Source organism: Schistocerca serialis, chromosome 5, assembly GCF_023864345.2.
Source record: "Schistocerca serialis cubense isolate TAMUIC-IGC-003099 chromosome 5, iqSchSeri2.2, whole genome shotgun sequence".
Taxonomy (NCBI): Eukaryota; Metazoa; Arthropoda; class Insecta; order Orthoptera; family Acrididae; genus Schistocerca; species Schistocerca serialis.
This window is the reverse complement of record NC_064642.1, coordinates 360,996,189-361,116,906: the sequence shown is the minus strand read 5'-3', so window position 1 is coordinate 361,116,906 and position 120,718 is coordinate 360,996,189. Positions and strand designations below refer to the sequence as shown.

Sequence of the window (120,718 nt, the reverse complement as noted above, 5' to 3'; positions counted from 1 at the left end):
TTCTGTTGTCCCTGTCTGCAACTCAACATTTACTCTATTTGGTGAGTAGGAATAATGAAAGTATTGTATCTTACATTTTCCATTGTTTGAAAGTAGTTAAAAACTGGATAATGTTTTGTTTCTGTGGCGTTATTCCTATGATTATCTTATTATTCTATATTGCAGACCATTGAATGTATCCTGATAATTTGTGTATGTACCATACTTGAGTCAACTCTATTTTGTTCTGGAATTACTGTTATTGTCATAAGAAGGAAGTTTGCTTCAGATGTGATTGTTAATAGTAAGTGTTGTAAACAAACGAAAACAGCATCAACCTTTATTATAAAGTATTTTAACATAAAATATAAATACAAAACATACAATTTTTCATGGCATTGTTGATTCTATTTTCCACTTTTCATTTCTTTGTTACCCTTATAAACAGTAACATACCTGCAAGAAATAATTTTTGAGTTAGTAATTAGAAGCACTTTGTCATAATTTCACTCTAATTTATTGCCTGTGTTTACATAATAGTTCTATTTTATTTTGGAAGTGCTATTAATGAAAAGTTGCACCAAAGGTATGGCATTTGCTTTTTTTCCCCAGTAATATGCTGTATTGCCATCAAATACTATCCAAGCCTTACCTTGTTTGCAGAATTTCTTTTTGTGGTCCATATAATTTATCTAACATGCATTCCTATTCCACACAGAGTACACTACTGGCCATTAAAATTGCTACACCAAGAAGAAATGCAGATGATAAACCGGTATTCATTGGACAAATATATTATACTAGAACTGACATGTGATTACATTTTCACGCAATTTGGGTGCATAGATCCTGAGAAATCAGTACCCAGAACAATCACCTCTGGCCGTAATAATGGCCTTGATATGCCTGGGCATTGAGTTAAACAGAGCTTGGATGGCATGTACAGGTACAGCTGCCCATGCAGCTTCAACATGATACCACAGTTCATCAAGAGTAGTGACTGGCGTATAGTGACGAGCCAGTTGCTCGGTCACCATTGACCAGACGTTTTCAATTGGTGAGAGATCTGGAGAATGTGCTGGCCAGGGCAGCAGTCAAACATTTTCTGCAATCCAGAAAGGCCCGTACAGGACCTGCAACATGCGGTCGTGCATTATCCTGCTGAAATGTGGGGTTTTGGGATCGAATGAAGGGTACAGCCACGTGTCGTAGCACATCTGAAATGTAACGTCCACTGTTCAAAGTGTCATCAATGTGAACAAGAGGTGACTGAGATGTGTAACCAATGGCACCCCATACCATCACGCTGGGTGATACGCCAGTATGGCAATGACGAATACACGCTTCCAATGTGCTTTCACCACGATGTCGCGACCATCATGACCCTGTAAACAGAACCTGGATTCATCTGAAAAAATGACGTTTTGCCATTCGTGCACCCAGGTTCGTCGTTGAGTACACCATTGCAGCCGCTCCTGTCTGTGATGCAGCATCAAGGGTAACCCCAGTCTCAGAGCTGATAGTCCATGCTGCTGCAAACGTCGTTGAACTGTTCGTGCAGATGGTTGTTGTCTTGCAAACGTCCCTATCTGTTGACTTGGGGATCGAGACGTGGCTGCGCGAACCATTACAGCCATGCGGATAAGATGCCTGTCATCTCGACTGCTAGTGATACGAGGCCGTTGGGATCCAGCACGGCGTTCCGTATTACCCTCCTGAACCCACCAATTCCATATTCTGCTAACAGCCATTGGATCTTGACCAATGCGAGCAGCAATGTCGCGATACGATAAACCACAATCGCTACAGGCTACTATCTGACATTTATCAAAGTCGGAAATGTGATGGTACGCATTTCTCCTCCTTACATGAGGCATCACAACAACGTTTCACCAGGCAACGCCAGTCAACTGCTGTTTTTGTATGAGAAATCGGTTGGAAACTTTCCTCATGTCAGCACGTTGTAGGTGTCGCCACCATGTGTGGCTAATCATTTGCATATCACAGCATCTTCTTCCTAACGGTTAAATTTTGCATCTGTAGCATGTCATCTTCGTGGTGTAGCAATTTTAATGGCCAGTAGTGTATATATGTAGTTATGAGCACTCCAATTACTTCATCTCCCTTACCCATAGCAAAATATTCTTACTGAAGGTGGAGGTAACCAATGGGAGTAATTGATTAAGCCATTATTCTGTGCTCTTATTGTTCCTGCCACCAGTGCTTAATTTCTAACATTTTAGGTGCCACTATGCACCTCTTCAATTATACAACCCCCTCCCTCTCAGCCATAAAAGTCAGAAGTTTGATTTTTGAAACAAACTTGTGATAAAACTTGCAAATGAGAGGTATGGGTTGTTTTTTACAAAATACTGTTCTGAAATTCTGGTTAGCACAAACTCTCCTTCGCGGTGTTATGTCATATGAGTTCAGCAAAGACACTGACCTACCAATGCAATCCTGTAATCCACATAAGACCTAGTACTAAGGTTGCTGATGTACTGATCACAACTTCAGGATGAAGCTCAACTTGTCTTGGACATAATGTACATACACTATCTTGCCCCATGACATTGCCCATCGCACCTCACTGGTCATCCAGTGTCATGTTCACTGATACTGGTGCAGTGGCAAATTATAGTTATGGTGCGATTTAATAGACACACAAAATTCTAAATCTCTGGTGCCAACTTGTTCCTGTGAATTAAATAAATACACAAACTCCCTGGAAGGTGCCAGAACACAGTTAAGGCACATTTCTGCTGAAATTAAACCCCAAGTGTCACTCTTTCAGAGAATGACTGCTCACTTAAAAAATCTGGATACTTTGTTTTATTTCAGAGTATGGTCTGCAAAGAGAGGACCTAGCCATTCATCCATTTGGTTGGTCCCATCCAAATGCTATGGCCTGGAAACACACTTGCCTATGCCTCTAGTTTTTATCTGTACTTATTTCCTCTTACATTATTTGTAGCACTATCACAAGTGTAACTATTTTCAAAATGTGTGCAACACAGTGTTAGACAATACGCGGTGGGGGTACTTTCCCTAATATGTGATTGCCATGAAGAATTTCCAATTGATAGAAATCAGTGTGCTATGCTGAACATTCAACAGAAATTAGAACATCGGGCATGCCACAACGAAATGTAATAGGGCTGCCAAGCATTGCCTTTGGAGCTTGAAATAAAGTTTGTTGGATTACCACAATTCACAATCAATGTGTTTTATCGGACAGTTTTGCTCAATTTAACAGGAGCATTGTCAGAAATTCTGGAATTTACAGTTGAAAAATAGTTGGCCGATTATATCAGCAATGTAACCTGGCAACTACTTTGAACTGTCAATTCCAAGGTTTCTGGTGGTGTCCTTGTTAAACTGAGTAAAACTCACTGAAACAAAAATATTGATCATGACCTGTGGCTGTCCTACAAACTTAATTTATGTGATAAAGTCACCGGCACCAGCACAGATATGATGATAACGTCTGTGTGCAAAATATTACTGGATGCATGACAACAATCTTAAACAAGAGTAAAATGTGAATCTTATAGTATCAGGTTATAGCATTAATAGTAGACCCCTGAAACCTGTTATATTGTTTAAATACCAAGGAATAATATTATGAAGTGATGATAACTGTGTAAAAACAGGGGTACCCAATGCAAAACATACATGGGATGGGAGGTTTATGGGAAATTGCAGTGCCCCTCGTAAGGGAACTATGCACAAGATGCCAGTGCAACAATTCTAGACTACTACTACTACTACTACTACTACTACTACTACAGTTTTGGGGGTCCTTGTGAAGTGGGACAGATGGAAGATTCTGAAGGACTCAAGAAACATGCTGCTATCACTGACAGGTTGGTATATTGAGTATAAATCTGATACATGGGGAACTTAAATGGATACTGTTAGAAGGAGAACAGCAATGTTCTTGTGAAGCACTGTTAGCTACATTTGTTATTTGTGGTAAACTTAGCAATCATTCCATTGTCTCAATTGTATGTCTTGTGCAGAAACCATGACTAGATAAGATTACAACACTATAGAGCAATAATTCCATGTTTCCATAAGTGAGCAGAATAGGAAAGGGAATGGGAATGATGGAGGTCAACTTTCCTTTGTACGTGATGTCTGCAAGTATTTTAATTGTTTCTTTATATTGGGTCTCATAAAGGTAAACCACATAAAGTCACTCATTTTATTCACCAGAAAAAATTACAACAATATGAGCATCTCAAAAGGATGCAAGGAGGAAGGTCTCCAACATGCATAATGGACTAGATACCAAATGGAAGAAGAAAACAGGGGTGACCACCTGATACTTCAGTTCAGAGTAATTCAGTTGTTATTAAGGGAGGAATAGAGAAGAGTGGAGAAAAAGAGTTGTTAGCACTCTGCTATCACAGGTGCTGGTAAAATGTGTATAGATTGTAATCCAAAAACAATAATTTAAAAAAAACTTGTCTATGAAACACCAGTGACTAATAAAAGCAATTCCTGAAACATTGATGCCCATGATCTTATGCAAATGGCACCACAGCAGGACTGAAAGTGGCGAAGGAAATTTGAACAACAGATGCAGCTTTCTACAGGTTGTCTAAATAATACCTTAAAATATTTTTCTCCTTAGGTCACTTCCAACATCAGAATGATAACAAAATACAAAACATCCTTGGATATCACAGACTGCATTACAGTTAATTGAAAGAAGCAGTCTGAAGAACATTGTGTTCCATACAACCTAAGATCAAGACAGATATAAGAACCTGTGCAAAGAAATACAACAGAATTGTAGGGGAGGGAGAGAGAGAGAGAAATCACATTTCATTAACAGTGTCTATGATCTTTTCAAGAAACTCAATAGCATCACTCGTGAATTTAATCCTTGTACAAGGGTTGTAAATGACGAGAATGGCAGTCCTGTCAGAGACGAGGAAGACATTGTTGCGAGATGGAAGCAGTACTGTGAAAAGTTGTATTCTGGAATTAACAAGAGCATAGACAATCAAGCACTTGGGCAACTTCATTGGAACCTACAATCTTACACAACGAAATAAGGAATGCAATTCAACATCTGAAGAATTATAAATCTCCTGCTCTAGACAGTATACCTGGCGAGATGATCAAAGAAATGGGGCAGGAAGGTGTTGATTTGTTGCATTCGTAGGGCAAAAGAATAGGGAAACTGGGAAGTAGCCAGAATACTGGTTGAAGTCTTTCTTCATCCCCCCTGCACAAGAAAGGGTCTACTGCTCTCATATCCCATGCAAGCAACATTTTGGCTCTACATCTTGAACAAATGTGTGAAGTCATACATTCAGTCTCGCATATCCATAGAGAAAGCAGGTTCTGCTAAGAAAAAAGGACTTGGGAACAGATCTCCAAAATCAGACAGTTCAGAAGTCATGGCAGTTCTGTATTTCCCTTTTCATCTGCTTTCTTGACAATAGGAAAGACTTTGACTGTTTTGTCAGGGAAAAGTTGTGTCACATGCTTGCAGTGTTTAGTGTCTCGCCACATGTGGTAGCACTTGTTAGAACTCTATATAATAATCACCTCGTAGCTGTGAAAACAAGTGGTAGCACATCTGATTTGTTCAATTTATCAACAGCTATCAGACACAGTTGTCCCGTTTCCCTAACTGCACAACATTTATAATCGGGGAACTCTTGCTGGCTGGACTTAAGGTATGTCAATTGATGGAAGAACTTTTAACAACCTCCAATTTGCTGATGACTCTGTGCTTTTAGCCAGCAGCGAAGATGAACTTGCTGAGCTACTAAGACAATTAGCTTATCCTATGAATTAGATGTCAGTTTTAGCAAGTCCAAACTCACGATATTTTACCAAGCATAACATGTTGATTAAAGGATTTGGAAGGCACACATTTTTTCATCTATCCTAGATCAACAATCTGTGACATGGGTAGTCGTAAAGATAAGAAGATGAATTGTGTTAGAGTGAGTGCCTATGAAGCAGCTTACAAAGCTCTGACAGAGAAGAGAAATGACAAACGCTATGAAGACTGGGCTTGTTGAAGCACTCATGTTTTCCATATCCTATTGCGGTTGTAAAACATGGACCCTTAAGGCCAGAGACAAGGAGCATACTAATGCATTTGAGCTTTGGCACCGGTGCAGGATGCCGTGCATAAAATGGACCAGATAAATAACTAATGCATCAATTATTGAACAACTCAATATAACAAGGCCTTTTCTTCTCAAATCAACCAAAAAATTCCCACTTCATTGGCCATATTTTGGGAAGAGATGGGGAAAATGTAGAGAAAATAATCATGGAAGGAAATATCATGGGAACGAGGCTGAGGGGAGAGTGAGCAGTTGGGTACACCAAATCGGGAGGATTAGTCTACCTCATCAGTAGGCTGTAAGACAAGTTGGTAACTATTCAGGGTGGAGACGGTCAGTTGACTCCCGGGGTCGTGATGCTTGGCAATATGTACAATGCCTTTTGATGATCTGCTTCTCAAACATCAACAAAACACCCTGTGTGCACGGTGTTTCAAAATGAATATATGGGTTTTAAGGCTTCATAGCATTTATTACATTAACTTACAGTTTTTCTTACAAGTATCAATTTGAGCAGCGTTCCTCACACATTGTGTCAATAGGCAAGTTCTTCCCAAATCTTGATAAGTATGTCTGGAGTAATTGTTGCAACAATGTTATTTCTAAAGCTGGGTAGATCAGCTGGTAGTGAAGGCACATACACATGATCCTTTATGAACCCCAAACGGTAAAAACTTGCAGATCAAGTGTGAACACAAACGACATGCTTAATGACCTCTGTCGCCCAGTCCCTTGTGGCCATCCAGTAGTTTGGTATAACATTGTTTAACTAATCACTTACTGAGTTATGCCAATATGACACATCATCTTGTTGTGAAATGAAAGTTCTGTGGATCAGCTCCTTCCAACTGAGAAAAGAACCATAGTTCTAGTGCATTAAGATAAGAAACACCAGTTAGAGTTGCTTCACTGAAAAAGAAAATCCCATAAACCTTCTACCAGGATATGGTACAAAAAACATTCAATTTAGGAAAGTCTTGTTGCAGCTGTACCACCTTGTGGGGATCTGCTGATCCCCAAATGTGCATATTACATGCGTTCACATTTCCACTTAGCAGAAATGTCAATTTGTCACTAAAGATGACCTGATCCAGGAAAATCTCAATCATAGTGCATCAACATTTTGCTTGCAGAGCTGGCATGTAAACCATAATCTGTAGGTTTTAGAGCTTGTAACAACTGCAAACGATAAGGATGGTGCTGTTAACATCTTGTTAAAAGACTCTACACAGACATCAGTGGAACTGCTAATTCATGACAAGCCTTCTGAAAAGATTTCTTGGGGCTATGTATATAAGACTGACCTATTCATCATGTTTTTCAATCACTCTTGGTTGTTCCATGTTCTTCCCTTTGTGCAGAGGTACACAAACCAAACTGTTTGAGATACTCTTTCATTTGATGTATTATTTAGAATTGAAAGTTAAATGTAATAAATAACCTGTGCATGCTTTTGAAACATCCTGTATTCTTGCATTTATTGTATGCAATTTATGGTGTCTACTTCTGCATTCAAGCTTTTAGAATAATAAAATGACTTGCATGAAGAAACTGACTACATACCTATTTTTAAATTTTTGTTTCAAAAGGGTGTAGTGCATACCTTTAAAACAACCACTATGCTCTCTGCTGATCCCCAAATGTGCATATTACATGCGTTCACATTTCCACTTAGCAGAAATGTCAATTCGTCACTAAAGATGACTTGATGTGAAAAACATTTATACATAGAATACTTACCAAAGAATATCATCACTGCCACTGCTACCATGAGCCAAAGCCAGCATTTCCAAGCTCTTCGACTATATTCTTGTAGTCTTTCAGATTCAGTTTTCAATCTAGTTATATTTTTATCTGTTTGTGTAGATGATTTGCTTAATACCTGTGAATTATAAAAATAGAAAAAAATGCCATGTTTTATTACAATGATACTCTGTAATTTCTCATGCCATACAATATTTTAATGAATTAATATTAACCTCATTATCCTTGTTAATAATGCTACTGGCAACCTGGGATTGTTGTTTCAAATTTCGAGCCAAGCTGATCATGTCTTCGGCAATTTTCTCCTGCATTGAATGATGTAATTTTAACAAATCGTCCAAATCTTTTCCAGATGTTTTTGGCTTTCTCTGTCTGATGTCACTATCTGTTCCTGAACATTATTTTCTCTTCATAAAGACACAAAATTATGAGTTTTATCTCCATATAAACAATGTGTAAGTGGAAGGTCTTACCTTTTTCTGTTTGTAAAAGCTGTTCTCGCAATTCTTTATTATATTTAGAGGTAGTCTTTTGATGTATTTCTTTAATTATTGTTTCTGATGCTGTTGCTGTGCCATGTGGGAGTAACTGTGCAGCGACTACTTTTTCCACGGGATTATTCTAAAAAAGACAAGACAATTTTAGATACTTACAAGATTATCAGAAATTGGATAAAGTCTTCTAAGGCTTATACATCCGCAAGCTTTTGCTAAAGTATTCCTTGGTCATTGTCAAGTGGTGTGGTGGCCGTGTGTTTGCTGCCCTCATAATTATGTAAGCCATTTGCCATTTAACTTTGGCAATCACAATACAAACAGTGGTGCTAAAAGAGTTAAAATAGATGGTGGAATCTAAAAAGCAAAATGGTAATGATGCTGCTAACAAAGAAAGAGATAGTGAATCTTCAGGGACTGAGAACTGTGAGAAAGTAGGAATGAGAGTAACAAGGGGTTTGAAATTATAATGGGAAATTGTGTTGCATTATCACTTTTACAAAGACTAAGTTATAGCTGTCTGTATATGACAAAATCTCAGTTACATGTACAATGTGTTCAGAAGTTCATGAACTTAAGGTGGAAAGCATGGAATGTGTGCAGTTGATAACACATTTATAGTTGACGTTTCTGATAAAAATGCCAAAAAACTGAATGATGATCACGCAAAGTGCAAATCACATATGAAATGTGTAAAGTCACATGTAGCAAAGACAAGCAAAGTATACAACAATATATGAGTGGAAGTGAAATGTGGGGAAAGAACTGTCAAGAAAAAATAATCATAATTACTTTGTAGTTCAGATCTGCATATGCAATAGCTAAATGGAAATTATCATTCAAATCATATCCCGTAATAATCTAACTACAATAGTTTAATGGCTTATTAGCTGTCGATGTGCTTCATTCTGAACATGCATGTTGACATATTCTTAAGCTGGTAGGAGAAGAAATGAGGAAGAATCTTGCTCACTTCCTTATAGAATTGGGTACAAATTTTTGTAGAAGAAATTCCTATAAAACCTGTTTAGTAGTATATAAACATCTGTCCTTTGAAGCAGTTCCTTAGAATAATTTTTTTGATGTTGAATTGGAGAACAGAGTAGGTGAAGGTATTTTCAGTACACTGTTAGTAGCTCTTGAAGAGCATAACATTAAATACAATGTACTATTTTAAATACAATGTACTAAACCATCTTCTACTTATTGTAGCAGATGGTGCATTAACAATGCTTGCAGCTTACAAAGATATAGCCTTTCTACTGTGTAATCATTTTCATAAGGGCTTAATTGTTGTGCACTGGACGAATCTCAAAATGGGAATAGCTGCGCATGATGTTATAAGTGATGTGGCAGATGTGTACCATATACAGACTTTCTTAGATTCCTTATATTCTGTGTTTTCTCAAAGTCCCAAAAATCAGACTGCTATAGAGTGTTTCACAAGAATTATTTAATGCTGTCCTAGCTCTTCTTGAAAGTAACTGTTCTCTTGTCCACCTATTTGAAAAACTGAGTCATGATGGTTCTCGATCAACACGTGAGAGATCTAAATTTGAATAGTTGCTGTAATACCTCACAAAGGGGTTGCTTATAATGGAACTAGCTGTGCTTTATGAGGCACTCAAACAGGTTCGGGCGACTTTTGGTGACCTGTGGGCCCGATTCACATATTTATGAGGTGTGATAAAAAAGTAACAGGAATTTTTTAATTTTGCAGGCTTTATACATCTGGTTTTTCATTTTTTTTATCTTGTTGGTACACATGTTCCTGATGTGTGTCAGCATTTTCAGCTGTTTTGAATATTTATTTTACTGTTGACAGTCGTAAAGGTTATACTTGTTTTCAAGTGTGTGTCAAATTTTTGCTTTTGAGAAAGATGAATCAAAGAATTTGCATTAAATTTTGCTTGAAAAATGGAATAAAGTGCAGCACCACTTTTGAAAAGTTGAGAGTGATCTTGGGGAATCTACTATGAATAAGACAGGAGTTTATAAGTAGAGTAAATGTTTCAAAGAGGATTGTGAACAAGCGACCAACATGGACACCCAAGAACATCAAGGACAATGTGGAAGAAGTAAAGAAAATGGTTCTGGAAAATCACCAAATCACCATCAGAGAGGTTGTTCATGATGCTGGCATATCCTTTGTCTCTGCCATTAAACGTGTGACAGCAAAGTTTGTTCCAAAATTGGTGAAATTGACCAAAAACTGCATTGTATAAACACTACTGAGAAATTGTTGAATGAAGTCAATAACAATCCAGAACTTCCAAAGAATGTTATAACAGGACAGAACATGGGTACAAGGGTATGACACTAACACAAGGGCACATCATCCCAATGGAAACTGCCTTAAGAGCCAAGACAGAAAAAAATTTGGGACGTTCGCTCAGATGTGAAGGTTTCTCTTACTGTTTTCTTTGATTACAATGGAACAGTGCACATCACGAGTCCCTGTCTTATGATCATATGCTCAATAAGGAATACTACCTGGAAGTTATCTGCAGTTTGCGTGAACCAGTCCGAAGAAAATGATCAGAATTGTGGCAAGACCGCTCAAGGAAACTACATAACGATAATGCTCCTGCCCACACCTCAAGGCTTGTTTGTGAGATCTTTTGGCAAAAAACAAAACCATTACATTGTGTTAGCCAACATACTCACCAGACATGCTCCCCTGTGACTTTTTTCTATTCCTGAGGCTGAAGAGAAGCATGAAAGTGTGTCATTTTGTCACTAGTGATGAGATAAAAACCGAATTGCTGAATGAGTTGAACACAGTAATGAACAGTGAGTTCCAGAAGCACTTCTAATATTGGAAAAGGTGCTAGCATAAGTGTATTATGTCTGAAGGGATTACTTTGAGGGGAAACAAGTTGATGCTGACGAATGAAGACAGATTCTTTAAGATATCTTTTTGATAACACCTCATATAGCGTGTGAACAGTAAGTTGACAGATTTCAGAATGGAGGAGCATGGAGCAGAGGAAACAAGCTGGCACCCACAGAGACTGACGTGTGGTGATCACCCGAGTGGAAAACAAGCCATGCCTGACCCCTCCAGTGCTGCACCATAATCTGCGCTTAATGTTTCCACAAAAGAAAAAGTCATGTACAGAAGTAAAACTTCATTTAAATGTTGTTCACAAACAAAACTGAAATCATCATACATATCGACAAGTTTAATAAACTTCTTAACAGCAGCAATTTCATGCACTTATGGCAAGGAAAGTAAACAGTACTAAATACAGTGAAGTGCAATGAAGTAAAACAGCAGACAACAATGGCTACTTCGCACAGCACCGCCAGGCAGGTAATGTAGGCTGCAGCCAAAAACGAACAGCTATAAGCCAAAGCAATCCGATTTTTACTGACTTATACTGCTTCAGGACTAGGGAGGGGTCTGCCACCTGTAAGTTCATAAGCTCTCATCTCATTTCATCTCGACGCGACAGCATCACTCCTAGCACATGAAGTCAGAGACTTTAATGTTTATGCAATACTCTACTGGTATTAATGTTAAAACTCATGTTTTTGGGAAAAAGTTCATCCATGGACTGGCAAGAAGTTCAGCAAGAATTATTGATTTTTATGAAAAACAGAAATTCTTTAGTCCTTAAGGCACAACAAGAAACCGATGCAGCTACAAAAACTCTTGAAACAAATGACTTGCTTTGAATTAAGATAACAGTAGAAGGGTTAGAGGAAAAGTGCGTATTAAATATAATTGTAATTAGCTGCATATATTTGATAACCTGAAATAAGAACTAGATTTTAGCTTGTGGAGGGGGGTAGGGAGGTAGGCAGTTGAGGTGGACAATACTGAACTACATTTACATGTGGCTAAATATCCAGATTTGAAGAGAAAAATGCAGCTGTTCATTTACAACATCATGTCATACACTTGAAGCGTTATAAAACAAAGTTTGTAGTAAAATGTATTATAATTTGGTTTTGTTTGTGTGTGGGAAAGGGGTAGGTGATGACCAATGAGGTATATCATTTTAATTGTTACTTCATTACTATTACACTTTAAGGTACTCAAAACAGAAAAGTTGAATGTGGGACTCCTAGTGTGAAGTATCACTTGACTGCTCTGTCATTCTATGTTACTGTTTCTTGCCCCAAGCAGAGTTGCAAGAAAAGAGTGTCTGGGGAAAGTGCATTATGACAGAAATCATCTGTTTCCATCCCCAAGTGAAGTCCCAAGACAACAGTCTCTGGAAAAAGTGCATCATGGCAGAAATGGAAATGCTTACATGCTTTTCTCATTAACAGTTTACATCTCTTATGAAGCAGCCAAAGGCAGGCAAATATTTATCATTGATCAAAGCACCTTACAGTGTTTAAATTAGCATGTTCAAAACAGAGACAAATAAACTCCTACTCTTAATTTACTTTTAAAAATCAGCTCTCTCCCTCTCTCTCTGCCCCCCCCCCCCCCCCCCCCTTCCTTCCTGTATGGAATTTATGGTCATTTGATGGAGACATTTGTTATTTTTGAGAGCAAATACAGTCCCATGTTAACATGAAGAGAGGGGGCAGACAAGTGTGACATAAGCAGTTTCTGTCAAATAGTTTGACTAAACATGTATAGAAGACAGGAGGTATTGCAGAGAAAGAAGAAAATCTACTATTGACGGGGCCGCCCAACACTGTTTTAACAAAGATTATAGAATATACACGGACTGCTATAATATCACTTGCTCAAACTGATTATTTGTGGGAAATACCCTAATGTATGGTAAGCCGTCAAATTATATTTGCAGTTGTGACATTGCTGTTGTGAGGAAGACAGCAACCTGAGAAGGGCAGAGATTTTCACTTTGCTTTCAGTCTTTCATCACAAACAAATATCCACTGACTGTCGACAGAGATGTGTTGAACAGTAAAAGAAAATGAATGCACTAATAGTAGGCCACCAAATGTACACACTTAAAACATTGGCAGTTGATCTGCTTTCTGCTAAACTACTAATAGCCTACCAGTAAAATAATTTCTAAAGGTCAAATGAGCTTTGTACGAAGCCACCCACATCTTCTGTTGTTGAAATGGAGGCACACACGGACTGTTTTGATCGTCTAACAGTGTTTTAAATTTGCATGCACGTGCACACACATTCTCTCTCTCTCTCTCTCTCTGTCTCTCTGCTTTGGCATATAATGGAAGCAAATAGAACTTCCTCCATAGGTGAATGGTTAGCGTCGCTGCCTTTAGTGCAGACGGACCCAGGTTCTGTTCCAAGTACCACCTCAGATATTTCCGAGGTAAGGAGGTCTGGAAAGGGTGCACTCAGCTTCGTAAGGACAAAGGTCTTTGTAAGGAACAGGTCTAATCCACGAGTGGTGTTTAGTTTAGTTAATGGGGGTAAATAAATAGGATCAGATGATTGTATTTTACTGTCTGAAGACAGAGCAGTTAATATGGTGGAAGAATCTGCTTCACTTGTTTACGATTTGACAATATTAAGACACAAGGAATATATGCAAAAGAAATAGTGTACTCCCTACTATTCAATGAGAATGAAAATCATACATAAGAAGTACCTGCTTGCATCAGTAACAGTCAGCATCCAAGAAAGAAAATCCTTGTTTTATCCACACTGAAACATCAAAGCTGTTCTCTGTCCAATATTTACTTTGAACTGTATGGTGCCTTTATTGGAGGTGGTATGCACTTGCTTTCCTCTGACCTTTGAAGTGACATTACTACGCTAGGACCCAGGAGGCAGTCAAATGAAAATGTGACAGATTTTTTTTTTTTTTTTGGGGGAGGGGGGGGGGGGGGTGTGGATGTATGAATGTATGACTCGTGCTCTGAGATTTCCTTACAAATTTAATTATGGATATCGACAGTTCATCTTTCCCAGGAATCGAGAATCCCAACAATTTTTGCCCGTTAGGTGAGTAGTTGTGAGAATGTTTTAATTACACTTTTGAAGTTGGATAACAAATGACAAAAGAATTATAATCAACAATTTTTGGATTTTTTTTCCCTTCACTTGTACTGTGAAATCTTGCTTCCTGCCAAATTTCATGACTCTGGATCAGCTGGAAGTACTCTACAGGTTTTGATGAGTTTGCAAGTATCAAAACGTGTGACATAACTAGCCGTATTTTTTAATAGCATTGACTTAGAATCTGCAATTTCTTACACCACCACGAGACAGTAGACCTTCATTTCAACTTGTTGTTCCTGAGAAAAAGGGGTCTTAACAGATGGATGGACAGACAGCTGGACAACAAATGACCTTTTCTTTCTTTTTCTGTATGATATGCGTAATTACACATTAACAATGTTCAGATTTTTCCTTTGGTTGTACTGTGAACTTTGCTTCTTGCCAAATTTCATGACTGTAGGTTAACAGGAAGTAGCCTATAGTTTTGATGAATGAGTTTTTGACTATCAAAATATCTGACATAAATGCCCATATCTTTTGACTGAAGACTCAGAAGCTTCAATTTTGTGTGCCGCCCAGGGACTGTAGACTTCAGTGTGTGCCACAAATTTGAACTTGATGCGTCTACCCATTACTGAGAAAAATGGTTTTCAACATTCAGACAAACAGACCAGCAACAAACTGATCCTATAATGGTTACATTTTTAAGGATTAACACATGGAATCCCAAAAATAAATAAATTGTTTATTATTTCAAAAGTAATTGCCATAACTGTTAATACATTTATCCAATGTGAGACAAGACAGTGATAAAATGTTTGTGGTTGTTTACGGAACCATGATTGTACCCATCCGCGCAGATCTTAGTCTGAAGCAAATTGACAGTGACAAATCTCTTTCATCATGGGAATCGCATGGGGAGAGACTGGGATTGTGTGGAGGATGTGTAAGCGCTTTCCAGTGGAACCTCTGCAGTGTAGTCAAAACAACCTTGGCAGCAAGTGGATGAATATAAAAGGAGATAAACAGCTACTTTGGAGAGACCGGGGAGGAGGAGGGGGGGGGGGGGGGGGGGGGGGGGGCACTACTACTCCTCTCAAAATACCAAACCAAACATTTCATCATCTAAATGAAATGTATATCCCTAAGTCCAAATATTCTGATAAACTGTAGGCATAGTTAGTGAAGTATTCTTTGGCTTTGTTTTTGAATATTTGAGTTTTTTCAGTGCCCTGCCTGATGTCCACTGGAAATCTGCTACAAGATTTTTGTAGCAGAATATAAAGCTCCATTCGGCACCATATATAATGATACATAGTCTATTTGTGAATAACTGTTACTTCTAGACTTTTGGCTGCGAATTCCACAGTTTACAGCAAATTCACTCTTTCTATTAACGACAATACTATTAGGGAATGCTTATATTAGCACATAGGTGTAAGAACCCTATCTCTCTGACAAGGCTTCTGTGAGATATTTGGTTATTAACAATACAAAATATTCTTACTGCATATTCCTGTAAAATATATACCAAGGGTCTCACTGAAGTCTTCACTGACTGTAATTATCCTCCCATCCTTGTACAAAAACAAATCTCCCGTGCCTTATCTTCCCAGTCTCCCACCACCTCCCACAGTCCGGCCACAGAGGAGCATTCCCCTCGTAACTCAGTACCATCCGGGACTGGAGCAACTGAATTACATTCTCCGCCAGGGTTTCGACTACCTCTCATCGTGCACTGAAATGAGAAATGTCCTACCCACTATCCTTCCCACCCCTCCTACCGTGGTATTCTGCCGTCCACCGAACCTACACAATATACCCGTCCATCTTTACACAATCACTGCTCCCAATCCCTTACCTCAAGGCTCATACCCCTGTAATAGACCTAAATGCAATACCTGTCCCATACATCCTCCTACCACCACCGACTCCAGTCCGGTCACTAACATTATCTATCACATCAAAGGCAGGGCTACCTGTGAAACCAGTCATGTGATCTACAAGCTAAGCTGCATCCACTGTGCTGCATTCTATGTAGGCATGACAACCAACAAGCTGTCTGTCCGCATGAACGGCCACTGACATTATAACTGTGGCCAAAAAACAAGTGGACCACCCTGTATCTGAACAAGCTGCCAAACATGATACCCCTCATCTCAATGACTGCTTCACAGCAGCCTGTGCCATATGGATCATTCCCACCAACACCAGCTTTTCTGAATTGCACAGGTGGGAACTTTCCCTGCAATACATTCTACATTCCCACCTTCGTTAGCCACTGTCCTCTCACCCATCCAGCCCCCTCCCTGTTCCCATTCCAGCACTACACAGCCATCATTTTACCAGCACACCCAGTCTTTTAATTTCTTTTATTTTTATTTCTCTCCTTTTCCGCTACTTACCCCCTCCCCCTCCACACCTTCTCTCCTGCCCTCCGTCTAAACTGCAACACTTCACTGTCGGCCACTCCCACCATACTATCCCTCCCCCTCCACACCCCAGCCTCCTCCTGACCCCCACCCAGTCACCACTCCCATCATGCGCTGGTGCTGCTGCTAGCAGTGTAGTTTCAGCTCTCTGAGACTGCAGATGTGTGTGCAAGTTGTGCTTGCATGAGTGTGTGTGTGCGCGTGAGTGTACTGCTGACAAAGGCCTTAATGGCCGAAAGCTATGATTGTGTGAATCTTTTTATTGTGCCTATCACAGCTCAGCATCTCCGCTATATGGTGAGTAGCAACTTTCCTTCTCTCGTATTGTCTTTCACATTAGCTGCATTGACCCAGAGGACTAGGTAGAACTAAGCTTTTTAGCTAATGTGCGGGTGCCACCTTAATTAATTATCCATCTGGATACCTACTTTATACATGGATCCTCACCCAATGTGTGTCAATTGATTTCTACTTCTGGTATTATTAAGTCATTTTTAACCCAACTGTTTGTAATACATTGATGTAACTATTGAGCATGTGTTAAATATATAGAAAGAAATTTGTGGTAGGACTAAGCTACAGTGTTTTATTTTCTTCTAAATAAACTGTTTTAACTGAAGCAACTCTGTTTACAGCAGCTGTACATCAAGAAACATGGTAATTTATAAATTTCTGAATACAACTACGCAAAATGATACAATGCTAAACAAATGAAATTACACTTTCAAAAATCGTACAATACTGATTTTTCTCTTCAGCCTTAAAACACCCCATCTCTCAAGGAGAATATAACAGCTACTACTATTTGGAAAAGTAACATGCAGAGTTTAAACTGAAAAATATTCTTACCAGTTTATTGGTTTCTGCTATGCCCTTTAAGAACACAACTCTTCTGACGTATTCAGCCATGGTGTCCTTATTTGGTTTGCTGTAGAAATGCAGATTTACATACTGAATATTACTTTCTGTTATGTAGAAGGATACTGCTCATACACAATTACTGAAGGTGAAAAATTCAGACTGAGCACATCATGCAAAAAAAAAAAAGGGCTGAATACACTCAACAATTCAAATGATCATGACAGTGAATGGCATAAAAATTAACCAGTCTCCAGATTTCAAAACAACACAGACCTTATTTAAAACCCTAAAGACTGGGTAAGAAGAAAGGTTGTATCATATTCAATAAATAAAACATACTAACAATAAAGGAAAATGGACTTGGTGTGAAACAAAGGTTGCGACTAGAATTATTGTCATAATAATTATTTAAAGTGAAAGGCAGTGACCTTGTTAAGTGTAAATCTCAGTTATTATGTGAGAGGCAGTGACTCAGTCAGATATAAACCTAATTAAATAAAGAGTTACAAACAAATAAATAAGGAGTCTTACTGTAGAGGGGTTGTAGATATTGGGAAATATACCAAGAATAAAAAAAAACAAATAGTGTGACGGAAGAATGAAAAGATATGAATTAGTGAGCATACAGTCCAATGGTGATAACAAGGCATGGTGATGAGTGAAGAGGACACCTCAAATTCAAACAAATGTAGAAGAGACTGTTGATAAGTTACATGAAAAGTTGCGAACCAACAAAGTTCCACTGTGTTGTTATGCAATGGCAGTATCAATCAGCTCTTTTATGAGTAATAAGTGCAAGATATTGGACTCCTTTGCTTTCAAAGATGGAGACACAAAAACAAAATGCAACAATTCACTTATTTCCATAAAATCAGAACTGGTTATATACAAGCGTCATTGTAAAAGTCGTGGCAGCCATTTTTTGTCTTGAAAATCCTAATGAGTTAAAAAATTCTGAAATATGCAACTGGAAGTTATTTCATATGTAAACATCACATTTAGAGAGATGAATGAACACACACAGTGCCATAAAGATATAGCACGAGAAAAAAGAAAAAAATGAGTTTGTCGAAGAAAACGTGTTTTACTGTCAATTGCAACAGTACAGAATAGTACATTGTAAACCACGCACATTCCGTGACATCAGGAGCCTCCCTAAGTATCCACAGTATGTGACGTGACACCAGATGGCAGTCCTTTCCAGGAGAATGAAGCATGAAGAGAGACCACAGTGTGAGTTGAGCAGCCATCCATGATTGATGTTACTCAATTTGAACAGTGCAATTACGTAAAGATTTCAGTTTACCGTGGAAGTAATGCATGACAATGCCATGAGCAGCTTGTGGAAACAACACGAGAGCCCATAAGGTAGTGAGTGTGCCGAATTCGCTCCTGTGATGGGTATACGAAATTCTGGAGCATCCAACATATTCGCCAGACTTATCAACTAGCGATTTTGATATCTTACCAAAACTGAAAGAGCCACTGCATGAAACACAGTTTTGAACATGTGAAGACATTGCCACGCAGTGATGTGTGGGATCTGATAATTCACTAGTGGTGAGGCCACAGGTATTCGACATCTTCCACAGTGTTGGCAATGTGTGATGGATTTGTTGCGAGGTTATTTCAAGGAACTCTAAGATGCCACAGGTTCATGTTGCTGCCCTGTACTACTGTGTATTTTTGCAACTGACAGCAAAACACCAGTGAAACAACAAAATTTGTTTAATTTTTTTTCTCATGCTATATCTTTATGGCAGTCTGTGTGTTCATCCATCTCCCAACATGAAATGTTTACATATGAACTAATCTTCCATTTGCATATTTCAGAATTTTTTAAATCGTTGCCATTTTTGAGATAAAAATAGTTGTTATGACTTTTGTAATGACCCTCATATTAACACCGGGGTCCACAGAATGAAGAATGTTTACTCTTGTGATACATAAGTCAGTGTGTGACAATGCACACCCTCAAAAGGTGGTGAACATGTAATATGATCCAGAAGATAAGTTTATTTGGCTGCTAATTAAGGAACTACAGAATTAAATGAATGTTTCATAATTTTCGTAAATTGGAACAATGATAGCGGCAGCTGTGATGGGACGGTATTTTTCACAGGATTAAACTTATGTATTAATTATGACTAAATCTATGGATAGATTTTATGCCATTTATGAATAAGACAAAGAAGATATAGCTATACATTTTTGCATTCCTCTATTGTGAAATAGTTCATTTGAGGATTATGAAAAGTAGTGTGGTGACTAACAGCTAGTAGTAGGAGTTCTGGTTGTAAACTGTTGTCTAACTACCACTGTACATTCAAAGAACCAGCCTTCAATGACGAGTTCTGGACAGAAAAGGCCATTAGCAGATCCACCACATATACAGCATTATGCAACAATATTGTTAAGATTGAACTGCTTGTCATTGAATTTAGCTGGTTTGGAGTGGTATTAGAACTGTTCTTGAATTGTCTTATATGTTGCTAAATATTAAACCTGTCTATAAAACAACAATTTAGTGATGAGTGTACTCTGATTTCTTATGCTAAAATATGTGTTGTTCCATTTACAAAAGATATATTCTTTTACTAATGAAGTGAAGTAAGGCAGAGTAGCTAATGTTTTCATGTATAGTAAATGAGCTAAAGAAGAAATGAATTGCTGGCAACATGGTCTCAACAATGATGGTCAGCAGAAGTATTTACAAAAATGAAACGAAAGCACCCTCCAGATAATACTAAAGTGCGCGTCATTTATGACGGCGGCCGAGTTTAGGTTCGTTATGCGCATCTGACGTCACAAAACACAGTCAGCCAATGAACAGAGAACGACGTTGCCAGATCTCAACAGCAGTGCAGAGTGCGGACGAGTGTCTTCAGTTTTAGAAACGTTCAGTCATAAATAAAGTAATTGAACAAAAGCACTGTCTTGATAGCAGACTTTCTATAAAAGAAAGTTTGGAAAAAGAATTCTTTATACCAATTGCTTCATATTCTATTAATTAATTAAATCAAACAAGCAATAAGCCTCCTAATTCAGGCGATAGCAAGGAAATTCATTCTCACTAACCGCTTTTTCGCAATAAAGAACAGCGGTAATTGTTTATTTCCTGTTGTACTTCAATAAAACGTGAGTAATTCATAGTCATACCAACAGTATTTGTCGGTATTTTGCGTGTGTCTTTAAAGTCCTCCAGTAATTCAGTAAATCGATGAGCTGCGTTAGCGTAATGGTTAAGGTGTTTGGCTGCTAGGTAAAGGGTTCTGAGTTCAAACCTTGTTCAGTGCTTAATGTTTTCTCTATTTAAAAACAATATCCAAGTGTCGTACTTCATGAATTTTATTCGTTTGAATGTAATTTTTTGAAATTTCTAGTGGCAACTAAAATCGACCATTCGGAAAGTATACGTTGTGGACTTTTACCTCTGCAAACTCCTCAAAATTTCGAGCAATGGTTTACTACATTTAATGCTGCACAATAACTGCGTTGAACATCGAAACAAAATTAAGTCATTTATGGGGGGAAGGTATCAGTCAAGAAGATGTGTAAAAATCAAATTTTTGTGCCAAATAGTTTTTGTGAAATCGAATGATACGTGTGTCAAAGCAGTCGGAACACCATGTGTCTGCACGGGGGAGCAGTGCAGTGATGACAAAATCACGCGGAATGCGGGGACCAAGTCTCTGCAGCAGTGAAAGGGTTAATGCAGCCGTGGTGGCTTTACTTCATAAACTGTGTGCTCCCCCCTAAACGTGTAAGTTTGCAAACTATACTATACTATGGTGCTCCTTCTCTTGGCACGTGCAACTTGGCAACGCAGCAATCTCCCGCGTCTGGGCGGGCATGCGCGAGCCGCCAAGATGAAAGAATTGAACTATAGTCGAGCATTAGGTCAGTAGACTGGAAAAAGTGCTGTTATGTTGTATAGACACAACACTGACAATTACAGTGATGGACTATCTGACACATTTTCAGACAATGGATCACAGAGGATGTGAGAGTAATTCAGCCATGACTATGTGATGTAGCTGGAGTTCTGAACAACTGTGGCAAATTGTAGTAACTGCTCTTATCCAAAATGCCTTTGTTTAGTGCTGTACTTGACTAAGCCTTCTAACAATACTCCTACCACAAGAGTCTTGTCTTTACATTATTTTCCTAACTATATCTATCCTATGTCCAGGAGGAAAGCATTTCCAGTCTAATGAATTGAAACCACATTATGATCACTTAACTGTGGCTCTTGGAACTGTGTAAGTAGGTTTTTTTGGTATAATCTGAAAGTTTCTTCAGTCGTCTGCTAGTCCAGGTTTTTCAGCATTTCCGTGCCAATCTCCCATAGGTCAGACCAACCTGTCACCATTCGTGCTGTCCTTTGTATACATTCAGCATCCTATAAGGTGAGAGTCCCATACACTTGGGCAATACTCAACAACAGCCCGCATGAGTTTTGTAAACAGTCTCCTTTGTAGACAATACTTTGCCTACTTTACCCACAAATGAACATATGAGATCATTCCATTTCATATGCCCACAAACTGTTACACTCAGGTATTTGTATGAGTTAGGAAGTGCACTACTTGCTAAAAGGATAATAAACTGAAGTAATATTGATTTTTACTGTTATCATTTCAAAGTCGCCTTACCATTAGGCTATATGAACTTGCCTATTGACACAAAGTGTGATGAATGCTGCTCAAATTGATACTTGTAAGAAAAACTGTGAACTGCTCATTCATTTGATGTATTATTTATAACTGTAAGTTAATGTAATAAATGCTACGAAGCCTTAAAACCCATATGTTCATTTTAAAACACTGTGCACACAGGGTGTTTTCTTGATCTTGGAGAAGCACATCATCAAAAGGCATTATACATATTGTCATTAGATTAGATTAATACTTGTTCCATATATCATGAATACGACACTTTGTAATGATGTGGAACGTGTCAGGTTAATAAAAGATGTCTGTACAAGATATTACATTACACAAAATATTGCATGACACTAATGTTTAAGTTGTTGTGTGTCCCCCCCCCCCCCCCCCCTAATTTATATCTAAAAATTCAGCCAATGAGTAGAAGGAGTTGTCATCTAGAAATTCTTTTAATTTATTTTTAAATGTTAGTTGGCTATCTGTCTGGCTTTTGATACTGTTTGGTAGGTGACCAAAGACTTTAGTGGCAGCATAATTTACCCCTTTCTGTGCCAAAGTCAGATTTAACTCTGCATAGTGAAGATCATCATTTCTCCTGGTGTTATAGCTATGCACACTGCTATTACTTTTGAACTGGGTTGGATTATTAACAACAAATTTCATAAGTGAATATATATTCTGTGAGGAACCCTAGATCCTTAAATAGATGTCTGCAGGATGACCGTGGGTGGGCTCCAGCAATTATTCTGATTACATGTTTTTGAGCAATGAATACTTTTCTACTCAACGATGAATTACCCCAGAATATGATGCCATATGAAAGCAGTGAATGAAAGTAGGCATAGTAAGCTAATTTACTGAGATTCTTATCACAAAAATTTGCAATAACCCTAATAGCATACGTAGCTGAACTCAGACGTTTCAGCAGACATCAATGTGTTGCCAAGCATCACGACCCCGTGAATCAACCAAGTGTCTCCACCCTGGATGGTTACCAACTTGTCTAAGAGCCTACTGATGAGGTAGACTAACCATCCCGATTTGGTGTACCCAACTGCTCACTACTCTCCCCCTCAGCCTCATCCCCCAATATTTCCTTCCATGATTATTTTCTCTATATTTTCCCCATCTCTTCTCACAATATGGCCAATGAAGTGGGAATTTTTTGGTTGATTTGAGAAGAAAGGGCCTTGTGATATTGAGTTGCTCAATAATTGATGCATTAGTTCTTTATCTGGTCCATTTTATGCATGGCATCCTGCACCGGTGCCGAAGCTCAAATGCATTAGTATGCTCCTTGTCTCTGACCTTAAGGGTCCATGTTTTACAACCGTAATAGGAGATGATATGCAGCAATGGTTAACTCAGCGCGAATGTGAAGTGAGCTTAACCAATAATACAAAAGTGAATGTGCCTAGACAATGTTAGGGAGCGATTTCTTGCCAAAATGATAATAAATCGGAGTAATATTGATTTTTTACTGTTATTATTCCAAAGTGACATTTCCCCTCTTTTAATTGAGAGACTTTAACTTCTGAAAAGTATAAGACACATGTTTTCATATTAGGCACATGGTCAGGTTTGATTAGTAGTGAAGCATGCTCTCTCTGTAAATCTTCCATACTTATGTTCAGTAGCTATTAAATAACTAAAATAAAGAAGAAGGAGCTTTACAGTTGGTGACTGCAACACAGCTTGTGCTTCTCAGTAAAGAATAGTGATTTGTTACACAATAATGGGAAACGTCTGCAGACAATGGAGTGATGAATCCGAGAGTGGAGAGTGTAATAAAGTGGGTCACTGACAAGGAAACCATGTGTGAAAACAAAAATCTACACCATCTCGGACTGCAACAACCAGCTCAATGACATGAAACTACAGCACAGCAACCAAGTCACAGAAAGAAACATTAAGTGTTGGAAGGGCCCCAATTGCACATAGTTCGAAATTTCTGCTGTAGGCAGATTTTTTATTTACTTGGCTGTGTGAAGAAATTCATATGGAGGAAGAGAGTTAGGCTTATGTTTTGTGCTTTTGACTTTCAAGTGTAAAAGTGTCATCTGTAAAATAGCAAATACAAGAAGGTAGTTTTGTGGGACCTCATCTCATCAAAGAGAAAGGAACAAACACTGTAGTGCCTACAGCCAATAAAAAATATGTTAAATGTAGTCACAGTTGGGAATATGGACATCTATCACCTGTATAACGGAATGACAATGATGAAAATTTGTGATTGGGACTCAAACCCAGATTTCCCACTTATCGCACACTTCCTAACAATGCCTAGGCACATTCACTCTTGTATTAACAGTTAACAGTTAAGCTCATTTCACATTCATGCTGAATTAATCATTGCTGCATATCATTTCCACATTAATTTAACAGGTTATTATTGTTCACGGAAGCCTTTTATGTTCTAATAGCAATATATTTCTCTGACAGAAGTTACTGACCAACAACCATAATGCTGTTTCAGCCACAATTTTCATAGATAATTCTGTGCACCTTTCTATAAATAAATCAAATCAGTAAAATACTTCTGTGGTCCAACATAATACTTTCAACTAATAATCATACTTTATAGCAAATTCTTCGACCATTTATGCGCAATATGGGTGGATGTGGCCACCTCTTATGTAACCCAAACCACGACTCTCGGGACAATAACTCTGTGCGTGACCAGTAGCACATGGGCATTGTTCATGCTAAAAGCAAGACAGCGCTTTCATGCTAAAAGCAAGACAGCGCTCCCACCAGAGAAACAGCACACTCTGCTTTGAAAATTCCAGAAGCCAGCGGCGACTAAGAAGTATGATATTACTGTATCATAACGCCAATACAAAATCAACTGCAAAAATAAGGTACTGCACTACCATTAAGTCACATCTGAACTCGCTATCAACTCATACCGCCAAAGATAGCATTACTCCTTACAGTTATTGGCGCAAACATAATGATGTATCTTAAACAGAATGAATGACCTTCACCATGCCAAACAGCACAGATTTCAAAAACATTGTTAGTGCAAATCCCAATTCACACATGATGCCCTGAAAGCCATAGATGAAGAGAGCTAGGTATAAGTAATATTTCCTTACTTACAAAAGCATTTGACTATTTATCACACTAACACTTAGTAATGGAAGTCTGGGATATTAAACTAAATTTGTGACTGGATTGAGGATTCTTGTAACGGTGGACACAGGGAAGTGTGTTTGGATCCTTATTGTTTATGTTATATGTTAATGACCTGGCAAACAGTATTATAATAATCTCAGACTTTTGCAGATAATGAAGTATTCTGTGATGAGAAAAGCTGCACAAAGAACAGTCATTTTGTGATAAGATTCCAAAGTGGTGCAAAGTTTGGCAGCTTGCTTTAAAATACGAAACATGACTCACTGCCAAACCCAAACTTTCGCAAGTTGTCAACCATGTGTCTCCAGCCAGCGCTCATACATTCATATGTATAAACCCATACAGGGGACGCATTTTAATTGAAAGCTGCTTGCGGGTGTTGGCGGATAAATACGATACTGCAGTGCCTGTGATGGTCAAAAGCACGATGAATCTTCCTTCAAAGTAAAATGCAATGTTCCTTTGGACATGCAAGTGCACCCAAAGGAACACTGCATCATAATCGGAATAATACAGACACTACAATATCATATTTATCACCCAACACTGGGCAAGTGACTTTCAAGTAAAATGTCTCACCTATATGGGAATACATATATGAATGTACGAGTGCAGACTCTAGACACACTGTTGACGGCATAGGGAAGTTTGAGTCTGGTCAAGAGCCATGCTCGGATACCCTAATGGTACGGCAAGTGCGCACAATAAGTGGGAAATCCAAGTTGGAGTTCTGGTCTAGCACAAATTTTCATTGTTGTCATTCCACTATACAGGTAGTGGTTGTCTATATTCGTAACAGTGAATAAATTTAATGTATTTGATTATATGAGCGACTACATATCGAAGCCAAAATATTGGCTTCCTTGCTCTTGGACTAGTATTTGTTTAAGAACATGTTATCGAACTCTGCATACTTTAAATGTTGCTTCTCGAAATGCATACTCCAATTATATGTTTTGTCATCCATTTGGTTGAATATGTAAATGATGTTTGCTTTGTCATTATGTATTTCCTGCAATAAACTGGAAAATTCTGATGAATGCAACAGGACATAATTTTACTTTTGGGGTAAATTTATATTTGCCAGAACTGCTACTACCTCTACCTCCATTGCATGTTCTCGGGCAGTCATCCTCGCATGTTTGTAATTGCTGTTTCCTGTCTCCCTAGTTGTTCCTTTAATATTTTGTTCATTTTCTCCTGTGCTTTTTGTCCTATTCACACCTTCTGATCTACTCCTTCCTCCCATGTTTTAAGCATTCTGTCAAAACTCACTGCTTGTCTTTCCTGATTCTCTTTGACTGCTTCTGATTTTATTTTTTTTATTTGCTTATCTGATTTTCAATTATTTCCATTATTATTGACAATTTAAGCTACTTATTTTTGTACCTACTTATCAACCTCAAAGCCTCTATTATTTGATCTCTGAACTAGTTCCTATCCTTGTCTTTAGAATTTCTGTGCATCTGTCACAGCCACTATCAGTGCTTATCACTATGACTTCCCTTTTTATCATTTCGGTTGAAGTAATACTTTCTGTGCTTATCATTTGGAGTGTGGCCAGATTTTTTTGTATTTTTGTGCCCCATACTATTCTCAAAGGATAACTCTGAGATACTGCTCTTCATCCTGTTTAATTTCACTCCTTAGTAATAATTGTTATATTTTCCCTACATTCAATTGATAATCGCGCTCATTTGATACACACTCCTCCTGGATCTTGTCTACTGATAATACTGGCTCCATTTTCACTATTTTAAGCTTTCTATTACTTTTTCCTGAATATTACCCTACTCTAGCAATACATAAAATTCAAGGATACCACTTTTCGTCTTTTTTTTTTTTTCTACTGCAGTGAACTTTTTGTTAATGACCTATAGCAACTTGCAACACTTACATTCATTGTTTTCTGGTACTGTTGGCTGCTGCATTCTGTGATGTAGCATCTGCTTGATCCATTGGCTCACTTTCTGATCTGACATCCTCTTCTCTCTCCTTTTTGTAATCGATTTTCTCAGCATATGTGAATGTTTGGAAACTGTTCCTACACTCATTATTCTTCTCTCACGATCACTTCCATAGATTAAAACTGTTCATCTCCTTTCACATATTGACAAATGTAAATTGCTCATCCTTTTATTTGAGCTAACTTGTGTATTTTGGCTGTCTGAATTTTAATAGGCAATCAGACTTGACGGCTATGACAGCACGGAAGCTGAACTTATACAGAAGCTACACGTGCCAGTTTGAGAAACTTCTTAACCATGTGCCTGCTGACACATTCCCTATCTACCTTTCCTGTAATTTTAATCGAAACTCCTACCAAAATACTATAATTAATATGACCATATTAAATGACATTCACACTGATATGACAGCACTCAATGTATTGTACTTTAATCACTATCAAGATTATCCCTACAAGCCTAATCACACTCACTCCGCACCTGTACTCATGCACTTACACTTTTTGAATTGAGTTTGCTATTGCTGGTAAGTACTATGGTCATCCATAATTTAAAGTCATCTTCTGACTATCTCAATAATTTCATTTCCACAGACTAATTCCTTTTATTCCAGATCGCATATGATGTAAACACTCGCGATCCTCTCTTTAAGGAGGCTCAGGTGAGATCGACTCACCTAGGTGCCAAAGCAAATGGTGGGGCCCAGCACCAACCTTCTAGTACAATGGGGCTTCCCCATCAGCAGTGCTAACACTTCTTGCGTATCTGGCTAGGCCAGGAGGCACATGAGGCGTTCGGCCATCGCTAGGTGCTGGCGTTCAGTTTACTATTCACACCTTGAATAGTAATCCAGGGGCAGGATGAGGACCAAGCAGCTCACCCCGATGCAGACAGCAAACAATCAAATGGGGCTAAACAGACAATTTGTGTTGTGACTGTGGTGAGATACAAACAATGGACCATCTTCTGGTTTGTAACATTCATGGTCTCAGAGACGACTCTCTGATGTCGCTCCAATGCCAGGAAATGGCTCCATAATCTTTATGTTACTGTGTAATTAATTGTCTTCAATTTATGTGGTTTTTGTTCCATTTAATGTAATAATATAGTTTCCCTGACATAATTGTAATGTAGTAACTGATATAACTTTGTTTCCACATTGTACGTTCCAAACATTTATTGTCATTCATATTGATCTTTTCTGTTCTTTGTAAAATGTATCTGGCAGATCGAACGAGAAATAAGTAAGTGCTAACTCACTGGATAAAAGATCTGCAAGGGTAGATTCGACCTATCCAGGACAGTATCGATATAGGTTCCCTTGCAAGGTAGGGCATGCACAATTTGCGGAATCAGTTGGAAATATTCAAGTCCTGTCACTGAAATCTCCTCATGTGTGGCCAGCTAATATTCACCCCAGTTCTAAGCATTGCATCACCCAACACGCCTTGTGGCTTTCTTGAATTAGTATTTTAAGATATTGATTTCTCTCTTAATTCCTTTTCCAAAAAATTTGGAGCAATTTTCTCACATCCCTGGATGTATAGACAGTTGCAAATCAAATTTAACCCTCAACTTTCGTGGTTTTAAACCAGTATTTTTCCAAGAAGCTATTCAGACCTCGCATACGAGAAGTTTTCTTTTTCTTGCTTCAAAGACAACATATCTTCAAGTTTCTTCTCACAATCTAGTGAACTCATGACATTTTACTCATAAATCATTTATTTGTTTTGTAGCAGTCTGCTTCAGCTTCTCAGTAGCAATATTCTTTGCACCCTCTGCTTGAATCTTCTACTTCAAAATATGTTTTTTGTCCAGGTCCGAAGCATCTGCATCCATAATGAGAATGTTAGCATCCGATTTGGCACTATCACCACCCGTACAGGTATTTTGAGCCCGTTGTATTGAACATTCTGGAAGAAGAATTGGTGTGTTTCATGATTATTTAGGTGCAGCCTTGTATTCCTTTATTTGCCTTTTTCACAAGTATTCATGAGCCTCTGGATTTTCCTTCATATATTTGTCTCGAATCTCCTTACCTATGTTCCACTTCTCCTCATCATTCTCCTTAACCATGGATTTCAGTTCATCCCTAAATTCTTTTACCCTTCCCTCATTACCTTCCCTTACTACTATCTCCATTTATTTCTTGCACTGGGTAACATCACTATGTCCACTGTTTCTTTCTCTTTACTGAGATGAGGTCAATAGTTAGGGAAGATAAAGAGGAAAGGGTAAAAGAATTTAGGGATGTACTGAAATTAACGGTTAAGGAGAGTGACGAGGGAAAAGTGAAGATATGTAAGGAGAACTAAGACAGATATGTGAAGGAAAATCCAGAGGATTGTGAAGGTATTTGAAATGAGCCAAATAAAGGACCACAAGGATGCGCATAAAGAATCGCAAAACACACCAATTCTTCTTCCAGAATATTCGATACAAATGGAGTCAAAATTCAAACTATTGCACTCTTAGATGACACAGTGAGTAGCACATGTACAGATGGTGATAGTACTGAATCGGATGCTAACATTCTCATTATGGATTCAGATGCTTCGTCAGTGGACAAAAAATATATTTTGGAGTGGAAGATTCAAGCACAGGATGCAAAGATTATTGCTACAGAGATGCTGAAGCAGAGTGATACAAAATAAACACAAGATTTACAAGTAAAATGTCAAGAGTTCACTAGATCGTGACAAGAAACTTGAAGATGTGTTGTCTTCGAAGCAGGGAAAAGGAAAGTTCTTGTATGAAAATTTGAGATCATGTTCTTGGAAAAATACTGGTACAAAAGCACAAAAGTTGAAAGTTTAAATCTGATTTGCAAGTGTCCATACATTGAAAGATATGGCAAAATGTAATCCGAATTTTTGTAAAAGGAATTAGAGAGAAATCAGAATCTTAAATACCAGTTCAAGAAAGCCACAATGTTTGCTGGGTGATGCAATGCGTACTGTGTGAAGTTCATAGTCATCTAAGTAGCAGGATAACTGGAACTGTGGAGCAGTGGGGTGAATATTAGCTGGCCACACACAAGCAGATTGTAGCAACCGGCTTTGAATATTTCCAACAGATTCTGCAAAATCTGAAAGCCCTAACTTGCGAGGGAACATACATCAATCCCGTCCTGGACTGTTTGAATCTAGCCTTACACATCTTTGATCCCCCCCACTGATGGGAGAGCCCCATTGTATTAGAAACATGCTGCTTGGGGCCCAAAATTTGCTTTGGTGTGTAAGAGTGTCAGTCCCACCTGAGCCTCCTTAAAAATATGATCACGAGAACATGGATGGTATGCGGTCAAGAATAAAAGAAATTAATGTCTGGAAATGAAATCATTTAGACAGTCAGAGGATGATTTTAAATTATAAATGACCGTAACATACTTACCAGCAATGGCAGACTCAATTCAAAACATGTTAACTGCATGAATATAGTTGCAGGGTGAGGATAATCTTGCTTGCGATACAAGTAGAATAAACTGAGTGCTGTCACATCAGTGTGAATTTCATGTAACTAGGTCACATTAATGATTGAATTTTGGTTTGAGTTTTGATTAAAATTATAGGAATGGTAGGTAGTGCACGTGTCAGCAGGCACACGATTAAGAACTTTCTTGAACTGGAATGTGCCCTTCTGAATAAGTTCAGTTTCCATGCCGTTGTAGCCATCAAGCCCTATTGCCTATCAAAGTTACGACAGCCAAAATACGTGATTAGCTCAATTTACAGTAGTTGCATTAGCAAAGCCACAGCCTGGAGGAAACGCCACCTGCTTGCACTTTTCTGGAGTTCCACGTGTTTGATTATCCCATACCGCTTTGCTGAGCTATACATTTCTTGATGTGAAATATGTTGTGTTTCATGTGAGCAAAAACTGGACACAAAATGACGTAAGTAAAATCAACATCTTTAATAACAAACAGTTTGTAGATCTCAAAAGACAGCCACAATGAAAACATATTTCATATCAGAACATTGATTACATTTTATTCAATAAAACAAAATATGTTTGGTGAAAACAACATGCTTAGTTCCACTGGACAGATTTAAAATACCTTCAATAATTTCAGAAAAGAACTCAGAGAAGTGCAAGCTTCTTGAAAGAAGCAAGAAGGGGGAGGGGGATGAATTGTATAAACAAAGACTATGGTGAGTGCCAATAAAAAGCTGCTTGTATTACGTTCATTATTGTATTACCAATAACTGTGTTGTCTTCATTATTCTACAGGTATTAAGAACCGCTGTTCACAAAGAATCAAGAACACTGTTTTTCTACTGTATCAAACCTAAATGATTTTCAGAGGAGTGTCCACAATTCTGAATCATTTTCATATGTTTAGAATGTTTCCTTTCGGCATTGCATTTTCCGACCCATTTTGTGCAACTTTTCTTTCGAGAAGTTCGTGAGTACATAGCATACAAATTGCCAGCTACTGCCACAATTTTCTTCCTACTATTGCCAATATTAACCTCCTGTGAACTGAATAAACAAGCTTCAAAACCCAAAAATGTACTACAGAAAATAATGCCTAAAAATGTATTTTCGGGGAGACACAATCACAACTACTGAAATCCATCACCTGTGGCCTCTGGCCTGTTGACCAAGTACCACAGTCCTGGATCTCCACGGATAAATAACGAAAATCCATCAATTTACACCACACACGAAGCGACCCTCTCTTCTGGCAAGTCTGAGAGACCAGATCTGTTGGTCATGGCCTACGTGCTAGTGGACAACAATGGGCTGGAGATCGGCAGACCAAATCCAGTCAAAAATATCCATAGAACTGGTCCTCAGCTCTGGCGTGTCATAGAAATCTGCCTGTGTGCAGCCAGTATTAGAGTAAAATGAAAGAGACGAGAAGAAATTGGAGTGAATAAAAAATACAAAAGAAGGAAATGAGAGTAGACGCTATTACCATGGAGATGGTTATAGCTCACCTAATTAAAGACAGTACAGCAGAAGAAGACGGAATGACAGCGGAGTGCTTCATCAAGATCAAATGCAAACTTGTGCAAAACAGAACAGGCAGAGCTAAGGGGAGGTTGCCAACCTTCACCTGCATATGTGGCCACTGAGCAACAATCAGTGCTCTGACACACTAGCCACGCCATTCTCAGTAGAAGAAAAACAACAAAAATCAGCACGTTAAGATATTTTCCAATTACAAACACCGTATTCTCTGTTTTACATTCGTTACACAACAGAAACTTTTATATATTTCTTTACCTTATGCTAATTAATATATTTGAACTATTATTCACATTATATTTGCTTTGTCAAGTTCTTTACTCTTGAAGTATAAATATTTTCAATTTTGCTTCTGTGCCTATAAATGCACCAATATAGAACAAAGTTTTGTTATCATGATTGGAAATTTTGAAACAGATAGTAATTATTCTTGTGCTATGTTTTCCTATTAAAAAACCAGAGTAAACTGATTTTCGCTTGAGTAATAACATTCTATTTTACGTACACTCTCAAGGTGCTTCACCATGTTAGGCAAACAGTAGGTAACTAATTAGCTTCCAGTCTGATGAATATATATGAATCATTTGATTGTTTTTATGTACTAAAGTGCACTTATAAGTATAATTAAGATGTGAGATTAATTTTTTTTTTGCTTAACATGAGCAATGATTATGTGTAGGAGACACCTGAAGTATCGTAATTGCTGAGTCTGTGGATATGTGTCTGAAAAAGTAAAAGTCATACACCATTACAATGTCAAGGGGTATTTTCAGTGGTGTTGCACTAGATAAAACAGAAAGGTATACAATGTTTCCAAATTGTTTCAGAGGTGATGACTTTGTAATGACTGTTTTTTTCTGTGCAACCTGTGAACATAACTTCTGCAGATTTCAAACAATGGAAAATTCACAATGGAACAATGATAATATATGAAAAAGATAATTGCTACTCACCGTACAGCAGAGATGCTGACTTGCAGACAGGCACAACAAAAAGACTGTCAAACAAAGCCTTAGGCCAAACAGGCCTTCATCTGAAAACACACACACACACACACACACACACACACACACACACTCCTCTTACACAACAATCTCTGGCTGCCTTTGCCTTTATTTGACAGTCTTCTTGTTGTACCTATTTGTGTCTCAGCACCTCTGCTGCATGGTGAGTGGAAACTATCTTTCCATATTACTGCTGTAAAGGCGTCTTCATATAAATCTACAGAGATTTATATGAAGATACCTTTACACTAGTAAGATAGGTCCTTGCTTATTGGAAAGTTAATACTTAGGGTACAGAGATTTAATTGGACGGCATTACGTAGTTTTGACACTATTTTCATGGATACTGATTTGATTTTTTTTTTTTTTTTGTTTCATTTAGGTATCTGACCAATTCAGTTTCTTTATATATTCTTTGTCAACTTACCATATCTATAAACAAAATGTAAACAAATTGTAAATCTTTGGTGTAGGGATCAGAGAATGCGAAGCATGCCTGATATTTTTATTGTACTACAGTATGATGACTCAGGAGGAAGCGACTGCTGGGTTGTTCATTAGTATGTAGTTATTTGTTTCTCTGGGGATGTTATTGTTGGGTCAAAATTTTCTTTGGGATTCCAAATTTCTTTTTGGGGTAATGCTATCTTTGATGTTATGCAGTAGTGATATTGCACTCTTTACTCATCACTGGCTTCTGGAATTCTCATTCAAAGCTGAGCATGCTTTTTCTCTGGCAGACACATTGTCTTGCTTTTAACATAAATAATGCCCAACCACTACTGGTCACACACAGCGTTAGTGTGCAGAGAATCGTAGTTTGGGTTACATAAGAAGAGATCAACTGTGGCGGCTTATTGCATAAATGCTGCAAAGAATTTATTGGGAAATATGATTATTTGTTGAAACTATTACATTGGATCATAGTATAGAAGTATTTTAGTGATTCACAGTATCTTGGCTGTTGGTCAGTAACTTCTGTCAGAGAAATGTTTTGCTACTGGAACGTAACTGAAAAGGCTTCCACGAACAGTTCCAACTGTTAAATTAATGTGGAAATGCAATGCAGCTATGGTTACTTCAACATGCATGTGAAATGAGCTTAACTACTGATACAAGTGTGGATACGCCTGGGCATTGTTAGGAAGTGTGTTACTTTCTAAAATGATAATAAATTGAAGTAAAGTTGATTTATACTGTTATTATTTCAAAGTGACATTTTCCATCTTTCAATTGAGAGACTTTAACACCTGAAAAATATAAGAGGCATGTTTTCATATTAAGAACATGGTCAGGTTTATTTAGTAACTAAGCTCATTCTCTCTGTAAAGCCCCCATACACGAGTCCAACAGCTGCATAATAACTAAAATAACAAAAGACTTTACAGAATAGACTATAAGTTTCTACAAGGGATGAATGTGAATTATATTTGACAGTAGTTTTGTAGATATCTTCTGATACCTTTCTAGTCGGTGTGCTTTCTTCTTGCTGGGGCACAATTTTTTTTTGTTCAAGGTTATCTCAAGTCACAAATTCCGTATGGAATCTGATAGGCACTGCATTGGGTCATGATGTCTGATTCAGTTTTAATCATTTCACCTCTTTTTTAACACCAGCACCACTAATATCTTTCTCACTCATCTTTGCTGTGGAGCAAGAATTAAACTGAATCAGTACTTTTGTATCTCCCTTTGGGGGGGGGGGGGGGGGGGGGGGGGGGTAGGAACACCTGAAAGTAGATTTCAGCATTTCTCCTTTGGCTTTACTAATCTCAGCTTTAGTTCCTATGTCATCCATGAGTATCTAGGCACTACCTTTGGTGCCACATACAATCTTTACATACAACCACATTTCTTTGGCTTTTGTGAGAGATCTTTCAGTAAGATTCTGTCACAGAAATTGTTGGACACTTAAGCATCGCCCTTCTGACAACCAAATGTGTTTTCATTTAGCATCTCTCCATCTATAGCCCTATGCTCTGGTTTTACACATATTGTTCTGTTTCCGAACAGAAGCCATATACCATGGAGGGTCACTCCCACGTGAACTGTTCTACTAGATACCTATGTAGTGCCCTGTCAACTACTTTTCTAAATCTGAATACTGTTTCCCATACATGTAATGCCCTGAGCTGACGGTTTCACATTATTTCTTGAGACATGAACGACTGCCTCTCTATTTACTTTACTGAACATGTAAATCTTTGTACTTGTCATTTTCTTTTTCTAATCTGGCATCATATATGCTGCAGCCCCTGGCCCCGAGGGGGCTGCAGTGAGTTTCAGTTTGGAAATCCTCAAATAGCTCAGGTCTATTTGTTACCATTAGTTCTAATATATTTGTGTCATGACTGCATTTATGAACTAACTTCTGTTGGTAGTCTTCAGAGAAAGCATTTAGTATTGTTTCACATGGTGTCTTGTGCCATCCACACTTACAATTATCCTAATCAATTGCTGGATGATTCAAGTCTCCTTCAATGATGACTTTGTGATTGGGGAACATATTGTCACATCGAAACAACAATCAAGTCCAAATCCAAAGGCAGGGTCATCGACAAAGTACAACACTTACACAGAAAGTACATTTATTATTGACAACAACTTATGGCCAAGACAGAACTGAACTCCTGAATGGAGAGTGCAGCTATTTATATAAACATCGAATATTCTAGAATACTGGTATTCATACAAATCTATTCCAGTACATAAGAACATTACAAATGTAAGCTGTTTCAAGAACATTTCTGAAATGCTGGTGGTTGACTTTCAACTGGCAACCCACGGATGTCCTGTAGAAACCTCTTCAAAGAACTGGGTATACTAACTACTGCCTCTCAGTATATTTACTCCTTAATGAAATTTGTCCTAAATAATGTATCTCTTTTTCCAACAAACAGCTCAGTTCATACATACAATACCAGGAACAAAAATGATCTGCACAAGGACTTAAAAGCACTTACTTTAGTTCAAAAAGGGGTCCACTACTCAGGAACACTCATCTTCAATAATTTGCCAGCAAACATAAAAAATTTAGTTACAAATAAAGATCAGTTTAAAAGGAGCCTGAAAGACTTACTAGTGGCCAACTCCTTCTACTCCATTGACGAATTTTTTAATAGAAACAAATGATGTATTGTATATATTCATACTATTAGTATTGTTCTTTCAGCTTTAAAAAAAGAAAAATTAAAAAAACTGACATGTTCCACATCCACGAGGATCTCCTCAGCACAGATCTATGGAACGAAAATGTAATCTAATCTAATCTAATCCAACCCAACCACCAACAATTATTCGTTATTTAGTATTTATCACTTTTGAAATGCTCTAGAAATATCTTATTTTGTAATGTTATTATAGGCTGGAATATTCTATTCTTGCATAAATACCAACATTCTGGAATATTCAGTGTTTGTATAAATAGCTGCTCTCTCCATCCAGGAGTTCAGTTCTATTCTGGCTGTATGCTGATGTCAGTAATACATGTGCTTTCAGTTCTAAGAGTTGTACTTCAATTGATGACCATGCCTGTGGATCTGAACTTGACTGTAGTGTCAACATGGCACTTTTTGGTGGAGACACTGAATAACACAAGCACATTCTGAGAAAACTTCTCGCATTAAGAACATATTGAGGAATCTGAAAATCTGTGACCGCTGTTATTTTCTCTGGATCAGGGCTGATTCCATCACCATTCACTACATGCTCCAAGACTTTTATTTCTAGGAAAATGAAGTGAATCACATAAATTAGTGCTTTAAAGTCTCATACAGCTATAATTATCTGGACTGGATGGAGAACTATCTAATCTAAAAAATCCCTCACACAGTCACCTGCCTGGTTAGCAGCCTCTGATGTGTGCTGCATCCATGTCCCATTTAGGGGACCCTAAAGTTTTAAACCTTGTGGCACAAGTCTAGAAAGTCATTGGCCTGCTTGTCACAGAACCTACAAAGTCTCTGCTCAAAGTCTCTGCTCCAAGCCTAGAACTGTTTAACCATTGCTTCGCTTGGACATCACCTCAATTGTTGTTATTTTGTGTATTAATGTGACTGTGATTCTGAGCAAATGACAACTGTGAGAGACAGAAAATGTCCAAGACACTCACATTAGTCCTAATGCTTAATGACACAGTATGGGAATGAATGGCCACTGCCAACTTGTGGCCATATGCTGACGTCACCACATGCTGCTGAGCACAACATGCTGAATGTAGTACATCCACTCATTACTTACTGCTTTACTGATCTATTTAACAAAGACATCTGTATACCTGATTATAGCTCTTACTACTCTTCAGTTATTTAACTTCTGACTTACAAGTTTACTGATTTTTTTTTCTCTGTTCTTGGCAGCATCTTCAAAAATCTTGAATGCATATTTAATATTGAAACATAGCAAATCACACTCCATTTACAATAAGTGCAGCTCTTCCTTGGTCTGTTTTGTTGTAGTTACTTCAGTTTGTTAACATTATAAATAAGGAATATGTTCCTATGCTTGATGCTCAGATCAGGGAAGGAGTAAAGGTAACTCTGGTATCACACGCCGCGGAAATTGAATCCGCGCCAGACGTCATGGATGTCGAAGACCCATAAAGGTCTCTGCACCATCGCGCCGTAAGCTGTGGCGGTGCGCGCCTCCTGGCCCGCTTTTAGTGTGGGGGTGCCACAGTGGAACACGTGGTCCCAGCGGCCAATAGCGGTGCTCCCGATAGCGTACTTAAGCGCTGGCCTCTCGCTCAGCCAATCAGTCTAATCTCGCTTACGTCAGTTTACACCTCACTTTGCGCTAGACTGCTTACTTCCTGGTTCACGTACGAGTGGACATGTTTGTTTCCTTGCGACTCAGTTATTCAGTCTTGTTGGGCCGTGACCGTCCTGGTCGCAGTTACAACAGTAACCACTCACTGCATAGTTGTATCAAAGCAGGCAACAGCTCCAAGCCTCAACTACACATATTGAATCCTGATATGTATATACAGTTGCTCCACTTGACACTGTCATATTTATTCCTTAACTCTCTATTCAAGAAATTCTTTTTCATTGCCTGTGTTGTATAATTTATCACCCTCTCCTGGCCTCTTATTTTCATGGAACATTTTTTTAATTCACTGTTAATTTGCGTGCATTACTTTTTGCAAATGTTAAACCTGTCCTCTTTTGTTTCCATGTAGCTTTTTAGCAACTGACAAAGACCTCTTTGTATACAATTTCATTATTTGTAATTATATCCATCCTTTGGCAAATCTATACTTTCAGTATGTTGTTATTGTTAATTATTTAAAACCAGTGGTTCACAAAATCTGGACATGAGTGATATTGTGACTTTTTATTCACCGTTCTATTAGTGCTTTAGTTTCTATGTGCTTGTTAATTATTGCAAGTGGCTTGGTGGCTCAGTTAGTAAATGATGTTTATGTGATCAAAGATTTGGGATTTTATCGCTAGTCAGTCCTGCACAATTTTCTTCTGTTTTTTTCCTTCAGTATAGAATTGATTTGTGCACGTAGAAAATATCTTAAAATATTTCAAATAGTGCACTAATTGGTTGGAACCTGACTGTAGGGAACCTGTCTTGCTAAACTGTCTAGACCATTCAACCTGCAAACTTACTCTTCAATTAAAACCAAATTCTACATTCTTAACATTAACAACTGTACTTCTAGCATAATTAAAATTATGCTTAGTCTTTCATATTCTACTCCAAACTCATGATATGAATCAAAGATTTGCTTTTCAAATTCATTACATTTTTCTCCTGGCATTCATGCTTTTATGTCACTGCATTTTCTGTCATTTTATTTCTAAGAGCCTATTTTTACTGTTATCTGTATTTTCTTTGTTTGTCAATAATTTTATTTTGCAAAAACAGACATAATGTCTTATGGGATAACAGCAATCAGCGATTTTATAATGTTACTTAAAATCCGTCTTGAATGCAATTTTTTTTTTTAAATTCATATGACCGGTTTCGGTTCATTTAGAACCATCTTCAGATCTGATATTTCAGTTACAGGAGTAACCCGTCCAAAACCAGCAACTTTCACATGCTACGTAGCATGTGCACATAGCATGTGAAAGTTGCTGGTTTTGGACGGGTTACTCCTATAACTGAAATATCAGATCTGCTACGTAGCATGTGAAAGTTGCTGGTTTTGGACGGGTTACTCCTGTAACTGAAATATCAGATCTGATGATGGTTCTGAATGAACCGAAACCGGTCATTAAAAAAAAAAAAAAAAAAAAAAAAAAAAAAAAAAAAAAAAAAAAAAAAAAAAAAAAAAATGCAATCAAGAGGGATTTTAAGTAACAATAATTTTATTAAATTCTGGAAATAATTTTATTGACTTGCACCTTCTTGTGACTGTCTTTCTTAAGCACGCAGTACTTACTTTGGCTTAATTACTTTGGTGCAGTTCTGAAAACCATTCTGTAATATGTCTACATTACATGTCTTCAAAGTCTTCTAAAATCATTTTAATTTCACAGAAGCATCTGCCATTTCTAAGTTAAGATTGAAACAAAGAGCCGCAGCTGAACTCATCAGAAAAATACTAGGGTCCTTTTCAATGATTTTAAATTTTGGATTCCTAGAACACTGTACAAACTGAAAATTTGCTAGGATCACATAATTAACTGCTTCACATAAAATAATTTTATTGGTTCAATCATGAGCAGTTTTGGGCGACTGTATGCCCATTTTCAAGTATACAAGGATCGTGTGGTGCATAACAGCTGCAGCCTGGTGTTCTGTGAATGGCAGCCACACAACAGATGGTTCTTGTACACCTGAAGATGGGGTTATTATCGCCTAAAACTGGTCATGATTGAACCAATAAAACTATTTACAACTGAAGTGGCTAATTATCTGATTCTACCATGAAGCTCAGTTGTCAATGTCCTTTTAAACAAGTCTTACGAAAATTTGCTGTTTTGTTCCACTGTTGCTGCCAGTAATAGCAGTATCAGTGAAAAACAACAAACATTCTCTTTCTACCAGCTATTTCATCCATAATAGGAGGAATGTTTGAGCCACTCAAGTTTGCATGTATTTAAAGCACTTGTCAATGGAGCTTTGACTCTATGTTGTGAACAAACTTAAAATCTCACGGCCTCTCCTGTAGCCTGGCCACAGGACACAAGTATGATGCCACTGGGTACACTACATAACATGGTACTGGAGACTAGTGCGTCTTTTATTTCTGACTGTGAGCATTTGAAAGCAAAATGAGTAAAACTATTTTGGATATATATGGACATGTTGACACACTTTCCTCTTCAGAAGTCTCAGCCAGAATTATGCTGTAGAAGGAAAGAATACACACATGAAAAGATCTAGCCACAGACTTAGCAGACCTTAAGTTGAATGAATGAATTAACAAACTATGACATAAAGGCAACTAAATGATGTGGAACACGGTACAACTCAATAAAAAGGGCACATAGCTTATCCTAAGTTGAAGGATATTCTGTCCTTTCCCTCATCATTATTTTTGTCTTTATCCTTTCTTCTCTTCAAGGGCAACAATGGTGTTCAGAATGTGCAAGTTAGCACTGAAAATATCTTTCTCTCTCTGTGTTGTATGCAGTCTTTTGAGTGTTATTCACATTTCAAAAGATTTTTACTGTCATTACCAAAATAACAAATTGCTGAAGGGGAATAAGATTTATCAAATTTTATATAGCTCTTTCATATCAAAACAACACAGAACAGAACTGAAAGTATGCAGCAGTGCTATCTAAAACTGAAAAATTCAGCATCAAATTTTCTACTTACTTGGGCAACTTCTGAAGACTTGAAATCATCTCATCAAGGGCTAAAATATACTGAAAAGAATTGCACGATGCATTAGAACAGAGCATAGAAAGTAAGAAGTAACAGATAAACATAGAATGTTATTTACCTTTATCATTTTGACTAAAAAATATATGCCAATTGTGCCAAGTGAATTATTTCTTACTGAATATTCTGTCAGATTACCTTAGCTGCATCACATTTACTTTTTGAGAGTAAACATATGTTTTTCAAGATGAATTTTCAAATTTAATATATTATATGGAGAAAACTGTAATACTGGCTGGTGCAAAAAGAATATTAGGCTTTTGAAGCTCTGTGACATTTATTAACTCTGGCTTACATTAACAGAATCTCCATGAAATTGGAAAACAAATCGAACTGCTTAAAATTTTAACGTGGCCACCTTTTGTCATCTGGCATACATTCATTCAGTCAGCAGGAGAATTATTCCACCACTTTAATTAGCATATCTGGAGTAACTGATGTTTTTTCAGTCCTGTTTCAGTAGTTCCACAGGTAATCTGGTAGTGAAGGCGCATGCACACAGTCCTTTTGAGTAATCAGTCTCCTAACTAGTTTGATAAGGGGTGCTATGAACTCCACTCTTGCGCCAATTTCTTTATCTCAGAGTAGCACTTGCACCCTATGTCGGCAATTATTTTTTTGGAAGTACTCCAGTTTCTGTCTTTCCTTGGAGTTTTTATGTTCTGTTCACTCTAATACCATGCATGTTATTCCCTGTTGTCTTGACACAAGTCCTACCATCCCGTTCCATCTTATTGTTAAGTGTTTTCCATATGTTCTTTTCTTCACTGATTCTGTGTAGAATTTCCTCATTCCTTACTTTATTCTTTATGAATTACCAAAGAATGAAGCTGAATAGTGTGTGGCATGGAAATAAAAACCCTGTCATAAGCTCTGTCATTCATTTCATGGCAAAATCAAGCAGTTCAATACAGACTCCATTTAGCCTGCTGCTTACTGAAGTGTGCCACTGAGGAGAGACATCACCTTCTTGAGAAATAAAGTTCTCCATTTCACCTTGCAGTCAAGAAATGAACCACAGCTATAACATATGAAAGTATTTAGTTACAATCATACTTTTTTTCAGTGAAGACAAACAACACATAAATTTGTCTTTGTATATGACACACAGAAAAATCAGTTTTGGGGAGCCTTGTTTCTGGTGCAGAATCTTGTAGGGATTATCTTTGGTAAAACACTGAAAAAACAAGATTAAGAAAGTCTTCATGAACCAACATCTTGTTTTCAAAATTGCTACACAAACATTTATTTGTAGCTCTAGGGCTCATGAAAGTTGTAAATGTTATGAATATAGTTGCAAGCATTTCCTTACTATTCTCCTTGCTGACAATATTGAAAATGCGTTCATAGGTAGACTTCAGAACAGACTTGTCAGGGCTTAGAGCATACCCTCTCATACATTCAACATTTGGTTTAATTAATAAAAATGACAATGGGAAACCTTTCAGATGATTTTTCCCATTTTAGAGAGAGAGAGAGAGAGAGAGAGAGAGAGAGAGAGAGAGAGAGGACAGAGTGGAAATACGAGGTGTATCATAACTACTGAAATTTTCTAGCTGTGTCTATGAACCACACATCAATCAATTGTAGATGGATGGTTGCCTATCCTTACTTTTGTTTCACTCCTGGAGTTTCCATGATCACAATATTTGATTCAGATACTGTGGGTTGAGCCAATTTCTTCTTACAAATACAGACAATTCTTCGAAACTAATTACACTACCTACAGAAGTTATTACCATGTGGAGCATCACAATTAAACTAAATGCGGAAAGGAAGTTAACATTGTCTTGCCAATTCATGCCTTGGCTTCATTTACTTGAAGTTACAGTTTGAGGATACAGTTTAGAAGCATAAGCACAAGTTGACTTGCATTCTAGTTATGAAGCATTACTGTGCACAGCATAAAATAATTGCATCTCTGATATTCCTTCTGAAACAGTCGGCTTACGACTCATTTGTTAATAGAATTACTGTTCATCCTGTTAAATAATTAGTTTGTCTGAGAAGAATAAATGCTTTATATTTCAACAAGATGCACAGAGATTCACTGCAGTTGGGAAATATGTTTTGCTTTACAAATGAAACACACAATATAGCAATTCAGATACAATGTTCTACTGGTATTCTACTCTGTGAGTCACCTGAAGTGTGCGCCAGAGGATACTTCATGTACCACTGTCACTTCCCCTTTTTTCTTCTACTCAAGAAAATTGTGCAGGACTATTGGTAAGCCAACATGTGAGCTCATATCTTTCTAATTTTACCTTGACTGTCTTTTTGTAAGACATACACTGATGGCCAAAACCTTACGACCACCTGCTTAATGGCATCTTGACCCACCTTTGAGATGCATTACAGAACTGACTCTGGGTGGCATGGATTCGACAAGTCACTGGCAGGTTTCCACCTGTATGTGGTACCAGATGTCTACCCACAGGTCACACAATTCCCATATGTTACAGATAGGTAATTTGTGGGTGTGGAGTTGGCACTCTGTATATCCCAGGTGTACCCCATCAGATTCATATCAGAGAAATTTGTTGGCCAAGACATCAATTTGAGTTCAGTATCATACTCCTCAAACCACTGTAGCCTGATTCTGGCCATTTGACTTGGTCAGTTATCCTGCTACGAGTTGTCACTGCTGTTGGGGAAGACATCAGACATGAAACGATGGAGGTGGTCCACAACAATATTCACATAGTCCACAGCTGTCCTGGTGCCTTCAATTACTACTGGTCTGAGGGAAGCAGGGATGTCCCCCTGAACATAATACTGCCCCCACTGGCCTGGGTACAAGAAGGGGTGCATGTTTTGAGCAACCATTTACTTCAATACAGTAGATCACTGCAGTCTTAATTGACAATGTAATTAGGTGAACATCGGAATACATTGAGGTCATCTGGTGCAAATCTGTGTGTTCAACAATGTCAGCTAAACAGTGCACTAAGAAAAACTTGTGCTCACACCAGCTTTGTACAGTCATCAGATCTCCCACATATCACCCCTTCCTTGCTTTATAGAGGGGGCACGCCTGTGACTTCCACATTTTTTAATGAACTGCAGATGTCCAACACTTTGTCACCTACTGCGGTTCTACCATCCCTCAACCACTTCCCATAGATGATTATTATGTACCATGTGAACAGTCAACATTCTTCACTATTTCCATGATGCTTGACCCCATGTGTGGGACCATAACAACCTGCCCTTTGTCATAGTCACTTAAGTCATTGGATTTCCCAATTTGCAGCCTGTATTGTTGGTGGAGTGATTCCCCATTTACCTCTCCTCCATTTATACATTTTCCTTACAATGTCTCATGCCCACAACACCACCAGATGGCATTCAATCTTGCAATAAGCAATGGTGATAATGTTTCAGCAGTTTACCTGAATGAGTGTCCAGCCCCCACACTGTAGCTAAAAGCAGAGTTCACCACCCAGTGGTGGCACACGTTGCTGTGACCTACATGCTCAATTTCAATGGCTGCTTCACAGCTCATGCTATCTGGATCCTTCCCCTGCCCCGTCCCAACAGCACACAGTTGATTCCCTTAATACTCTTGTCCTCAATCTCCACTTGTCCCCTGCCCCCCCCCCCCCCCCAATCTGTCTCCACCCAGCTCTGGGCCAACTTCATTCATTCTGTACCCACACCCTCTTCTCTGAAATCTCCTCTTCCTCTGTTCTGTCATCATCTCCCAATTCATTCCTCTGTATCATCATCGTCATCATCATCATCATGTGGTGTTTGAATGTACTAGTGCTTGAGTCACATTCTTATCCTAGGTATCTGCTGTCTCTCCTTCTGACACTCCTAGCCTATGCACCTGCTGACTACCTTCCAGCCACCACAGCTACCAGGCCCCCTTCCCCAACATTCCCTCTTGCTCCACACCTCCTTTTTTCCCCACACCTGACTAGCACCCCATTCCAGTCAAGCTGGAGAACTGCAGTCCTGGCACAACCAGCGAGATGTTGCCATACAGGTGTGTCCGCATGCTTGTCTATGTGTATGTGTACTCTAGCTTGACAAAGTATTTTTCTGAAAGCTAGCTAACTTTTCAGTCTTGTTTGTATGCCTGTCTATAACTCAATGCCTCTACTACCTGGTGAGTTGTTATTTTCACTCCTAAATTATTTACACTTAAGACTACTGGAATGTTTAGTTCTCCTAAAAAAAAACACAGTTCTTATCGTCAACTCTGAAGTTATAAAAAATTACCTTTGTTAAGAGGGCAGATCAAATATAAATGGGATTTTTTTTTAAATTCATTTATTGAAAAACTCAAGGCAATTATAATTTATTTTTTCACATTGTCTCCTGCTTTGGAAATGCATTCGTCCCAGCGTATGGGCAGCTTTTTGATGCCCTCATCATAAGAAGAACTGGGTCCTGTCACCAGCCAGTTGGGCACAAAGTCTTCCACACTCTTGTCATCTTCAAATCGTCACCCCTCTAGAGCTTCTTTAAGCGATCCAAATAAATGGAAATCGCAGGGCGATAAGTCCGGGCTGTAAGGAGGATGATCAAGTGTAGTCCAATGCATTTCCTGTAGCTTGCAGACAGTTAGAACTGCATTATGTGGTCGTGCATTGTTGTGGAGGAGGATGACCTGTTGAATCGACTGGTCTAGTCTTTTGCAGTGATATGCAACTCTTGCCTCATTCAGCAGTTCATAGTAGTAAGCAGCATTGATTGCTCATGCAAAAAATCAATCAACAAAATGCCTCACTGATTGAAAAAAATGTTTGAATGAATCTTGCCAGTTGACAGCCAAAGAGTCTTGGCTTTCACTGGTGCTGCCTCCTCTTTCTTCTGCCACTCCTTAATGGCTTGTTTGGATTCTGAAGTGTAGTGGTGAATCCATGTTTCATCACAGGTGATTATCTGACTCAAAAATGCATCACCTTCTTCTGTAAACCTTGCTGTGAGCCTCTGACAGACATACAAATGTCTCAACTTCAGATTTTAAAAAGTTTAGAGACCCATCTGGAACACACTTTAAGGAACTGTAGGTCGTTTGCGATGATTGCTTGACAGCTCCCATAACTGATTCCGACTTCCTGTGCAATTTCTGATACTCTCGCCCGTCCATTGTCATCAATAATGTCTTTATCCACATGGATGTTATTGTCTGTAATGCTGGTCCAAGGACGGTGATCGTGTTGCTGATTTTCCACATGTTCTTGTCGTTCCTTGAACTTTCTATGACAGGCAAACACACATGTTCTTGATAGTGTTTTATCACTGAACTGTGCAGTCAATCTTTGGCAAATTTCCGCCACTGTAACTCCTTCACGAGCAAGAAATTTGATAATTATGTGTTGCACAATGGAGGGGTGCACCTGTTGCTCAGACATCATGAGCGTTACTGACGAAATGGCGGGAAATACCTAACAATCTAACAGCATGCTCTCCTCACTTCTAACGGTCCCACCTTAGCATCGCAGAAATGCTGGGCTACCAACCGTTCCAACTGTTGATGTTCAGAAACAAAAACTCCGTTTATATTTGGTCCCCCCCTCGTACAAAACACTACATGTTAATAGAACTAAAAAACATCACTTTTATTCTTGAGAGCTATGACTTTCAAAATGCTGTGGAACATACTAATTTCTTATCTGTCATTTCTATTCTACCGATAGTAATGAAGTTCTTTCCCAATCCATTGAGTTGGAGGCCACAAGTTATGTGAAATCTTCTCCTCTGTTCACTTATCATTTGTACGTCTTTGAATTATTTTCTTATTTCTTTATTTACACAGGACCAATTATGTAGCTCATGACAAAATGCAGATGAAAAAAAAAAAAAAAGATCACATTTCTGTTTCTGAATTCATGCAATCTCCATTCAAGAGAAATGTGAGTTCTTTTGTATTGAGCAAGGAAGATGGAAATATCATTACTGCTTAGCCCCAATTTTTTTTCATTGCTGATGGCAGTCATAGCCTTGAAATTGGTTCCATGTTTCACTACACTGTTGATCTTATAAACACTTCTGCTGCTTAATTTGGTGGCTATTCCTTGCCTTTGGCTGTCTGTATATGTCTTAAATATAACTGTGTACAGTGCTGGAAGTTTATATATATATTATCCCTAATTATCATTTGGAATCTGTAAATGAAGTCTTCCATTTTCTTAATTTCATCCTTGCACTTACCATACCTCTTCATTTCAATTGACTGATTAACATTTTTTCCCCCTCCAAGAATAAATATTACAAACTTTCACAGTGGCTGTTACAGTACACACATATCATCTTGAAGATGATCCATAAGAAGGGGATCCCAAAACTCAATACAGAGTAGGTCACAACACAGGGTAGCTCACAATTCACATTAGAGGCTGCCATGGGTTGCGCAGGTGACTTAGTACATAAAGTTTTTATAAGGAATCTCTGTCCAGAAATATAGCATTTAGATGCAAAATAAGTTTCAAGAATGGATCACTTTCAAATCTCTCACTTTTCAGTATGCGCACAAATTGAGAAGAGGGCACTGTTGTCAATCCCTGTTGTAATTATGAAATCATAGACCATTTTTGTCTAACAACAATTGCTTCAATAAACTGGTATGTTCAAAACTAGGAGGGTTGACTGTGGTGCTCCATGGACTCGCCACACTCTCGACTTTGATAAGGATATCCTTCATCACATAGAAAAGAACCCAACAATGAGTACTGAAACATTGCCCATGGCATGGGTTCCTGTAGAGCACACAGGTCGGAGCTCATTGTCTCTGCTGTGTATGTACCATGATGCGGGAGATTTGAACTTCAAACTTATTTTATATCAAAATGGTTCATTTCCAGACGTGTTCATTATCCAAATTTTATTTACTAAGTCACCTCTATGGCATTCTAACTGATGACAAATTGACCTTGACAGCACTTCACAATCAAGGTGATCTACTTCATTCGTCACTGAATAGAATGTTGCTGCAGTGTCTGTGGATTGTCTGCCGTGTGTCACACCACTGAATAGAGGAGTCCTAATTCCCTTTCCTCTGTACAGTTCAGACCAGTGGTGGCTGGTTATCATGTGCTAAAGGGTTGCAGCACACTGTTAATATCACACTAAAACTATGCCATTTCACTTTGAATGCAAGCCATAACTCACATTAAAATTATGCCATTTCTCTCTGAATGCGAGCCAGAAACCACGCTACAATCATGCCATTTTTCTTCAAATGTGTGCTGGTACGCAAAAAAAATGGACAAAAATATGTTCGTAGTGCTCTCTCTGTGACAACTAGAAACCAGTGGCAAGTCCTGAAATGATGGTCAGCTGTGCTACAATCAGCTCAGAGAAGGGATTCAGTTGTTTGTTTTTGACTGTGCATGCTCTGATGTGAAGACATCCCTTCTGGCACTATAAGTTCTACATTGCTCACAGCACCAGGTCAATATTTTTCTTTGACATTGTATGCAATGTATTGTGCAGGCATACATTATGAGGGGTTTATTAGAAGCAGTTGATGTAACGGTGTAGAGGGGGAGTGGTTATCAGCAGATGCGCAAAACTATAGACCTATATCTCTGACATCGATCTGTTGTAGAATTTTAGAACATGTTTTTTGCTCGAGTATCATGTCGTTTTTGGAAACCCAGAATCTACTATGTAGGAATCAACATGGATTCCGGAAACAGCGATCGTGTGAGACCCAACTCGCTTTATTTGTTCATGAGACCCAGAAAATATTAGATACAGGCTCCCAGGTAGATGCTATTTTTCTTGACTTCCGGGAGGCGTTCAATACAGTTCCGCACTGTCGCCTGATAAACAAAGGAAGAGTCTACGGTATATCAGACCAGCTGTGTGGCTGGATTGAAGAGTTTTTAGCAAACAGAACACAGCATGTTGTTAACAATGGAGAGACGTCTACAGACGTTAAAGTAACCTCTAGCGTGCCACAGGGGAGTGTTATGGGACCATTGCTTTTCACAATATATATAAATGACCTATTAGATAGTGTCGGAAGTCCCATGCGGCTTTTCGCGGATGATGCTGTAGTATACAGAGAAGTTGCAGCATTAGAAAATTGTAGCGAAATGCAGGAAGATCTGCAGTGGATAGGCACTTGGTGCAGGGAGTGGCAACTGACCCTTAACATAGACAAATGTAATGTATTGCGAATTCATAGAAAGAAGGACCCTTTATTGTATGATTATATGATAGCGGAACAAACACTGGTAACAGTTACTTCTGTAAAATATCTGGGAGTATGTGTGCGGAACGATTTGAAGTGGAATGATCATATAAAATTAATTGTTGGTAAGGCGGGTACCAGGTTGAGATTCATTGGGAGAGTCCTTAGAAAATGTAGTCCATCAACAAAGGAGGTGGCTTACAAAACACTCGTTCGACCTATACTTGAGTATTGCTCATCAGTGTGGGATCCGTACCAGATCGGGTTGACGGAGGTGACAGAGAAGATCCAAAGAAGAGCGGCACGTTTTGTCACAGGGTTATTTGGTAACTGTGATAGCGTTACGGAGATGTTTAACAAACTCAAGTGGCAGACTCTGCAAGAGAGGCGCTCTGCATCGTGGTGTAGCTTGCTCGCCAGGTTTCGAGAGGGTGCGTTTCTGGATGAGGTATCGAATATACTGCTTCCCCCTACTTATACCTCCCGAGGAGATCACGAATGTAAAATTAGAGAGATTAGAGCGCGCACGGAGGCTTTCAGACAGTCGTTCTTTCCGCGAACCATACGCGACTGGAACAGGAAAGTGAGGTAATGACTGTGGCACGTAAAGTGCCCTCCGCCACACACCGTTGGGTGGCTTGCGGAGTATAAATGTAGATGCAGATGTAGATGACTGGTAATTTGTTGGCCCTAGATTTGATACTCGCAGCTTCTAACTTTTTTTTTTTATTTTATGTTATTCCTCACAATGTTAAACAATTTATTATAAAATTTAAATACATTTGAACAGTTAAATTTATATATGTAAAATTAATATATTCAATTTAGTTATGATTCCTACCCTTTTACATCAAAAGTCTACAGATGGTGAAAAAGCTAGTATACGAGCAATTTTAGTATGAAAGTTTCTTTTTTCCATAGCAGTTACTAATTTATTAAAAGGTGATGACATTTTCCATTTTTGCTGCATTAATTTTATTTGTTCATTATTTGTGTCAGCCTTCTAGGTCATTCTCAAGTGACTTTGTGGTCCTTCAATAGAAAAATATACCTTACATATTGAAATGTCAGTGTCTTCAAATTTGTGTTTCCGGTTCATTACATTTCACATTGCTGTCTTGTTGGTTTGACAGCTTGAAATTTGCAAAGGGCAACAAAAATTTTAAGATAGTGATATTTCAATATTAAGGCATTGTTTTCTCTTCCAGAACCACAAAATCACTTGAGGATGGCCTAGAAGACTGAAACTTGAGATGAATAAATAAACTTAATACAGCAAAAGTGGAAAATGTCATCTTGTTTTAGTATGACAGTGTTTTCTGTAGATGATCTGCCAGAGAGGCTCTTTTCCAATATATCTTAGGAGGAGACATTGAGACTTAAAAAGAGTTATGTAGATCTCCAATTGAAAATCTAACAACAGCACATGGAATGAGGCTCACTGATTTGGCTCAAACTATGTTAATAGAAGCAGATAAATGCTCTTTTCAAGTTCATAGAATATTTTGCCGGACTGGGCCATCAGATGAGGTATAATGCCCTCTATTTATGTAGGCATAGAGTATGAGGAAAATTCAAACAATGTCAAACAGGTGCAGTAGCTGAGCACTTGGCTGGCTGCCCACCTGGGAACATTTTGTGCTGCCACTCCTATTGTGGGTCCTAGGTAGACAGGATTTCCTGACCAACAACCCTCACGCTGAGTCTACTGCTGTGTGAGCTGCTGCTGCTGCTGCTGACGTCTGGTAAGTACTAAATTTAATTTTTGATTTCTGTTCTGCCTTCTTTTGAAAAACCATGGCTTCACTCAATCGATCTAACATAATACAATATACATTTGACCAGAATTCTGAAAGACCAACTACATTCGAAATTCATAACTGGATAACAGATGATATGAAAGTTCCTATGGAACACATAAATGGACTTAACTGGATTTCTTGATTAACTCACTGTTCATAAAAATAGACAACACTGATGAAACTGGGAGACTGAGGTGGGGGGGATGTACTTGGAAATTTCAACACAGAGACAGGTCATTTAGCAACATTATGATTCAGCATTGAGCTTATGGCATCAGGAATGTAAAAGTGTGCACTCTACTTCTTGTAGTGCATGACAAGTAGATCATAAAGTCTTTCAGGATATATGGGAATGTTTTTGGACTAACAAGGGAAAAATGGGGTACTGCCTGCAGAATTCAAGTAGATTCAGGGCTGCAGAGTGTAAAAATAGACTTATGAAAACATATTCCATCATTAAAAATGGTTTGTGGTCACATAGGATTTGTAACATACAATGGACAATCACAGAGGACAACATAGCAGACAACCGATGAAGCTGAAAACTAGGAGAAGTTACTGATTTGAAATGACTTCAATTGTGTTATAGCGAAAGACCACATATCGACACCAAACACATGCACCAATATAGAAATTGCCATCAGAAAAATGCAACTCAGATTGACAGGATATCATGCCTTGGAACTTAACCCATAAAATATCCTTTGTAGAAATAAAACCCTTCACCTTCTCAGAACACAGCTGTCAGATTTCAGAAATAAACCTACCAATACAAAAGAAAGACTCAGGCGAAAGCTTTTGGAGAATGCTCACTAGTGACACGAAAGATACATCACTGCTTAAGGAAATTGATGCTACATGGAGGGAATGCCTCAAGAAGAAAGAGGCAGCAGAAACATCTGTAGAATGATGGACAACACATGCTAAACCCAAGATCAGAAAAACACTTATAAAATACAGCAGACTTTTATACCCAGCGCATAAGAGACACAATAAATGCTCCAATGGACAATGAGACAGAGCGCTTGCACAAACTAAGATGCATAAAGGTTAAACTCATGAACATAACAAAAGAGGAAACAAAAGGAATCAAAAAAAGAAGCCAACCAATGTGGACAATAGAAGAAGAACTGGCCACAATGCACCATATCAGCAGGATAATTAGAAAAAACAACGCAAAAAGAAATTAAGGAACTCAAAACAGAAGAATTATAACAGCAATAGAAGAGATCTTGGAGCAGAAATGTAACTACTTAGTCAACTGTTCAAGAGAGAGGAATTGAGTGACACCATAACGGACATCCTCCTACACAACTTGCCTGATGTTCTGACAGGTGCAGATAGATCAAACCTGGAAGAAAGTATGGAAAAAGAAGATGTCCATAACATCATTAAATCCAGCCCAGCTGGGTAATCACCAGGATCAGATGGGATTCCCACTGAATTCTACTATATGAGCTGGAACACTGTTAGGGACACCTTCACGAAGTTGTGAATGACAGGATTGGCAGTCAAAAAATACCAAAAGATTTCACAAAGGGACACACACTCTTAACCCAAAAAAGGTGTACTACAAAGAATAGAGGATTACAGACCTATCACACTACTAAACACTGACTACGAAATGGCAGTGTGATGCGTGGCAGACAAGCTGAAAAAAATGATACAGCAGTAAACAAATCCAAGGCTGTAATCGTGTCAGTGGACTTCGATAAGGCCTTCAACAGAGTAAGCCATGACTATCTACACAAGATTCTTGAAAAACTCATCCTCGGAGACTCTTTCCATTAAATAATAAAGAATATACTTAATACTGCCACCGCCAGGGCATTAATAAATGGCCCTAACACAAAACTGATACAAGTTCAGAGGTTGGTAAGACAAGGCTGCTAGCTCTTGGTGGCACTACTTGCCTTAGCTCTGAATCCCCTGTTGCAGAAAATCAACAAAACCATCAATGGAATCACACCACATGCCACTACAGTAGAAAATAAAGCCATGATGTAGTATTCTTCATAGAAGACAAGGCAGATCTCCGAAGAATACAAGAAGCCCTTCAAAATTTTGAATGAGCGGCAGCGGCAAAAATAAATCTGAAAAATACTGTACTCATACCAAGCACTCAGGAAAAAAGAAGCTTAACAAAGGTAGCACATGGTACTCAGTAGTTGAAACACAAAAATGCATGGCGCTACAACTTTACTCATATCAAATGAAAATGGCAGCCCAAAACTGTTACTCAGTTCTGTACAAAATAAGAGGACTCACAAGGTCAAACGGAAATACAGAGCTAGACTTATTCCAGAAGGTGAATCTCATCAACAAACAATTACTATTAAAAGTGTTGTTTATGGCCCAAATGTCAAGTCAATCAAAAGAGATAATGAGAGACACAGAAGGGGCAATACACTATCTTCTATGGTGTTGTGAAATCTCTAAAGAGCAGTGCACCCCATGACAATGGTTATACATGGAGGAGGAGTGGGACTTATCGACCTACAAAGGATATACGAGGTGTTTCTGATCCACCATTTGAAAAAATCCATACTGCTTGACAACCGCCTGGCCAGAGTCAGAAAAAGCTCTAGTAAACCTAGGAAAGATCCCTTTCAAACTAAAATACATAAATGAATATTACTTGCAAAATGGATACATAGTAGAAACAGCCAATAACCCGCTCATAAGAATGACAAAAAAAGCTATATGCAGAACGGAGAGAAGAAGTGCGACACAACAAAACTGAATTTTTAAAAAAAACTTTAAATGGTTACAAGTATGGCAAAACTTGGACAAAGTTGCCTTAAATACCAAAGTAAAAGCAAGCACACTTCACGCACAAACGACCGTCAACTACAGCACCTTGAGCTGGAGATGTTGAAGCTTGTAGTCATGTGTGTGTCAGGTGTGCTTGCTTGCTTGCTTGCGTGTGTGTGTGTGTGTGTGTGTGTGTGTGTGTGTGTTTGTCGTTTACTGACACAGGCTGTGGCCGAAAGCTATATATGAGTGTCCCTTAATTGTGCCTGTCTGCAACTTGACATGTCTTCTTTATGATAAGTAGCAATCTGTCTTTTCCTACAGTGTTGGTATCCAGCATAGTTTGAAAATAAAAACAACCTGGTGTAAGGTAATAAATGACATTACGACATTGTGGCCACAAATGTTAAATATGCAGCAATCAACCTGAGACCCCAACTGACAAATGCCTTAATCACAACTCCATTGACACTTAGTATATTGTTTTCAATGCAGGAACACAGCAAGAACATGACAAGCATGCACAGAACTGCTAGCATTTGTCAACAGAACCACTCTGGCAAATGTAAAATTGCAGCTACTGACTGCACCAGACACAAAACCTTTCCCCAAACAAAAAAGGCTAAGTGTAGTGCCCTGCGGTCGGCACGAAAGAACTAACAGTCAATTTGAACACACTTTATTCTAGTTAAAGAAAAACGCCTTCTTGGCATAAACTAAGAGTTAAACGCAAGAACAACCAGAAAAAAAACCACAACTCTCATGGTGGCAAACCAGATAAGGAAAAAAAAGACAATGGAATAACATACTGACCAAAATCTACTCTACACAATACAAAATACAATGTGCTACTACAATGCTATGGTGAATGAGTACAATGCTAGGGCTGGCATAAGTACTGGCCGGAGCTGTTCCTAGTGGTTGGTAAACACTGCCGGTCTGACGGTCTAGGTGTGCTTATAAAGCCAGGTTGACGGAGTGCTACATGAGTCATATGAGTTCCGATTGGTGGAACACTGCCACATGTTGTCTGGCAAAGTAGTTCTGTGTATATTTGGAAAGTCTGTTATTGTTTCTGTCCACTGGTGATGTTTCTCTCCACACTCCTGAAAGGGGGTCGGCAACCCATCTTGCATGTCAGTTGTGCGGGCCCTCTAACAGTAAGGGGTCGCTATGACACTAAATTACTACATGGATTTTAGGCCAGACTGTGTACTCAATAATCAAATTAAAACACAAAGACAAATAGAATACCTATCATACTTATGGGAGGAAAATAAAATAAAAAAATCATGGTCTCCGAAAGATACAGATCAGAATTCACGATCTTTATGCAAACAGCTCGAGGTGGCCTTCAAGAAAGCCATCAGTCCATGTGATGTCACTGTCTCCCCAACCCTTCACAGACGGAAGCCAGGCTGAGGAAGGTTGCAGCCCACGGCGGCCATCGCACCAGCCCCCAGCCAGCCCGTATGAACAGGACCCTCTCCTACAATGTGACACAAGAGCTGTCTTTTTCATCATGACAGTACACAGCAGGAGTAGAAATTTCTACAGATAAATGATACTGTCCCAGTATGTACCAAAAGTTTTGAGCAGCCATCCTATACCCGTTTCGTTTCCATGAGAGAAGATTTTATTGCAAAAGTAATAATTTTAATGGTGGAAGTGCCCCTATAATGTGACCAACTATCACATAACACTTGCAAAAAATGATCTAATGGGTAGTTTCAAAAGACAGGTTTACAGTAAAATGGAATTTATTCTGAAAAATGTAAAACACTCTGGGTGGAGCTGAGAAACTAACTTTCTGTAACATATTCATTTATAGCTCAATATACACTTTTGCTTAGCTCCATAGTTATGTCTCACTGATACTGATTAGAAATGAAATAGGATGCCTTGCTAATAACATGTGTTATACAACTGCTTAACTACAGACGTCTTGGCCTAAGGTAGATATGCCACACTGCGGCATTTTCCAATAAATACCTTATCAAGTCTCCAGTCTTTCTTGTCTTCCCTTGCTAGCTCATCACAGTGCAACAGCAGTCGCTGCAAATTGACTTCCAGCTTTGACATCCCCATACTGCCTGTAAACCAAACACAAAGTTTCCATTAAAATATGACATACTTGGAAGTTATAACAGCAGATTTTTGGACACATTTACACTAGGCCACATTGAACCATGTCAGCTCAATACAAAATCGAAGATGTTCAAATTTGTAATACATGGTGACAGTTATTTCTGAAATTCATTTTTTAATGATTTACATTCTGTGTAAACTACTTATGATTCCACTTCATCATTTCATTTTGCCAGCTGTGCTGAGTAGTCCATAGTTCCATCAGCTGATGAATACATGTTTGCTATAGGCTGTAATACTCACAATATTAAAAAGGCAAACATATTACTTAAAGAAGGTGTTTTGAAGAAGGGTGAGGACAAAGATATTCTACTTTTGGAACGTACAAGCTTATCTGTCTGAGAAGTGTTGCTAAAATCGTTATGTAGCAGACAGTACGAGCAGAGGCTACTATGTGGAATCAGTCCCCAATCAATGTGGTTTTAGAAATGGGAAATCGACATATAATTCTGTAAATGAGGCAATATAAAATAATTGTGTAGGGGAAAAAATACACCATCAAGTGGTGGCAGAAAGAAAAACATATAAAAGCTATGGAAATGTGCAAGTTTCTGGAGGCAGTGGCTCTTTACTCTGGAAGAAGGGTTAACGGGGAAATAAAGAGGGATGAAGGAAAAGGACTGGCAAGATTTAGGAAATGGGGAAGGTTATGAAAAAGTTGCCCAGAACCCTGGGTCGGGAAGACCTATTGGACAGGATGAGAAGAAACAATTTAATAACTTTAGCAAGAAATACTCAAAGGAAATACGTAGCCGCTGTAATCACAAGCACTGCTGCGTTGTTTGATCTGGTGGCTAGTACATTTGTACCCCCTAAGGGAGTTGGATTGCCTTCAAGCTCTACAAGGCTTCCTAAAAGACATAGAGGCAAGAAATGCATGTCCAGATCAACACTTAAGCAAAAAGATTTCTGAAGGCTGTCCGCAAGCATTCATCTATTATGGTCCTGTGTTTCACAATTTTATGTAGGGTCCACTCCAAGGAAAACGGCAAAAGAATCAGCGAACGGTTTGACGGCATATGAATCTTGTCAAGAGTAACTTATGAAATGAACCAGAAATAGATTTAACACTGGTCATTGAGAGGTGCACAACTTGTACCTATAAGTAAGGTTACAAGCAATGCCACAAAACACTATACATATTTGGGAAAAGACCCTGTAAGAGATCCACTAATGTGACTTAATAACATAGCCATAAAAACAAAATTTTAAGTGTCTTCCTGGGTGTGATTCAATTTCTGTGCTCCTATAGAAGAAGCATGTGTGAGAGGCACAAAAGTAACATGGAAAATAATAAGATATGCAATATGATATTATCAACAGGCTATTTTTAACTGTTATTTTGAAAGTGTCTGGACTGTTATGCTGCTGCTGGTAGCCAACACAAAGCTTAAACAGGATACAACAAGGGATATTTGACAGGTAATCAGGAGCCAAAAGGTCATAGAGAAAAATAGCTAAGAAACAAGAGCTTCTTTCTCTGGCAGGAGTGTTGGGATGATGCTAATAAAGGAAGACAAATCCACAACTTCTTTCCAAATATCAAACAAAGGGGCTGTATGTGGTATCTGAACCCCTCAAGATGGCTGATTCACTTTCTGATGGCCCATAGTCTATAAGTAACTTCCACCAAATCAAAAGAAAAGTAACAAACAAATGTGCCTGCAGAGAAGAAGATCATATAGTCTGGTAATGTATGTGGAAGCAACTACTGCTGAGTGGCAGCAAAACATTCACAACTGAACACCAAGAGCTAAGGAGATTCTGTACCATGACTCATCCTTGCAGATCCTAGACAACATTCCCGATGCATAGCCAAAATAAGCTCAGGAGACATGATCATTTGAATGTAATAATAACACACACACACACACACACACACACACACACACACACACACAAATTGGTCATGACCATTGTGAAATTGCTCTATTTGCCAACAGTACATAGTTCATTTACAAATTTTCCACTCAAATGTGATTGCCTGCTAGTTTACATTTACTGCATTTGAATTCCTTTTTTTCAACCTCAAGTCACATTATTCTTATGACCACAGGGTAAAATATTTAAGAATAAATAAATTAATTAATTACAAGGCAGTTACTGTGTTTCCCTAAGAAAGTATGCCTAGTCTATGTTGGTAAATAAATGATTTTTTTTAACAGGAAATGACACTAACAGTAACTTCCTTCCAAAAATAAATGAGAGTAACTGAAAGTTCCCCATGGTAATAAGAACAGATTTATGATATGTCAGCTGAAATATGACTGGAACACACTGTCCAAAACTACTTAATTGTCACAGTGGCCAACTACCACAGTTTCAAAATGGTCACATCAATTTGTGCACACATGGCAGAACAGAACTGTATTGCCTGTCCGTCCCATCCATCTTATTCCAGTTACTTCTGCATGATGTCTTCCATTTTTTCTTATGTATAGTCTTGCAGCCTCTAGCATTTTTCAAACAAAGCTGCTACACAACATTATTGTAGCTTTGCTGGTGGTGAGCAATGTTTTCTGTGCTCAGGTGCTATGTTCCACTAGCTCCTGGTATTTTCTACTCCATTTTGTTTGTTACGTCTATACTGTGAAATCACATTCTGAATGCTATAAAAATAATTTAACTTCAATTTACATAAACAGTTCTATAATCTCTATTTCACTAAGATCACATAAATTCATTATGGCCCTCGACCATATTTACAAAATAAAGTGCAACGTCTGTTCATTCATAAATATTACAAGGAACAGTCAAATGAAAACAAGACAGATGGAAAAAAGTAAGTAAACTGTTTATTTCTTTTAAAAGAAATTGTCATAACTGTTAATACATTTCTACCACTGTGAAAAAATGTTAAATGTTTGCAGTTGCATACGCAACCATGATTGTACCCAGATGTGCACCTCTTTGTCTGAAGCAAACTGACAGCCACAAATGTCTTCCGCCAGGTCTGCAAAAACATGGAAATCATGTTGGGAGAGATCAGGACTGTATCGAGGATGCGTAAGGGCTTTCCAGCAAAACTTCTGAAGCATAGCAGATTCAAGGTTGTTTTGACTAAGCTGCAGAATACTGAAAATCAAGTTGTTTTTGCCCTGGAAGCCATCCATACAGGCAACCTGCAACTTGTACCACGTTTTCAAATAGTCATTTAGTAATATAGATATGGAATTGTGATTACTGTTGACACTTCTGCACACTAGTCAAAAATATGTGCTAACTGCCCTTAAATATTTAAGCATTTAAAATAAAAAATCCATAGCAGGAATACAGATCTACAAGGTCAGTTCTCATCTCTTCCACTCGTGTATCTTTGAAACAAAGAAAAGTATGTATACAAAAGTATAAATACAATATATGTTGTTCTGTGAAATACCAATTACTGATGCAGTCTTCACTGAGAGAGCTCTCAGTTTTTACATATGCTGTTTCCATTTAGGTATCTTTTGTGCCTTAAAGTGATGGAGCTTAAAAAAATTAAAATTCTAATCATAGGTACAGACAGCAATGTGAACGGATGCAATAAAAAAGCTTTAAACAAGGATAAGATAAATGGATATCAGACAACTTCCTGTCAGTTAGACAGCTAGAGGAATACATGCTTCAGTTGCATTGTGTTTGTGATCCATAATGTACTCTGATGTTTTACTCTTCTTTCTTCTAGTGGGAATCTTAAAGGAAAAAGTTAATGCAAGTACGTGCAGCCATGTACAATTAAAACTGGATCCAGTTTGTACATGCTAATACTTATTAATATGAAACAACTTGCACATAATTTTCTTTCAGATCTACAATATGGGTGCCAGACTGAGTTTACTGATACATATGCATACAAAAATTTTCATCCAGTAGATGAAATAGCTACATATGCTAATAATGCTATGATAATAAATTTTTCTGTGAGAGCATCAAGTGATGCCCATATCCTTCTTTCTCCAACATCATCACTCACATTTACTACTCCTGTATATGAGATTGTTCTTGGTGCTGGACAGAACTCATTTTCCGTAATACGTGGAAAACAACGACGGAGGACGATGAATCACACAAGAACGCCATCTATTTTGTCTGCTACAGAAGAACGTGGCTTCTGGATTCGTTTAACGAATAGTCTAATAGAAATTGGAAAAGGAGGTGGAGATGAAAGAATTTTGTACGCTGCAGATCCTCTTCCTTTACATGTTCAATATGTGTGCTTCAGTACATGGTATCAAGTTACTGGAAAGTGGATATATGGCTGTCCTACCAACAGAGGTACAATTATGACGTTCATTTAACTTTGAATGTTAAACTCAATCACAATTTATTGTACATCTTCCTAAATTGCACAATCATTAGCTTATGTTAATGAAAAAGTGACAATCTGCTGTTAAGGATTTAAATGAATCGTCTCCAAACACATTACATCGCAATAAATATGACACCAACAATACTGAAATGAGCAAAATATTTTAACTGAAATCATTATCACAGATTTACCAATGAACTCTTACGAGAGGACATGTCAAGCATCACAGATGTAATGAATTCACTCTGTATTGTAGTGGAATCAACACATATTGCATACATTTTATTGCTATGCTCATGATGTTAGATACAGATTAGTTTTTTGTTTTAAAATGAGAGACAATGTACATAGTAGGGAAATTCCACAAAGTTACAGCAATGATGAAAGCTTTAATGCAGTTGCTATACTTGATAAATTTTTCTGTGATAATTAGTTTGCATGATCTGGGGCCCCAAAAAAATGTAAACCTTTCATCTATTTAATAATTTTTATTTTATTCTGTTGACTATCCACTGAACTCTTTGTTGCAACAATAAAAAATAAACTGAAGGTATTTGATAAAAATGAGGAATCTTGATCAATAAAAATCTATATTATTTGTAACTGATGATAATTACTGCATAATTATAATAACAACACTGAGGTAAATATTTGATCTGTATTTGTGCTATACTCTGGTGCCACACATTTACTTTTTTTGAATTGTTATTTACAATAGATTTCAGTTTCCTTCATGTTATATTCTCTTACAAATGCAACAACAGCCTCTGATATAATGTATCTATCAAAATTAATATAGTCTGTTCAATTAACAGAGTATTTAATCTCCTTTTCCACACAAGCAATAGATTCTCTAGTGTGCAAACAATATTTTTTTATGTGTGGCTAATATAAACTGAAAACACTATTGTTCCAAATGAATCAACACCCGCCTCACGGATTCAGTCACTTTTCCAAAAATCATATATTGCTTCTCAGTTCTTTATAACTGTTACCTACTTGTCTGTTTCCCTGTTTCTCATTTGGATTAATTCTTTTGGTATTGCAAACTTTCTTTGTGGAATTCTTTTCATTTAATTTACCTGACTTTTGAAGAACTTGATACTTATAAATCTTTCAGAATTGTCTGTTGCTGTATTATTGTGTCTATCACTCAGCAAAAATGCATTCCTTTCTCTTCGTCTGTCCACTTGTAGCACCAAGTTTTGCAGTAGGTCAGTAAGTTTCTGCAGTTTGGATTAATGGCCTCTAATCAATCTTATCATATTACACAATATCTAAGAAGCTATGGTAAAAAACATTTTTAGAGCCAGGTTTCACATAATGAACTCTTTACAGTAAACTATTTACCACTGAAATATGATTACTTTTTTAAAATAATAATAAACAAGTTTATTCAAAATATAAAGCACTAAATACAAATTTCTAAAGTGCAGTAAAAGATGAGAGTGGCAGTGTGAAAAAATCACAACAGTGCATGTAATTTGGACCTAGTGGTCTAACAAAACAACTTAATAATTAATAACTGTTTTTCACATGTCAACAGGATATCAACAAGAAGAAGAACAATTGACTGTAACACAGAAACTGCGTAAGGACATGTTGACGTATTATGATCCATATTCACGACCCACTGTCGCTGATGATCAAATCACAACAGTATACATTGATTTACAGTGTTTAAATGTGAAACTGGTAAGTCTGAGCATCAGTCCACAAATTAGGTGAAGAACTATTACTTTTCCTGTGCATCTTCAGCTGTTTTGCAATGTAAGAAATATTCTGTAAGTTTTGGGCATGCAACTGCAGAAATTCTTTGTCTTCTACTGATATTTCAGCCACAAATCTTCTGGCAATCCTTGAGGAAAGCCAAGAGACTGATAACAAGTTGCAAACAACTGTCTTACATGCACCACAGCAATGGCATGGTGCAAGCAAATCTGCAGCAAATATGCTGGTGGGTGGCTTAGAGGTGTTCTTGAAGATGTGCACTAGCTATGGGAAATGAGGAAAGTGCTCAAATGGCTCAACCATTCTTTGGTGAATCTTTGCTGCCAGGTGTGGTGACTCTTCTGTGAGCTAATTCGAGTAAGCCTTCCAAAATTCCTTCATCAAGCAAGACAAAGTAAATATTCCAGAAATCGAATCAAGAACAGCTGCCAACATGAGTAACGTAGAAGCAGATGTCCTCAGACTAGTGAAGCAACTTAGATCACTTAACAAAAGCAGGTCTCCTGATCCAGACACTATACTGGTTCTTTCAGAGTACGCTGATACAATAGCTCAATTTTTAACAACCATATACAACCGTACCCAAAGACTGGAAAATTGCACAGGTCACACCAATATTCAAGAAAGGTAGTAGGAGTAATCTGCTAAATTACACGCCCATATCATTAACGTTAATATGCAGCACGATTTTGGAACATATATTGTGTTCGATCATCATGGATTACCTTAGAGAGAATGATCTATTGACACATAGTCAACATAGAAAACATAGTTCTTGTGAAACACAACTAGCTCTTTACTCATACAAAGTGTTGAGTGCTATTGATGAGGGATTTCAAATTGATCCCGTATTTCTAGATTTCCAGAAGGCTTCTGACACTGTACTACACAAGCAGCTTGTAGTGAAACTGCATGCTTATGGAATATGTGACTGGTTTCGTGATTTCCTGTCAGAGAGGTCACAGTTCATATTAACTCTGACAGAAAGTCATCGAGTAAAACAGAAGTGATTTCTGGCATTCCTCATGGTAGTGTTAGGCCCTTTGCTGTTCCTTATCTATATAAACAATTTAGGAGACAATATCAGCAGCCATCTTAGGCTGTTTGCACATGATGCTGTCGTTTATCGACTGGTAAAGTCATCAGAAGCTCAAAACAAATTGCAAAAAGATTTAGAAAAGATATTTGTATGGTACAAAAATCGGCAATTGACCCTAAATAAAAAAAAGTGTGAGGTCATCCACATGAGTGCTAAAAGGAATCTGTTAAACTTTGGATACACAATGAATCAGTCAAATCTAATGTATGTAAATTCAACTAAATACCTATGAATTACAATTACAAACAACTTAAATTGGAAGGAACACATAGAAAATATTGTGGGAAGGCTAACTAAAGACTGCATTTTATTGGCAAGACACGTAGAAAATGTAACAGACCTACTATAGAGACTGCTTACACTATACTTGTCCATCCTCTTTTACAATATTGCTGTGCAGTGTTGGATTCCTTAACAGATAGAATTGATGGATTACATTGAGAGAGCTCAAGGAAGGGCAGCACGTTCTGTATGTCACTGAAATGATACAGGATTTGGGGTGGACATCATTAAAACAAAGGTGTGTTTAGTTGCGGTGGAATTTTCTCACGAAATTTCAATCACCTACTTTCTCCTCTGAATGCGAAAATATTTTGCTGTCATTGACCTACACAGGGAGAAATGATCATCATAATAAAATAACGAAAATAAGAGCTCGCAAGCAAAGATACAGATGTTTGTTTTTTCCAGGCGCTGTCCGAAATTGGAATAATAGAGAATTATTGTGAAGGTGGTTCGATGAACCCTCTACCAGGCACTTAAATGTGATTTGCAGAGTATCCATGAAGATGCAGATGTAGGCTGGATTCTATGTCTTGTTCAAAGAAAAACCACTATCATGATTTATTAAGTCTTGTGTTAACTGAATTTCCACAACTTCCATTATCACTGAGTAACAAATTATGAGATAATTGCTTTCTTGTGATTCACAGAGTGGCCTATATGGATGTGGCGTTCTGCCACAACTGACTTGTAAGGTTGTAACAAGTGAGTGTACAGTTGATTTTCAATATACCTTTTGTGAACAGTCCATGCTGCTTGCTACCACTCCCACAAGGAAACAGATAAACATCTGCCTCATGAGCAACAAGTTACCTTTGACTGAGCTGATGATATTTGTCTTTGTAGGAGGGTGAAAATCATTTTGGCTTGATGTCTGTTGCAGATCTCTGCTATCTTCAAGGAAAGAACACTTACAAAAGCGTAAATGTAACATACTTGACTGCATCACCCTCATCTTTCTTATTCTGTATCTAATCATTTGTTTAGTGTGAAGTGCTTTCTGAAGCTGTTGCTGAGGATATCCATTTGGTTTGAATACGTTCTTCAAGTAAACAAGCTCATCTTGCAGGTTGAAATATCACATTCCCTATATGCTGAAGTTTTAAGGACAGACACTGTTTGGGAAAGGTAACAGCAGGAACTAGCACAATATGTACAGTTCAAAGTGCAAGGGCTGGGGATGTACTGTGTGTCCTGAGGCACCCACCGTCCAATGGTAATATAAAACAGAAATTTGTGTGTGTGTGTGTGTGTGTGTGTGTGTGTGTGTGTGTGTGTCCGTCCGTCCGTCCGTCCGTCCGTCCGTCCGTCCTAGGTTACTGAAGCCAAACATTGTTTAAAAGAATATTTTACAATGCTGGCTTAAATCGATTACATTACTGCACTGATGGGCTGCATATATTACATGGAATTTAAATTATTGGACATTATTAGTAATATACACATCAATTGGTTCCGCTAAGAAATTGATCAATGGAGTACAATGAGCTGCCCATTAACAAATACTTTAGAGTCCTCTTAAGCAGTACTTTATAAATGGCCAAACTTTTTATGGTTACTGACAACTATTGAACAGATTAGAGATTAGATTAGTAGTTGTTACATAGATCATGAATACGACACTTTGTAATGATGTGGAACTTGTCAGGTTAATAAAAAGTGTCTATACTGGATATTACATTACACAAAATATAACATGACATTAAACTTTTTTTTTTTTTTTTTTTTTTTTTTTTTTGGGGTGGGGAAATTACCCACTTACTACTATATCTGAACATCTAATGAGTAGAAGGAGTTGCCATTCAGAAATTCTTTTAATTTCCTTTTAAATGCTATAGGGCTATCTGTCAGACTTTTGATGCTATTAGGTAAGTGACCAAAGACTTTTGTGGCAGCATAATTTACTCCCTTCTGAGCCAAAGTTAGATTTAACCTTGAGTAGTGAAAATCATCCTTTCTCCTAGTATTGTAGCCATGTACACTGCTATTACTTTTGAATTTGTTTTCATTGTTAATAACAAATTTCATAAGTGAATATATATATTGCGAGGCTACAGTGAAGATGACTAGCTCTTTAAATAAGTGTCTGCAGGATGATCTTGGATGAGCTCCAGTAATTATTCTGATTACATGCTTTTGTGCAATGAACACTTTTTTACTCAATGATGAGTTACCCCAGAATATGATGCCATACGAAAGCAGAGAATGAAAATAGGCGTGATAAGCTAATTTATTGAGATGTATATCGCCAAACTTTGCAATGACCCAAATAGCATAAGTAGCTGAACTCAAACATTTCAGCAGATCTTCAGTGTGTTTTTTCCAGTTCAACCCCTCATCAATGCATACACCTAGAAATTTTGAATATTCTACCTAAGCTACCGATTTCTCATCGAAGTCTATATTTATTAATGGTGTCATTCCATTTACTGTGTGGAACTGTATGTACTGTGTTTTGTCAATGTTTAATGAGAGCCCATTTGCAGAGAACCACTTCATGATTTTCTGAAAAACATCGTTTACAATTTCATCAGTTAATTCTTGTCTGCATGTTACTTGTCTGTATGTTCCTGAATAATGTGTGCCCTTTTAGATCAAAGCAAGTTATATTTACTATTCAGCATAGAACATAGTAGCTTTTTATAGTACCTATTTCACTGTACTAATAACTCTCTCCATATCCTTAAAAGATTATCATCTTGCTGAGTTCAATGGAAAATGTATGTGACTGATGGTATGGATGCAATAAGTATATGATAAAGGACTTCATTTGGAAGAATTTTCTATTGCTCATCACATGTAAAAGGCAATTAGGAGTGAAACATAGTTGCACTATACCTATAATGGTGTTCAGAACCTTTTTTTCCAAATTTTGTTTTTCTTTATGAAAGCTGAAGTACTGCTTTCATTATTACTGATTTTGTTGTAAACAATTAAATACAATTTGAAGTTGTGTTATCTGACCACAGGTCTTTCCTCAAGAATGTTAATAATTATAAGAATTTATATTAAACAAATTACACAGAGAATTTTTTATTACAATTAATAGCGAATCGTGTAACTTTTCTCATACATTTAATTGAATAAAACCTTGCATTTCTCTATTCTCTGTCTAGGACGAGAAGAAATCCATATTCACTGTGAATGGGGTCATGCGAATGGTGAGTCTTATTTTTATGTTTTATTTGCAATTTTATCACCTTTTTCATTTATACATTACTGTCTTCAAACTAAAATATGGTGTTGTTGGTGCTCTTGAAACCGAAATGCTTGAATGAAAAAAATTTTTGTCTCCAAAATGTGGCTAGAAATGTGGCACACAGTTCCTCATTGCTATACTATGTTCCAGGGCCCTGATAGGTCTCATACTGTTCACAATGTCTTACGGGACAAACTGAAAGTGTATGGGATTGCCAGCTGGAAGATGCCAAGGTTAGATTCTATTGTCTAATCGGAAAAGGAAAAGTTGTCTTTCTTCATATCATCTGGCTCTGTTCCATTCCTAGCAATCTGAAATTCTTTTTTTTTTTTAGAAAGAAATTACATGAAAAGGAAGAATGGAAGAATACGATGTGCAGGTACCGAATGAAAGAATGAGCAGTTCTGAAGCCAAGGTACGGAGATGCATAAGACAAAGGAAACAGCTCAGAAGTAATTTTGTTGTAGTCTATATCCGAGTTACATCTACATACATAGGTGGTAAAGCCACTGCGAAGTGCATAGCAGAGGGTATTCCCCATAGTACCCTGTACAAGGATTTCTTCCTTTTTCTTATGTGTATGTAATACCAGAACGGTGATTGCTCAAACAGCTCTATAATTAATTTAATCTTGTCTTTGAGGTCTGCACAGGAGTGGTACAAATGGGCAAGAGATGAGAAACAGAGTGAGTACAGGTCTAAAGTTGAGGGCTGCATACACCAGAACTCAAGGTGCCTGTTACATCAGAGTTAGACTGACTACCTTCCTTCTTACTACAGTTCTGAGAGTATGATGAGCCTGAAAAGACCAGTGCTGTGGTCACTTCCTACTTGTTGATTCATTCTCTCTTACTGAAGCATACTGGAGTGAGGCTAACTCATTCTTAGTACTGAAGTCTAGTGCACAATCTCGCTACAGTACAGTAGCATTGGCAGGGCAAATGACCGATTGTTGGGATCAGATGGCCTCTGACAAAGCTGTCTTTTGCAAGACTGTGAAATGTGTGAGACAAAAATAGGGTGATGCAGTGTATACAATAGAAAATGTGCTGCATCAGAGGAAGAACGATGTTTGGAAATGTTTAACACTATATTCCGAGCTTCAGATGAAAAACATGCATAGTTCATCCAATTAAAACAAAATTGTTGTTTTCTTGTTTGTTTCACCTCCACCATATAGTCTACTTGCATCCAACTACAGATTCCAGAGGAATAGGCAGTGGAAGAGATTTGCAAGTTGAGTCTCTGAGTGTACAGAGACAGGAAGTTTGGAGTTGAAATTGTATTACCTGCTGGCAAGTTTAAAGCAAGTATGTGGAGCTCTTTCTAATCTCTAGTAGGGGCCCATGGTATATTCCTAGATTCCTCATTTAATACTAACTCTTGAAACTTTGTAAGTAGGCTTTCACAGGATAGCTGATGTCTATCTTCAAGTGTCTGCCAGTATAGGCTTTTCCATGTTTCTGTGACAATCTGCTTTGTGAGTTGAACAAACCTGACTACATTTGCTGCCCTTAAAATTCAATACAGCCTGTTAGTTCTGTGTGGTATGGGTCCCATACACTTTAGGTGTGTCACATGAGTAATATGTAAGCAGTCACCTTTGAAGACTGACTGCTGTACAGGCTACCACCAGTCTAAGGGGTATAGGTAGTAATGACTTAACAGTTTGAAAAATTTTTCATAACAGTCAGTACTTTGATACTTCCTGTCATGGCCTGTGAACCAGTTTCAACAATCGTTATAGCCCGGAAGTAGTTATTTCCAGTTAGGATTGCTTGTGGGCAAAGGTTCCCATGTGTTGACTGTAAAAGCCAACAAAATGAGTGAGGAAGGTATCACATGCTGGATGCAGCAGATATGAGTGGAGTGTTGGTTGCACAGCTGACTCTCTTTCTCTCTCTCGATGGATTTCTATCTCCCTCTCCTTTTCTACATCCCTCACTCTTCTGAGTGAGTGGTGCTGCTACACCAAACCTAGGGCACGCCAATTGTACTCTGTAATGTAGAATATATTTTGGTTTTACCTCTTAAATGCATTGTTCTCTTATGAACATGTCTGGATGACCCACATGATGACCCACGTCCACCTGATGGCTTGTACTCTCCATTTTTCCAGTAACCTAACAAAATCTGTCACTTTACCTATGACTGATCCTATGGGTTTCAACTTCATGTCTCCACAAACTGTTATAACCAGACATTTGCATGATTTAACTGACACCAAATCTGACTCTTAGTATTGTAGTATCAGAATGCCACTATTCTGCATTTTATGAAGAGTACAATTTTATATTTCTCAAAGTTAAGTAGGTTGTCTATGTGACCTGATGCTTTCCCATCATACATGCTGTTTGAAGGGTTCTCGGGTGTCAAGCCAGAAACAATTGTCAAATGCCCATGATATTTTGGCGAATAACTGTTTCACCATTATCAAGTGGTCTATCAGCACCACCTGATGATGGCAGATCGGTTATTCGCTGAAATATCATGGGCATTCATGATTATAGCTGGCTGGACACCTGAGAACTCTTCAAATAGTTTTTCTATATTTGCAGCACTCTGAAATCTTATCAACCTCCGACTGAATATTTTGTACAGTTTTTTTGGATAGCACTTCATTAAAGAAAAGAGGTGTCACTATTTTGCTAGGAGATTTTAATGCGCAAATAGGAACGGGAAGGAAGTTTAGAGGTCCTGTGGGAGATTATCCAGCCCACAAGAGAACAAACAAGAATGGTGAGAGATTAGTGGAACTGTCTAGGACACACAAGATGAGAATAATGACCACCCATTACAAAGCTAAGCCAAGCAAGAAAATAATGTGGGTCAGCCCTGAAAACAGGATTGAGGAAAAACAGCTACACCATGTAGCAATCCGTGACAAGAATCACAGAGAGATTATGAACACAAAAGTGAGGAAAAATACCAGGATGGAATCAGATCACCACCTTGTCGAAATAAAATGCAGATGGATACCCAACAGAGCAAGGAAATGTAGGACCATTAACACCCACAGAATCGACCTAGATCTTCTGAAAAAAAAAAAAAAAACACAGAGCAGAGTATTCAAAGAGAATGGTAGTTCAGAGTGATTGGAAGAGAGTGAGAGATATGATGGAAGAAGAGGCAGTGGGACTGACCACTCACAACAAGAAAAGGAAGCACGAGTGGTGGGCGGAAGAATGTGAGAATGCAGCCGAGATCAGGAGGAAAACATGGATGAAATGTAAATCCTGTACAAAGCAAGAAGACTGGTCGAAATTCCAGAACGCAAGAAAAATTGCTAACAAAATGATCAGAAATGCCAAGAGAAGTAGATGGTTTGAGAAACTGGAAGAAGCAAACACAACCTTCAAGAAACACAAACCACATATCTTTTTCCGAGAAATGAAGAGCAGAATCAAAGGTTTCGAGGCATAAGAATCCTTCGTAATGGTACATATAGTATAAGATGGCACAATAAAAATTGGCGAGAAAGAGGTGTGCGAGGAAATGGCTAGGAGTTTTAGAGATTTGCTGAATGCAGAAGCACCAACAGTAAAGTGGACCCCTTACACTCTAGGAACAAAAGTCAGGATAGACAATGTACCCAACATGGCAGAAGTAGCAGAGGCAGAAGCAGAGAGACAGAAGAATAGGCAAAGACAGCACTAAAAAGTTTAGCCGAAACAGCAGAAAAAGTCAGACTGAAGATTGCATATAAGAAGACCCAGACATTGAACACTGGAAGGCAGATGACCAAATGGTTGACAAAGTCCACAGTTTTCGCTATTTTGGGGAGAAGGTAACAGGTGGCATACAAAGCAACAGTAGTGCAGTAGACAGGGCACAGATTTTGCAGAAGCTTCGGTATGCGGTGAATTTAACATATGGCAAGAAAAATCTGTCATGGAATTCAAAACTGTGACATTACACAGCAACTGTAAGAAATGCTGCTCTCTATGCATCAGAAATGATCACACTCGGCAAGAGAGCTTCTATGCAGCTGGAGGAGGAGGAGCAGAAAAATTTGGGAGGCATATGAGACACCAAAAACATGGGGATATCTGGATACACAGAACACGACAGGAACTGTATGAAAATATTGAACCCATATCGAGCGAGATACGGAAGAGGAGGTTACGATTTGTTGGGCACATCGTGAGGCTGGACGAGGAAAGGTTGACTAAGAAGATATGGAATGCAACATGTCATACAGGAAACAACAGGTTGAAGGAAGTCAGAGATGACTGGAAGGCTGTAGGAATAAAAGAAAGGGATCTGCAGGCAATAGTACAGGACAGGGAGAAGTATAAAGGGTTTGGTGGATGGTTACAGGTGGCTGGACAACAAAATCAAAGTTTCTTAACAGAAGAAGAAAGAAACAGAAGAAGTGAAAGAATGAAGAGGTATTGGGAAGAAAGAAGACTTGCAAAACAAGCCACACGTGATCCTGAAGGGTCTTAACGAAGCAGAAGAAGAAGAAGAGAAGGGTATTAACAAAGCAGCAGCAGCAGAAGAAGAAGAAGAAAATAAAACTGCATCATCTGCTAAAAGTCTGACATTACTATTAATATTGTCTGTTTGATCATTAATAAACAAGCTGAACAACAACAAGGATTCAAACACTTCCCTGGGGCACAACTGTAGTTACTTCTACATATATCAGTGACTCACCATGCAAGATAACATGCTGCGTCTTCCCTGCCACAAAATTCTCAAACCCGGCACAAATTTTAAGTGATACCTTATACCATTGTACTGTCATTAAAAAGCACTGGCGTGCTACAATTGTGAAAGTTTTTCAGAAGTCAAGAAATACTGCATCCACTTATTTGCCTTGACCCATCATTACATTTGAGCTCAGAATATGTTCTAAGATCCTATAACAGATGGATGTCAAGGATACCGGATAGAAATTTTGTGGATCACTTCTGCTACCCTTCTTGTAGATAAGTGTGACTGTGCTTTCTTTCAACCACTAAGCACAGTTTTTTGTTTGAGATATTCTTGTTATACTGTGGTTCAGAGAGTAGCTATCTTACCTGCAAATTCTGCACAGAATCTGCCTGGGATTCTAATGGACTGTAGGTCTTGTTCAGTTTTAGTGTCAGCTGTTTATCAATGCCACTGTGCCACTGTCACTAACATCTAAATCATGTATCTCTGCAGTGGTGTGCATATTTAAATGGGACAGCACTCCTGGATCAATCCTACAAATTGACATATGCTGGTAATCAGCAGGATTTGCCTTCTACTGATGACATTCACACATTTGATGGTCCTACTCACAATCAAGTCACCACAGAAGCATCAGTATTTTCACTTTAACAAATGCAAACACTTACACATTAGGGATCCATTGAATCCAGTCCTGAAATTTATGGATAAGATTGCTCTGATGAAGAATTTCTCAATAAATAAACCAGTAATCTCATGATAGCTTTTGCACCCTAAAACTAGTCTGTTGAGATTATGAGCAACAGTATGTCAAGAAGCCTTATTGTGCCTCTCAAATGAAATAATGTCCCATCCACAGCACTATGCTGGGCTAAAATCTGTTTACCACTATTACACCAAATGTATGATTTTCTAAAGATCAAACATATCAAAAAATATTTTCATATCTGCACGAATTATCAATATCCATCCACTTTCTCCATTGTGTGTCATAGTCTCTTAGTTTGTATGAGCCTTTTTTACCCCAAGGCTCTTACTCAACATGCAGTACATTATGCTGACATTTTATCAACATACCCCCAGCCACAACAGTGCTTTTGAGCTCCAGAGACAGGAAATCAACCATGAAACACCACCTTAGCTTTCACGATACACAAGGTCTTAATTTACTGCCGTCTTTTAACTACTGATTTCTCTTTTTATACCCACAGCTTTATTTACTCCACTCTTCTCTTTCTGTTAATGTCCCTCTCATTTTATTAGAGGCAGTATATGAGGTGTAATCAAAAATATGTATTAGAAGCAAAGTAATAAGCTTACATGGAATTTGATTTAATCTTCTTCAAAGTACTGTCATTGGCTAGCAGTACACTTATTTCCATGTTGAACCCATGACTGGAAGCCAATGTTGGATCCATGACTGGATGCATTTCTGGAAGGGCATTCAGCTGCTTCATCATGGCTCTCTCACTGTCAGGAATGGTGTTAAAGCATTTCCTTTTAAGCACAGTTTTAATTTTTGGGCAGAGCCAGATGTTGCATGGTGCTACAGCTGGTGCGAAAGGCAGACAGGAACATTTTTTTCCAGCCAAAAGCTCACGAATCAGAAGTGAGGTGTGGTTCAAATGGCTCTGAGCACTATGGGACTTAACATCTGAAGTCATCAGTCCCCTAGAACTTAGAACTACTTAAACCTAACTAACCTAAGGACATCACACACATCCATGCCCAAGGCAGGATTCGAAACTGCGACCGTAGCGGTTCCAGACTGAAGCGCCTAGAACCGCTCAGCCACAGCAGCCGGCTATGAGGTGTGGCATGGCACACTGTTGGGATGAAGAAGAAAGCCGTTGGCCCAGCTGTCTGGCCACTTTCATCATACATCGTTTTCCAAATGTTGCAGCATGCCTTTGTAAAATTCAGCTTTTACAGTTCTCCTTGAACAAACTCTGATTGGGGTATACACTTGTTAGCTCTGAATTTTCATTTCAGAATCATAACCACAGGCCCAAGTTTCACCTCCAATTACAATTGAGGACATGAAGTCCTGATCTCAATGAAGATTATCATTCAACTCCATGCAAATTGATACAAAATTTTCCTTCCACTCATCCTTCCTCATTTTCAAATTATCAGTTAAAAATGTTTTGCATGGACTTGTATGAGATGCTAAGTTCTTTGCTAAGCTCTTGAATTGTTATTCAAATGTTTTAACAAACAATTCTTCTCACTTTTTGCATTTTTTCTGTTTTTTAGTTTAACAGACATCCCAAACGTCGTTCGTTTTCTACCAACTCATTTCCACTTTTAAATTGCTCATGGCACTTGTAAACAGTCTTCAGAGTTACAGCATTATTGCCATTGATCTATTTCAACATTTCATGAGTTTCTTTAGCAATTTTTTGCAACATGAAACAGGACTATTGAGTTGCACAACGCACGACACACGCAGTAAACACCACTTCACTCTGACGTCTCTGGACCTTGACTGACAAGTCAGAACGTGTTCCAACTTGATGCTGCCTGTCTCAATGGATCAGGCTATTGGACAAATTACATCAAATGATTGTACTGTTTGCACTTTCACCATATTTTTTTGATCACACTTTGTACAAGCTCATTTTGTCAGATATTAGAATCATTGTGTAGCATTAGGATTTCATTTTATTTTGCCATATAATCTGACAACAAATTTACATTCAAAATCGTAAGTCTTAACAGAAAATTGTTTGTACAGAAATTGATCAGAACATTTCTGGAGACTGAAGAGCCAAATTATTATTTTTCTCTCCACATTCACCATGTTTTACACTGATGCAACTTTACATTACCTAATGAAATCATTGAACAGAAACATAACCTGGAAGAGGAATAGATTAACAGGACAAGAGTGAACGAGACTTTTTAAAATGGACCACAAAATGAAGGTTAAACAAATTTACACATCATTACGTGCTCTTCTCCTAATTTTCTTCAATCAGCAGCTTCTTCCCATTTCCAGTTTAATAAATAATAAATATTTGTGTGTCCCTTACACTTGTCTTCATTTATTCTGTTTTTAAAATCTTCCTTTCCCCTTCAAGCTATCTCCTCCTTAACTCAGTTTGTCCCTGAATATAAAAAAAATACCCCAGTATTTTATACGAATGTGTGGTGTCTGTTCTCTTGGACATGTTAGAATCATTGTTTTGTGCTAGGATTTCATTTTATTTTGCCACAGAATCTGATTAACAAATTTCAATTCAAAATTGTACGTCTTAATAGAAATTCGTCTGTAGAAAAAATAACAGGTACCATGCAGAATCCACAACTATTATACATTATATGTCAACTGAAGGTGAGGAGGTGAAGAAAGGAAAGGAAGGAAGGGATCACTGCTGTCAGTTGCATCAGGACATTATGTGGGATCTGTGGCTACAAGCGAAAATCTGTGCCGGACCGAGATACAAACCTAGGACCTCATGCTTACCAAGCGGTCTGGTCTGGTCTGGTAAACATTTTCACTCAGTGCCACCGATTCTGTGTGAGGCCCTGATGCAGCAGACACCAGTGATTCCCTCCCTTTCTTCCCCTCTCCACTTTCAATTTACATGTAGGTATAACATCTGCAGAGTCTACGTAGTGTCTGTTCTTTTCGTATGATCTGATTGGCCTAGCTGGGCAATGGATCTACCTTCTTCAGTGCAGATGCACAAATATGTCCGACCTCCTTTGGGAATTACAGAGAGCAAACACGGAGGAAATGGACAGGGGCTGTGGATAGGTGGCACTCCACAGTGATGGAGACTGATGTGTTCACCAGGGTCCTGAGGGAGCCTCTACTAGGCTAAAAGACTCTACTATGTTCAGGAACATATTCTGTAATTTTTCTACTTTCTTTCACCTTGTTTATTTGGTACACTGGCACCGTTACGAAACTACTTCTGTCAATGCGACACTGTACCAATGTCTAACCTGCTGCACCATGTAATACAAAAAATGTAATCTGAAACTGAAAATAGTTGTTGTCTTTAATCTGAAGCCTGGCTTTACGCAACTCTCCATATCTGTCTGTCCTGTATACGCCGCATCATCTCTGCATAATTACTGCAAGCTAAACCCACTTGAACCAGCTTACTATAGTTGAGTTTTGGTCTCTCTGTCTCTCTCTCTCTATAATTTTCCGGTCTCATATTTCTCTCCATTACCAAATTGAATATTCCTTGGCCCTTCATGATGAATCTTATCAACCAACCTCTTCTTTTCATGTACCCTGTGCCACAAATTTATTTTCTCCTGAAATCCTCTCAGTGTCTCCTCAATGGTTATCTGACCTATCCATGTGATCTTCAGCACTCTTCTGTAGCACTGCTTTTCAAAAGCTTCTTTTTCTTCTTATATGACTTAATCATCATCTACATTTCACTCTTATATATATAAGGCTACACTAGAGACAAGTACCTTAAGAAATGACTTCCTGTTTCTCAGAAACACTTTTGGCAGTTTGCATTTTATATCCTTGTTACTTCAGCCTTAGTCAGTTATTTTGGTACTCAATATTAAAACTCTGTCTACTTTTAGCACTCATTTCCTAGTCTAACACACATGGAATCGCCTGATTTAATTTGACTACTCTCCATTACCCTTGTTTCACTTAATGTTCATATTATAACTTCTTTGCAATACACTATCCATTTTGATTAACTGATCTTCCAAGTCCTGTGTCTTTTCTGACAGAATAACAATGTCACCAGCAAATATTACAGAAGTTTTTATTTCTTTTCCCTGAACTTCAATTATCTCTGCTTCCTGTCACATTCTTTGGCTAAATAATCATAAAATTAGTAAGTCCTCCTCCCCCCACCCTTTAAAACTTTCATGCAGGAGTCTCAGTTTTACAACAATGCAAGAAAAGACAGATTGCTACTTACCATAAAGAAGGCTCGTCAAGTTGCAGACAGGCGCAATTAAAAGACACTCCACAAAGAGTTCAGCCACAACCTTCATCAGTAAAACACACACACACACACACACACACACACACACACACACACACACACACACACACACACCTACCTTTCACACACACAAAAAGCAAGCACACCTCATGCACACACAACTACCAACTCCAGCATCTTGGGCTGGAATGCAGCTATCATGTGGGATGCAAGCAGCAACCTGGAGGAGGTGGGAAAGTGGAAGAGGAAGGGGTGGGGATGGTGGAGAGTCAGTGAAGGAAATGGTTGGTGTCTTTGGCATGGGAGGCTAGATTACGGGCAATTGACTGGAGGTGTCAGTTAATGAGGGCTGAAAATCTTTCAGTGGGGCCACAACAACCAGCCACAATGGTGCATCCAGGATTGTTGGGCTTGTGGATTTTGGGGAGCATGTAGAAGGTATGTGTGCAGGATGTTATAGGGGCAAGGAGCGAAACGGATTCAGGGGAGATTTCTGGAAAGTGCCTAAGGCTTTAAGCAGGGACTGGAGTTTGTGTTGGACTTCTGGGATTGGATCACTCTGGTAGTGTTTATAGGTGGGGGAGTCAGATAATTGGTAGAGGCCTTCTGCCAGGTAGTCACAGCAATTCATAACAACAGTGATGGAATCTTTGATTGCAAGTTGTATGGTTAGGTCAAGATTTGTTTTGAGGTTGTTATGGGTGTTCTTTCTTCTACTTAAAGATTGGTGTTCTGATGAAGGGACCTGGGGAAGGATGGAGGGGCTAAGTTGGAGGTAAGGAATTCCTGGAAGTGACCAGCAGGTGATTAGGTGGGATGGGGGGGGATCATGATTGGATGGTGGAAGAGGCAGGGTTCAGTGTTGGAATTAGGCTGGTTTTGGTTGGAGGGATTCTACAGTAACATAGTGTTCCCACATCTTCCACTCAACAATTTCCACCCCGTCTCTCCTTATCATCTCCTCCCCATTCTCATTTCCCATCTTGTTTATTTGCAGCCCTCTGCCAATGATCTGCTCATCTCTTCCCACTCCTCTCCTTTTCCCCCCACCTCTCTGCCCCACATCCTTCTGACACTGCCCCTGTTGGCAATCTAGTCCCTGCACACACCACCAGACAGAGTTCATCTCTCTCCCCACCCACACACTACTATCCCTTTCCCTTCCAGTTTCCCACCCCGAGATGCTAGAGTTGGCAGTCATTTGTGCATGGTGTGTGTGTGTGGGGAGGGGGGGGGGGGGGGCGCATGCGCGTGTGTGTGCCTGTTGTACACTAAGTAGCTATCTGTCTTTTCTTACATTGTTAATATTCCTAGCTGGAGTTTCCATTGTTTGATTGTCTCAGATTTATAGTACGTAAGTAGGGCCCAAGGCTAAGCTCGATCTTGATAGTTGTCTTGAATGCCACTGGAGCCACTGGCTTCTTCTTCTTCTGGCAGAAGGGTTAGAGGGGAAGTATAAGGGCTGAAGGAAAAGGACTGGTGAGGTTTATGAAATGAGGAGAGTTTGGAAAAGTCACACTGGACCCTAGGTCAGGGAAGAATTATTGGACAGGATGAGATGGAAAGCTACTAGCTTACTGATTACTACTAAAACTCACATAAAAATTAAAGTATTGCTATCCAAAACTGTACTGGTGTGAGATAGTATTATGAAGAAACAAATGAATCATCTCTCACTGAAAACTCAATTCCCTACAAGGGATAACTAAATTACACTCATCGCTCAAATAGTAACATTATATTGGATGTGATAAATGTTCATAAATGCAAGTCATTAAAAACCGATTTGGAACACGCACACACAGGGTTGTACTGAAGCTTAATCTGGCAGTGCAAGCATTCATAGGATCCGTCTTAAGGTCTGTCTTGAGTACTAAAAGGGTACTTCAGTTACAGGTGTCATACTTTGCGAGCATCTTTTGTAGCTGGCATAGGATTTTCAACAGGAAAGAGCCGTGATATCACTTTCCGTCTGATCAGTCTTTCTGTTAGTTATTTTCATCTGCAGAAGAAATCCAACTGCTTTCAGTAGCCTCACTCCTTTGATTTTAACGGAGGTAAGAACCTGCTTTGCTGGTGACAAGTTGAAAAGTTTTAAAATATTTTTAACGAAATTATATAACTGAATTCAACATTTTACCTCTCTTATGGAAAGATATAACTGCCATTTGGCTGTGTAATATGCTTTATTACACAACCCAGATTTCAGCCTTAGACAATTATCAAGTGTTAAAAATGTCAAAAATAATGTTAAAAATTGTCTGACTTTTTTGGAAAACAAGACATCATTAATATATTTCTCTTCATTTACATAAACCTGATATTATTACGTAAAAATGAGAACATTTTTGTGATATGTTTATGTTGATTGCTGCTTACATACAGTGAAACACAGTCTGAAGCTGTAATTTGGTCATTCATTTTATTTCACAGCCTCATAATGTATGTGAGTTATTCAAATTGCCACCCATTTAACATAACACAGCAACGTTCTCTCTTCTACTTACGAAACATCAGGTTTATATAACTGAAGATATATATTTTAACGATAACTTGAGTTCCACATAAGTCAGAAGGTTTTTGACATTTGTAACACTTGATAATGGCCTACCACTGAAATCTGGATTGTATAATAAAGCATATCATACAGTCAAATGGTGGATACATCTTTACATAGCTTTTATATGACCGTGGCTCCACATCAAGGAAAAATCATTTTACCTATAATTTGCTGTGATACGTTACTGAACAAATATAAATTGCTACTTTTATGTATGAATCTGTATTCTGTAAATTATCTATCTGTTTCAGAAATGGAATGATGAGAAAATGAGATGGAATCCACTAGCTTACAACAATATTTCACTGCTGTATTTCACAAATCGAGAAATATGGCAACCAGATATTATTCTTGTCAAGTAGGTCTACTTCTATTATTCTCTGACATGTAAATTTTAACAATAAATACGCTAATATTTTATCAAAAGATATTTTTATTTTTAAAATTATTAGCAGCATTCTTTATTTGCAGTACAAACCTAGAACGGTACCTTAGAAATTCTATCCATGTTTCTCCAATAGGCTCTTATGCTGTGTGTCTTCCATGGCATTCAAAGTGTCAAAGCAGATAAGGAAGTTCATGGCACAACCATACCTCACCAAATTCATTTTTCCCAAGAACACATGTTGTTCTGCACTACATACAGTAAATTCATTTATCAAAGGGAGCTTGATTATATAAACAGGGAAAATCAAAAAGCAGTGATGGCAGTCCACTTGCTTATCCCACCTGCTGATCTTACAAATATTTATGCTGTTCATTTAAAGTATTATGCCAGACTGCTGGAAAAAAGCCTATCTTTCTTTCTAAGAAATATAAAATAATAGCAAATCTCTTTCTGGCAAACAACTCCTAAGGATGGCAATTTCATTCACACCATGAAACTCTTGCTCACAATCAGTTTGCCAAAATCAGTTTCATAGGTGAACAACATTTTGAAGCACTGGATCCTCAATGTTTAATACACTGCTGGAAGCTCCACTCCCTGGAGCTGCTGGGTGTACATGTTTTAAATTAAATCTCAGCTTGTGATATCTCTTGATGAATTTTTCCTCTGTCTATGTAAGTATGAATTTGTCATTAGTATATTGGAGCTACAGGGCAGATGTTACCATAGTTGCCTAACACAATGTAGGCATAAATACCGGACTCGTTCCACACTGGAATCAGAATCGGACAGCACCTGAAGAAGACTGCGAGTCATGCAGTTGAAATATCATGCAGGAAAGATGTGAATTACCGGCAGAAACCAGATTAATCAACATGACAACACCTTGCCGGGAAAGCCTAAAGAATTACATTACCTTTAAAATAGTTGAGAAACAGATGGACAAGAAACATACCCCTGTTTCACATCTATATTGCTATTAAATATCATTTAAGCTGACATTTAATCATGACATGGTTTCAGTACTGTTATGAACTTGGATAGTCATGGTGAGCAAGAACTTTCTACAGAATAGTGCTGCCAACAGAATCAAATGCCTTCACTTGTTCTGTGAAGGCCACATACAATGACGTGTTCCATTTGCAACATTTCTCTTGTAGTAGTCTGCATGTAAAGATAATGTCTCAAGTGCCTCACTTTTGTGTCAGTTCACACAGATGGTTGGTTACAATACAATACTATTGAGAGATGACTTCATAGTATCTGGGATATGACCTTCCCAGTAGTTTACAAGCTTGGTATTCACCATTAGTTCTCACAATCTGCTCTGTCCCTTTTTTTAAGTGTGACAACAAATAGAATTTTCATAGTCTAGTGGGGTCTGTTCTTGATTATGAAATCACAGACGTGATTGATTAGTATGTCATAATTTTACTTGTTAATTTCTGCAGGTATGTTTCCTGGATCAGCTGCTTTATATACCATGATATGAGTAATGGCTATCTTGACATTGGTTAATTTTATGTGTAAATGAATTTCTTCCTTTAAGAATACCTGTGTGATAGTGCTAAATATAATCTCATTAACTTCCCAAACATTTTATAGTAAATGCTTTTTCCAGTAACTGTTAACAGTCTTTTTCCATAAGAAGCTGAGTTCTGTCCTTAAATCTAAGAAGAGTTACTCTGTGAATGGGGGTTCATATACAGTATTAATTGCCTTAAACTTACTGTGAGCAGCATAAGTGATGGCAAAGGGCTGCATTTCCCCCCAGCTCAAATTATCACCAATATTTTCTGGTGATATTAGAAAGTATCTTTTGCACTTCAACCTCACCGATTTCGATTACCATCATTTCTAGTTTTCCTTATGCTTCAGTTTTATTTTTATCCTTTCTGTCTCTATTTTCTTTATCTCCTCTTCCTGCGTGCAGGAAAACTATTCTCTCTCTCTCTCTCTCTTTTGCTATATATAGTCCACTATCAACATACTCTTCCACAGCTGACTGTTTTCAAGAATCTATGGTCTATAGCTTAACTAAAAACTTGACTTTACTAAAAAAATTGTAGCAAGTAGGATTTAGTGCAATATATCTACGTAAAATAGCTGCTTTTTTTAGATTAAATTTCTTGGTTCTTTTATTGGTGTATCATGTCTTTATTGAAATAAATTACTTTCATTCACATACTTAATATCCCACTCCTGAACCATGGACCTTGCCGTTGATGGGGAGGCTGCCTCAGCGATACAGATAGCCATACTGTAGGTGCAACCATAACGGAGGGGTATCTGTTGAGAGGCCAGACAAATGTGTGGTTCCTGAACAGGGGCAGCAGCCTTTTCAGTAGTTGCAGGGGCAACAGTCTGGATGATTGACTGATCTGGCCTTGTAACACTAACCAGAATGGCCTTGCTGTGCTGGTGCTGTGAATGGCTGAAAGCAAGGGGAAACTACAGCCATAATTTCTCCCGAGGGCATGCAGCTTTACTGTATGGTGAAATGATGATGGCGTCCTCTTGGGTAAAATATTCCAGAGGTAAAATAGCCCCCCATTCAGATCTCTGGGCGGGGACTACTCAGGAGGACAATGTTATCAGGAGAAAGAAAACTGATGTTCTACGCATCGGAGCATGGAATGTCAAATCCCTTAATCGGGCAGATAGGTTAGAAAATTTAAAAAGGGAAATGGATAGGTTAAAGTTAGATATAGTGGGAATTAGTGAAGTTCGGTGGCAGGAGGAACAAATATAAATACAAAATCAAAGAGGGGTAATGCAGGAGTAGGTTTAATAATGAATAGGAAAATAGGAATGAGTGAACACATTATTGTGGCCAAGATAGATATGAAGCCAACGCCTACCACAGTGGTACAAGTTTATATGCCAACTAGCTCCGCAGATGACGAAGAGATTGATGAAATGTATGATGAGATAAAAGAAATTATTCAGATAGTGAAGGGAGGCGAAAATTTAAAAGTCATGGGTGACTGGAACTCGATAGTAGGAAATGGAAGAGATGGAAACGTAGTAGGTGAATATGGAATGGGAGTAAGGAATGAAAGAGGAAGCCACCTGGTAGAATTTTGCACAGAGCATGACTTAATCATAGCTAACACTTGGTTCAAGAATCGTAAAAGAATGTTGTATACATGGAAGAAGCCTGGAAATGCTGGAAGGTCTCAGATAGATTATATAATGGTAAGACAGAGATTCAGGAACCAGGTTTTAAATTGCAAGACATTTCCAGGGGCAGATGTGGACTCTGACCACAATCTATTGGTTATGAACTGTATATTAAAACTGAAGAAACTGCAAAAAAGTGGGAATTTGAGGAGATGGGACCTGGATAAACTGAAAGAACCAAAGGTTGTAAAGAGCTTCAGGGAAGGCATTAGGGTACAATTAACAAGAATGGGGAAAGAAATACAGAAGAAGAAGGATGGGTAGCTTTGAGGGACTAAATAGTGAAGGTAGCAGAGAATCAAGTAGGTAAAAAGACAAGGGCTAATAGAAATCCTTGGGTAACAGAAGAGATACTGAATTCAATTGATGAAAGGAGAAAATATAAAAATGCAGTAAATGAAGCAGGCAAAAAGGAATACAAACATATCAAAAATGAGAGCGACAGGAAGTGCAAAATGGCTAAGCAGGGATGGCTAGAAGACAAACTTAAGGATGTAGAGGCACATATCACTAGGGGTCAGATAGATACTGTCTACAGGAAAATTAAAGAGACCTTTGGAGAAAAGAGAACCACTTGCATGAATATCAAGAGCTCAGATGGAAACCCAGTTCTAAGCAAAGAAGGGAAAGCACAAAGGTGGAAGGAGTACATAGAGGGTCTAGACAAGGGCGATGTTCTTGAGGACAATATTGTAGAAATGGAAGAGAATGTAGATGAAGATGAAATAGGAGATATGATACTGCGTGAAGGGTTTGACAGAGCACTGAAAGACCTAAGTCTAAACAAGGCCCTGGGAGTAGACAACGTTCCATTAGAACTACTGACAGCCTTGGGAGAGCCAGGCCTAACAAAACTCTACCATTTAGTGAGCAAGATGTATGAGACAGGTGAAATATCCTCAGACTTCAAGAAGAATATAATAATTCCAATCCCAAAGAAAGCAGGTGTTGGCAGATGTGAAAATTACCGAATTATCAGTTTAATAAGCAACGGCTGCAAAATACTAACACGAATTCTTTACAGACGAATGGAAAAACTAGTAGAAGCCGACCTTGAGGAAGATCAGTTTGGATTCTGTAGAAATGTTGGAACACGTGAAGCAATAATGACCCTGCAACTTATCTTAGAAAATAGATTAAAGAAAGGCAAACCTACATTTCTAGCATTTGTAGACTTAGAGAAATCTTTTGACAATGTTGACTGGAATACTCTCTTTCAAATTGTGAAGGTGGCAGGGGTAAAATACAGGGAGCAAAAGGCTATTTACAATTTGTACAGAAACCAGATGGCAGTTATGAGAGTCAAGGGGCATGAAAGGGAAGCAGTGATTGGGAAGGGAGTGAGACAGGGTTGTAGCTTATCCCCAATGATGAATCTGTATATTGAGCTAGCAGTAAAGGAAACAAAAGAAAAAATCGGAGTAGGAATTAAAATCCATGGAGAAGAAATAAAAAACTTTGAGGTTCGCCGATGACTGTCAGAGACCGCAAAGGACTTGGAAGAGCAGTTGAATGGAATGGACAGTATCTTCAAAGGAGGATATAAGATGAAAATCAACAAAAGCAAAACGAGGATAATGGAATGTAGTTGAATTAAGTCAGGTGATGCTGAGGGAATTAGATTAGGAAATGAGATGCTTAAAGTAGTAACAGAGTTTTGCTATTTGGGGAGCAAAATAACTGATGATGGTCAAAGTAGAGAGGATATAAAATGTAGACTGGCAATGGCAAGGAAAGTGTTTATGAAGAAGAGAAATTTGTTAACATCGAGTATAGATTTAAGTGTCAGGAAGTCATTTCTGAAAGTATTTGTATCGAGTGTAGCCACGTATGGAAGTGAAACGTGGACGATAAATAGTTTGGACAAGAAGAGAATCGAAGCTTTTGAAATGTGGTGCTACAGAAGAATGGTAAAGATTAGATGGGTAGATCACATAACTAACGAGGAGGTACTGAATAGAATTGGAGAGAAGGTAAATTTGTAGCACAATTTGACTAGAAGAAGGGATCGGTTGGTAGAGCATATTCTGATGCATCAAGGGATCACCAATTTAGTATTGGAGGGTAGCATGGAGGGTAAAAATCATAGAGGGAGACCAAGAGATGAATACACTAAGCAGATTCAGAAGGATGTAGGTTGCTGCAGTAGGTACAGTGAGGTGAAGAACCTTGCACAGGATAAAGTAGCAAGGTTGGTTGGTTGGTTTTGGGGAAGGAGACCAAACAGCTAGGTCATCGGTCTCATCGGATTAGGGAAGGACGGGGAAGGAAGTCGGCCGTGCCCTTTGAAAGGAACCATCCCGGCATTTGCCTGGAGCGATTTAGGGAAATCACGGAAAACCTAAATCAGGATGGCCGGACGCGGGATTGAACCGTCGTCCTCCCGAATGCGAGTCCAGTGTCTAACCACTGCGCCACCTCGCTCGGTCAAAAGTAGCAAGGAGAGCTACATCAAACCAGTCTCTGGACTGAAGATCACAACAACAAAAACTGAATAATCAGTAAGACAGCTACATTGTCTTATCCACAGTTTTTCTGTACCAGTTTTTTTTTAATACCATTCTATAGACTTTCTTTCATTTAAATAGCTATGTATGGATGGCTTTTAAATTTCACTATTTTTCAGTGCTGCTGGTCATGGTTCTGGTCAATTTGGAGAAACTCGAGTACTCGCAACATCAGACGGTTCTGTATCCCGGTCATCTCCAGTTCATTTAGAGTCTTGGTGCTCATCAGATCTGAATAACTGGCCAAAAGATCAACACACCTGTGAACTTACACTAACCTTTGCCTCTAAAAGTCAGTTGCTTCAGATGATGACTGACAATAGTACAATGGTATGTACAAAATGCTTTGCTTCTAAACATCAATTGCTTCAGATGCTAACTGACAGTAGCACAATGGTATCTACAAGATGACTAAATTCTCAAATAACCAGTAAAATGAAAGGATTTTATCATTGGATAACTAATGATGCCACCTTATTCTCGTAAATTTTATGCAGTATCAAAAATAAAATTAGCCTTTCAGTAGGAGTTTGAGATGTCACATTTCATAAAATTTGGGGGAATGAATTTCATGAAAGGTGGTTTGGAAGTGTAGAGCACTGTTTATTCTAAAGTAGGTATGATACAAGCTATAGCTATAAAATATCAATTACACTCTGCACAATGGATAACAACCTGCTGCTACATAATACTACAACCATGTAAAAATATGTAATACTTTTCTAAGCTGCAAGACAATGGAATATGAAAGGAGGTAGTCTTTCTATACATTCAGTAAAGAACATCAGATAAGCAGACAGGCAGGAATTACAGCTTTTGATTGAACAATCACTTTCCCTTCTCCCATTGTATACTATAGTTCATTTTTTTCCGATAGGATTTAACACCCAGTCAGTACTAAACTGGAGGAGATGAATCACTGTTTTTCAGGGGCTATGATCCTCAACAGCATTCTGCAAAGAGGCTTTCTGTGATTTATGGACCCCCACAACCTTCCCCACAGTTTTTTCCTACTCACATGGTGAAATTACAAACATTCAATATGGAGTGTCTCACAGTTCCATGTTGGAACCCCTTCTCTTCTTCATTTATCTTAATGATACAAACTACTGTACTCTTAATTTTAACATAAACTGTGTGCAACACCTATGACAGTCTAGAGGTACTGGGCAACAGAAACAGAGTACTGTTTCAATGAAACAGGTACTGGGCAACAGAAACAGAGTACTGTTTCAATGAAATCTATGTAAATGTAAGTGCCACAAACAGTGCCACAATGGAAATTTAACACTAAGAAATACAGTTTAGTATGGAATTATCCACAAGAAACAAATCTGTGAAAAAGGAAATCTGGATAAAATTATTGGGAACCACAATCCAGGAAAACCACAAATGTGACATGCATACAGAATTACTTCTTGTTCTCATCAAATTTGAACTATGTGGTAGAAGTATGGAATGCAACATGGAAAACCAGAAGAAATATGTTAACACTGCAGAAAAAAGCTGCCAGAATTATTTGTGGTGCCAAACCCAGAGAATGACAGCATAACTTTTTTCCTAAATTAGGTGAGCTTAGCACTGAAAGTGTATATACAGGGTGATTATAATTAAACTTTCAAAACACTGTAGACATAACACCACTGGTCAGAATGAAGTCAAATTCCAATGGAATATTATCGGATAAGGGGGAAAACATACGGCAGAAGAAAAAAAATAGTGCGAAAATTGATCAATAGACGGCGTTGTATGTGTCAGAATTTGTAAATGGAAACAAAAAAATGGTTCATTAACATCTATGGTCATCAGTCCCCTAGAACTTAGAACTACTTAAACCTAACTAACCTAAGGACATCACACAACACCCAATCATCATGAGGCAGAGAAAACCCCTGACCCCGCCGGCAATCGAACCCAAATGGAAACACCTGTCATGCGCACGACCCATTGAAGTTGGCATAAACATGCCGGGTACACGGCTTTTCCTCCTTTCACATCTGCGACGTTCGCCATGACTGCCTCGATGCAGGTTTGTGCTCTGCTTGTAAAGCTTTATTACAAGAGGCATAATCCGTATCACTTCAGGCAGGGCGGTTACCTTCATAGTCTCAGATGTTATTGAATTTAGTATATGTTAAAATTCAGGAGTAAGTAAGAAACACATTTTTTTTGTTTCCTCAAAAAATGCTGCCCCAAGATACAGACCTCCAAAGATGTCACTGCGAAAACCATTTTGAAAATGCGATAAATTTTGGAAAATTTTTTTAAATGCTGTGTCTCTGTAACAGTTGTAGATATTTCGTTAGGTTTTTTTATTTGAAAGATAATTGCTTTTTGACTACAATGGCATCCTCTGTTTGGACGTATCTGTCAAAGTTCTTTTACTGTCACCTTTTGAATTTTTTTATAATTTACAGATTTTTTTTTTTTTTTTTTTAAATGCCAAACCAGAAAAGTTTGATTTTTTTCTGTTGATTAGTACCATGTAGTACTTATATTCTCTGCAAAGGAGAGCTTCCACTTTTAAATTGGACAGGTTTTATTTTAAAACATCATTTTTTTTTTTACTTTTAAGGGTAATATATGTCTTCATTGAAGTTGGTTCTTACTAATTTCTTTGTTACAATGTTTATTTCTATTATCTTTGTTGCAGTTATTTCTTTTCGCCTTCATTGTTGCAGATATTTCTTACACTTTGTTTTAGTTTCTTGTCAGTTGCTTTGTCATGGTTGTTCATTGCAGGTTTTGTGTATTGTAGTTGTTCAGTGCTAATTTGTTTACTGAAGAGGCTTCTACAAAACCTGATACCATCCAGTGAGTTCTGCGTTGTCGTGAGGAATTTGCCAGTTGACACAGTTGCAATGTGTTTTGTGAAAAGGACTGTTTGAAATGTCTTCTGACAAGGGCGCCACAGGAGAGTGAAGTGTGCTGGCTGACTGCATATCCACGAAAGAGTGGTATATAAGACAAACAAAAAAAACCGACTTTGTTCAGGTTGGGAATAAGTGTTCTCATTTGAAGACTCTGTTTCAAAGTGAAGATATTTCCTGTGACACCTTTTTGTGTTCTAAATGTTTTGACAGAATAACAACAATGATAGTATCTGAACAAGGTGAAGCCTCCCATGGTGCAGATGATGCAGATTTTGCATCAATAGAGAAAGAATTACACTACTGGCCATTAAAATTGCTACACCACGAAGACGACGTGCTACAGACAGGTAGCCTCCGGTCCTGTTACCTGTATCATCACTGGTAAGCGCTATGAGTGTCTTTTGCACAACCACATCATTCCAGCTCTCCGACAGAGTGGATGGGATAATATTTATGTAATATGGCGCACCTCCACACATTCCAAATCAAGTTAAGCAGCTGCTGAAGCACCATTTCAGAAATGTTAGAATTATCAGCCATCATTTCCCTACAGCAGGCTGTTCCAGCTCGTCGGCTCTGCTGTGAGCCGTGGAGCGCTCCCTCTCCAGGGAGCCGTGTCGCTCGCTGTGACCATTCAAGTGGGCCGGCACGTGGCACTGCTGGCTGAGGCAGGCGGCAAGGCAAGCGTTTTGATGTGCCAGCTGTGTCATACTCTTAACTGCTAAGACGTGGTGACATGCTACACAAGGAAATATGATGTTCAGGAAATAAATAAGAAACAACTGTTTTACAAGAAATTGCATATTAAATTTATTGGGCCTCTGTAGCTTCACATTTTCTTTTCATTACAAGATCGGCAATATCAGTTGTCAAAGTGTTCGCAGCGGTAATGCGGAGGATGGCCTTCATTGTTGCATCCTGAAGAAACGATCATTCCTTACTTTTTACTCTTTTCATTGCTGAGAAAAGCTGCTCACAACAATACGTAGATCCATCTGAGCGGCATTGTTGTGAAGCTTGGGAAATGTTTTTTGCTGTAATGAACGATAACATCGTGACAAATCCAACGTTTTGTAGAACCAGGTCTGATGTCCATTTTATATCTTTCAGACAACGCATTTCTTCCCATTTCATTTCGAGAAAAAGGGATCTTTCCTCACGAATGGCAAAGAAAACATCAAGAACTTTTCCCCGACTCAACCAATGAACTGTTCTGTGGTAAGGAATATCCCCATACTCCGCTTCCATATCTTTCAGGAATCCTTTGAATTGGCGATGATTCATACCGTGACGCCGCACAAAATTCACACATTTCACGACATCTTTCACTGTGCCATCTAACTCTACTGATTCAGCACACAGTGCCTCTTGGTGAATAAAATAATGAAGAGTCAAAATGTCTTTCCCGAAATCGTCCCTGACCCTTCTACCTGATCGTAGTGCGCTGCGTGAAGATGTGCATAATGTCGTTGTGTATTGTACCTCTTCGCATAATTAAATACTTTATGATATATCAGACACTGCGGATGACCATCCCTCTCAATGAATAGAAAGGTATCCTCCAATAGAGGCACAGGGCTCCCGCGACTAGTCATAGCTGTCACTGAACACCGATTATTGCGTCAGTTGCGGCTGCATGCGGCCAGGGCGCAGTGAGTTCGCTTTCCCCCTCCATGCGGGCTCTGAGCTGCTGCAGTGAGTGCTCTGGAGCGCTCCTGCTCCCTGGAGCTCGGTTGGAACAGCCTGTCCTACAGCCTGGCTTTCCCGATCACCTGATCTTAATCCGTGAGACTTCTGGCTGTGGGGCTATCAGAAAAATGTTGTGTTCAGTGTTCCGATTGAAAATTTAGCTGCATTGAAGGCATGCATTGCCCAACACATTCTGAACATGACCCCGGAAACACTTCAATGAGTTGTGGAACATGCCATTTCTCGATTTCAACTTGTTGGAGAAAACGGTGGACAGCATATTTAACATGTTTTGCACCAGTCACACAGAAATTAATAATCTGATTTGATTTTGATTGATGCTTTTTATGCCGTTTTTGGCCTCAGGACAATTAAAAACCAATTTTTCCCACCCGATGTATTATGACCTTGCCATTGTGGATGGGCTCACGCAGCTAACAGTATGATGCCTATACGCCCATGCACACTGAGTAGTACAGTTTGTTTAACGTCAAACTTACACCTTAGGCATTGTTGTATGACTTATTCGTCATTTGTAGTCAACCACTATTAAATTATGATGCTTACAGTGCCATCTATTGCTACATTTTGTAACTATTTATTTTTCTTCTGCCATATGTTTTCCCCCTTCTCCAATAATATTCTGTTGCAATTGACATCATTCTGACCAGTGGTGTTATTTCTACAGCAGTTTGAAAGTTTAACTTCAATTATAAGCACCCTGTACATTACAAGTAGCATTTCTTGTGAAAACACTTAATACACTCTTAAAATATGATGTACACCAGCATAATACTAGACAAAAATCAAAATACCATGCAAGTAGATGCAGAACAGCATTATATGAAAACAATGCAGTTCATGCCATGCTGAAGCTGGCCCATACTCTTCTTAAAAACCTCACAGCCATTCCTACTACCAAAATTCAAAGACAAACCATAAAAAAATTAACAGAAAATCAATTTTATTCTCTAGATGAGTTCTGTGTCTTCATACAAAATAAATAAAAACATTCTGTTCTGTATGTTTTTCTGGCACACAATATTACGTAATTCATAAGCAATCTAATGATGATAAAAAAATAACATTTGTTCCTCATATAACAACAAACGTAAAATGTTTTAAAATTTAAAAAGTGCTGTTAAGCTCAAAACTTTAATTTATAAATTGTAAACTTCCATATTCTTACCTGTCATGTTCAGAAAAATCATTTGCATGGCACTCTGAAACTGTTAATTCAGAGACTGTATTGATTATCGAATGTTGAATAGATTGTATTGTTATTGTTGTTGTTAAGAAACTTATCAGTCTGTAAGTAAGTGTGAGATGGGCACTTTTGTTACAAGGAGATCTTGCGAAATCAACATGTCATGCTGAAAAGCTTCAGATCACTTTGTTTCAAACAAATTATAGCAGAGTGGAAGAAAACAGTCTTAGAAATCAAGTAGCTGTAAATTGGTGATCAATGCAATTTATGCACACCTATATTATTGTTGAGAAAGTAATTTGAAGATTGTTGGTCAAAGAAAAACTTTTTTCCTTATCCAAGTTACAAAGTTATTATCTAACCTCTGATAAATAACAGTATGGTAAAGTGTCAAGTACTGAAGGTTCAGTAACCACTCAGAGCAAATAGCTGAGAAGGAATGGCATCATTAACTTACTCATATGTGGTTATTCATCTACACCAGTCAACACAGTATTAAGGTATAGTCCATGCCTTCTGTCTAGTAGAATGTTTCCTATGAAGCTGAAACAGTTTTCAGGACAAGAGGGTTGTGGAATGTGCCATTTGCTAAGTTTTGGAACTTAGTCTTTTTGTGAACCAAACTCTTGTGGTTATAAACCATTTGATGCACTCTATGTTAGTAAACATTAGTCACATCTCATGCAATCATCACAGAGACCCAGGTTGTCCTTACAAATTCTTGTTTTAAGTTTTGCCTGCTGAGGCATTTAAAATTTTCCACTCTAGTTATGTTCCACATTCCTACCTTTAATGGGACATTATTAGTGGCTTCCCTAACACTTCTCTCAATTCATTTAATCACAGTCCAGTCTTAATGGCAGTCTCTCCTAAGCACCCTAAAGTTTCTATCTCTCCCTCTGACATTGCTATAGCTGCAATGCTGCTTACATGTCCCAATAACTGTGATGTTGCATTCAGCTTCACCTTCCTGCCTTCTCTTTCCATTTTCATAACTACTTTCTCCATGATTAAATTATAAAAAGCAATGACAGAATGGCTTCAACTTGTCTTAAATGTGTTCTGATGCTGAATTCATTGGACATCTCCTCCTGGTGTTGCAGCTTGCCTTTTGTCTCCACTGTACACACCTTTGCCAAGTTAATTAACCTCCTTGGTATGCCTGTTGCACATGCTTAATTTGTGTATATTATAACAAGCCTTTGAGGAATCTACAAATGGTTGAATTCCCTGCACTTCTCCCAGATTTGTCTCATGCTGAAAATTTGACTCACAATTGATCTTGCCTAAAGACTTGCCTGATTCTCTCCAAAAATGTCCACAAAAAGACCTTAGCTTTTCAAGAATTATTAGCACTTTGTACAATACACTTAATGAAGATATACCTATTTAGTTGTTACAATTCCTTTTACTGTTCTTCTTGGGCAGTGGGATAACGGTAGTTGACATCCACTCTTTTGGTGTCTTCTCCTTTCTCCAAACTTCACTTATGAGCCACTACATTTCTTTCTGAAGTGTTTCACCTCCTGCATTCAACAGCTCTGCCATTATCCTGTCTTCTCCTGGCACCTTATATTTCTTCAGGTTATTAATATCACTTTCTATGTCCTGTTGAGTCACTTCAATTTCTTCGTCCTCTACACCCTCTCCAGTTCTTCCTCTGGGAAGACGTTCTCAATATTTCCAACAAACGGATCAACATGACCAAATCAAGATTTTAAGTTCTGCTGTTTCCAAACACAAATCTCGTGTTTACAACTGTGTTGCAAATGGACTAAGCTTGTAATCCAATACTCCCAGTTACAACATGGGCTAAGTAAAAATTAAAAATTTCTTACAAGTAATAGTTATAAATTATTCACATATACAAAACTCATTAATATGCTGCTCTACTGCTTTGACTCTTAGCTTATGTAACACCGCTTTCACAGAACAAATGATAAGTATAAGTAACTTTTGTAATGATTTAAACACATCATTTCTAATTGACACTGTGGGTCATTTTATATTAATAACACATAATTTCAACCATTAAGTAAAAATGGCCACTTTTTGAACTAATATCAAATCAATGCTGGAAACTGGATTTAAAATATAAATCAGCAGCGTAATTCACACACTTGGCCTCTAACGAAAGGACATGCCACATATCGCAATAGATGTCTCCTGTTTCAAAATGGAAATCTTGCCAATGGCTCAAAATTTTTAGTGTAACCCACTCTCTTATTTTCACAAATCTCCACTCCAACATTATTCAGTTGTTGCATGAAATTCAAATTGTTCTTTCAGCAATATTGCAACTTTACCTGAATTGCCTTCCAGAGCATTTTTTTAGATTTTGTTACATAAGGTTTGTTATCGTTACATAAGGTTTCATTCTGGACTTCATTTAAATTTTTTGAACTTACTATCCAGGTGGAATGATCTGTTGGACAACCAGTACCACTAACTCCATTCATAATGTGAGCATTTTAGCAGGGAGTGTCACATGGTTTTTTCACCATTCCAATTGTGAATAAAGTATGTATAGGAAAAAAAAAAAATTATTTCAAAATTTTGTAGACCATTTGTTTCCAAGTAGATTTTACATCTATCTTCTCACAATGTTAGTGACAGTGCAACTGAAGGAGTTGTGTGGGAATGTGCATGTGGTGTGGTTAAGAACTTAAAATCCAATCTCTCTCATCAACTCGGTCAAAATCAAAGTTCTAAACTGTTCACAAGTTCTATATGAGCTTAAGAGCCCCCCACGTACTACTAAACAAAAAGATTTACCTTCACATTACACAGCAGAAACACTTCAATGGGCCCCCGTAAACGTGGTTACACTTAAAAAGTTTGGCTATGTTTGCCTATGGGGCACCAACTCATGTTCGTCGCAATTTACCCAATATTCCACAAAAGTATTTAATATAAATGCAGGCAGGATTTGCTACACAAAAATCACGTACGCCCTTACATATTTTTTAAAGTTTCACAAATTTGAGTTTATTTCCAATAATAATGTAGAAACATTGAAAGCCACAGTTCACAACAAATTAATTTCAGAAGCTGACAAAGTTTCTTAAGATCTTGGAAGTGGTTAATAAACCATTATTAATTGCATGACTTATCTTTAGAAAACCATTAAAGTTCCACAGTATCAAAAAGTATAAATTCCACAATGGCTACACACTGAAACCTTCGAAGTATGGCTTGTATCATGCACCACCCGACAAATAACAAGTCCATCACATGCCGAAAGATTTCTATGATCGAAAGTAGGAACGCTGAATGATTCACATACACAAACTAGTCGCTATTTCACTGTTCATCAGGTAAAACTTTCTTGAAACACAGCCTCACTGCTTCCAAAAGTGTCCGAACATAGACTCCCCACTAAAAAGCCTGTTCACCCAGGAAACCTTTTTCAAACACCACTGAAGTAAAATAATTATTGAACATGAAAAGTGCTGAAATTCTTAATTTATACACATATGATACATCAAATCACATGGAAATTTTCTGAGAATTATTAAGCTGTTATTAGTTCTCTTTTATCTGCCATAGTTTATTTATAAACAACAATTTCTACGATTTTCCTCCATTTTTGGATTTATAAGTGTAAATATTAACAAAATATTTAAATTACACATTAAATAATTTCCTATACATTTAAAGTTTCTCTATTTATTTAGTAAGAATATCTGTTTTCAATTGCGTGAAATCCACTTTTCAGTAAATCCATTCCTACAGTTCTAAGAGATGTATCCGTAGATCCCTCGTTTGTTGCAGTCGCATATTGCATTGCCGAGATATTAACTTTTACAGTTCAGGAATTGTTATTAACATTTAACTTACAATAACTTATAAACTAATGTGGGTACTGAAGACACATCTTCACATGTGGAATCGTCCACCTTTTCCACTTCGAAAGAGCCTACTGGCTCTTCAGTGACACATATTGTTCAGTATTTATTAATTTTGGGGTAAGCTTTAATTCTGCACAGGATGCGAAAAGCGGCCATAAGAAACGAACAGCCATTGTGCTGCCCAACAGACAGATATTTTCCCATCACATAGTCACCTTCTGTGGAGTATAGTGGAAAAATCGCTCTCTATGTGCTCCTGTCAAGCTGATTTCAGATGACAACAAGAATGTGACTCGATCTTAGCCCCACTTGTGGATCCACTGTTGCACGTTTGTGACTGAATAAAGTGTCTCTTTCCTTTACAACTGGCTGTTGTTTTACAAATATGTATGTGTAACACTACATAGATGATGATTTATGAAAATAGTGCAACCAAAAATTGGCCTTCATTTCAAACATTAGTCAATGAGGAGTATTATTTTTTTTTCAATTATATATTTGCAATTCAAACACAACGCAATGGCTAGCATATCAAACATTCAAAGTTCTAGGAGAATGTGAATAGTTTAGGCAACGTCGGTACATTTTGGCAGGTGGGTTACGGTGAGGTCGGAGTTGTGTTGGGTGGGATGCGTAGAGGGGCACAGAGGCGAAGGCAGGAAGAGGAGTTGAGGATGGGTAGTTGGCAAGTCAAAGGGATGCATCAGGTTTGATGGCTGGGAATGCAGGAAGGTGGAGTGGCGTGTGCACGGGCTGGGCATGTGATAAACAGGTACTGGAGCTGATGAGGTGCAGCACACAATGAAAGTGATGTGGATTGGGAGGAGTGATATGACAGAGGAAGGAGGAACTGTTGGATGGAGAATGTGGGGACAGTGGGTTGTTAGAGACTGAGGCCACGAGTGTTATAGGAGCAAAAGATGTGTTGCAAGGACAACTCTGTTCTACATAGTTCAGAAAAGCTGGTGCTGGAGGGAAGGATCCAGATGGTCCAGGTTGTGATGCAACCATTGAACTTGAGCACATTGTACTCTGCTGCACGTTGTACCAGGGGGTACTGAACTTTGTTCTTGCCCACAGTTTGGCAGTGACCATCCATTCTGGTTGGTTGTCAAACTTACATTAAAAAAAGCTGTGCAGTGATTACAGTAGACTTGATAGTTGACTACAAACATTCCCTTGAATGGATCCCTCACCACCTTCTACAATGACCATTTCTTCAGATTCTGCCCGATCCTATCCCTCACAAACATGGTAAGTGGAAACTCATCTCCTCTCCACATCACAGGTAACCAAGAACCACCTCTGTCCCCTCTGCAAGATATTGTTACTGTGCAATCCTAACTACATACATCACATCTCCAAAATTGAAACCAATTGCTCTCCAAAACCTGGAAGGTCATTCCAGGCAACACCTCCATACATTGTCAAACCTGTTAACATCCTACTCTGAACCTGGAGTACAGCTGCCTATCAATACCTTTCCTCCACAGAGTGGCACTGAGACCCCTCATCGACCCCTCACAGCACCCAGGCCCTGCCTAGCTGACCTTTTCAATTTGCCACATCCTCCAAAACTCCCTCCAAGCACTCCACAAAATCCAGAATCAAATCCTACAAAGTTTCAGTTCTATCCAAAGTCCTCACTTTCAGCCACCACACAAGTGTAACCATGTTGGGCTTGTCAAAGACCCATTCTCTCAATACCTACAGTGGAAACACTTCTTTGCTACCAATCCCTCCAACCAAAGCCAACCTAATCCAGCACTGAACCTTGTTTCTCCCAATTCAGGCCACCATCTGACCATGAACCCCAACCCCTGCCCCTCTAAACACCTCCTGGTCACCTTCCAGGAATTCCTTACCTCTAACTTGGTCTCACCATCCTCCCCATGTCCCTTCCTTAGGACACCAATCTCTCAAAAGAAGAAAGGTCAGCCATTCAAGCCCTCAAAACAGATCCTGATCTAATCATCAACCCTGCAAACAAAGCGTGCACCACTGTCACTATAAATCATAGTTACTACCCGACAGAATGTTCCTGCCAACTATCTGACTCCTCCACTTACTAGCTCTGCCATAGAGATCTCATCCCAGACGTCCAACATATTCTTCAATCCCTACTGTAATCCTTAAGCACATCCCAGAATCTTTACCCTGAGTTCATCTCCATCCTCATCCCAACAGCCCACACAACAACCTTCTACTTGCTCCTCAAAAATTTACACACCCAACAATTCTACATGTCCCACTGTAGCAGGTTATTGTGCTCTTATTGAAAGATTTTTGCTCTTATTGATCAATACATCCAGCCAATTGCCTGAAGCCTTGCCTCTCACATGAAAGTCACTAAGCATATCCTTTACTGACTGTCCACCATCCCCACTCCTTTACGCCAAGATCCCTACTCACCACTGTAGATGCCACCTTCACATAAACCAACATCCCTTATGACCCTCACCATGCAGCTACAGATCATTTCCTCTCCCAATGTTTTTCAGACACCATATCTCATGCGCATACACCTTATCATACCCTGATGCACAACTACTACTCCTTTGAGGAGGAGATATACAAACCAATCCATGGCACAGCCTTAGTCACCCACATGTCACCCTCCTATGGCAACCTTTTTATGGGTCATCTAGAGGAAACCCTCCTAACCACCCAAAATGTCAAACACCTTGATGGTTCAGGTTCATTGATAATATCTACTTAATATGACTCAGGGCCAACACGTCCTGTCTTCATTCCTCCAAAACCTCAACACCTTCTCTCCCATCGGCTTCACCTGCATTTAGACAGCTGTCACCCTTACCACACAGAAAAAAATCACTCCCATACAGCCGGCCATCTTAGACACCTTATCTGCAGTGACAAGAATTCCCTTGTCCAGGGTGCTGAAGGTCTCATGAAAGCCATCACAGACAGACATAACCACCCCCACACCCACCCCAACCCCAAAACCTAATCGGCAAACATATTTCCCGTACCATATCCTCACAAACCCCTAATCCTCCCACCATCCTCAAGAATCAGCTACAATGGAGCACTTCCGCTGGCACCCATTATCACCCTAGACTGGAACAAATGAACCATATTCTTCATCAAGCTTTGATTATCTATCATCATGCCTGGAAATTAGGGAAATCCTAAACAAGATCCTTCCCACCCCTCCTAAAGTGATATTCTGCCATCCACTCAATGTATACAACATCCTTCTCCATCCTTATGCTGCTGTCACACCCAACCCTTATGGAAGACCCTGATGCGAGACCTGCTCAATCCACCCACCCAGCACTACTCCAGCCCTGGCACAAGCTTACCTTATCCCATCAGAGACATGTTCACCTGTGAAAGCAGACATGTCACCATCCAACCTTGGTGCAATCACTGCACAGCTTTTTAATTATGTTGGTGTGACAACCAACCAGCTGTCCACCAGAATAAATGGCCATCGTCAAACTGTGGGCAAAAACAAAGTTGACCACTCAACACTCCTGGTTTCAACCTCCACTAACCCACTGTCCCCACACTTTTCACCAACAGTTTCCCCTTCCTCTGTCCTATCACACCCTCCAAATCCACACCCCCATGTCATCTTCAGTGTGTGCCACACTTCACCAGTTCTGGTAACGATGTTTCACATGCCTTACACCTCCTCACCTCCCCATCTGACTCAACCCCTTCTCTACTACAGTGTGTGTATGTAGGTGGGGGTGGGGGGGGGGGGGGGGTGGGGGAGTGGCATGCCGACCTATGTGTATACTCTAGCTCGGCAAAGGCTTTATTCTGAAAACTAGCAAATTTTCTACCTCATTTGTGTGTGCTTGGCAATGACTCTTCACTTGTGCTATTCAGTAAATGGCCTCCTTTACTCCTAAATTATTTACTTTTTATACAGTGCTAGTGAAAATAGTCATATCACCACAGAAATCCAGTTAATCTAAAATGGTTCCTCACAATCAACAATGAAAAAAGAATGTAGAGAAACTCTGTGACCCTGGAAGAGAGGAAACATTGCATTCCACAACTGTTTCACCTTTGCAAAGAAGTGCATTATATCTGATGGAGATTATTTTGGTGTGAAAAACACCATCACTAGTATACACCGTTTTTAAGTAAAATATATTTCTTTTAAGTGACATACCTACAAACACTTTGAGATAATGATTTACATTGCAAAATTACAAAGAAAAGGGATGCTTTACCTTCAGAATGTGAAACTCCAAGTACTGCTGAAAGAGACAGAATATAAAGAAAACACCTATCCCAGAAACTTTTAGTTCTCTCCTTGGGGTATACATTGGGAATTGGAAAGGAGGGGTTGGTTACTCAGACATCAGATTTAGAGGGACTCAAGTATTGTGAGGACAAGGGAAGATACAGATGGAGGATGATGCAACACAGAAAGCAGACAATCAAAGATAGTATATTACGTAATTAGTGTGGCTTCAGTCCAGAGTTGACAGAAGGATGGAGTGAGGTGTGAATATGGATTGACAGGAAGAGAAATGAGATGTATAATGAACAGTACCAATCAGAAATAAGAGGAAAGCAAAAAAGAAAATGTCTCCCCAGTTTTCTTAGTCTACTGTTGTCCTCACCACAAGTGGGTCACTCTTGTCCATGTGCCTGAATTGAATGACCCTCCAACTAATCCCTCTTTTCTCACTGAGGAGGAACAACTTAACAGTTCTCATTATGAATTTTTCTTTCTACTTTCAAGTGTGCCTATCAAAACTGATGGAATTTCACCTCCTGAAGGAAAGTTCTTACCAGCAATTTTGTCTCCATTCTGATTTACAGTTCTCTCAAATGAATGCTCCTTTTGATGCAATTCATACTTAGACTGTTTGATAAACTATCCACACAAGTTTAGGCAAGAATAATTCAGCAATTCTTCCCAAGGTTAATGACACTGTTTCTGTTTCTTATGGAGAGAATGTAATGTATCTGGCAAACCATTTTAGTGCAACACCAAAAGTTATTTTGATCTTCTATTGCCGAAAGATGTTAATGCCATCTTCTGATGCACTTACATATTTTACCTTTAATAATGGATTTTAAAATTGCATTGTTTGTACTACTGCTGTTTAATACATAATTAGCTCTTGCCACTGCTGCTGCTGCTGCTGCTAATTGTGGGTTTAAGGAGACTAAACATCTAAGGTCATAAGTCTCCTACACATACCCTAGGACAGAACCAGTACACCTCACCTGTCTGTGTCTAAGAGTAATTCTATGTGCAAGGGTGAGAAAGTTTCATAAATGTTTGCTAAGTATTTAGCAACGGTGGAAGGTGGGTACAAGCCCAGTATTCCCCTAGTGGGATGTGGAAAACTGCCTAAAAAGCACATCCAGGTTGGCCACCATGCTGGACCTTGTCATTAATCTGTCGGGCAGATATGAATGGGGGCCAGTGCACCTCCCCGTACTGGAAAATGCAATTGGCGTTTATCAATTGTTGATGCACTTCTTTTGTCACTTCATTTTTGTAAGTATGGGACCCAAGTACTTGAATTCTTGAACTCATTCAAAGATATGCCCATCAACAACAACAGAAGGAAGAAGAGCTTGACGGCTGTACAAATATAATTCTCTATGACCTTAAACAATGTTGATCTGACTCACTGGCATTTCAGCAACTCTTTCTTTCTGCTATTGTACAGATCCTGAATATTTTCCAGATCTGCAACGGAATGAATTAGTAATATAACATTTTAGCATGTTTAATACATTAATGGGTAATAATGTAGTTTTTTTATTTTTATTTTTCTAAAGGGTACTGATCAGAGCATTGGGTCGGAGTGGAACATAATTTCACACATGGTTGAATCTGCATTGGTCTCCGTTCCTGGTTCAACTGATCCATTATCTGGCATCATTATTCAAATTACAATCAAACGAGATAATGAATCGTACAAAACACTGTTTGTTGGGCCATTCATTGGTAAGTAGTATACCAATAATTCAAATAAGATATGCTGTACAAACTCTTCTGAAAATCTTACTGATTTTGAATAATGTTCTGGATGAAATTTTATAACAAGATTACCTTTTCTCGTACAATAACTAAGGAAAAGATAGATTGCTACTTACAGAAAAGACAATATGTTAAGTTACAGACAGGCTCAACTAAAAGACCCTTACACATTAGATTTCGGCTCAGAATGAGCTGCTGGAGATGATGGTCATGTGCGTGTGAGGTGTACTTGCTTGTGTGAATGAATGTGTGTGTGTTTACTTTTCTGACACAGGCTGTGGCCGAAAGCTAATGTGTGTCTTTTAGTTGTGCCTTTCTGCAACTTAATATGTCATTTTACAGTACGTAGCAATCTATCTTTTCTTTAATTGTTGCTATTCCAACCTGTAGTTTCATTGTTTGATTTTCTCCTACAATGATATAAATAATGACTCAAAATGGGGAATAAAACTCAGGTAGTTAAACAAGATAAAGCTGTGGAAAAAATTCTAAACATAATTTTTGGTAAGACACAAAATCTGCTTACACAAATAAACTTAATAATTAAAGGAGGTGTAAAAGTGTTCAATAATAGCTACATTTAAAGAGTGAGAGCTGAAAATATAAGGGACAACAAAGAAATATATTCATGAGCTGTTGAGTTAGATACATAACAAATGGCTTGCAGCTCATACCCTTTGTCCTGTTGGTGACAGCTACATATGGTGGCAAGGACCACATGAAACATCAAAAGTGATCGTGCTTCAGACGTATTCAACAGTCAGACGGCATGTTACATGGTAGATGTAGGATGGAAAGGGGGGTGGGAGGGGGCATGAGCACACACACACACACAATCTCATATCTGTTGAATGTTCCTCAAACCATTTGTGACAGAGTTTGTGAGTGATACTGTGGTTTATTGTCTTGCTGCAGGTACAAGCTGCTCTATGAGTGTTATACGTGAACAAACCCATACACATGATCAGACAATATGTTCCAGTATCATTTGCAAGTGAGAGGTTACAGCATACATGTCACATATTGCATTGCATCCCCTGTAAACATATCCCTATATGAGAATATCTCCACCACCTTCCTGCAAGGGTCCCTGGTAACAACTTGTATGGAGTGTAACATGTAGTTTTTGAAGTAATCATATTCTGCCACTGGTATTTACTGACTTACAGTGCACTCTGACTCTTCAACAAAGGCAACCTTTCTACGCTCTTTGATCATCTAATGGTGATATTCCATTATCTACGCTAATCTCAGTGCCACATGATGGGTACAGGTAATGTCCTCTGCATCCCGTAGTGAGGTGCTGCTTTTGGATGGTATAGTTATTCACTAGTTGTTGCCCAGCATTGAATTTGTGAATGGTTTGCATCGGTGTGGTATATGTATGCATCATGATAGTTGGATGCAAACCTTGTCACCAACATACTGTTGCCTACAGCAGCTGACTCTTGTGGCAGTAGTTTTCCACGGACTGAGGCACTCAAAGTACTCCCTTGACATAGTGGCATGAGTAGAGTCCAGTGCCCATGCGATATTGAAGATGAGACATACATTCGGCACCCACGATCTGGTCACAATCAAACGTGCTGATATTGCATGTCTTGTCATCCTGTGCTCAACTGTCGTTATTGACAGTACATGGTCTGATGATATCCTACTCATTTGCCACAATGACAGAGGTGCTCTTTATCCAAAGCATCATATGTCTGTGGTTCATGTATTCAGAAGTTTATTGTACTTGATGCAAAATGCTAATGTGAAAATGAGGAATGAATCTATACTTCTTATCTGTGTTTCTTTTATCAACATATATCCCAATCTTAAACAATCTCTTCGATACTTGCAATATCTGACTGTTATATGTACTTAATAATTTGCAACAATATCAGTCGTCTTATTCTCACATCAATTCATCCCCTCTCAATTTCAATTTCTTCTCTTAGTGTACAATAAACCTAACATTATTTAAGTACATGTGGAAAATTATCTTCCAACCTTTTCTTGCTTGTGTACACATCTGACAGTCCCACCTTTTATTCCTTCTGTTCACATGTACCCCCTTGCAATTCTTACTGGGTCAACATATGTCTTCATTTCCCAATATCCTTTGTTGGTGTTTCTCTTTATATTACACCTAACCATCCACTACTGTAAGAAAAAGTTTATTGTAAATAAATCCACAGGTCACTCCTGTATTTGGCAGTATACAAATAAATACTCAATGCATTCAGTGAAAACAAAATCACCTGACATGATATAGACAATTTTCAAAGGATTTTGCAGCTATCAACCATTACTTAACAACTCTCACGAAAACTGGAAATAAATTTAAAAAAAAAGTCTTGTAACATAGGAAATGAGAAGGCGAGGGAATGGTACAAGAGAGACAAACTTCTTTGCAGAAGCAACTGATGTAGGTATTATTAATTACATAAAAATGACTGCTAAGTAAAATCTCACTTCTGCTCGTCATCAGTAAGGTAAGGTGATCAATGTAAATAAGTTTTTAAAAATACTTTCTGTTTGATGATGCACATGTACTTCACCCGAAAAATTATGTTATGTACCTGAGTGTACATATGTTTAATTGTTTGTGACAAGTTCTGACATTAATTCTCCAATATATTTCTGAATTTTGGACCTATTCCACATACATGGCACCATTTTACTTAGGATTTGTGAGAAGAACAATATTATATCTTTTCTGTATGTAACATATACTCTGATAAGCCAAAACATTAAGAACACTGCCTAATGCGATGTTGGATGCTGCCTGGTGGCGTTGGAGGTACGTGACGTGGTAACAAAAGTATGTAAGCAAAGCAGACATGGACAAGGAATCACCAGAGTGAAGACACGGGCTACAAATGGGGAAATCCATTGAGATAAGTGACATTGACAAAGAGCTTACTATTGTTACGTGGAGCCTATGAACAAGTATCTCAAAAATGGTAAAGCTGGTTGAATGTTCAGATGCTATTGTCGTGAGCATCAATGGAAAGAGGTATGAGGACAGTGTAACTATCACTATGTGCTAAAAGATTGGACATCCACAATTCTTCACAGAATGTAGAGCTTGGAGGCTTATCTGCTCTGTAAAGTAGGATAGATGGTGATCTGTTACATCTCTGCCGAAAGAGCACAATGCTGGTGCATACACAAGTGTTTCGGAGCACACTGTTCATCATACTTTGTTGAATATGGAGCTCCGCAGTAGACCACCCCTATGTGTTCACATGTAGATCCAACGACATCATCAATTACGATTGCAGTGGGCACAGAACCATCAGGATGTGATCATTGATCAATGGAAAAAAGACGGGCTCTTTTGGTGAATCGCAGTTTTGCTGCACTAGCTCGATGGTCGTCTCCATAAACACCATCATCGAGGTGAATGGCAGCTTGAAACGTGCAGCACACCATGGACACAGACTGTGGGAGCAGTATTATGCTATGGGAGAGATTCTCCTGCACTTGCATGGGACCTGTGGTAGTAATCGAAGACACACTGACAGCTGCGAACCACCTGCACCCTTCACATTCTTGATGTCTTCCCCGACATCGATGTGATCTTTCTGCAGTATAACTGTCTGTGTTTCAGAGCCAGAACCAAGCTACAGTTGTTTGAGGAGCATTATAGTGAACTCACACTGATGTCTCAGCAGCAAAATTCACCTGATGTAAATCCTATGGAACCCATGTGGGTCGTTATCATGCACCACCACCACGTACACAAATCAGCGACCCATTATTTACACAAAGTACACGAACTGTACATATACATCTAATGCCATATATCTCCACACACCTGCCAACTGTCAGATCCCTGATACACAGAAGCAGTGATGTATTTTTTTCCAAAGATGGACAAACAGGCTATTACATTAAGCAGAGGACATCATGTTTTGGCTCATCAATGTATACTCGATTTACAAACATGTTCTACATCCTTGCAGATCTCCTCACTGTAGATCCACATAATAAAAGGTTTGCCAATCTAATCTAACATGAATTTCTAATCTAACATGAATTTATTCTTAATAACAAGCAATTTTCAGTTTATTCTCTTAGCTTTTAGATTTAATAAAAATAACATGGAAAGTTGACATTAACTGTTCCACTGATTAGTTGGGAACAGCTGTGCAGAATCAGTATTCTCAGCAAATACCATTCTTTTTCAGCTTGCATTTTGATGACATTAGTGTCATTTTGGCTTCCTCCTGATGGCCAATACAAAGTTCTTTGTTCTTGTTGTGGTATGATCATACTGTCAAAATTTATAATTGAGTTTGGGAATCTGTTGCCAACTCCAGCTTACAATGTACCACCTATTTGTAAGTATGGCTTATTGATTAAGTTTACACATATAAAGCTGAACAGTGAAAGGCAAGGTCCAACTGAACTTTCTGTATGTCTTACAGTGTTTGCATATTGTTCAGGATTAATAGCAATGGCTCTTTCGCTTTTTATTTCCACTCTTGTCATCTGCCTCACACGTTATAAGTTTAGATGTGCTCTGCCAAGGAAGGTGTGTTATATTCTGTCGAATAAGTACTTGCACAGAATTCTGTTCCTGCCACCAATAATGAATACAGTAAGTAAATGTTTTACAATACGTTCTTGCTTTATTAATATGTTTTTTGTCATTGTACTAAACCATGCCTGATGTTTCAGGAAGACTACTCTTATGCAACTCTTGATGAGTTAGGGTCAAACAACAAAGAAACTTCTCCAGAAGAAATAAAAAAAACAGAACAAATTCAGCAATACTGGACAATCTTAGCCACTGTAATTGACCGTATTTCCTGTTTTACCTATGCTGTGTATTTAAGCATTTTACTTGCAACAAACAGTCCATAGTACATGCATGTTTATTTTGGCAAGCATGTCATTAAGTGATTCAAATCTTTAGTGAAATATCATTGACAGCTTATTTTATGATGGTCCAGACATGGCATGTTATAAAAAAGCTAACACAAAATATGACAACCATAGTATGGGTAATGTTTTAAATTAGAAATTACTACTGAAGTACGTAAAGTGGCAAATAAAAAAGTTTGTGTTTGTAACATGACACACACACACACACACACACACACCACCACCACCACCACCACCACCACCACCACCACCACCGAACTATGGAACACAAGATTACATTGGAATAGAAACTAAAAAGGAACATGACAGAAAAGATTAAGAATTCTGAAATCGGAAACAGCTTATGCATGACATGTACAGTAAGTATAAGTGAAAGGGGCAAGTAGCTGTAATTGTAAAGCAAAAAAATTAATTACAAAGAAACTGGAAAAGCGAATGTGTATAAGAACTAAAAAAAAAAAAAAAGAGATGAAATTGAAAAAATGGAAATTGACCCATGCATTGTTCCTAACGTTACTTTGCATTCATTTCATTCTACTTCTTTGTTCTGAGTTCTTTGATATTATTTTTCGTTTCTGCCTTTTTTAACTGTTTCACTTTCCCTATCATTATCTTTTACCTACCTATTTGTTGCTCTTCTTACACATTCCCTTTAGTTTCTTCACCTCTGCACTTTTACTGAATAAATAAACATGCCTGCCTGCCATAGGACTCGACCAATTTTTCAGCATTTAGCATTTGATATGCTGTGTTTCACACAATGTTATCTAAGCATGGCCTGGCCAGCAAACAAATACATGATATTCCAGTTGCTACAACCATTCAAATAAGCTGAAACAATGTAACTGACACACGAATTGTTGTAGTTTCTTGACTTTTTTTCTAATTGGTTTTGAACTACAATGTTCACAAACTATTAAGTCTTTGCCTTTCAAATGTGTAGGCTACACCATATAGGGAACACAAAAGATCTATACCAAAACTAAACCAAAGGCCAACAGATTGTGTTGGAATGCTGATTGTTCCATACTGCTGTAGCATCATTTCCTGCTTAAAGGAAACAGATCTAACTGAAAGACACAGATCTGACAAAAAGCTAATGCACACAGAAACTAAAGAAGAACTCCTGTCCTGTCAGGGCTAGTATACTACTATGAATAATTCAAGTTACCATAATGTGTGGGGACAAGGCTATAATTAATTTCAATAATATTTCTCACCTCTTTCCAATTTTCCTTCTTTCATCTCTCCCCTTCCAAATACACTTTGTCACCCTTTCTCTTAAAAGAGGAATTCTTCCTTGTTTCCAACATAGATCTTTTATATGCCTTTATTGTGACTACATTTTATTTAGTTCCCTTCGATGACAAACATAGCTGCCATCCTTGAAGAAGCTTTCAGCAGTCACATGGCAAATACAGAGGATGTTACTTGGGTAATTACTACCTTTGTAATGAACTAGCTAAATTGGTAAAAATGCTGAATGTTAAACTACAGTTGGGGAATATGAAGTTTATTATTAGAGGTAAAAGAGAGACTGAGTGTACAATGTGACTGTATATACTGTGTATTTCGTGTGTGTCTTGCCACATTAACTCTAACAGACACAGTAAATTACTATTGGTTATCTATCTTGCAGATGTAGATTTGTGGAACACACAGTTTTACATTTATCCTGTAGTATGGAAATAGTTTGTCTAGAAACACTTGGCCCTGTTCCATTCTTTATCTATCCAGCACTCTCTACAGATCTTAGGAACTGTAAGTCAAGTTTACAAATACCTTGTATAATGTGGATCATACCGTAGCTATAAGAAAAAAATCACTTCATACAGCTAGAGTGTAAGAATTATTAAAATGTTTGGAGAAGACAATGAACAAAACACAATAAAGAAGAAATTTATGTAGTTCTGATGGGCAGACAAGTTAGTCAAATAAAATGGTGAAATACATAGTTTTTTTAGTGTTGTTTGACACAAGAAAATTTAACAGGAGGTTGTTATCAAGGGTTCTCTTCTGATTTTGCCATGTATGTATGTATATAACAATGTAATATCCAGGCTGGAATACCAAAAACATTAATTAGGATAGATTGTTACTCACTGCATAAAGGAGACGGTGAGTGGCAGATGGGAGGATTTGAAAGAAGACTAAGCTATTGGATGAAATCATTCATCAGATTTAGAAAAACACACAAACATTCATATATGCAGGACTGGTAAAGGTTAAGGCCAGCAGGGTTACAGGAAAAAGGATATATATCAGGGAGAGTTCCCACCCGTGCAGTTCAAAGAAGCTGGTGTTAGTGGGGAGGATCCAGATGGCATAGGTAGTGAAGCAATCAAGTTAAGCACAGTGAATTGCACAGTATGTTCAGCAACTGGATGGTCTGGGTGCAGCTGTCCATCAGTTCCACAGTTTGGTAGGGGCCATTCACATGGACAGACAGCTTGTTAACAGTCATACCCACATAGAAAGCCACACAATGGTTGCAGCTAAGTCGGTAGAACACATGGTTGCTTTCACAACTGGCCCTGCCTTTGGTCAGGTAGAAGATGCCTGTGAAAAGGTTGGAGTAGGTGGTAGGAAGATGTATGAGACTGGTCTTGCAACTAGTGCTTTTACAGGGATATGAGCCATGGGACAATGGGTTGGGAGCAGGATGGAATAGGGACAGCAATTTATCCTAATTCATATTGTTATCTGTGCAATACGATACTGACAATGTACTGATGTTTCCGAAAATTTCAATATCCAGAAATAATGGCCTGAAATAAATGATTAAGCCGGCACAGAAACCCTGAGAAGGTCACTGCTACACCAATCTCAGACAATAAAGAGCCATTAAATGAAGTGGAAATGTGAAGCAAGTAAAAGAGAGAATATTAGCATGTGAGAAAGTTTGTAATAGTGCTAAAATTATGTTCATTTCAGGAAATAGACTTATCGTACCACAGTACTTCAACCAACACAGAACATGATGCTAGAATAGTAATGCATGTGTGGAATCAGAAGACAGAAGAGGATCATCCGCAGTGCCAAGTAGATATTGAAAAACACAATGTGATCATAGCACATGATGACACCAACTTGTTCACAGGGACTTGACTAACGATACAGTTTCACCCATGGAGTGGATTTGACACAGGAACTATGCAATAAGCATTGATCTACTATATTTTACAGACTACAAGACACACTTTTTCCTTCAAAAAATTACCTCCAAAATGTAGGTGTGTCTTATGCTCAAAATTAATATAAAAACATCCAATGTTTGGTTTAAAATTCCTGCCAGTCTTAAAAATGCCACTGGAAACATCTCTCTATCTGGCAACATTGGATTCAACTAGCAGTGGTAGTGCACCAATGCAACAAACATTAGTTACGGGGGTTCACAAGCTTGCTAACTCTGTCTTCCTCATACACTGCCATCACAAACTCAGAGCAATGTCTGGTCTACGATGCGTCATCGCAATCATTGGTGCCAGTGGACTTGAATTGAAAGGATTTGTGTTACTGATAACAATACAATATTTTTGTTAATATCTACTTTCATAATGGAAAAAAATAAAAGGTATTCATATGATGTGAGCTATAAAGTGAAAGTAGTGTGTGCAGAAGAACACTGAAACAGAGTAGCAGAGTGGCATTTCAGCCCTCCACCAATAGGAAAAATGGTATTGCATCAATCCTGTATAATGTAATTGGAGAGATAAAAAATCTAATCAAGCAGCTGCAAGAGAAAACAGAGCTTGGTGAGTAGGTTTTTTTTATCTCTCCAACTACATTATATTTTCAAAATTGATTATTTCCATCAAGGGTTTGATACTCAGAGCTGCAGACTGGACTGGTGGCATGCACGATGCTGCATGACCTCCCATTGTAGAAAAACTACAAACATTATGCACAAAAATAGTTGGCATGCTGCATGAGAAATGTAACTTGGGACAAGTCCCATTTCAGCCCATCCCACATTCATGGTCACTCGTGTTAGTCATCACTGTGATAAACACAGGTTGGTGGCTTGTGCTGTGGAAAAGCATAACAGACATACACAAAGCGTGGCGGTTCAGGGTGTTGTGAGGCCACCGCTTCTGCATTTTGATAAATATGCAAACAGATACAAATTCTGTGACATGTGATAAAGAATGGATTATTAGCTTTGCTCTCAATAATGAGATTTGCAGTTGCTCGTTTTAAGCATGCACCAGCCCGGGAGACATTATAAAGTGAAGCCTACAGATGCAGTTAGTTGCTAACAGTCAGTTGGAGCAAAAATTCAAATGGTAGGCTATTAGCGTATTCAACTTTAAAGATGTAAGTTAAGTTAAGTGTATTAGTAATAATAATAATAATAATAATAATAATAATAATAATAATAATACTGAACCACAATTAAAAGAAGAGAGTGTTGCTCAAGAGAGAACCGTTTATGGAAGCTAATTTTTTTTTTAATTTTGTGACATAATTTCATCACTGTAATTCAATAATCTGTTCCAACAAAGGATATAATAAACTAATAGCAAAATTTCAGTCAACTGTGCTTAATGAGTTCCACCCAGTCAATCATCAAATAATGGTGATTAATAAACAATCAGTAATCAAGGAGGAGAGGAGTAAGTATACAGGGCATTTCTGTAAGAGCATGCAAAAATGTAACAGGACATAAAGAATGCTCAACTGAATTATTTGAGATAGGGAACCTGGGGTCAAGCCAGCTTAAGAAGATATGGAAGTAAACTTACCTATCACCTTGTCTGTTTTCCAGCTTATTTACAACTAACATGCACACACATTTTCACATACTGTGCTGTTTATTTACATGTACAGTCTTTATTTCCAGTGAGGACACAAGGAGGACGAGCCTGATTACCAGGAAGTCATGATACAGGTTTTGTTTACTTTACTTGTCCATAAGGTGGCTCTGTTGTATCATATTTACACTGTCTCATGACAGAATGCACTATGAATCAATGACAGATCCATTCATTACTCAGTGTTATTCAGAGGCATACAGTACAATTCTATAGAGAAGTACTGGTACAGTATTTCATGGCCACTGGATTGGAAGGAGATGTCCTATTCCGTGGCCTACAAGGTCACCTGACTTGAACCCCCTTCATTATTTTCTATGGGGATATCTAAAGTCACTTCATGTATGATCCCCTGGTGGATATGGAGATGGAATTGGCTGCCAGGATTGTGGCTGCGTGTGATGTGATTCGAAACACAACTTGGATATTTGTCAGGGTGTGTCAGAATATCGTTCGTCGATGTCATGCTTGCACTGAGGTTGATGGCCATCAGTTACAACACATTTTGTAAGACAAAATAGACAAAATACAAATGGTATATTCATGGTGTCAGCGATGGCATTTGCAGTTAACTGTGACTAATGTAAATTAAAAAGTACACAGTGATGTGATTTTATTCCTATTATCTCCTTAAGCTGGCTTCTCCGACCTCAGTTTCCCTACTTCAAATTGTTCAGTGGAGTATCCTCTATGTCTTGTTAAATTTTTGCACACACTTCTGGAAACACCCTGTACAGTGAGTGCAATGGGAGTGCTCACAGCATCTTTGGATACAATACGCAATCTCGATCTATAAGTTCTGGGAGCAATATGGACAACAACAATGTACTAAAATCTGTAGTAGGAAGCTCATTTCAGAGATATATATCGATTACTGAAATTAGAGTTGTCACAAATTATAATGTAGCAACTGTCACAATGTGTAGAGACAAGGTATGGGAAAAACACTAGGAAGGTATTTATAAAGCAGACAGTACACAACAGAACACTTAATTATTTCTTAAACATATTCCTGTGCACTTTTGAACTCCCTGAAACACATTAGAGCAAATTATCTGGGTAATACTGACAAGAGTGAATTACTTTTTGTATGAACAGAAAGTAATATATCATTCGAAGATAAGGTTGTCATCGTGGGTCAAAACTTCTTTAGTATCAACACTGTAAAATCATTTAGTCTATTAAATAAAACAAAAACCTTCTGACTACAAAAGTGCTTTCTGAAATTTTTTGATTAAAAAATCTTAGAATGCATTACTTATTTCTGTAAAAAGCCATGTACAACCTCACAAATGAATTGCTGGCAGGGGAATTTTCTGTGACCTTGCAGAGACATCTGTGTGAGGGCAAAGGAAAATTAAAGTATTATAACTCTTCATGGAGGAAGATTAACTTTGCTACAAAAATCTGTGATTCACAATTACAAAATGTACCATAAGAGTGAAATTAAACAGTGTGGATGAGCACTAAGTACAGTATCTGACAAGATTTCGTGTTGGGTTCAATTCATGTTCTGCAGAGGCCTCTTCAAAGTTTTTTGGTGTCTTACACTCATTTCGCAGTAAATTTACTTCTCAATGGCATTTTTGGATACTAAGAAAATGAAACTGCATTCACATTCAAAAAGTACATCACACAAAAATTATTTCGATGTACACTTTGCCTTCTTGCCTAGTATTAAGGGTGGGAATCTTTAACTGAGTGTAGAAGTCTTATGTTCGTCATAAAAATGCCTCTATTCTAAAAAATGTAGATAATTATTACTCTTAAATCAGCATACTCACGTAAATGTGAAGCAAGCGGCAATAGATTAAACTCTAACACTTTATGTAACTTAGTGGGCTGCAGCCACTTTCAAAATAACAGCTTTTTAGTTAACTTTACTTTTCATTTCCGGCAAGGCTTCACAGCAAACGTGCTCTGTAAGAATACTGTGGGCACAGGCCTACAAACAAGTATTGTACATCCTTCATCATCACAGGGAATAGGGTGGCGACTTTGTGGAGACTTAAGTAAATAAGGACATTGATCCTGAGGGAAATACTTGGAGATATCTAGAATGTGTTTATATTCCCTGCCACATTGTAGATCAATTACTTTAACCTGCAAATCATCTTTTGTTTTCCCAGTCAGTTGCTCTAAGAATCCTGATCTATTTCATAACACAACTTGTGCTCTGTATGTAGACAAAAACTAACAAATTTCATGATAACCTTACGTTTTCAACACCTTCTTCAACACCTCTAAGAATGTCACATCCAGCTGTGTGCCAGTGATATCTATAGAGTGCTAAAGAATATGCAAAAACTCTTTACAAAGATTTTACAAGCTGGTTCTGAACATTGTCTGCCATAACCTGTGAGTAAGCATAATTGTTGTGTTTGATAATGGCATCACGTGAAACTGTTCTACCTGGGGTGGACACAATTTTCCAGCTGCAGCTACCAAGTATTCTTTATTAAATCACCTTCTGTGAAAGGATGCAAGGTCTTTGCTAAAAGTAGTGCAAGTTTAAAGCTCATTCAAATGACACTCACTTGTTTCTTTTTTCTCTCTCCTCCTCTTCTTCTTCTTCCTCTTCAGAGAGCTTCCTTTTAACTTTTGAAACCTCTTGTGCATGCTCCGATTCTACCCATTTTCTGTTTCCATATCTTTGATGTAGTAAGACACATAACACCATTGTAAACTGAATTTCCTGAAAGTACTCAGTGCCTTATGGATTTGCTTCTTTTTGTACAAAAAGATATGATTTCTCACGCTGAGGATTGAAATGCAAGAGACTGTTGGTGTTACACAATGCTGACTTGCCATTGCTGCTATTAGATGGCACCACTGTTAAAACTGGCTCTCCCCTAATTCACAGCTGGTGCTTCTTCCATCTACATCTACATACATACTCCGCAATCCACCATACGGTACGTGGCGGAGGGTACCTCGTACCACAACTAGCATCTTCTCTCCCTGTTCCACTCCCAAACAGAACAAGGCAAAAATGACTGCCTATATGATTCTGTACGAACTCTAATCTCTCTTATCTTATCTTTGTGGTCTTTCCGCGAAATGTAAGTTGGCGGCAGTAAAATTGTACTGCAGTCAGCCTCAAATGCTGGTTCTCTAAATTTCCTCAGTAGCGATTCACGAAAAGAATGCCTCCTTTCCTCTAGAGACTCCCACCCGAGTTCCTGAAGCATTTCCGTAACACTCGCGTGATGATCAAACCTACCAGTAACAAATCTAGCAGCCCGCCACTGAATTGCTTCTATGTCATCCCTCAATCCGACCTGATAGGGAACCCAAACGCTTGAGCAGTACTCAAGAATAGGTCATACTAGTGTTTTATAAGCGGTCTCCTTTACAGATGAACCACATCTTCCCAAAATTCTATTAATGAACCAAAGACGACTACCCGCCTTCGCGACAACTGCCATTACATGCTTGTCCCACTTCACATGTTATGCCCAAATATTTAATTGGCGTGACTGTGTCAAGCACTACACTAGTAATGGAGTATTCAAACATTATGGGATTCTTTTTCCTATTCATCTGCATTAATTTACATTTATCTATATTTAGAGTTAGCTGTCATTCTTTACACCAATCACAAATCCTCTCCAAGTCATCAAGTATCATCCTACAATCACTCAACGACGACACCTTCCCGTTGTGACCACATGATGTAATCAACTTTCTCTTCAACACATTGCAAGAGCCTGAGCATGCATGAGTGCTCATGCTCGGAATCAACAAGCTGTTAAGCCCTGGTTTACAGCCTATGCAGAAACAAAGAGAATGTAGCAGTTTAACCATAGTTAACTGTTAATGCAGACTGCACTATTAGTTTCTGATGGTTACTTCTTGTTTATGTATATTTTGCCTCATTCCACATCCATACATATTCTTCTTCATACATCGTTTGGGGGGGGGGGGGGGGGGGAGGGTGACTTCCTTAAGTTGTGATAGACTGGCCAAGGAAACTGGCCCAAAACGTGTTTTCAGCATTCCACAGTAACATAATCTAAAGAACAAAGAAATCATCATAAATTGAAACAGAAATCATCATAAACTGAGGAAGATAAATATTCTCAGCAAGATGAAGCAACAGCACATGCAATCTTAGGCAATAAAATCTCTTGGTCTTCAACATAATCTGATCTGTCCCTGTGATTTTTACCTGTGGGGTAAGTTAGAAGGTTAAGTGTACACAAATAAACTCACACAACAGAAGAACTATAGCAGAACACCGAAGACACTACTGCATCAAAAACAAATATTCACATCGGTTGTATAATATTCTTGATTATGTATTTAAAAAAGCCTCTGCTTATGTACTAAAACAGCCACAGGCAACTCCTATATTTACGGTTTTTGTTTTAAAAAGGACAGACACGCCGATAATGTAAACAACTATGTTTTCTCAAACATAACCAAGTTTTTTACAGTCTGCTTCAAAACCACACTGCAAGAACTTCATTACTATCACAAAGTCAATGGGGTTTTAGCAAATGCACTTCTACATCAACAGCTATATATCAGTTCTTAGAAGCTGTCTTTAAACCACTGGACAGCGGAGAACATGCAACTTATATATTCCTAGATCTATAAAATTCATTTGCCATAACTCACCACAATCCTCTTATTCATAAACTAGCACAAAAATGTGCAGAAGCATCTCAGACCACATGGTAAATTCTCACCTGCAAGACAGGTGGCAAACAGCGATATTAAGGCATCAAAGTGTTCATTAGAATAACTACAAATTGATTCAATAAAGCAGTAAGTATTGTGTACCACTGCACTTTGTCCTAGGACCCCTATTGTTCCTTCTTTACACTTGTACTGTGGACTATTTTACTGAAGAAGGGGGGAAAAATAATTATTTGCATGTGACACCGGCATTTTAATTATGGCTGCAGATTATATTTCAATGGAATCAGCAACAGACACTACACTTTAATATAGTAAAAAATGCAAGCAATCAGTATACTCTTTGAAGCATGACATACACTTGGTAGATGCCATCTGCAATGTTTTTATTTATATGTTTCAGTTGCACATAGCATTTCTGTGTTCTATTTGCAATATATCATTTAGTTCTTGAGGGTGGCAACTTAGACCTCGCTGTGTACTAGATCAATATACACCGTGTGCAGATGGCAATCCACTGAGAGGGATGATGTTTTGGATCGTGTTCTAGACTAGTCCTATACAGGTTTAGTTGAGATGGCGAGTGTATTGATGATTTCAGAATTGATGTTCTACTTTGATGAGTTATATCATTGTTCACAACCCCCTTTTTTATGAAAAAGTTGTGGTGACAAACTGATTTGTAGCATAGTCAGAAACCCATGTTAGTTGGAAGGTGACAATTTTGTTGAGAGCTGGTGTAAGTCAATGAATGTCACGATACTCTTTTTTATATTTCCACTGCGCATTCCATATTACATTTATGTCCCTAAAAAATCCTTATATTTTTCCACTCTTGTCTGATATTTTCCAACTGATAATATCAAACATGTTAAAAAGATGTTAATAACAAGGCCATTCCCGCTCAAGAACCCCTATTCCCAGAGGATTACACCTATGCTATGTCAATGACACCCTCAGTCTATTGATGATGTGTCACGTTATTTACAAATCTCAGCACTATTAGCTGGTTCCATCAAAATAAAATAACAATAATATATAACTGTTCACAAATTTCCATTTTCTCTGTTTTTTTTTTTTTTTTTTTTTTTTTTTACAAGAATTTAATACAATACAAAGCCTTGGCAATACATTACTGAAGTTCTCTTGGATGGAGTCACACATTCAGACATGGATGAAACTTCAGGTGTGCCTCAGAGAAGTAAGTTGGGATGCTTGTTGTTCATGCTGTACCGGCATGTTATGATCTTATGGACAATATTAATGGTAAAATCAGACTTTTTTCTAGATGATTCAGTTTTCTATAATGAAGTACTATCTAAAAGACGCTGAACGGAAAAAAATGTAGTATCCTATTACAGTAGTATCAATAAGTAACTGTTGTAATCAGCCAACTCAAACAAATACCTAGGTGTAATATGAAATGGAATGATCAATAGGCTCAGTCTGGGTAAAGCAGGTGGTAGGCTTACAGATGAAACTCATGCGATCCATTCAGGAATATTGCTCAAATGTGTAAGTGTGTGCGAGCCGTACCAAATAGGGCTAAAATGAGATACAGAACGTATAGAGAGAGAAGAGCAACATTAGTTGTCACACATTTGTTTGGCCTGTGAGAGTGTGTCACAGAGATGCTGTACGAGAAACTGAACTTGCAGACTTTAAGATTAATGTGATCTATACCAAAAAAGTCTACTTAAATAGTTTCAAGAACTGGTTATAAAAGATGACTCTAGGAATATAATATAACCCTCTACTTACTGAAGTAAAAGACCCGACCAATACTAAGTAAGAGCGTACATACGTCCAAGCAGTTCACAACACAAATTGCCGGTGAGGGAATACCTTAAGAGGAAAGACGCTGTTGCAGAAATTTCATCAAAACACCATTACTTCTAACTACATAAGGTATTATGCTTGTCTCAATGAAGCATGTGCAGACGCAAAAAAATCTTAGCATATAACTGTGTGAGAAATCACTTAAAACTTTTCCCAAAGGCAAAGTCGCTCTTCGTTTTTGCAGTTCCTGACAAAAAAACAATAACATTACTGGCATGTCACTGTTCAGAAACGCAACATTCAAGTAAAAAACACTCATCAAGATCTGTTTTATTATGACCTCTTGGTATACGAGATTAGAACTAATGGTTTTACAATACATAAAATGGATTGTTGATTTACAAGCAGGTATAATAAATGCACATACTGTTATCAAACCAATGGTGAGTACTTCGTCATTCGTAACCAGCGTGCAGCAGGTTCACCGCTGTGTTGGCTAAGTGGCTAGTGGCTACACTGACAATAACAAGAGGTTGAAGAAACATAGCCATGTTCAACAAAAGACTAGCGCTGACAAATCGCGTGTTGCCCTGGTAACGCTACGTGTTGTGTTTAGAAACAGTTCGCATACAAGTTGATGAATTTGATGTTCATACTTATCAGTGTACGAAATAAATCGTATTACATATTGTTTCATCTGCTGCTTTATCGGAAGAGACACAGCAAACTAGATCAGGTAATGGCATAAAAAATACGGAAGCGTTCTTAATCGTTTACGCAGATTTTATTTCTTTCCGCATGCAGTTGAAATTTTACATATTATACGATACAGCCTACACAATATTTAAGGTGGGCGAAAGACTTCCGATATTAATACACCAAAGTTTAATTTACTACCAATCTGAACACCTAGAAATGTGAATTGTTCAAACAAACTTTAAAAGAACCTGGTAGCCACAAATGGGCTAAATCTCAATTTTGATCAGTATACAAGAATTACAGCAACCTCTGCAACATGTGTTGACAATATTGTAAGTAGTTATAATTATTATGTAAAAGAAAAGTTTCTTCTAGATTTAGGAGTATCAGACCATAAAGCGCTATTTGTATCACTACCGAAGCAAAATTCAGTCTGCACAACAAAAAGATGCAGGAATTTCAGTCAAGAAAATGTGGAAGTATTTTGCAAAAAACTAAGCCAAGCCAAGTGGACAGTCAGCAAACACACTTCTACAAGTGACAATTAGGGTGAAGGCTCTAGTTTTGGACACTACCCCACTTATGGCCACCTTGATGTCAAAGGTTAATCTTTAAGCTTCTCTGGAATACCAGCCAGTTCTACTATAGATTATTATAAACTTTGTGAAAGGCTCTCTTCATTTGTCTACATAATCATTCTTTTGTCTGTTTTTGTTTGGAGACACCATTTTGTGAAATGATCAGTGTTGCAGAAGCTGGGTTTTGCAGAAGTTTTCTTTAAGCAACACATGATCTGTTTTTTTGTATTTTACATGTTTAAATAAAAAATCAGAAGAAACTTAATCTGTTCAGAGGTAAGATAAGACATTATATTTTCATTTATTTAAAGTTTTATATCGCTCAGCCTAAAAACATGTTATGAAAAGTATGTGGCCATTAACCGATCCATATTTATCCCTGGTTCCGTGTTATGGCCATTTATGTGGCCATAAGTGGAGACATATATGTATCCTGTTTTGGCCACTTCTAAAAACTGATACAAAAACATCAATATTAGTGTTCTGTCCTACATTACACTAGGCTAATTTTATTTAAATAGGCTTATTAAAATATTTTTGGTATTTTTAAATCAATGTATACCTCATTGTTAGTATTGTCTTGGCATATCATACTAATTTACCTATGCTTGTAAGATACAAAATATGCAATAGGCACTATTCAAATATGCAACATTCTTAAACTAAATCTTTGTGCATTATTTATAGGAAAAATGAGTCAACCAAAGAATAAGAAGTTTCAGTATTCTCCCAGCAATGTTAAAGATGCTCTAATGGCTATTGATGAGGGAATGAAGGTTGCTACTGCAAACAAGTTGTACAAAGTTCCAAGGACAACATTAAGAAACAAAATTTCTGGTGTATCTCCAAAAGAATCTACAGGGCACTGTGGTCCACTTTCTGTCTTAGGAGAACAAATTGAAAAAAAATTGGTGGACTGGGTTTTGGACTGTTCTAGCATGGGATTTCCAGTTACTAAAGAAAATCTCTGTGCATCTGTGCACAAACTTATTGAGAATGCAGATATGGAAAGTTGTAAGGCTACATTTACTAACAATCGACCTGGAAAAAAGTGGTATTATGGATTTCTTAAGAGGCACAAGGTTCTGTCACAAAAACATGCAGAATATGTCAATAGGTCTAGAGGTTCTGTTACAGAAGAGAAAATAAGAAACTGGTTTCAGAAGTATCCATCACGTTAAATGATATGGATGTGTTAAATGACCCAAATAGAATTCTTAATATGGATGAAACTTCTTTTTTTCTGGCTCCTAAAGGGGAATTAATCATAGGTCCTCGTGGGCATCATGTTTATGAAGAGTCGTGTAACTCTGACAAAGGTAACGTTACTACATTGTTTGCAGTGAATGCTGCTGGAAAAGTTGCTCCTCCCTTAACACTGTTCAAATATGCAAGGATTCCAGCATCATTGGTGAAAGCAGCTCCTCCAAACTGGGGCATTGGAAAAACAGAAAATAGGTGGATGACAGGTGAAAGTTTTTTTGAGTATATAACAAATGTATTTGATCCGTTCTTGAAAGAAGCTGAAATTCCCCGGCCTGTAGTAATATTTTTAGATGGGCACTGCTCTCATTTGACACTTCATTTGAGCAGATATTGTAGGGAAAATCAGATCATTCTAGTTGCTCTCCATCCCAATTCTACACACATCTTGCAACCATTAGATGTAGCTGTCTTTGGACCTATGAAAAAAATGTGGAAGAAGATTGTTCAGAAATGGCATTTTGAAAATAATGGCACTGAAATTTCAAAATCTGATGTACCTTCTGTTCTGTCACAAATTATTACAGAACCTAAAATGGTGGCAAATATTCGTGCTGGTTTCAGGGCCACTGGTCTGTTTCCATTTAATGTGAACAATGTAGATTACAGCAAGATAGTTGTTCGTAGTATACCAGCCTCAACCACAGTTCAGACAAATGAGGAACTTCCGAGACATTTCTCATACATAGAAAAGCAAATTGATCCTGTCCTTCTAGATGAGTTCAGAGGAACCAAGAGAAGCAATCATGAGTGGGGAGGAAATCAAGAAGCATTATTACTTTTCAAGTTCTGGAGAAAAATAGCTGATGAGGTTGAAATGCATGGTGCTAGTGGTAACACTGATGACATTCTGACAGATAGCATAGCGCCTCCCTCTGAAGATAATCAAACAGAGAATGTTTCACAAAACGCAGACAGACTTAATCAAAATGTTGATAATATTGACATATTTTCAACACGCAATTCAGATATTCCTTCAACACCCACCAACAGTCTTATTCCTGCAGATATATCAACAACCCCCAACAGTATTTCACTTAATTCAGGTACTCCAATATCCAACCATAGTCCATCTTCAGTGTGTATCCAAGTGACACCACCAAAATCATTAGCAACAGTTTTTGAAAGTGTTATCACTTGGCCAGAACCTAAACAACGAGGCACAAAGAGAAAGAAAGAACATACACCCACTGTTGTGACTAGTGACAAGTGGGTGGAATATCATGAACTGAAGGAAAAAGAGAAGCAGGAGAAGGAGCAGGAAAAAAGGAAGAGAGAAGCTATGAAGGAATTAAAGTCCAAAGAGCAGCACTTGGCATTATCTCACATAAAAAGGGGGAAAACAAGAAACAAACACGAGTTAAGTGATAGGCCAACAAGGTCTTCCGAGGAACGAGAATGGACGGACAATGGAAGCAGTTTCGATGACTATGTAGAAGGAGATGAAGATGAAATACCAGAAAATGTGAAACTATCTTCGGGTGAGAATTTGAAAGTAGGGGACTTTATTTTGGTAAAATTTAGTTTAACAGGAAATAGAAGAACAAGACCTGCAATTTTTAAGTATGTATCTGTAATTTTGAAAGTGCTTTCTGACTCTGAATATGAAATTCAGTGCCTAAAAA

At 38.2% G+C, this 120,718-nt stretch overlaps 2 protein-coding genes across 5 annotated transcripts; one reads left to right on the top strand and one right to left on the bottom strand.

Annotated features, from left to right (window-relative positions):
* Positions 1-303: 303 nt before the first annotated feature.
* LOC126481692 (vesicle transport protein USE1) lies at positions 304-117,111 on the bottom strand. 4 transcript variants are annotated; one of them, XM_050105635.1, is made up of 8 exons: positions 116,981-117,111; positions 55,835-55,935; positions 41,066-41,115; positions 17,519-17,597; positions 8,315-8,462; positions 8,057-8,232; positions 7,818-7,959; positions 304-435 (listed from the first exon to the last, which is right to left on the bottom strand). In XM_050105635.1, exons 2-8 carry the CDS (start codon positions 55,928-55,930, stop codon positions 401-403), a joined length of 726 nt encoding a protein of 241 aa, XP_049961592.1. In that variant the 5' UTR covers positions 55,931-55,935; positions 116,981-117,111; the 3' UTR covers positions 304-400. The 4 variants fall into 4 exon arrangements, with proteins under 4 accessions (XP_049961592.1, XP_049961594.1, XP_049961591.1 ...); XM_050105637.1 differs by lacking the exon at positions 116,981-117,111 and adding an exon at positions 116,620-116,806; XM_050105634.1 differs by lacking the exon at positions 116,981-117,111 and adding an exon at positions 112,668-112,874.
* LOC126481690 (acetylcholine receptor subunit beta-like 2) lies at positions 59,539-107,270 on the top strand. The gene is made up of 10 exons (XM_050105632.1): positions 59,539-59,687; positions 59,780-60,247; positions 61,828-61,976; positions 66,510-66,554; positions 79,003-79,109; positions 84,949-85,159; positions 100,234-100,402; positions 104,617-104,769; positions 104,857-105,029; positions 105,110-107,270. The coding sequence occupies exons 1-10, from the start codon at positions 59,624-59,626 to the stop codon at positions 105,293-105,295; spliced, it is 1,725 nt and encodes a 574-aa protein (XP_049961589.1). The 5' UTR covers positions 59,539-59,623; the 3' UTR covers positions 105,296-107,270.
* Positions 117,112-120,718: the final 3,607 nt, after the last annotated feature.

Excerpts from the sequence above, each read along its gene's own strand:
- LOC126481690 (XM_050105632.1), top strand. The coding sequence starts at position 59,624 with ATGTACTCTGATGTTTTACTCTTCTTTCTTCTAGTGGGAATCTTAAAG. Across the intron at positions 66,555-79,002 it reads TGAATGGGGTCATGCGAATG|AAATGGAATGATGAGAAAAT; the intron begins GTGAGTCTTATT and ends TATCTGTTTCAG. Across the intron at positions 104,770-104,856 it reads TTACAATGTACCACCTATTT|TGTTTGCATATTGTTCAGGA; the intron begins GTAAGTATGGCT and ends TATGTCTTACAG.
- LOC126481692 (XM_050105634.1), bottom strand. The coding sequence starts at position 112,749 with ATGCACAAGAGGTTTCAAAAGTTAAAAGGAAGCTCTCTGAAGAGGAAG. Across the intron at positions 17,598-41,065 it reads AGTCTTCAGAAGTTGCCCAA|CAAACCAAATAAGGACACCA; the intron begins GTAAGTAGAAAA and ends GCATTTCTACAG. Across the intron at positions 7,960-8,056 it reads TTATTAACAAGGATAATGAG|GTATTAAGCAAATCATCTAC; the intron begins GTTAATATTAAT and ends TATAATTCACAG.